Source organism: Cydia strobilella, chromosome 18, assembly GCF_947568885.1.
Source record: "Cydia strobilella chromosome 18, ilCydStro3.1, whole genome shotgun sequence".
NCBI lineage: Eukaryota > Metazoa > Arthropoda > Insecta > Lepidoptera > Tortricidae > Cydia > Cydia strobilella.
This window is the reverse complement of record NC_086058.1, coordinates 16142699-16264594: the sequence shown is the minus strand read 5'-3', so window position 1 is coordinate 16264594 and position 121896 is coordinate 16142699. Positions and strand designations below refer to the sequence as shown.

General features: G+C 39.3%; 7 protein-coding genes across 8 annotated transcripts in view; 2 read left to right on the top strand and 5 right to left on the bottom strand.

The window, feature by feature from the left end:
• Positions 1-13208: 13208 nt before the first annotated feature.
• LOC134749698 (small ribosomal subunit protein uS4) lies at positions 13209-15990 on the bottom strand. The gene is made up of 4 exons (XM_063684717.1): positions 15901-15990; positions 15184-15412; positions 14662-14848; positions 13209-13403 (listed from the first exon to the last, which is right to left on the bottom strand). The coding sequence occupies exons 2-4, from the start codon at positions 15404-15406 to the stop codon at positions 13229-13231; spliced, it is 585 nt and encodes a 194-aa protein (XP_063540787.1). The 5' UTR covers positions 15407-15412; positions 15901-15990; the 3' UTR covers positions 13209-13228.
• Positions 15991-16996: 1006 nt separating this feature from the next.
• Positions 16997-22129, bottom strand: LOC134749595 (protein KRI1 homolog). Its single transcript, XM_063684601.1, has 3 exons — positions 20605-22129; positions 19935-20104; positions 16997-18629 (listed from the first exon to the last, which is right to left on the bottom strand). The coding sequence occupies exons 1-3, from the start codon at positions 22048-22050 to the stop codon at positions 17792-17794; spliced, it is 2454 nt and encodes an 817-aa protein (XP_063540671.1). The 5' UTR covers positions 22051-22129; the 3' UTR covers positions 16997-17791.
• Positions 22130-22316: 187 nt separating this feature from the next.
• On the top strand, positions 22317-48341 carry LOC134749329 (cleavage and polyadenylation specificity factor 73). Its single transcript, XM_063684244.1, has 17 exons — positions 22317-22513; positions 22746-22809; positions 30620-30717; positions 31162-31290; positions 31620-31797; positions 33584-33673; positions 34405-34555; positions 35003-35178; positions 40541-40670; positions 41061-41236; positions 41650-41790; positions 42138-42246; positions 43013-43104; positions 43359-43451; positions 44756-44881; positions 45331-45453; positions 46203-48341. The coding sequence occupies exons 2-17, from the start codon at positions 22780-22782 to the stop codon at positions 46317-46319; spliced, it is 1959 nt and encodes a 652-aa protein (XP_063540314.1). The 5' UTR covers positions 22317-22513; positions 22746-22779; the 3' UTR covers positions 46320-48341.
• LOC134749338 (delta(24)-sterol reductase-like) lies at positions 35823-39498 on the bottom strand. Its single transcript, XM_063684257.1, has 5 exons — positions 39407-39498; positions 38296-38480; positions 37627-37737; positions 37185-37341; positions 35823-36980 (listed from the first exon to the last, which is right to left on the bottom strand). Exons 1-5 carry the CDS (start codon positions 39438-39440, stop codon positions 35824-35826), a joined length of 1644 nt encoding a protein of 547 aa, XP_063540327.1. The 5' UTR covers positions 39441-39498; the 3' UTR covers position 35823.
• A 221-nt stretch (positions 48342-48562) lies between the features above and the next one.
• LOC134749327 (general transcription factor IIH subunit 4) lies at positions 48563-64012 on the bottom strand. Its single transcript, XM_063684242.1, has 10 exons — positions 63726-64012; positions 62989-63093; positions 62025-62156; positions 54106-54291; positions 53444-53624; positions 52864-52947; positions 50677-50867; positions 50030-50144; positions 49414-49554; positions 48563-48956 (listed from the first exon to the last, which is right to left on the bottom strand). The coding sequence occupies exons 1-10, from the start codon at positions 63875-63877 to the stop codon at positions 48813-48815; spliced, it is 1431 nt and encodes a 476-aa protein (XP_063540312.1). The 5' UTR covers positions 63878-64012; the 3' UTR covers positions 48563-48812.
• Positions 64013-67225: 3213 nt separating this feature from the next.
• LOC134749328 (protein spitz-like) lies at positions 67226-70100 on the top strand. The gene has a single exon (XM_063684243.1). The coding sequence runs from the start codon at positions 67812-67814 to the stop codon at positions 68508-68510; it is 699 nt and encodes a 232-aa protein (XP_063540313.1). The 5' UTR covers positions 67226-67811; the 3' UTR covers positions 68511-70100.
• Positions 70101-121882: 51782 nt separating this feature from the next.
• LOC134749594 (protein prickle-like) overlaps positions 121883-121896 on the bottom strand; it is a 518207-nt gene continuing 518193 nt past the window's right edge. The window contains exon 8 of one of the 2 annotated variants that reach the window (XM_063684600.1): positions 121883-121896. This exon is cut by the window's right edge and continues 1577 nt beyond it. The gene's annotated coding sequence lies outside the window, so the exon portion shown is untranslated. The other variant, XM_063684598.1, reaches the window with a different exon arrangement.

Genomic DNA, 121896 nt, shown 5'->3' with positions numbered 1-121896 from the left:
TTCATATTTTTCGTGTTTTCATTTGGGAATGGTGTCATTTTGATATCATAAATGAATTCGGCATACCCGATTTATACAAAATCGATACCTAACTTGGCCTAGTACCTAAAATGATATAGTTATCAAGATAAAGTTTTTAACCGCTTTTTCACCACCATGGGGGATGAATTTTTAAAAACGCTGAAAGTAATTTTCTTGCTTTTTAATATAATAACGCTTTGCAAAGTTTTAAGTTCCTAGCTTAAAATAAAAATTGATCTCCATACAAACTTTCAACCTCTATTTCACCTCCTTAGGGGATGAATTTTCAAAAACGCTGAAATTAGTTTTCTTGTATTTCAATAATATATCTTCTTACGAAGTTTCAAATTGCTAGCTTAAAATAAATCTTGAACCCCATACAAACTTTCATCCCCTTTTTAACCCCCTTAGGGGTAAAATTTCTCAAATTTTTATAGCCTAAAACCTGGCCGTGGATTTTTTCGACAGATTAGTAAAGTTTGCATCAAAATCCGTTCAGCCGTTTTCATTAGTTGCGCGGTCAAATAAACAGACAAACAGATAAACAGACAAACAGATAAACAGATAAACAGACAAAAATTCTAAAAACTGTTGGAATTTGTTCTGTTATCGATTCTAAGTATCCCCAGGCAATTTTTTTTCGAATATCTTCCATGTACAGACTTTCGACCCTCTTCCGCTTTATTATATGTATAGATAGATGAATATCATAGAAGACTTGAGACGTTCAGCTGTTATTAGTAGCTCTAATGCTAAGTGTAATAGAAATAAAGCTGTTATAGGTTGGAATAAATATGTCCGCGAGGCTCACGGGGAGGCCAGACGTATGTTTCAAGCGTGGATGTGGTACGATAGACCTAATTCGGGTCCGGGTCCGGGTGGTAATGCCATGACTGAGAGCAGAAAGTTGTTTAAATCCCGATTGAAATGGTGCCAAAAAAACCAGGATCAAATCAAGCTCGATAAGTTGGCATCATTTCACTCTAAAAAGGATTTTAAGCAATTTTGGAAGTGTACGAATAGGATGAACACTAAACCTGGTCGTCCCGCGAGTGTCGATGGTATGTGACCCCAAACAGATTGCAGAGGTTTTTAAAAATAAATTTTTGGTTCGCTCACCACTAGGACCATCACTTGCAGGGTGCGAGGCTGAGACCATCGCGATCGGGACAAAAATAACCGCCGAGGATGTCACTAAAACGATAAAGAAAATGTCTGGAGGCAAATCCCCGGGTCACGATGGTCCCAGCATCGAACACCTACAATATGCGGGCCCACACGTACCTCGGGTTTCCAAGACACTTTCACAAGTCTTATTCATTCTAATGATGACATCGATAAGATAAATAAATTTCATTATTTAAGAGCATCGTTGGAAGGATCTGCGGCCTTAGTTATTAATTCTATTGAGTTTTCTGACAGCAATTACGAGGTAGCATGGACACTCCTGTGTGAGCGGTATGATAACAAAAGGTTACTACTGCAAAATCATGTATCAGCGCTGTTTAACGTTGAGCCGATCACGAAGGAGTCGTCCGTTCATTTAAAACGGCTTGTGGATCAAGTAAACAAAAATCTTAGATGCCTAGAATCCCTAGGCGAGCCTGTCAAACAGTGGGACACGCTCCTTATTCACATCATTAGCAACAAATTAGACACTACGACATTTCGTGAGTGGGAAGAACATAAAGGAAGCTTTGATAAGAATGTACCTATTTCATTTGATAATTTTATGACTTTTATGCGTAATCGTGCAGATTTGATTGAAACCTTAGAGTTATCGAGCGCCTCAGGCGCCGGTCAGTCTAGTCAGCCGGCTAAAATCGTATCTAAACATAGGGTTTTGCTTTCTACTCAACCCACTGAACACTGTGTCACTTCTCAGTCTCAATTATGTCCGAAATGTAATGGTGAGCATAGCTTAAATAACTGCTCTCAGTTTCTCGCGTTAAGCAACATCGAGCGGCTTAATTTGCTGCCGAATTATAAAGTTTGTTTTAATTGCTTCCGACGTGATCACTATGCAAACCATTGCAAAGGCAGGCTGTCGAATATGTAAGCGTAGGCATAATTCACTCGTTCATGTCACAGAGCATACGCAAAAAACGGAATTTAGTTCGTGCGAGCGGCCATCGTCGTCAGCGCCGGCTACCGCCTCCGTCCCTGCATTATCGGCTCGCATACGAGTAGCAACTCCACACTTGAATGCATCTGAACCAAATGTCGGACTACTAACTACTGCATTAATTAAAGTATATGGGCATGACAATCGCGAGATCATAGCCAGAGCAGTTTTGGATAACGGCAGTGCGTCTTGTTTTATGACTGAGAAGATGTGTCAGCAGTTAAATGTACATACTAATCGAGTAAATAAATCGATTACAGGCATAAACAAATTAAAGTCACGTAGGTAAAATGTGTCAGGTGCCAAGTAAATCCTTAGATGACACCTACTCGACTTATTTAAATTGTTCTGTTTTGTCCTCGATATCTGACGAGATGCCTTATCAACGGATGGATATATCACGAATGAATATTCCGTCTAACATCCGTTTAGCTGATCCTAACTTTCATAAACCTTCCGAGGTCGATTTTTTAATAGGGGCTGACCTATTTTGGAACTTGTTAGGGTCGCATAAAATTGAATTAAGCGATGGACAGACGATACTGTTTGAGACTAAACTAGGGTATACAGTCGCAGGCCCAACAAACAGCGGTCAAGTATCGGCCCCTTCGCGTATTAATTGTTGTTTCACAAATGTCACCTCTTACGCCAGTAATGAAATGCTTGACGATGAGACTCGAACCCAACTCACGCGGTTCCATCAGCAGCCTGCAAAGGTCTGCACTAAACAATCTCATTATTCCTCGAACAACAACGACTTAGATAGAAAATATTTCACTAAGGTTTTCACTCGGCGTCATTCACGTTAAAATAAAATCCATGTCTTCTGAAGATTTTACTTATTAGGTACATACTAATAATCTAGCACTGCTATTATTAGTTAAGTTTTTAAATATGTAAACTCATTAGTGTACTAGCTTACTTTGGCTGTCATAAAAAAAGCTCTTGTGAAAGTGTTATATCTTAGCCATTTTTCGTATGTTTTCGTACTAAGTACATCTAGTGCTAGCAGGCGACTTTACTAGTTATATATTTACGAGTACTAGCTAGCATTACTCATTATTTCAGTTGTACTGTACATACAACGGGTGCATACAATGACTTATCTATAAGCGCAGCTATAATTCGCAAGCTAATGCTGCAGCTAGTGATTCGATTATTTTCTAATGTTAGTTCTGCGTGTCCTTCACATTGGAGTTTCATAGGAAGCTGGGGTAAAGTCAACCACATATTATTTAATGAGAGCTGGGTATTGTAATATAATGTTTATCGTCAATGACCTCAACACTGGTTTGGTTGCCACTTCCCACTGGCTTTAATTTCGTCCCACCCAGAAGAATATATTGCTGCCATTTATTTCAATGATGCTGCAAGGTAGCTGCTACCTCTCCATCGGTGACCGTCTTCTTTCATCGGCATCGATTCACGACCTCGAGGAGTACGCTACATTGGCCACTCACAGTCCGTCAGCATTGAGCAGTTGCGGCAGCAGTCAAATCATGAAAGAAGCTTTGGAACCTTCCACCAGAGCCTGAGTGATATACACACGCTCTGCAACTTGACGCCGTTGTGCTCGTAGAAGAGAAGATACCTCTTCACATTCAGTAACTTGGCGGCCCGCTGTTATGATGTACTTACTTCCTGCGTAGAGCAGTTTGGTTGAAAGGCAAGCTTTCAACGCCCGGGGGCATGTTCACAAGAAAGCACACCTCCGCGGATGCTGGCAGTTTATATATAAAAGATAATGTAGCTTCTTTTGTGCTTTTGCATGTCAAACGTCACTTACTCATTTTCCACAAGAAATATTAAACACATATATTTTTACATTTGGAGTTATTTTTAATATAAACCCGTCAGACCCGTAAACAGGTAGTGACCCTGCCTGTGTAGCCGATGGTCCTGGGTTCGAATCCCGGTAAGGGCATTTATTTGTGTGATGAGCACAGATATTTTTTCCTGAGTCATGGGTGTTTTCTATGTATTTAAGTATTTATATATTATATATATCGTTGTCTGAGTACCCATAACACAAGCCTCCTTGGGCTTACCGTGGGACTTAGTCAATCTGTGTACCTAAGAATGCCTATAATATTTATTTAATTATTTATTTATTTATAATAGCTTCAAATCCATATTTATCGCCTTAAATCAAAATCTGATAAATGTGACATAGCACGTTCATCCACTCACGTCTTCATTATTGTTATTTATATTTAATTTCTCTAAAACAGTTTCATTGGCTGAATGAGTAATGCCGTTGACTATTGGCAGTTTTAGAACGAAAAAGTAAAATATATTATAAAATTAGAGGCAATCCCGCTGATTTCTTTTACGAGTACTTTAATTAACAAATCCTTTTAAAATTGTTGCAGTTTCCTAAAATATGTTTTTTCATAAATATTGCATTTTTATGTTTTTCGTTATGAAAGTACAAAGTCATGCAAAGTCTCATATTGAAAGTAGGTTCTAAGGAAAAAATCATGGCCATACTTCTTATTACCTTAATAAAGTACTGATTATGCAAATTTGCCTTGTCTTATTTTATCCCTTTGTTAACAATCTTCTATACTAATAGCTCTAGTTTAGCCTATTGTGTCTGATGGAAAACTACGGAACCCTACATTGAGCATGGCCTGACATGCTCTTGGCCAAGGTCGCGGTGCGGTGTAGTAGTCTGTTGTCACACTCTTACAATGCAGTCCGCCTTGCAGGACTGCGGAGTAGGATATAGCTCACACACTTCCTACATTGCAGTCCTATCTACCAGAGGATCTACCACGAAAGACGAAAATCGAAATTTCGCTATCTGCCTCCCTATCGCTCTTGCGATAAACTAGAATATCTAGCTTCGCGCCGTGATTCGCGCATGAGTGTGGAGGGGCCCTTAGTGATAAATTGCTCCAGACTACGCGAACGCGAGTGTGGAGTCGATTTCGCTGATTAGCGAACTAGACTCCACAGTCGCGATTGCGGCTTCGCGCCGCGATTCACGCACGAGTGTGGAGGGCTTCAGGTTTTAACGCGACACTTTTTAAGCTCTCATACGAATGGGGCGTTAAAAAAGCGCTTGAATCTGCCCGCACTAAATTCGATTTAAAGTTGAAAATCCAACAACGCTTGATAAAAAGCGCTACCGCCATCGTGTGAATAAACACACACGTTTCCATTTGTGTCATTCAAAAGGGCCCTCCACACTCGTGCGCGAATCGCGGCGCGAAGCCGCGAACGCGAGTGTGGAGTCTAGTTCGCTAATCAGCGAAATCGACTCCACACTCGCGTTCGCGGCTTCGCGCCGCGTAGCCTGGAGCGGGCTAAACGCTTTTTTAACGCGCGTTAAAAAAACTCTCGTTCTTATGGGGCCTAATCAAAGTACCCCATACGCACGACAGTTTAAAAGCGTTGCGTTATCGCCCTCCAGACTATGTGCGTGAATATTAGCGGCGCGACTTCGCGGAGAGAACATTCGCGACGTTTACATATGATTTCACACTCGCACAATTTCACGGCGATTTCGCAGTTTGGTTTGCGGCACAAGCCCGGTCCAGACTACGCGGCGCGAAGCCGCGAACGCGAGTGTGCAGTCGATTTCGCTGATTTGCGAACTAGACTCCACACTCGCGTTCGCGGCTTCGCGCCGCGTTTCGCGCACGAGTGCGGAGGGCCCTATAGACATAGTATATACAAGCATCAGCTGATCGAACTGTTGGGCCCCATACGCATGAGAGCTTAAAAAGCGTTGCGTGTGTGACGCAACCATAAGTAAGAAGGAGAAAGAGATATCGCTTTCTCGCTCTTACTTATGGGTGCGTCCCACACGCAACGCTTTTTAAGCTCTCGTGCGAATGGGGCCTTAGTCATTTACGGCATCATACGTTTTAACCATGAATGTAGGGCCCGCTCCAGAAAGCCCTCCACACTCGTGCGAGCTTCGCGCCGCGTAGTCTGGAGGAGGCTGAAGGCGCCGCCGCGAAGCCGCGAACGCGAGTGTGGAGTCGATTTCGCAGATCTGCGACGCTCGCTCCACACTCGCGTTTGCGGCTTCACACCGCGATTCGCGCACGAGTGTGGAGTGAGATTTAACTGTATTGTTTGTCCTTGTCACATTTTTTTTAATTCCGCACTGTAAATTTAGTATGGTTTATGGTGGGCTACAAATCTTCTCGACCAATCATATTGTCGCATTGCGTATGTTCTGTCCCTCACGGGCGCACGCGTATGTAATGCTAGGTTTATGCAGGTTTATGCATAAAGCACTCTGCAATGGCTATACCAATTATGGATGGTATAGAAAGGATGCCAATCTCTTATGGCAGAATTGTTGCAAAAGTGTCCGCTTTGAGCTTTAAATAATAGTTACTAATCTCTCCGGTGGCGCTAGGTAGGCTCTGTGACCAAAGAGTATTGTAATATATAGGAGACTCTATAAGGCCCCTCCACACTCATGCGCGAATCATTCGCGCCCTTATGACATGAACATTATGAGGTATAATAATGTAGAGATGAAATGCGGAAGGGCCAGCAAATAACCCGACTAAATTACGTAGGTTTTTTTTTATCTTTATTTATTTATAGAGGGTTTTAAGTTTTAAACAAATGCCACCCTCATAGTGGCTCTCTAAAAAAACTACAACAGACTAACTTTTACTAGGGTCAATAGTATCCTGGCTTGTCCAGCCTCAGAAGAGGCTGGGCTTCTTTATAATATGGTCAAAGACATCATTTAATTTAGAAATTACGTAGGTTATTTGTGGTATGTTGTCAGGAATGTTAAAACGTGTTTTTAATTTTGTCGCATTGCGTATGTTCTGTCCCTCACGGTCGCACGGGTGCACATCTATATAAAATACTAGGTGTATGGTCTAGGTACTTCAGTGTATGGTGGCGCCGCCTATTTACTGTTTTTTACGGTCACTTTTTGATACATGAAGATTCATTTCCTTACCTCTACCTTCCATAATACCAATACCACAACCTCTTAAGGTCCCTCCACACTCATGCGCGAATCACGGCGCAAAGCCGCGAACGTAAAGGGCCCTCCACACTCGCGTTCGCGGCTTCGCGCCGTGATTCGCGCATGAGTGTGGAGGGACCTTAAGTGTGGCGTCACCTTAAGTGTGGCGTCGATTTCGCAGATTGTTCACGCCTTCGCTCCTAGTTCCCCGTTTTTTTTCTGTTTATTAGCCCGCGTCAAAGGAGACGCGAAGCGCGAACTGGACTAGGAAAGACTCCCATTACACACTATTTTGACTCATATGTGGCAAGACAAATAATAATTATATTATATAAAGCGGCTATATTTTACGGTTTTACAACAAAACAAAATAGAAAAATAGCTAAATCACGAATGATGCCATAGATAACTAGCAGTTAAACTCGATCAGCTGATGCTGTTCCGCCATCTTGACGCGAACCAAACTGCGAAATAGCCGTGAAGTTTGCTAGTGTGGAGTCATACGTCAACGTCGCGACATGTTCTCAGCGAAGTCGCGCCGCGATTCGCGCACATAGTCTGGAGGGACCTTTATCACCGGAATGCACCTAAAGGTCTATACAGACAGTGAGTATTATATTCTTTGATACAGACGGGGATAACTTTTCGCCAATCTGATAAAATTTACCGATCATATCAAGCCGTGCGGACGCACCGCCATTTTAAGCTCGCTCCAGACTACGCGGCGCGAAACCGTGAACGCGAGTGTGTAGTCGATTTCGCGTCGTGATTCGTGCATGAGTGTGGAGGGCCCTTATTTGAGCGCTCTAAATAGCTAAACAACATTATATATTTTGGTATCGTTGCGTGTGTGGTCCTTTGCGATACTCGCAGATTTCTGTCGGTATCGGCCGATATATGGGCCCTCCACACTCATGCGCGAATCGCGGCGCGAAGCCGCGAACTCGAGTGTGGAGCCTAGTTCGCTGATTAGCGTAGCGTAGCGTAGACTCGTCCTTATTATCGCTCCGTCTGTGATGAACTTAACTCAAAGGGCCTCGTGAACACCGTACCCACCGAAGTTCGCGAATTGCGGGCATCTTTCTCTGTCACTCCTAATGACGCCTTCACTGGAGTAAAAGAGAAAGTTGCCTGCAATAACGAACTTCGGTTTCCGCGGTAGGCATTCAATATTCTCACCAAACATGGCTACTATAAAGGGCCCTCCACACTCGTGCGCGAATCGCGGCATGAAGCCGCGAACGCGAGTGTGGAGTCTAGTTCGCTAATCAGCGAAATCGACTCCACACTCACGTTTGCGGCTTCGCGCCGCGTAGTCTGGAGCGAGCTTTAGACATAGTATAGTAGTTATAGACATGAAACCGAGCAACTAGGGGTAAGAGAAAGACATATTCATGTATTGACAGATTAATGTATGGCAGCATAATCCTTTTTCTCTTTCACTCTTATAAAAAAAAAACGGTATTTCGCCATCGCCTCCTACCTATGCTGCCATAACCCGACCATGAAAAAAAACCCGGTCGGTGATAAGGACAAAGCATGGCACTATTTTCTCTTTCCTCTTATAGGAATCGCAATAAGACTATCTTTCTCTATCAAAGACTTGGCTACTATAGTTTGTCAAAGGACTGTCTCATTTCAAACATAGACAGAGATAATCATACTATCTTTGTCATACAAGTACTAGCACCCAAAAAAAAGGACGAGTATAGTTTTTTTGGTTCTTATTTACTGCCAATTTGGTTTGATCAACTATCGGTGATAAGGACAAAGCATGGCACTATTTTCTCTTTCCTCTTATAGGAATCGCAATAAGACTATCTTTCTCTATCAAAGACTTGGCTACTATAGTTTGTCAAAGGACTGTCTCATTTCAAACATAGACAGAGATAATCATACTATCTTTGTCATACAAGTACTAGCACCCAAAAAAAAGGACGAGTATAGTTTTTTTGGTTCTTATTTACTGCCAATTTGGTTTGATCAACTATATATGAGCTACCTAATAGACCTAACACACTACCGCCCCGCACCGCGACCTTGGTGCGGTAGTGTTGTATGACTTTAAAAATATACTTAACTTCAGTCCAGACGGGGACAATTTTTCGCCAAATCTGATTAAGGTTCCTGTACACCATGGCCCAGCGTAGACCAGTCTAAGGGACGCAGCTATGCGGTGGAATGAGATAGGAATATCACTTGCTCCCTCTAACGCATAAATGCGTCCCTTGAAATGGCCTACAGTGGGCCATGGTGTACAGGAGCCTTTAAATTGGGCTCGCCCATAGAAGGTAGGATCATATAGAATTGGCCGACCGCGTGCGCCCGTGAGGGATATAACATACGCAATGCGAGTAATGCGACAATATGATTGGTCGAGTAAATTTGTACCATACAAATTTACGTTGGTGAATTTAAAAAAAATGTGAGACTGAAACAAGGACAAACAATTATAACGTTTTCTCTGCTACTCCTACTGAAAAATACTCAAGACTATCCCGTTCTGACAGTTCCCCCACCACTATTGCCTAATCCAGTTTTATACTATAGTTGGTCAAACCAAATTGTCAGTACATAAGAACAAAAAAAACTATACTCATCCTTTTCTTTTAGGTGCTAGTACTAGTGTAAGACAAAGATAGTATGATTCTCTCTGTCTATGTTTGAAATGAGACAGTCCTTTGACAAACTATAGATTCATGGGCTCGCTGATTAGCGAACTAGACTCCACACTCGCGTTCGTGGCTTTGCGCCGTGATTCGCGCATGAGTGTGGGGGACCTTTAAATTTAGAGCGCTCAAATAATGTGAGACGTAGCTTTAAACTTCCCTAAAAATAATGAAAATATTTTTTTTTATGCATAAAAAACCTATAGCCCCTCCACACTCGTACGCGACTCTCGGCGCGAAGCCGCGAACGCGAGTGTGGGGTCAAGGTTCGCTAATCAGCGAAATCGACTCTACACTCGCGTTCGCGGCTTCGCGCCGCGTAGTCTGGTACGGGTTCAATAATCATAAAGGGCCCTCCACACTCATGCGCGAATCACGGCGCGAAGCCGCAAGCACGAGTGTGGAGCCTAGTTCGCTAAACAGCGAACTAAAGGCGAACTAGGCTCCACACTCGCGTTCGCGGCTTCGCGCCGCGATTCGCGCATGAGTGTGGAGGGCCCTTTATAATAATTATATTTGCCATTAAAATGTCATAAGCCCGCTGTAGACTGCGCGGCGCGAAGCCGCGAACGCGAGTGTGGAGTGGATTTCGCTGATTAGCCACTCGACTCCACACTCGCGTTCGCGGCTTCGCTCCGCGATTCGCGCACGAGTGTGGAGGGTCTTTATGAAATAACCAGCACAGTGCTTATTTTTTGGCGCATGGCAACATTAATGAATCGTACACAATTTTTTTTTGCGCATGGCAACATTATTGAATCGTAATCCTAAAAATCGTCGCCCCATCCCTAGAATATCACTCTATGTGTCAAATATTTATAGTCTGTGGTCTGAAGCGGAAAGTGGACTCCAATTATTGGGCTGTACATTCTTGGGTTGAGCAATCCTGGGTCGAGCATTATCGGTACGGGCCAATAATATGCGGCCAACAATCGGCGTCTATTAAATGGATTCGAATTATTGGGTCGTGTATTATTGGGTTGAGCGTTATCAGGGTGTACAAGCTCGGTCCGAGGCAATAATATGAAGCCACTGTTTGAACAGGGCAATAGTGTACAACCCCATAATACGCGTCCAAAAAAGTGGTCGCCAATTATTGGGCTGTACATTATTGGGTCGTACATTAACCGGACTCTATTTTTTGCATGTAGCCTAAATGATTGTTCTTTATTATTAAGACAGCTGTCAGATCTAAAAGTTCCGTTTCCCACATCCATTACATCACTCCTGCATATTAATGATTCCTCTCCAGATATATTTAAAGTATTATATTCATTCCTATCACGTCATAATATAAAACTTTAATTTATACTTTACCTTTCCCTGATCCATCCAAAATTCCGTCTCATCCGTTATAATGTAATCCTTTAATTCCGTTTCCCCGTTTTACTCGTTTGGCTGAATGCGCCAGGAGCGCGATGCCATTAATAATAAAAAAAAAAAAAAAAAGCGTAATTGTGTACAGCGCCATCTATCGGCAAATTGGCTAACTAATTTGCGCGACCTGTATGTATGTTGGTTTTTCAAGGATACTTAATTCTTTATCATGTGAACCGATTTCAACAATTTTTGTTTTATTAAAAAAAAAAGGTATTTTTAGTGTAATCTCATGGACATTTCAAGTATAACAAACGCAAATGGGCTTCAATTTCAAGTTAAATTAGAAAATGTTTTTTGATAATTAATTTTTTTTTTTAAGATTTTATTTATTTATTTTTATTTTATTTTATTTGAAAATATGTTACATGACTTTACAGAAATCCAATGCGCCATGAAACTTAAAATTAACATTAAACAAACAGGTTATTAAAAATAACAATCAGGTACAAACAAATATTTACAAATAACACAATTACAAATAACTATTACTAATTAAACTTTGACGGATGTAGGCCTCGCATCCATCACCTCACAGAATCTCAGGCATTCATTTCTCACAGACGCCCATCGCCACGCAAACAGGTCGCACTCGGGTGCTGATGCCAAGAGAGCATTCAACTGTGTGAGGGCACGGAGCAGCGGAGAGTTGAGGCGCGACACGGTGCGTCTCTCCGGCAAAGCCAACAGATCGCGTCGCCGCGGTCTGAGGGCTATCCTGGGGATGTCCGGTACATGTAGTCGCACGAGTCGACTCACCAGTTCTGGGCAGTCTGAATCACCGCGCAGGGTCCGACACGCAAACGTCAATAAGCTAAGGTTACGTCTCACCTCCAAAGAGTTGTAACCTAAGGCCCCAAGGAGATACTTCGTCGGATAGAGAAACGGGTAATAGCCAAACATTTTTTTGTATAAAAACCTTAAAAAGGCTTTTTGTACCTTTTCAAGAAGCAAACTGTAGGTAGATTCGTAGGGATGCCAAACGATCGATGATGTCTCAAGCTTGCTTCTTACTAGTGCATTATAGACAAGCCTGATCGCAAGATAGAGGTGTGATTATATTTTTTCACCTCAGCAGCTCGAACAAGCCTACTTTCGTCACTCCCTGGAGTGAGGAAAGTGCGACTTTCCTTACTCCAGGGAGTGAAACAATGTAACTTTTTAATTTAGTGAAGGCCATGAACTTCATACTTTTATTACATTTTTTTTATGGTACGGTACGGTACGGTCCGGTCCGGTCCGTCCCGTATCGTATCGTACATATTATAATACTTTTTTTTCTGTTTATTCTGTGTAATTCGAAATACATTTTAACCTTTAATATGTTCTCACTACTGATGTGAAAATTTATGTGTGCAACACGAGAGCAAAGTTATTTTACATCTCGTGTTTTTGAGTCCCTCGCTACGCTCAAGATTCTACCTTAGAATCTTTCGCTTTCTCAGGACTCAAAATAAACACTCGCAAGAAAAACCAACTTTCCTCTCTTGTTGCACAAATAACTATTCTGTAATATTTATGATAATGTTATGACTCTATGGTTATGTAAAAATAAGGATCAGGGGCGAATGGTATTTTTTTCCACATATTCCTTCACAAGTCAATTTTTTTTCACAATGAAAAACAAATAAATTGTTTTGTAATGTTCAATTCGAGCTCTTTCAAATGATATCCCTCTCGACCTAGTAACTAGACTGACTTTTGTTCCCTTTTATATTGGGCATTTTTCATAATTAATAAAATAAAAAAATTACGCTTCCAATCTGTTAAGGTTAGCGCTGTTCATAACTATTCAAAATTTCAAATCGATAGCTTCAGTAGTTCGAGATATTTAGCAATGTGACAGACAGTCGCACCCATAAGGGTTAAGGGTTGCTTTTGTACCTTTTTGGTACGGAACCCTAAAACTGCATCAAAATCGGTCTATCCGTTTGAGAGCTACGACGCCACCGACAGACGACATTGGCGTCAAACTTATAACACCCCTCTTTTTGCGTCGGGTCGCCTTCCTACATTTTACAAGGATATTGGATAGAAAGATAAGATAGTGAAATAAAAGAAAATGTCAAATCAAGTGTTTATTGGTTAATCCTCCTCCTCGTCGTTGGCGGCGCCGCCCGCCTGTCCCTTGCGCAGGTTCTTCCTCTTCACGCGGCCCGGGCGGCCGCCGCCGAACGGAGACTTCAGCGAGAAGTCGATGTGCTTGCCAGAGTCCAGGCGCACGATGAACGACGGGATGTTCACCACCTGCTTGCGGACGCTGGGGGGATTACAATATTTATTAGTTACTGCTGTTGTGACCGCCTGACCGGCCACATATGGGAATTGGTGCATTCGTAGTTGACTGACTTTGACGTAGGAACATTCCTATCTGACCCCGCCTCATGTGTGGCAGCGGTCATGTGGAGCGAAGATTAATGGGAATATTCCTCAAAAGACTATGATCGGCAGCAAAGCCAAATCGGGCAGATCCACAGATTCCTGCGTCACAGACACAGGCCCGACCACGACAAGATAATGGGATTTATTTATAGCACGAATTCTTATTCTGCCCCAGGCAATCAATGTATTGATAGAAATTTGTGTTTGTGAGGGATACCAACTAACCAATAAGTTTTAATGATAGTGAGTGATGGTTTAGATTGGATGGTCAGATGGCCGTCACTTTCATAGTAATATGGGACTTTTTGAACCAAAAGGTACCACATTGTCGCTTGTTGATAAGGTTGATTTCTAATTGAAGCTATATGGAAATAGTGCCTTACTGACAAGCGACAATAAGTACCATTTTGGTTGAAAATGGCACATATTAGCGCGCCTGCGCCGTTAGGCTTAGGTTGCAGAGCCAACTGGGAATTGTCCCAACTAGCATTGACTAGGAAAAATGATGATAAATAATTAAATATATTGATAGAAGTTTGGTCTAGCCCTCATCAGTAACTCATATTTCACAAAAATATAAAATCCACACAAATTGTTTCAAGTCTGTTTTGATGACATCTATTATTTTTGATGCCATAACAAAATTAAACTAATGAAGTAGCATACTTTACCTGCATCATGTCTACGAGAGACAACATTTCAAGACATTGAAATCAACACAAGGTTGACCAAGTGGTCTTTATGATAACAGTGCAAGTGCAGTTCAAGCCAAGCCTTCACAGCTCGGACTACGGACTAGTCTAGTCATTCACCTGTGTTATAATGTTTTTATGAGAAATTTATAAAGTATTATATGCTGCTACTACAATATTCTACATTTTGTCAATGTGTATTGAAGAAATAGCATTTTAAAAAAAATGTTACAACTAATGAGAACCTCCTTTTTGTGAAGTTGGTTAACAAAAAGTGTAGTTTGCAAATTAAAATAATGTCAAGCTTTCTCTGGAAGTCATAACTTGATACATTAAATTAAAGGAATATTTATTGTTATTTTATCCTGGAATGATACTTCTTTGAAAAATAATGGTTTACTTATGAAATTAAAATTAATCATTTTGAGAATTGTTGATAATTACCGGATGTGTCTCTGTCTGATAAGGATGCGGGCATGATGGATGGACTTGGCGAGACCAGCCTTGAACACCTGGGTCTGCAGGCGGCGCTCCAAGAAGTCCTCGATCTTCAGACCGAGCACGTAATCCAGCTTCATCTGCTTCTCGTCCAGCACTCCAATGCGGACCAGACGCCGGAGGAGGGCATTGCCTGGAAATTATATAGTTATGTTAGTTTTAGAGTGTGATGAGAGGCTGCAGATTGGCATACTGTCCAGTCAGATATTTATAAGGTATCAACAAAGGTTTGTCTGACAAGAGGTGTCATTATAATCATCATTAGAGTCCATTTTATAGCTTGAATATATGATTTTGGTTAACTCGGAGCAGGATAGCTTTTACTTTCTCAGTTGAGTCAAGTGACATGAACAGTGGTAATCATTGAAGCGTGGCACATATGAAAATGCCAAAACGACATAATTAAGAAAACTTGATATCATTGTATGGAGCTTAAGAAAGCATTACTAATAGATAGGCAAATTTAACCTTCAAACAGCCTCTTGGGGTCCTTCTCCTCAAGTGTGAGCAGCTCACGGGCAGCCTTACGGATGCGCGCCAGCGTGTACTTGACCCTCCACACCTCGCGCTTGTTCCTCAGACCGTATTCGCCGATGATCTTCAGCTCCTGGTCCAGGCGCGCCTTCTCGAAGGGACGCCGGGGCGTGACATAGGTCTTTGAGAAGACCGAGGGCACTCGGTTGTTCACCATGACGAGCTGGGGATGATAAGTTGATATTGTTATGCTAGGTTATAATTACATGTGCTATCCTAGACACAATTGTCCTTCATGTAACCAAAAATTATATTTTCTTAAAGAAAAACACGGTCAAAATCACTATTCGCTTAAAACGCATTCAAAATTATTTTATGGGGGGGTTGTAGCCACGAACCGTTGCAAACGCATATACTCCGACAATTCGTTGCCGCTGAACAGTCGGAGCTTGGCTGGTACGCTTGGGAATCAATGTTCGCGGCGTTGCTTTTGCCTTTATGTCCATACATGATCGTCAATAAATAGAATAACGACATGTTCTACTCAAAGGCCCAGAAATAATTTAGAGGTTATGCCGCAGAAATCCATTTAAATCACAGAAACGAGCAATCATTATGATAATCGGCGTGCACACTATGTAATACAAATAAGTTTGCAATTATTTTCTGTACTCATTTCTAATTTTAAATTAAATAATATGTAATATTCACCTCGCTCCGTCAGTACGGCTCGTCGATCAAAACAGAAAGAATGCAATATGGCGATGATAATGATAACGTCAATGTCAAATTGTCGTGGGGTGGAAACGAAGTGGGTTACAAGATTACAAAATCAATTTTCCCCAAATTAATTAAATACAATTTTAATAAAATAGGGTGAGTTTGTTAAGATAGCCCGGTAGACGTAATATTTAAAATAAATGTAAGTATAAGTGCAGTCATATACGACTTTTTGTTCTGAACATTTTTGTGGTAAAAAATTAGCCGCTTACCCATATTTCTTGGAATTCTAATGTGTTTGGTAACACTAAAGTTATAGACAAAGTTGTGTTTTTAATGTCGTACCACACCATCGCACCGCACCAAGGTCATTGTGCGACGGGGTGTTACGGCCTACTGGAATAGCTTGCCTATATAGAAAGGATGCCAATCTCTTATGGCATAATTGTTGCAAAAGTGACCGCTTTAAGCTTTAAATAATAGTTCCTAATTTCTCCGGTGGCTCTAGTTAGGCTCTGGGACATGAGTATAACATGAACCATATAAGGCAACAAATAACCCGACCAAATTACGAAGGTTGTTTTTGGTAGTATTTCGGTGTATGGTGGCGCCGCCTAATTACTGTTTTTTGATGGACACTTTTCATACATAGAGATTTGGCTCCTTTATAGTCTCCATGAGCATGCCCCTTTTTCTATAGGTCCCTCCACACTCATGCGCGAATCGCATGAGATTTGGCTTAAAGGGCTGGCAATGCTGGCATCCAGGGCATTAAAAAAACAATAATTTGACACAATTCTAGGGATTGACAGGGCAAGCTATGCTGGCGCCATCTGCTAAATACTTCGACCGGCCAACCCCATTCGCTTGCTCGTAGCGAGAAAACAACTAGGCCGATTTTGATTATAATGAGGTATCCTTATCCATTAATTTCGTATTTTTGGTCGGTGGCATTTGCTAGTGGCGCTGGTTTCCATTTAGTGGCTACATTTGTAACCACTAAATGAAAAAAAAAAAACATTTTTACAATAATAAAAATAATATAACAAGTATAACTATTTATTTACACAAGTAACACAGAGCCCATCAACGTGCTCACTAGCGCCACTGCTAAATAATTGTGATTATTTAATTTTAACGATAGATATTTAAAAAGGGGGGCCGCCCGCTACGTACTGTATTTTGTATTTAAGTACCTTTTGAATACATTGTAATAGTTTTTACGTTGCTGGATTCGTCAATCTATGCGTCCAAAGTTAAAACAACCGTTTTTGTTTTGAGTTCATTGATCGACTAATCCAGCAACGTAAAAACTAGTTTGATGTATTCAAAATCTCCTTATATGATCATGTTTTTCTGAGAGGCGTTGATATTCGTAGACATGGAAAAAATATATGTAGTTCTTGACAATATTATCTTTAATATCATAGCTTCCGATACACGAATTATGACACTTCGCTCGATACAATTAATTCCCAAAGTAACCTCTAACTCGGACTTTTAATCCAACTTTACTCGGTTATTTATTATGTGATACTATAAACAAAAAAAGAAGAAAAAACAATCTTAACTTAAATAGTAATTTCATGGCTTTCGAATTTCGATATTGTAAGGTAACGTTTTTAAAATAAATAAAAATCGACAAATCGATCAAAATTGACACTTGGCGCGCATGATCTATCCCGTTCTTTCTTGCGAAATGTGACAGTGACAGCGGCAAACCGATGGAACGACCTTAAATACAAAATACAGTACGTAGCAGCCCCCTTTTTTAAATATCTATCGTTAAGTTTAAATAATCAGTTAATCATAATTATTTAGCAGCGGCGCTATTATAGTGAGCACGTTGATGGACTCAAAACATACCAAGTCGCACAAAGTCTTAATACTTTTTATATTTCATAAATCCTTTATATTTCTTAGGGTTCAAGCCATACGCTTTTAGCCGCTCATCAGATAAATTGCTGTAAGGATTATCTGATGCTTTGGATTGCTTTTGCTTATTCTTCTTGGATACATTCAAGCCTTTCTTGTTCTGATTTGTCTCCAAATTGTTTACATTGGCTGCTGAATTATTTTTCTTTTTCTTCTTTTTCTTTGGTACTGGATTACTACTTGCAGTATCTTCTAATTTCCGTTTTAAGTTATGCTTCTGTTTGTTCTGTTCTGCATCTGGTTTGTTCTTATTTTTCTTTTTAGTATTCCCAGAATAATTTTCACTTGCATTGTTCCTGTCTATAGTACTGTCAAGTTTCTGGTTGTTTTGCTTGCATTCTGATGTACCTGAAACACTAGCAACATTGTTTTGAGAATTATTTTGCTCTGTTCTATGTTTCTTCTTCTTTTTCTCAGAGGTATTCTCACTTTGTTCAGTTACATTACTAATATTAGGTTCATCCTGATTACGTTCACTGCCTTGTACTCCATTGATTAAATTGCTTTTATTTTTCTTATTCTTCTTTTTGAAAACTACATTATCATTTGCTATGTCACTCGAATTATTTTCCGTTGGTACATTTCCCTCCACATGTTTCTGTTTTTTCTTCTTTCTGCTGCTTTCAGTCGGTAAAGTGCCAGGATCACTAGTAATAAGATCATTGTGTTCTATTTCTTCTTGACTGTCATTATTTGTATTATTTCCTTCTTTATTTTTGTTCTTTTTCTTCTTCTTCTTCTTCTTTTTCTTAGCTGCTTCAAGAGGAACAACTATTTCTGGTTCCCTGAAATATAAAGTATTTTATTTTATGTGATTATACAGACGTTTTGACAAGAACTTTACTAGAGTTGCCAAGAGCCACAAAAGTTGATTTGACTTGAGGAGCCGTAATTGAAAGTTCTTTAAACTTGCAATTGCGGCTCTTTAGCCTCGGTTTGCTGAACCCTGGTCTACATATTTATTTGAGTGATCAAATAATATGGTTTTGTAGATTTTTCATGTTAAAAATTAATAATAGGATGACATTTTCAAAATTAATTTCTACATAACAATAAAACAAATTGAGTTAGACCAAGATAACTGCAACGATTTTGACAGCACAGATTGTGCAAGTGTTATTTGACGTTTAAAATAACGCACATTCTGCGCTATCAATATCGATGCAGACTTATCTTAGTCTAACTCTATTTGTTTTAATGTTATCATCATCATCCTGCCCTTTTCCCAACTTCATTTGGGGTCGGGCCTTCTTGTGCATCTGCGCCAGGACAATCTGTCCCGTGTTGTCAGTGGTGGGATGTTTTGCGTCTTCAGGTCTCTTTTGACAGTGGACCACCAGGAAGCCGGAGGTCTACCCGATGCTCTTTGCTTGGTGGTGATATTAAGCACGGTTTTTACGGAATAGTTGTCGTCCCGTCTCATCACATGACCGTACCATCGGAGTCTGCCCTCTCTGAGTTTTTCGGTTACAGGTGCCACCTTGAAGGATCCTCGTACGTACTCGTTCCGCACTTTATCTAATCGCGTTACGCCACCTGCCCAACGAAGCATTTTCATCTCCGCTGTATGAAGTTGTTGCTCATGTTTCTTCAAGGCGGCCCAACATTCAGAGCCATACAGCATAGCTGGTCTAACGACCGTCTTAAATATTTTGCCTTTGGTTTTGATAGGCATTTTGGCGTCGCAAAGTACCCCAGTCAACGATCTCCATTTTAACCATCCCGTATTAACTCTGTGACTCACATCTTCGTCTATGATCACATCTCACATCTTTGTTTTAATGTTATGTAGAAATTAATTTTGAAAATGTCATCCTATTATTAATTTTTAACATGAAAAATCTACAAAACCATATTATTTGATCTCTCAAATAAATATGTAGACCAGGGTTCAGCAAACCGAGGCTAAAGAGCCGCAATTGCAAGTTTAATAAACTTGCCATTACAGCTCCTCAAGTCAAATCAACTTTTGTGGCTCTTTGTCTTTGTCACATAATCGTAAAACTGATGATTTCTACTGCAGTTGCCTCTTCTATTAAAAAAATTGCTGAACCCTGACAGAGCTACTCGAGAGCTAGTTGATGGCTTACTCGGGCAGGTCCTTGAACAAGCTTGGCAGGACTTTCTTCTTAAGGCGCTCGTCAGCTGCCTTCTGCCGGTACACCTTGACCTCTCCCTTCTCCACGGTCACCGGTTGGTGCTTCACTATCTTCTTCAGCGGCACCCACTGAGTCAGCTCCTTATCATCTGCTAGCAAGATCTGAAATAGACAAAGTTTGAACATTAATAGAAATACTTTAATTTTACAATATTTATTTTTCCTACAAGATCACATTATTTAAATTCCATTTCCTTGTGTTATAATGAGATAAAATATTTGCCATATTTTTAATACACATGCAAAATAGTAAAATACCTGCAGAATTCTTGAAATTTAGTTCATTGAAAATGTTGCAAATTGCAATTCAAGACCGTTAGTTAGACAAGCAATTCTATATACGATAATTCTCGTATTTCTATTTTATATATTTCGGGGATCTCGGAAACGCCTCTAACGATTTTAATGATATTTGCTCTATGGGGGTTTTCTGGGGCGAAAAATCAATCTAGCTTGGTCTTATCTGTGGGAAAACGCGTATTTTGAGTTTTTATATGTTTACCGAGCAAAGCTCGTTCTCTCAGATATTGGTAAATAAAGTTTTTTTTTTGGGGTATTATAATTTACTTACCATCTTTATAATTATTGTGTGATATACAAACCTCTTCAATAGTCAGCCCATAGTCATTAGGCACCACCTCTCTGTACTTGAACCTAGTGGGCAAATCTCCCCCAATGACATCCTCGCAGTCCATCTTGTAGTACTCCTCCATGTATTGGGAATAAGTCTTGTCTGCCACAGTCGGCACAAACTTTGGCTTTTCAGTTGTCAACAACTCTGCCAACTTGGATTTCTTCTTACGGTTCCTCCGTCTCTTGGTCATGTTTTGCTGTAGTTCTTCTAATAGGTTTAAACGAGCTTGCTTTGGGTTGTAATCTGCATCCATGTTAAATTCGTCATCTTCAAAATGTGGCTCATTTTCTGCTGTTAATTCTTCTCCATATTTTTCCCAATTTTCTATCTCTAATTCTTCATCCAGGTCTGGGAACACAGGCTTCTCATTGTCCACTTCACCATAATATTCCTCATCAAAGATCTCCTTCATTCTTTTGTCATGTTCATTCTGATCAAAGTCACTCTCCATATCTTCTTCTCGAAAAGCTAAATCCTGGTTCCCAGTTACCTCTTTAATTTTGGCAATTTTTTCTTGAATCTCTTTCAGCTTGAGAGCTTTCATTCTTGCAATTTCGTCCATTTTCTTCTTTTTTTCCTCTTCCTTCCTCTCTCTGACTTCAGCCCTCTTCCTGGCTCGGCGGTCATCTTTGGGCCTGATGTAGTTCATGGTACGAGGAAATCTCTTCAAGTATTCTTCATCTGGTTCTTCGAAGCGGAAATTGTATGCTCTTTCAAACTTGCCCTGTTCCTCCACAATGGCCTCATCAGCTTCCAGGTCTGCGTCGTCACGAATCTTGTCTCCCGCCTCGCCGGCATCCCCATCTTGTAGGTACTTCTTATTCAGGATGTAGTCTCTAAGGAATGCTTCCCCCTCATTCAGCTTTGGGTCAGACCACAAGGCCTTTAGAGGAGCTAGATCTCTTTCTACCGGATTATTGATATGCTCAGCCTTACCTGTGAGGAAATCTTTTATTTTTTCTGTCTTAATCTCCGGTTTAGTAGGTTTCTCTGTTGATTTGACTTCAGCCACCTTCTCCACTTTGAATATATTTCCATCATCGTCGTCATCGTCGTCGCTGTCGGCAAAACTTAAAGATTTCACTTCTGGCTTCTTTTCTTCCTCTTTCTTTTCATTATCGAAAAATTTGAAGTCAGGATTATAGATCCGTGGGTCCTTTGTTTTTAGTAACGCTAGCGTTTTCAGGAATTGCGTTTCCGTTTCTTCAGACACTTCAGGCGGTTCGTCGCTGTCGTCCTCGCTGTCCGAAGACAGTGAGGCGTCAGAATTCAACGCCTTGGGGCCATACTTCTGCTCCAATTTGTGAAGTTCCTCTTTTTGACGCCATGAGTCATATTTCTTAGCGTATTCATTTTGGGTCTTAAGTGTAACTTCCTCTTCGGAGTCTTCATCAAATAATGCTTTTTTCGGCATGTTTACAATATATTTTAATTTAGTTTACAACATGTTATAACCAATAAAATAAACTCATGCATAAATCCTGCCTGCATGCGACAGGAATAAAAAAATGACATCAGTCATGTTGACGTTTACAGTTTTAGAGCTATATCAGCTTTATTTAAAAACGCTTAATTCACCATGATATTTATTTGGTGTGGTAACATAATTATAACCTATCTGTCGCCTGCCTGCCGCTGTTGTCGAATTGTCGATGTCGATTGTCGATTGTTGAGCTGCCGGTTTGGTGTTGTTGTTTTCAATTTTCATTATCAATTCTCTATTCAATTTGCTAAGTTAAAGTGTTAAATGTTTGCTTTATAGTTCATAAAGTGCATTAAGCAATTTATAATCATGACGACAAATCCGAGGAAGGGCACCGACCCGGGGCCCTTCGAAGAAAGTGATCAGCTTGTGATCAGCTTACAATTCGACCATTGTAAATAGAATTTTTTCACCTATTTCTCATTTCATTGTTGTTTATATTAGTTGTTTGGCTTTAATTAAAGCGATATTTGCCTTTGTTCAAATATTTATACCGTCGAAAAATCCTAAATCTCTAATTATCGTACGAATTTCAGAAACGTTTCTTAAACGTTTCATATGATTATGAAAGAAAGAAGTTACCTTTGAAAGCAACTTAAGCAACTATAAAATGTCAATGATTTCAGGGGAGCCGGCCAGGAAGTCGGAAGATCATGTATTATGCTGGAATTCAAAGGAAAGAAAATTATGGTGATTAAGGATACTTTTATTACTTTATTGGTTGTGAAAAGTTTTTGATATGCTTTCTTTATCTTATCAATTTGGATTATAACTTGATTAGAGTCTGTGCGGAAAGAGAAGAGTCGTGGAATGTATGGGGCCCGATACATTCCACGACTCTTCTCTATTGCACAGACTCTATAATTTCTAATTTTTCGCATTTATTTATAATGGGATGTTGTCTTACAGGCCAATTTGAACATTTGAACGTACACTGACATCAGAATGATATTATGATCAATTTAATTAAGTTACATTTCTATTTAAACTACATGCTTACAGTAATAATTGTGTTGCCTAGTTGATGGAAAATGAATATTCAGGCTTATAGCCTGGGGTTTACTTGACAACTTATTCCCAAGAATTTGTAGGCACATTTAAGGCACAAATTTACTACTCGATTACCTTACTGTCCTTACTAACTTTCAAACCAAATGGACACCATATGCTTTACCACTCGACCATCAATCAAACAATACAAAGTAAGGTCAATGTGAAGAAGACTGTCTATTAAGGAAGTCTGTACTAGGGCTCCCGGTATCCGTGTTACACGCCGATACGAATACCCGTGTTCTTAAGCCCGGCGGTACTAAGAACCCGGTTTACACGGAACCGCCGGGATTCGAAAACGTTTCGAAGGAACGTTCCCAAGAAACGTATCTCAGACACGTATCTCCGTTTACACGGGTACTTAAGACCGTTCCGAACGGGTCCAAATACTCCGAACCAGTTTGAGCCAATGTACAATGGTAACAAGGTCCACTATTATTATGTTGACTTCAGATGAATTCGTTTGTCGTACGATTTTTAAAGTGAAGCTTTTATTCTATCGCCCCAATTTATTAAGTTAAGATTAAAACCGCGATTTTAATACCGTAAATCGAATTAATTTCCGATTTTTTTTAGTTTAATGCCTACAATCCGAAAAAAGTTTCACTTGTATCGTGGTTTCATAAAACCGCACAATTACTTTTTTTTTTTAATTGTTTTTAACCGTATTGATAAAACATAGCTACTGAGCCATCTTCCTAATCTTCCTATGTTTAATAGTAGGTATACATAATTTTTATTTTAAGCTATTTATATCATTTAATAAAACCGATTGCTTCTAAGCTAATTACAAAAATTTGATATCGATCATAGTTTTTTTTTATAATTACATAATGGTATAGTATTTTCGTTAATAATAGGTGTGCAGACAGAATACAATATTAATTAAAAATAACAGTTTAATTATTTCGTGGTTATTTTTATCTCGGATCTATTACTGCTTTGCGAAAACAACAAACCTGCCAACGGCGCAAAAAAGTTATTAGTAGGTACACAAAAGCGGGATTATCGAGTAATTTTACCCAAGAACCATAAAAACCCATACTACCTTGGATAACTTGCGATAATATTGCTAATTACATTAAGATAGATCTTTAAATTGGTAATCATTCATAATTCACTTTGGTCACTTTCGCACTAGCGTTCAGGTAATAAACTTAAATGCGCACGTTGCCGACCGGCGGTCCATCCATCCATTGTTTTCCAATATCCTTTTGTTTGTCATCGTCGAAAACATGTAGGTTCCCAAACTATTAATACAAGTGTCACCGCCAATTACAAGCTTTATGTCGTTGTAATAAGGTCAAAACATCTGCACAAGAAAATGTTTTCAATTGTTTTGTAGCTGCACCGCACTAAAAAGCGTTTTACTGTGGTAAGAGGTACCTAAAGTAAAAACAATTAGAATTTATTGAGAAGGTGCAATTTTATCAAGTTGATTTAAAGTGTTTATTAATAACTATAGCGACCCGCCCCGGCTTCGCATGGAGAGTCAAGCATAATAAAATACATTCTGTAACAAGTATTCACTTCGAAAGCCTAATAATACTAAGAGTTCAATGTCCATTTATCTGTCACCACTCACTAGGCTGTATCTCATGAACCGTGATAGCTAGACAGTTGAAATTTTTACAGATGTATTTGTACGGAACCTTCGGTGGGCGAGTCCGACTCGCACTTGTCCGGTTTTTTTTAGAAGTTAATAATGGGTTAATTATTCTTAAAATATAGACAGACAGCCATGGCGCACTTTTTTGTAGACCAATGAAAAAGAGACAAGTCCACCATACATTGATATCAAATAGATTGGGCAGCGGATTCGATTAATCGGCTTAAGCCAGCGTGATTTTTTCTAACTTCATTAGCAAACATCGTCATATTTCTACCAATTTAAACAAAACCTTAACAAAATATACACATAAACATTCCCAAAGAAAAACTTCATTCATAGGTGAGGTCTGGTTATCGCGAACATACAGACAGACATACGGATCCGGCGGGGGACTTTGTTTTATAAGGTTTACCTACTGGTCCGAGAGCTGGTGGAAATTTGGAGTAGGTCCTTGAGGCAAGCTGAAAATTTACTTGATGCTTCTCCTATCTTACCCTACCTCAGCACTACAAGTCTGGCTGCAGGGTAGCGGGTCTAAACCAACCTATAAATTTTTAAAGAATTTTTTTTTTGGTGCCCAAAAAAGGTTCTTGAGGCAATCTGTAATTTCTACAAGTGAAAATTGAATATCTAAATAGTCATAAAAAAATTATGCCAGACGATTTGGCCGGGTCTTTAACCTTGCCAAACGCATGCAAAATATTTTTTTTTTAAATTCAAAAAAGGTTCTTGAGGCAATCTGTAATTTTTACAGGTTAAAGTTAAGTATCTAAATAGTCATAAAAAAAATAAGCCAGACGATTTGGTCGGGGCCTTCTACCTGCCAGACGATCTAGAAAGTTACGTATGGCACTTACTCGCACGCAAAATTAAGTTTGTTATCCTGTATAAATGTATGCGAATACAAAGTTATTTTTGTAGTGCAGTAAATTAAAGGTAAAAGGTACAAATTAGGATGTACGATGTGATTGTGATTATGAATATTTGTATATTTATGATAATTATGTACACTGAGTATTAGTAGGGATATAGTAAATGTAATATGACCGAATTTATAAGAATGTATTGTAATTTTAATAAATACATGTACAATTTAAATACAGAATAGTAATGTGTTGTAATTATTATAATGTGTGAATTTGTTATTTTATTATTAATGCTTGAATAATACAAATATGATGATGATGGTGATTGTTTCATGTACTCATAGGTTATTCAGTGTGTGGGGTAAAAGGGGGCGAGAATTTTATTATTTTTGCGCTACTACGCACGGTTTAGAAGCTAGAGCCATATATATATATTTATTTTTCGTTGTTTTTAAATTTCATAATTTTTGCGCTACGACGCACGGTTTAGCAGTTACAGCCCTATAACGTTTTTTATTTTTTTATTTTATCATTGTGTTTTTTATATCACTTATGGGTTCCTTGAAAGGGAACGAAAATTTGATTGTTTTTGTGCTACGACGCACGGTTTTGGAGATACAGCCCTATAAAGTTGTTTTTTTTTCTTTTTGGTAATTTTTTATATTAACTCCTAAAGCTTTCCTAAAGGGGAGGAAAATTTTGATTATTTTTGCGCTACGACGCACGGTTTAGCAGATACAGCCCTATAAAGATATTTCTTGTTTTTTTTTTTTTTTTTTTCAAATATAAATTAAGGATCATATCTAGAGGGGAACGAAAATTTTATTATTTTTGGCGACGCATGGTTTAGGAGATACAGTTTTTTGTTTTTTTTTTTTTAAATATAAATTAAGGGTTACCTAGAGGGAAACGAAAATTTTATTATTTTTCGCTACGACGCATGGTTTAGGAGATACAGCCCTATAATTTTTTTTTTCTTTTTTTTTCTTTTTTGATTTTCATTGTGTTCTTTATTATATTTCTTTGGGGTTTTTTAAAGGGGAACGAAAATTTGATTTATTTTACGCTACGACGCACGGCTTAGGAGATACAGCCCTATAAAGATATTTCTTTTGTTTTTTTTTTTTTTTCAAATATAAATTAAGGATCATATCTAGAGGGGAACGAAAATTTTATTATTTTTGGCGACGCATGGTTTAGAAGATACAGCCCTATGAAGATTTTTGTTTTGTTTTTTTTTAAATATAAATTAAGGGTTACCTAGAGGGAAACGAAAATTTTATTATTTTTCGCTACGACGCATGGTTTAGGAGATACAGCCCTATATTTTTTTTTCTTCTTTTTTTCTTTTTTGATTTTCATTGTGTTCTTTATTATATTACTTTGGGGTTTTATAAAGGGGAACGAAAATTTTATTATTTTTGCGCTACGACGCATGGTTTAGTAGATACAGCCCTATAAAGATTTTTTTGTCTTTTTGGTTTTTTTTTCAAATATAAATTAAGGGTTACCTAGAGGGGAACGAAAATTTTATTATTTTTGCGCTACGACGCATGCTTTAGCAGATACAGCCCTATAAAGATTTTGTTTTTTTTTGCGTTTATTTTAAATATAAATTAAGGGTTGCTTACGCGGGAAAGAAAATTTGATTATTTTTGCGCTCCGACTAAAACAAATTTCAGCTGTTTAGCCCGTTCGCATGAACACAGATGCCATGTTTACATTAAAATAAAAAAAAATACTCAATTTCGTATGAAATTCCTTTAAGCGAGGTTTAGACTAGCAATAACTTGCATGCAATTTTCATTACATTGCGGTATCTGATAAACATTTTGAATGCAGTTTACCTTAGTAGTCGGTAATGTAACGTAAATTGCATGCAAGTTCTTGCTAGTCTAAACCTCGCTTTACAGTTCTCTCGAGTTGCTCCGCCCGAAACGTGATACTTTGAAGGCTGTTTTGACGCACATGAGGACGATATTTCATTGCATGTCAAGAAAATTAAACGATTAAAAACGATTATCGTTCCAAAAACTTGTTATTTAACTGTACAGCGAATAAAATAATTTAAATAACTTATAGTGACGTCACAAAGTTTGTGACTCCCTCACAACATGTCACATTTTCTTGACCCCCTCCCCCCCTAAACGTGTGATGTAATTAATTTTATTTCATTTATTCATTTATTTCAATCAACTTAGGATCATAATACATTACATTATAACATTACATAAAATTATTATATTACAGTTAAGATTAAAATTAAAATTAAATTAGACTAAAATTATATTAAACCCCTAAAATAATTAATTAATTATTTAATAAATTATTTATTATTTAATTATATTATATGATATATGAAAGATGAAAAAAAAATCATGAACACAGCCATGCACGCCATGTTTACATTAAAATAAAATAAAAATATTTCCCGGCCTAGGCCTTCGTCATAACTAATGAACTACCCATGTATCTACAATAGAGATACAGCTGGACATATTGTCGCTAATTTCATATGTACTATGCCCACACCCTATTCATACCCATAATTATCATAAATATATACTCACAATCACATCGTACATCCAAATTTGTACTTTTCTATCTTTAATTTTCTGCACTACAAAATTAACTTTGTATTAGCATACATTTATACAGGATAACAAACTTAATTTTGCGTGCGAGTAAGTGCCATACGTAACTTTCTAGATCGTCTGGCAGGTAGAAGGCCCCGACCAAATCGTCTGGCTTATTTTTTTTATGACTATTTAGATACTTAACTTTAACCTGTAAAAATTACAGATTGCCTCAAGAACCTTTTTTGAATTTTTTGAAAAAATATTTTGCACGCGTCTGGCAAGGTTAAAGACCCGGCCAAATCGTCTGGCATAATTTTTTTATGACTATTTAGATATTCAATTTTCACTTGTAGAAATTACAGATTGCCTCAAGAACCTTTTTTGGGCACCAAAAAAAAAATTCTTTAAAAATTTATAGGTTGGTTTAGACCCGCTACCCTGCAGCCAGACTTGTAGTGCTGAGGTAGGGTAAGATAGGAGAAGCATCAGGCAAATTTTCAGCTTGCCTCAAGGACCTACTCCAAATTTCCACCAGCTCTCCGTCTATACATTATATGACAAGAAATACAATTTCATATCATGTTCTTAAATTAAATTTAAAATAAAGAAGCAAGTTAAAATTGTATTTTTTTATAAATACTTATTTAATGCCAATTTCGAACATTAGTTTGACTTCCTGCCTACATACTGAACTCGATGGTTCTAATATTTTTTTTAAATAGGTACTAGCAGGTTTTTATATTGTATTGCTAACCCGCAACGTAAAAAAAAGTAGCTATTTAGTGCTATATAAAATACTATACTTTGATAGGAAGCGTGAATACTCTTAATACCTATTGCAAGCAAAAACTACATGCTCAAGAAAGGAGTTTCTAAACCGTTTATTGAATTTCGATTTTATGACCCACGGAATAAGGTTAAATATGACAGAAACTCGTCATGAATCTTTTGTCTATTCATTTGTAGCTGGCGTTCGTTCCTTCGCTACTATCGTCAAGGACGTGTCCGGAGCCACGGATAAATAAGATACGTATCTTCGAATACCCGTTTATCCGTGTACACGGGTCTTAACTACACGTTTCTTAATTAAACGTGTGGAACGGGCCAAAAAACCGTTTACGTATTATTCGGAAACGGGTATTCGAAACGTGTAAACGAAACACGGATTCGACCGCGAGCCCTAGTCTGTACTAGTGTTTGTGCACAAACTACACTTTTAGAACATCAGTACAGCAGAAAAAGTGAAGCTCATCAGAAGATTATCTGGTTAAGACTCAAGTCCTGAGTCCTCTGCTTTATCTTAGCTTATCTTATGGTTTTCAGGGGCCCTTGCGGATACACTTTGACCCATAAGGATCTTTTGTGTCCTCTGCTTTAAGACTCGACTCAGTTTTTCAGACTAGTCATTATCATTAAGTAGAAACTTGAGTTCTTATCAAGACCAGAGTCTTTTGTAAAGAAATATAACTTAAAATGCATTGTACTCCATACGAAATTCATTGGTGAGGTACACATCATTCAATATATAACGCCTATTTTCCTCAGTGTTCATTAAAACCTACAAAATTTTTTTTACGAAATCTATCTGAAGGCTCGAGTCCTTTTAAGTTGCGCTTAAAAGACTCAATAAGTGACTTAACTCGGGACTTAAAAGAATCGGAAGTTTTTAGCGCATAGTCGCGTAAAATCGATAGGCAACCAAACGATGGAAAAATGGGGGAAATAATTCGTGTATAAGCATATTTTGGCATTACTAAAAGTACCGAGGGTGGAAGTGAATGGGTTTAAAAGTCCCTTTTTATAGTTTTTCCTAAATAACTCGTAAACGTTTGTACATCTGAGCTGATATGACTCTTGATCTTGATGGTTGATTGATATCTTGATGGAAACACTGATTTAGGTATATGTCTTTATTTATAACCAAGGTATATAATGAGTACTAGCTAGGAGCATGTATGTACGTAAACTGAAATATAAATCGAATTAAAGCGTAATCGCATAAACAGCAATAATAATTATAAGTCATTCAATATATTAAATGGTGACGCGAGAAATGTGCGATGCTTGCATTGTACAACGGTGTTGGTAGCTCATAACAAAAAATAGTCTTATACGTAAATAATCTGTATAAAAATTTCTTACAAAATATATATACAGGTGTCCCAAAAATACAACGTCAAACTGACACTGGAGGTAAGACACCCAACTCAAGTTCACTCAAGTTCTTCAAATTGAGACTCAAAAGACTCGGGTTCCTAGTTCCTACCAACACTAATCTGAGCGACATAATATGAGAGTTATTGCCCTATGATGGTCTCCCCTGCAATAGATTTTATATGCTGGTCTTTCCCATATTGACATTAATGAACCTTTTTGTATGTGTTGTTTTGTAGTTGGACTGTGGTATCCACCCGGGGCTATCAGGCATGGATGCTCTGCCATTTGTGGATCTGATAGAGGCAGATGAGGTTGACCTCCTACTGATTTCACAGTAAGTTTTTAATTTTTCATTTGATTTTGGAGGGGATAGTCAAAGAAGGTTCCCAGCAAGGTAGACCAATGATTTTAATTGAACATTTGGATGAGGAGAAGGCCTATGCTATGTCCAATAATTTGCCTCAGATTGAAGCTACTTGAAGATTCTAGAATTTAGTACTTATACCTCTTGTGTATGATGATGATGGTGATCCCTAAGACAACTCCTTCAAGTCTCTTTTTGTTGGGCTTAATTTATATGTTTTTACGTATTTTTATTACTACAATTTCTAAATAAATTAATGTGTCTAACTACCAATAAATGTCTACAAATATTTTACGTGACAGCTACTCCATATAAAAATTAACTGTCATAGGGTGGTCCCTCTGACGTCAAGTGATGGTCACTTGACGTGAGAGGTATAGTTAAAATGATAATGTATTTATTGATTATTTTCAGTTTCCACCTGGACCACAGTGGAGCCCTGCCTTGGTTCCTCACTAAAACATCGTTCAAAGGCCGGGTGTTCATGACGCACGCGACCAAGGCCATCTACCGCTGGCTAGTCTCCGACTACATCAAAGTCAGGTGGGTGGTGTGGACGGTGTGGTGTTGCACTATTATGGCACAATTGTTTAATTCACATTCATGTTTTTCCACATTGATCTTTTAAATGAATGGATTTTAATTAAGGAAGTAGAAGTATTAGCCTTTTCATTATGGCTAGAGTCGACCACGCTAAGTTGGTAGAGGTTTTGACAGCCCAGACTTCGCAAGGCTATCTGAGTCACTGCTAACTTAGCTCGGTCTAACTCTATAAAGTTAACAATTGTTTTACCCTGTCTGTACCTGCACCTACCTATTACATGAATTGAAATAAACATGAATGGCATGTGTAATGTGTGTTGCACTTGCAGCAACATATCAACGGAGCAGATGCTGTACACGGAGTCGGACCTGGAGGGCTCCATGGACCGCATCGAGACGGTGAACTTCCACGAGGAGAAAGACGTGCGCGGCGTGCGCTTCTGGGCGTACAACGCGGGCCACGTGCTGGGCGCCGCCATGTTCATGATCGAGATCGCGGGGGTCAAGGTCACTCATATATTACAGCCCTTTATTACAACGCGGGCCACGTGCTGGGCGCCGCCATGTTCATGATCGAGATCGCGGGGGTCAAGGTCACTCATATATTACAGCCCTTTATTACAACTCGGGCCACGTGCTGGGCGCCGCCATGTTCATGATCGAGATCGCGGGGGTCAAGGTCACATATATTACAGCCCTTTATTACAACGCGGGCCACGTGCTGGGCGCCGCCATGTTCATGATCGAGATCGCGGGGGTCAAGGTCACTCATATATTACAGCCCTTTATTACAACGCGGGCCACGTGCTGGGCGCCGCCATGTTCATGATCGAGATCGCGGGGGTCAAGGTCACTCATATATTACAGCCCTTTATTACAACGCGGGCCACGTGCTGGGCGCCGCCATGTTCATGATCGAGATCGCGGGGGTCAAGGTCACTCATATATTACAGCCCTTTATTACAACGCGGGCCACGTGCTGGGCGCCGCCATGTTCATGATCGAGATCGCGGGGGTCAAGGTCACTCATATATTACAGCCCTTTATTACAACTCGGGCCACGTGCTGGGCGCCGCCATGTTCATGATCGAGATCGCGGGGGTCAAGGTCACATATATTACAGCCCTTTATTACAACGCGGGCCACGTGCTGGGCGCCGCCATGTTCATGATCGAGATCGCGGGGGTCAAGGTCACTCATATATTACAGCCCTTTATTACAACGCGGGCCACGTGCTGGGCGCCGCCATGTTCATGATCGAGATCGCGGGGGTCAAGGTCACTCATATATTACAGCCCTTTATTCCCTATTCATTTATAAATATCTATAATAATTCCCTTACTATGCGACTAGCGACCCGCCTCGGCTTCGCACCAGGGACCGGCCCGCTATCCCTTATCGGGGTTTTATAAGGGTATTGCATAAGGCTTAACTCACCATACCCTTTGCCAGACGAAACCCTTTGTTTTGGTTTTAAAAACCCTTATATAAAGCTACCACATTTGAGTAATCGGTAGCCCAAATACCCTTACAAAACCCCTATCATCCGCTCACCAACACCTTGCATATTGCTTATAAGGGTTAGCCTTATAAAGGGCTTCCCTTTTAGCATATAAGCGTGCTAATTTAAGTCGTCTACCTTGTTCATAAAGCACACATTACTTCGAATCCGAGCGATCGTCGGCGGCGACGGCGGCGTTCTTTGACTAGGCACGTATTTTCTTTCCTTTTCATACACTACCGTAGATATATACTAATCCTGTCTCTTTTACGCAAAGGGAAACCTTTATAAAAAGCGCTTAAAGATAAGGGTAACCCTTATTAAGAGCTAGCCTTATTTTTGGTTAGCTTTTCGGTAAGGGTTAGTCAAAGGTAAGGGTATGAATAGGCTTGCAGTTCAAAAGGGAAAGTCTTTCAATGTGTTAGCCGTGTTTAAGTGTCACCCATTGAAAGGGTTTTATCGCGGAAAGGGTTGTCCGGTCCCTGCTTCGCACGGGTGCAATGCTGATGTATAGGTATACATATAAACCTTCCCCTTGAATCACTCTATCTATTTAAAAAAAACCGCATCAAAATCCGTTGCGTAGTTTTAAACATCTAAGCATACATGGGGACAGACAAACCGAAGGAAGCGACTTTGTTTTATACTATGTAGTGATACTTACATATTTTTGTCAGTTTTTTGAAGATACATAATTATTTTTTCTCTGCGCGAATGAGGTTTGCACTCAAACTTTACACACAAACTTTAGTTACATTAAAGTAAATCTGAAGTTGTTCTGTTTATTTGTAGGTGTTGTACACGGGAGACTTCTCGCGGCAGGAGGACAGACATCTGATGGCAGCTGAGATTCCGACTGTGCATCCAGATGTACTTATTACTGTGAGTGAAACTTTTTATTCGATAAATAATGTGCATTTCATAGAACTCTGTTTTTATATTGCTAATACTAAAATGACAATTTGAATGTTCAATCTACAACCTAATCCAATTTTTTTTAAAATTTTAATCCAATTAATTTGCCGAAACCAATTGTCATTTTAGTACAAAAAACAAGGTAGGTTAGGTAGTACATTGGAGCATTTGGAGCTGTCATTATAACTTATTGATGATAATAATTATTTCTAAAGGTCCTGTAAAAAAAAAACTTGTTTAAGTTATTTAGAAACTACTGTACAACAAGTGATCGAGTAGTGTAAGGTAACTGGGGATACGAAATCGAGTGGCCTGACGGTGTTTAGCCGTATAGGGAGCGTTCATGAACTATAGGGGGCGGCACAGGAGCCGTTAGATTTTGGGGCGAGGTGTAAATGTGAAGTTTACGCTTCCGGTGTAGCTCACAAGATGGCAGAACCTACTATGCACAAGAAAACATACGAGAACGGTAGATGGCAGCACTCGCTTTGGAAATGTACATGTTTATATTTCCGATTCAGGCCAGTAGATGGTAGACCCTCCGACGCGCACTGTCCCTATGATATGAGCTCAAGACGCGGGGCATTTCCGACCTCGGCCACTGGAACGCATAGTAATTTTTCTTTAGTATAGGTATGGCATTTATTTCAGTTGATTATTTATTTCTGACTGGTTAAATGAGTGTGTTGTGTGTATAGGAATCCACGTACGGCACCCACATCCACGAGAAGCGCGAGGAACGCGAGAGCCGCTTCACCGGCCTCGTGCAGGACATCGTGACGCGCGGCGGCCGCTGCCTAGTGCCCGTGTTCGCGCTCGGACGGGCGCAGGAGTTACTGCTCATTCTAGGTTACTTTTGAATAAACATTGATCCTATAATAAAACTTAAATCGTGTAATCGAGCCGTCTAATATTTAAAGTCTGCCTAGGTTAAGATGTACTAACTCTAATATTATAAGTCTGTATATAACTAACAATCTATGGGCAGTTTGGCCTGAAATAAAGAATTTTATTATTATTAAAAGATAATGGTGAAAAAGAGGGCACAAACATGTATCTTATAGGATACATTACAAAATAAATTACCTTTTCGATGCCGTGTCAAACACATAAGCTGTCACTCAGACGCCACGTCACCGAAATGTCAAAACTGAAATTGAATTTTATGCACATGCACGTAGGTCTATGATGCTCTGTGGTCTTTGACCGATTAATACGTCTTTGGCGTTGGACCTGCGGTGCCGATATATCCGTGATTGGTGTTCAAAAGTTTAAAACATGCCTTATTTGTCGCAGACGAATACTGGTCCCTTCACCCCGAGCTTCAAGATGTGCCGATCTACTACGCTTCATCTCTGGCCAAGAAATGTATGGCTGTCTATCAAACATATGTGAACGCCATGAACGACCGCATTCGGAGACAGATCGCCGTCAACAACCCCTTCGTGTTCCGACACATCTCCAACCTCAAGGTAAGTCTGCACCGAAGAGTTGTTGACTAGCAAAAATCTTAAGTTTGTGCATATCTTTTAATCATGTTTATTTTATTGTTATTATTTTATTTAGTGGTACGATTGCAATTTGGTGCCGTGACCAGGATTTTGTACTACCCAAAGATTTATTGATTGTTTAAAATTATATGTGTAAAATTTACCCAAGGTCAAATTGTGCCTCCGAGTTTGACTGTAAATAGATGGCGCTGTACGGCAACATAACCATATATTTTGTGGTAACAGTTAAAAACGAAAATATTTGGCAATAAGAATCAAATCAGTTACCTCCAAAGTCCAAATGTGCCGAGCCGAACAGCACAATCTACATAAGCTATCAAATTCGAAGCACGAATTTGTTTTAGACTGTGTACAAATACATCTACTTAATTCAATACAACGCTGATTGATATTCTCGAAAACATCATTAATTACTCCAATTATAACATCAAGATGCAGTGTCTTCTCTACAAAAGATATCTATTTGGCGATGTTCGTTTTATTTTTATTTTATTTGTAAAAAAAACTCTTGCGGGCTTACAGTTGACCCCAAAACGCTGACAAGATTAGATATGTTAAGGAAGAAAAAAAAATATTGCTGAAAAAATATTGCACAAAATACACGTATCAGTTCGATTTCTCTTCCCCAATGGCATTCTCCTCTCCAATAGCAAACACATCCAACTCCGGTTTGACCTTATCGTACAAATGCGGAAAGGCGCCTTCCGCCCCATACTGTTTCCTCACCCTCTCATACAACGTCAAATCAAACATCTTCTCAAACTCCTCCCGCGTCATAAATATATCCGCATACAAGAACGAAAAACCCCCAACATCTCTAGTAAACTTCTCCATTTTCCTCATCGAGTCTACAGGGTTGTACTTCTTCTTGTTTTTCACCTTCCCGGGCACCCCGTATACCCCCAAATCATTATACATCGCGTAGTTAGTACCGGGTACCATATATTTAGGGTCAGGTCTCTTTAATTGTCCAGAAGACTGCCCGTGATCTATAACTTTACATGGATACACCAGTAATGGATACTTGTCAAAAAGTTCAGTCGCTATTTCTACCTGTTTTTCCAATTCTTTGATAGGGAGTACTATATCTTGGAAGACTTGTTTAGTAAAAGTGTATTTACGTACTCCAGGAGTAGTTGTGAATTTCAAAAATGCTGGTTTGGGCGGTAATAGCCAACCAAATAGTGTTCTGAACAGAAAATTATTACCGAATGAAAGCATATCTTCGACCACCCAGAATATCGCTCTATTATGCCTTAGCAAGTAATCTCTCAACGGAATCAGTTCTTCCGATTCACCTTTCTTCAAAAAGCTTTCGACGTGCTTGTAAAACCAGGGTTTATACCATTTAGAGCACTCATTGACAGGTATCTTCGGGTCGTAGTCCGCGTAGTCTCCCGTCATGATTACAGCCTCGTTTTTGCTAAAGATCGTGCCTTCGATATAATCTGGGAATTCCTTTGGTTTTTCTTCATATGCTCCCGATAATTCCCTCATCATATTACAGTAATTTTCTTGTCCTTTAACTGGGATGTACTTAATTTTTATATACGGTTTGATTTTGACGATTCTCAGCGTCAAACCGACTAGAAAGCCAAGACTTCCATGCGACCAAGGTAGGGTTTGATAGAGTTCCTTGTGTTCGCGCGCCGTGGCCGTTACCACGGAACCGTCGGCGACCACAACCTCGTAGCTGGTGATGGTCTCGTGGTACAGGCCCGCTTTGTGCGAGTGCGTTGACATGCCGGTACCGAACGCCAGACCTAAGAGCAGATAAAGTTACAAGTTACAAATGATAAAGCTTGTGGCTCGAAGGGGCGATTATGTACGTAAGGCAGCAGGGATTGTAGCTAGAGAGCTAAAGATCGACCTCATTAGCGTGCCAATGGAACCTGGACGGCCTATGTTTAGTAGTAGGTTGATTCAGGCTGATGAGATAAATATTTAGTTGACCACTATCGACTCACCTCCCAGCGTGGCATCATCTAGTTCGATGGTGACCGCCAACGAGTAGCCTCTGGGAATGAGGAACTTGGTGATGTCTCCGATGGTGACCATCGGTTCCACTCGGACCGTCATGTTGGCTTCATCCAGCTCCAAGATATCGTACAGGGGGATAGGGACCTGTTTACGGAAAAATTAGACTATGTAGACAGTTTTAAAGTAAAAAAACAGTATAGAATGTAGAATGAATATTCCATGTAGGCTCGAGTAAATAAAAGAGACTCTCGTTCAGCACTGATTGTTCACATTATCAGTATTTTTCTAAGAGAACGGAAAACTTGCCCACCTCGCTTCGCGCGTATCGGTCAAAACATTTATGTATGTATGGTTCTCAACTATCATTAATCTTCTTCTTCAGAGTTTGATTTAAGCCTTTTTTACCTTTAAAACTCCAATATCACTTACCCGATGGTGCAAATGTTTTTGGAAGAATGTGGTGGACAGCGACAGCCAGTTAGGTCGCGCTGTGCACAACAGGCGTCGGTTGTCTTTGTCCAGTTTATTCCATGCCTGCACCTGAAGCAGATTCATATATGTACATTAATGAATGGCCCGTCCTTGGGACGATGAGAAAAACAAAGATGAGCTGGTATTAGTAGACTGTAGGAAGTGTAGAATGAGAGCTTACTTTGTGCTTTTCCGAATGATAATCTTAAGTGGCTTTTACAACGATAACACGGCTGCTAAAGACTCATCTTCCTCGCGTTGTCCCGGCATTTTGCTACGGCTCATGGGAGCCTGGGCTCCGCTTGGCAACTAATCCCAAGAATGGGCGTAGGCACTAGTTTTTACGAAAGCGACTGCCATATGTCCTTCCAACCCAGAGGGGAAACTAGGCCTTGTTGGGATTAGTCCGGTTTTCTCACGATGTTTTCCTTCACCGAAAAGCTACTGGTAAATACCAAATGATATTTCGTACAATAGTTCCGAAAAACTCATTGGTACGAGCCGGGGTTTGAACCCGCGATCTCCGGATTGCAAGTCGCACGCTCTTACAGCTAGGCCACCAGCGCTCTAGGCTATGGCTGCTAAAGACTGATCTCTGAAAAATATTGTCAAATGATCAGTACCAACCTGTCGCTGTATCTCGCGGACCCTTTCATCATGGCTGCCGGAGCTGAAGCGACGCGCAGCCGCTCGCAGTTTCAATAACAGACTGAACAAGAAGCTGGCTGGTAGGCAGAAGACAAGGACGACCAGTTCTCTGTGCTCTTCTAGCCAGCCGATGATGCGGGCTTTCCACGATGAGGGCAGCATGGCTGTCGAGGAGATATGGATTAGATTGGAACCCAGGAATGAGGCTCAATGAACACCCCCAACTGGTTATTTGTCTGCGTGCCTAGCGCACACACGGCGTGGAACGGTACTCATCACTGTTAGTGCTTGAAAATGAGACCTAGGCTCTTAGAAACATGAAGCGAGATGCCCACCGATCTATATTTCGAATTAGGCTAAAGTGTAACACTTCTCTAAAGCGTTTCACATTTGAAAAGTTCTGTTTTTATAGGTTTTATGCTACCCATAATAATAAACAGTTTTTTTTTAAATTCGTCTTCTTCGCACGGTGACTTGTGACAATAATTGACTTTCAAATATAAAGATGATGAATTTAATTTAAAAAACCGGCCAAGTGCAAGTCGATCTCGCGCGGAGGGGTCCGTACCATTACGCAAAAAACGGTTTAAAAAAAACACGTTTGTTGTATGGGAGCCTTACTTAAATATTTATTTTATTCTGTTTTTAGTACAGGGTGGGCCAGTGATAAATGCATTTAAAAAAAACAATTTTTATGTTTTTAAATAAAATTTACAAGCAAGACTGGAAGAGTGCCGCAACCGCTACGGACGACATCTTGATGATTTAATTTTTAAAACGTAAAATTTATTTCTTTATCCCAAATTCTAATTATAATTTTTATTTAAAAACATAAAAAATGTTTTTTTTTAATGCATTTATCACTGGCCCACTCTGTATTTGTTGTTATAGCGGCAACAGAAATACATCATCTGTGAAAATTTCAACTGTCTAGCTATCACGGTTCATGAGATACAGCCTGGTGATAGACGGACGGACAGACGGACAGACAGCGGAGTCTTAGTAATAGGGTCCCGTTTTTACTAACTTTAAACTTAAAATGCGCGTTAAGAAAACTTCCTACAAATATGTATATTATTAAATGACAAACCGTAAATAAACATAACAGTGCACGATATCAACATGTTATTAAATTATAAAATTGTCCCCTATATTCAGACCACTCACAATCGCTTCATATTTGAGACTGACTAACAAACCATTAGAAGAGATTATTTTGATAACTTATTACCTATCATGAACACGTTTATTATGATAGTCTATTTCCTTCAAATCCTAGTGATTATCTCAGCTGATAGCTAAGAATCCGTGTCTAGACGACATGAGGACAAATATAAGTTTTTTTCTTTAATAAGGAGCTTTTCGATTACACGAATATAATAGCAGGCGACTTCCTTATAACCTTGAATACGACATACGACCAATTCATTGAGTAATATTCGACGGACTGGCGTATTTGCGCAAATTATGTAATTTAAATCTCTATTCACCGTTGATAAGGACTAAGTATCACACGTGTACAGAAATTGGATAGCGAAGCGATAGTGTGTTGCCAGGCGGTGCTTTAAAATAGAATATTTGGGTGGCTATAGTAAAGATTTACAATGATTTGGGTGATTATACATTTTTACATTCAATAAATCATAAGATATTGGAACTCAGCAAATTGTTTAGGGGGCAAACTCTAACCTCTGAATATGGACAACACGCATACACCTTCCTTAACAGATTTTAATGGTCTACTCATTCTCATATAGAAGCGGAAACATCTCGTTTAGTGGTTGTTTTCCCGTAATGAATGAATGAATAGTATTTATTTCAGGACAAGTCCCATATTGTGTAATAACATGTATTGTAAGTTTATGATTTATGCAGCAATCTACTTACCATGGGTGGATACTGGATAGAGTTACAAATCACAACTAATATAACACTTTATTTTTTGATACCTACGTATATATTCTGCCTATCGATTCATAAAATAATCTGCTTTAAGCTAGAAGTGGTCAGACTGCCAACCCCGCAGTTGGAATGGGTTGGCAGTTTGGCGACTTCTACGCGAACGTAGTTGCGGTCAGAGATTCGTGGCTCGTGATCGTGAACCGATGGAGCAATTTGCGTGCGGTTTTTTAATCGAAAATGTCGTCTGTTGGGATCATTCTTATATAGGATAGGGAAGGATTTTATTGGGAGTTTTAGGTTATAAATAAATTGTTGGTTGCAGGGCATCGACCACTTCGAGGATATCGGTCCGTGCGTGATAATGGCGTCGCCCGGCATGATGCAGTCGGGGCTGTCGCGGGAACTGTTCGAATCCTGGTGCACCGACCCCAAGAATGGAGTCATCATTGCCGGTAACTTTTTTAAGAAATTAGCTATATCTCGGCCGGATAAGGAATTGCCAGCCTTGTGTTACTAGACGGTCTTGCGTCGCTCGGCCGTTTATACTTCACTCGGCATAGTTCCCTGACATCTGTTGGAAAGTACTAAAGTTACAAAAAAATCTAGACTCAAACCTAAATTTTTCATGTTGTACGAACAGTACTAAATTCCATTAAAGCAGCCTTGTGACTCGGCATGTTCAAATTTTAGGTATCTATTATAAGAAACATAACGCCAATATTACCGGATGTTTAAAAATATAATGTTATTATGCATCGCGAAAACAGATAGCTTGTTGTCGGGTGTTTTATTATGTCATTTATGAGCAAATATGTATTAGTAATATTTGTCCATATTTACAGGTTACTGTGTCGAAGGTACGCTGGCCAAGACCATCCTCTCGGAGCCGGAAGAAGTAACATCCATGTCAGGCCAGAAGCTGCCACTACGGATGTCGGTCGATTACATCTCCTTTTCCGCCCACACCGACTATCAGCAGACCTCAGAATTTATCAACATACTAAAACCACCACATGTCGTAAGTAACTCAACCAAACCAAATAAGTTAAACTATCTTCGAGCTGGAGGGTGTAATCTCCAGGGCCGGGGCAACTACTGCTGCTACTCATGGCCATCGACTACATCTATTTTTATCGCACATATTGTCTATTAGGTAGGTGAACATCAAAGTTCATTTACATATTCGAGTATAATTTTTTTTTATGTTTTCTTTTTAATTCCAATGTATATTTCTCTCTCTCACATTCTATATTTATTTTATCAGTATTATTTTTTGTTCTTTATTTTATTTGGCTGTAAGTTACAATTTGGTGCCGTGACCAGGATTTAATGATTCCAGGATTCTTAATTTTTAGTAATGCTACCAATTTTATAGTACATTCCCTTTTTTTATTAAATAATTTAAACCATGAATGAATTGGACTTGTTCAGGTGCTAGTCCATGGCGAGCAAAACGAGATGTCGCGTCTAAAGGCCGCTCTACAGCGAGAGCATCGCGGCGCGCTTCATGTACACACACCGCGCAACACACAACAACTATCGCTCACGTTCAGAGGGGACAAGACTGCGAAGGTAACACACACACACACACCAGAGATAAGACAATGTAACACACCGTCTAAAGGCCGCTCTACCAAAAATGCACTACACAAGTGCACCAAAAATAGCGAAGGCCTTTTAAGGAATTTAAGGTGAATTACACACTGACACACAATCTACACACACGGTGATCAGAGCGGTAGATTAGACAATGTGTATAACACGCAACGGCACCACTGGCCGATGATCGTGCGATGAGGAGGAACAAAAGTAGGAAAGCGAACCCTGGGCTCCGAAGCTATAGCATCGGATGCAACCGGAGCTAAAATGAAAGAGCTCACTCTCTTTATTGATGAGTGACTTATGATGTGTGTCTACAGGTGATGGGGTCTCTGGCGGTGGAGCCCCCCGAAGAAGGGAAACAACTTCAAGGCGTATTGGTCAAGCGGAACTTCAACTACCACATACTGGCGCCGCAGGACCTCAATAGTTAGTACACAGCTTGTTTTCGTTAAAAGTTATTCTGTTCAAAACGAATGCTAAATATGTGTCTCACGCACATTTCTAAGGTCTGTTATACCAATACCTATACACATTTCTTTCAATTTAGCGGCCCAAGAACCCTTTCTAGTGCGACATAAAATAGTAGAAATTAAATAAAATGAAACTAAAAAAATTCCATACAAAATTATTGCCATGTACTTATGTATGTGTGTGATTAGCATTTTACGTCAAAAATGTGACAGTTACGTAGGAAGTGGCGCCCTCAATAATTTTCTACAATTTCTTATCGGACTATACTCGTAGACCTATTCCAAGTATGAATTGCAATAGTCATTTCTTCTTAGGCGATAACTTGTATAGTGATTAAGAGATATGTAAACGTCAGCTGTCGCTCCGTTTGATTAATTGTTTTATTGACTAAGAATAGGAAAGGTTGTGATGAGTTAGGGTCGATTGCACCAAACAGTCTGTAACCTTTTTAAGCGTTTGCTAAATTTTATTGTATGGGATGTTATGTAGGTCACTGTTGAGTAACGTTGATCAGTCGGCTAATTGTGGTTGGTGGTGGTTGGCTGCATTTAGGGGATTAAAATGTATGTCAATATGCGTCGACGGCGGTGTCTGTTCGGGGCTTACTGTTATTGCTTTTTATTTTTAATAAGTAATAATGTTTCTTAGATTGGCTTACGATGGGCTAACATGTATTCCTAACAAATGTGTGATAACCTCTTTTTTATTCCTTAATTTTCAGAATACACGGAGCTAACGCAATCCGAAGTGTCCCAACGACAGTCCATCCACTACGCCGGCTCGCTGCCGCTTCTGCGGCATGTGGTCGTGCAGGTATCCATTCATACATATTCTTAATTGCTGAACATGCTGTTACATGGCATATGGCATGAGTCCTTTCAGGGCGTAGCAAATTAAATACCGAAATTAAACAATAAGCACACACAACAGTAGCTCCTGTTGAAGCTACTCGTTATGGAGCGAACCATGTCAAGCAATTTGCGACTTAAAAAAGCCCTGTGTCCTGTTTTAATGTCTTTATTTCACGGAAGTTCTGTTATTAAATCAACATCTATTTTTTTTTTAAGGTAGCCGGCAACGTGGAGTTCTTGACTGAGACCAAGTGGCGGTTGTACCAGTGCGTCGAGCTCACCGTCGATAATGGCATGATCACGCTCGAGGTATGACACCACACACTACCCACGGCATGATCACGCTCGAGGTATGACACCACACACTACCCGCGGCATGATCACGCTCGAGGTATGACACCACACACTACCCACGGCATGATCACGCTCGAGGTATGACACCACACACTACCCACGGCATGATCACGCTCGAGGTATGACACCACACACTACCCACGGCATGATCACGCTCGAGGTATGACACCACACACTACCCACGGCATGATCACGCTCGAGGTATGACACCACACACTACCCGCGGCATGATCACGCTCGAGGTATGACACCACACACTACCCACGGCATGATCACGCTCGAGGTATGACACCACACACTACCCACGGCATGATCACGCTCGAGGTATGACACCACACACTACCCACGGCATGATCACGCTCGAGGTATGACACCACACACTACCCACGGCATGATCACGCTCGAGGTACTACCCACGGATAACTTTTAAACTATACCGTGATACTACTGTACTGTACTGTGTACTGATAAAGGAGCAAGCGAGACATAGACTGTGAGACCTTAGTGTTGGATGATGTTGGACATTCTGAATATAATATGTTTTGAAAAGACGTGTCCCGCCGAGTTTGTTGCGGGTCCCATATTGGGATACCCTCCTACAATTTAGGAGGGAATTAAATCTTCTCGGGTCCGTGGTGTAGGGTTGGAGCCGGCGTAGTTTTTATCGCGTATATATATATCTTTACTTGAAAATAATTGTAGTGTATAACTAGCCTTATGAACCGATTTTGCATGTACAACCAGCCTTAAAGTTTATAGTCTATGATTGTTCATTATTTTAGTATGTGAGTATTTTTGCACTTTGTAATTTTTCCTCAGTCACCCGTTGACCACGAACGCTGTAAAGGGTTCGAAACGTCGGCATGTATTATAAATTCAATATACGCGATATAATCCGTTTTCATAGTTTTATACCGTGAGGTCAATCTTTAGGTTAATGGTGCAAGGTATATCCCAAATATTGTTTATAGTGAATACGCACCTTCACCTTCACCTTGTTTGGGATACACTGTTTCTGAAATACTATGCAGTTGTTTACAGAAACAATTTTTCAGCTCACATAGTGTGAAATTGTGGACTGTGAGGTACAATAGTGTTTACCGCAACTGTTTCTGTGTGTCAGAAACACGTGGACTTCTGTTTCTGAAACCGTGTTTCTAAACTAAATGTTTATAGTAAATACGTGGCTAAGTGACGTAACTAAGTCAGCATTGCAAAATAGTTTTGTTGATTAGTTTATCTGTTTTGTTCCTCGTCAGTGGCAAGCGTCGCCGGTGTCGGACATGTACGCGGACGCACTGGTGGCGGCCATCTTGTCGGCCTCCTCCCTCCCCACCCCGCGGGCGCTGCCGCTCGCGCCCAAGCTGGATCGCATGCACTTCAAGGTGAGCCTTGTGTCGCTACACGTAAGGTTCTAATTACAGTGGCCGCTGTCGGTGTACCTACATACGTCATGTCGGTCTACTCCAAGAGCGTTGCCGCCGGCACCTAAGTTGGATCGCATGCATTTTAAGGTATATAAAGGCACCTTTTACTCATCCAGCCGTTGATCCCTAAATCACTATATAATGTATAACTATGCCCAATGTATAACTTTATGCCCAATTGGTTTGTATTTTACTACTTGACGTTGAAAAGTAATAAATTGGCATAGACTAATATTATTTTAACAACATTAACATTTCTCAGTTTATACAGATGTGCCAAGAAATCTGATGTGTCCAGGCAGGTGTGGGTGTGTGTGTGCTTAATTTAATTTCTATTCTTTCTTGTCCGATTGCAGCATAATAATAGTATCAGCAGTGATATAATCACGTGCGTGTATTATTTGCAGGAGTGTGTGATCGAGATGCTGCAGGAGATGTTCGGCGAGAACTCCGTGCCCAAGATGTTCAAGGGCGATAAACTGCACGTGGACGTGGCCGGCAAACGTGCCGAGATTGACTTAGCACACATGGTAAGTTCTTATACATTTTTTCATTTCTCATGCTCTGAGAGAAGGTTGTTTTAAAAGGTGTGCAGAAAATGATACGTCTCTGCACTAGAGCATTTTACGTTCCAAGTACGTTTTTTTTACGTTAAGCAATTGAAATTTGGGTTTAAATGAATTTAGTATAAAATTTTCATTCTGATATTTCCATTTCATAAATAACGATACTTTTGCTTAAATTGTTAATTAAAAGTACCCTCAAGAAATACTATAAAAATTTATACTTAGTAATGATTTTGAAAAAACATGTATTTTACTTTCTACGTATTCGAAATGAAAAGTAGAGTGTTTAACTCGGGCGAAAGGCATCTTTGCAGCCTCGGACTATTGGCTTTTTCACTGCGTTCGAGCGCCAAACAACCTCGGTAGAAATGAGTGCCTTCGATCCCTCGGTTAACAATGTACTATTAAATCTATTCGTTCATAATAAATATGTCCGGCCGGGTTGTATATATTTATATGGGATGTTTATTTAGTCACCTGCAATAATTTACGAGCTCGCCGTCCCGAGCAACGTTTACTATTAGACCGACCCCGAAGTCGCGAAAAAAATGTCAAGGTCAGACGGCTCATATGTATGAAGTTCCCCAATTTGTGAGATGCTCAGTCCGTAAATTGTTGCATGTGAGTAAATAAACACCCTGTATTATTGAACCTTCTCATAAATGTATGTGTGCGTGTGCGTGTGCGTGTGCGTGTGCGTGTGGTGTACGCAGGAGGTGTCGTGCCCCTCTGACGAGAACGTCGAGCGCTGCGTGCAGGCCGCCGTCGGCAAGCTGTACAGCGCGCTCGCGCCCGCGCGCCCCCCGCCCCCCGCGCCCGCCGCCGTGTGAGCGGGGAGCGGGGGAGGGGGGCTCGCCGGGCCCCGTCAGCACCGCACCGCACGAATAACTGTACTCGACCCACCGCCGCGCCGGCGCCGGCCCGCCCCGAGACTACCCTATATCATTGCTTTTTAAAACCTAACAAAGTGCAGTTATCTAGGAAAATTGTATAGGTACAGTCGAAGGCAAAAATATCGACCCAGACGAATGGCTCAAAAATATGTGTACACGACTTTATTGTCTACGGTGTAAGATCGTACACATATTTTTGAAATTTTGGGAATGATGTATATTAATTACCACTGCTCTTGACTGTACCGATATACAGGTAGAAAAAAATAATGAGCCCAGGGGAAAAAACGCCTTAAAACCTTAAGTTAGCTCACTTTACTTGAAACTATTTTATTTAAAAAAAAAACCAAAATTGCACTCTTAGATTTGTCATTTTTCTTTTATTTTGTCTAAAAAAATTCTTGAGGAAGTCCCAAATATTCGATTTTATGAATATTTTGTACGAAGGACAAATGTGAAACCTAATGTTTCTCGGAGAAATGTTATCCATTAACATTACCTGTATCGACTAGTACAATAAAACAGATGGTGTTTATTTACTTTTTGAAAATTTTAGTCGAATTTTAGTCTCGGGCGAGACGAGCGAATTAAAAAAAATCTTTGAATGCAGTTTTATTCTTTTTACAACTAAAACAAAATAAGCCAACTTAAGGTTTTAAGAAACTATCCCTCCGGAGCCCATAATTTTTTTCCACACTGTATATTATTAGTTGGTCAAGCCGTGATTTCCGTATAATAATTTATACTACTAACAATAAAATCAAACCTTCATACTTATTATATAAAATGAAATAAACTTCAAATATTATTTATATTTTTTTACCACACAAAAGTTGGAAATCATTGTTTTACAATAAATCTTCTTAAAATTCAAGAGGCGAAGTTACAAAACCACTTTGTCTCATCGAATTTTAAAACCTAATTATACATATAGCGTTGCACACAATATTTTTTCTAAAACAGCAGCAAACACGTAAAATGATAACAAAATTAAAGAAAATATTATTTTGTAAATCTTTGCCTAGAATGTAACATTAAAAAAATGCAAGGGTTATATAATATTGTATAAATTCTCATAATAATACTGTAGAGTTGGGCAAAAATTATCTATTTACGAATAACCGGAAAGATAACTAAATCATCTTTTATTTGAAATAACTAAATAATCCATCATTTGTTATATTATAAATTAGTTGGGATTTTAAATGAAAGATGAATGTCAGTAGTACAGTGTCAGTGTGACTGTTTGAACCGACGTGACATTCTTTAAATTTATTATTAGAAGCTTACTTCAATAACAAACGAGGCCAGTTATCTTCATCTAGATAATTTATAAAAAAGTTGTCAACGCACTATTTGTGATTGAATTTATCTTCGAATAAATTTATTTGAAATAATCATCTAGATAAGAAATTATCTAGTTAATGCCCAACTCTGTAACACTGTCATTAGCCATAGCCATCCCACGCCCTCCCTCCCTCGCCGCGCTTCCAATGAAGTTGACTGGCAGTCATTTAATTGGCAAATAAAAGTACTGGGTGCGTAGCCAACGTACCAATCGTTTACACTCCGTAGCGAACGGAATGCAACTGGCCCGGCCGCGAGGAGTGATAGAGAGAGATGACTACGCTACGCCACGGAGTGTTCACGATTGGCACGTTGGCTAGGCACCCAGGAGTTGAATTTTTTTTATGTCATACCTTTGCATTTAAAAAATAAAATACAATACGTAGAGATACAAATTAATTGTATTATAAAAAATCGGCAAAGTGCGAGTCGGACTCGCGCACCGAGGGTTCCGTACTTTTTAGTATTTGTTGTTTTGGCGGCAACATAACGTGAAAATTTCAACTTTGTTTTGGCGGCAACAGAAGTACATCATCTGTGAAAATTTCAACTGCCTAGCTATCAAGGTTCATAAGATACAGCCTGGTGACAGACGGACAGACAGACAGCGGAGTCTTAGTAATAGGGTCCCGTTTTTACCCTTTGGGTACGGAACCCTAAAAAATATTGTTTCAACTTGGTTATTAATTAAGCAAGATAACTTGATGAACTGAACTGAAATAAAATTGAGTGAATGAATGATTGTTGCGTATTGAATACATATTTTTTGTATTGTCGGTTATAAGAATAAAAGACAAATAATATAAATGCTTATTATTTTATTAAATTAAAAACCTTAACATAATATTTACAAAACTATTTACGAACGCACAGCGTTAAAATTAGGCTTCAGGTTTCTTCATTTAGGTATTTTTAACGTATAAAAAAACCTTCCTCGACTTACGGAAAATTACGTCGCTTATGGGCAAAAACTAGGACATGGTACAGCCTAGTCGAGGGGATATATTTTTTTTTATATCTTGTCCGGCAAAGGTAACCACAATATCTACCGCGCGTGGTTACGTGACCACGGACAGACCGTGCCTACTCCCGCTTGGAGTACCGCTTCCAGTATCTCCGCACGTCGTCGTGTCCCGCGCGCGTGACGACGACGGTGCGCGTGCGCTCGGCCTGCCAGATCAGCACCTTGGCGCCGCGCGCGTAGTCGCGCAGGGCCGCGAAGTCCGCCTGCAAGAATACCATTTTACCGAGTTTGTGTATACTCTAACCCCTCGCTTGATATACAGGATGGAATTTCTAAATGGGTCGGTGAGGGAAGCTACCAGATCCCGTGCTGCTAGCTGCTACGCGAAAACGGCCTTAGAAGACCTACCCTCCATTTCAAATTAATGAGATTGGCGTTTACAGATTTTGGAAAAAAGCATACAGGGTGCGAGAAAAAGGTCATTTTTGACAAACTTTTTTTTGATGCCGATCGATCCCGTTCCTATCCAGGATTAAAAGCTTGTATGGGACCAAAAATAAATAAACGGCTAGAAAAGCTACAAATCGAGGAAAACTTTTCCCATACAATTTGTATGTTGATACTCCTCAAACGGAATCAATTTTTTTAATAAAAGGGACACGATGAAACAGGATTTTCATATACATTAATAGAACAAAGTAGGAGTGAACGAACGGTGACCTGCGAAAGGAACTGATTGTAAACGACGCCCTCGGTGTAGATGGCGCGGTTGCGCTCGCTCTCCCACAACTTGATCTGATCCACCACCGTCGGAGGTAAAACTGATTCCGACCGGATACCGCCAGTGTCCGCTTTTAACATCTGAAAATTTATATTAAATATGAGATTCTTTAAAAAAAAACACGTTTTTTGTATCGCTTGACCACGTTTGGAATAAAAAAAAATCTAAACTATTTACGTCATCGAGTTTTTTTGGTTCAAAAAGTTTGATTTTTATAAGTTTTATTAACAAAACAAACTGCATTTTGAACATTCTGTGATCCTGTTGCTAATGGAACAGTAAATTCTGCCAACCTGCATCTGCCGTAACAGGGCAGTGTCGTTCAAGGAGTGGAACCATTTTATATAAAAACATTTTTCACCAAAAGAATCAATGCAATGATCCCCACACTAGGCTCAGCCTGCAACGTGGGAATCTAGAACTCAAGAGAAATATCTAAATATCGTATCTTTTTTTTATACCACATCGGTTCTAAACAAGCGCACGGCCCGCTTGTTGGTAAGCAGTCACCGTAACCTATGGACGCGTGCGACACGCTCGGTGTTACATAGGTACCTGCGTGTGCGCGTGCTGCTCGAGGTACTTGATGATCTGCGCGGCCGTGATGCCGCCGCGGAGCGCTTGCCGGATCGAGTCCCGGGTGAGGACACCCACCACCAAGTTAGGGAACCTGCAACAAAGAGATGGCCATTATTCGAATAATTTTTTATCAGAATAATCATTCGAATAAACAATAATTCACGACTTTTTTATTCACGAATGATTTATTCGCGAATAATTTTATTCGTCATTCGTGAATAATTTTGTTATTCTTATTCATTCTTTATTCCCTTTTCCTAAATTCTTAATTCCTCTCAAAAGCCCCGAGAAAATTAATTGCCGCCACCTAAGAATTGCTGGTGTATTAAGTGGTCATTCTGTTCAGGAGACTCGAAATAAATGGAAACATTCATTTTTATGCTCAAACAACTAACAATCTTTCATCCTAAACACGTATACACTCTAAGTCAGAGGTTTTTAAAATGAAAAGGCGACATACCTATAACGAGCTCCGCGAACAGTCCCAGCAAGGCCGCTTGTAGGCTAGTCTGTGTGTACGAATACATCTTGTAGTTGTAGTTGGTCTCCACGACGATGTATCCGCGGGTTGGGATATCTCGGCGTCTCCTCTCCGCTATGTTTTATTAGGAAACAATAAATACCTATAGACGAGCTCTGCAAACAGCCCGAGTAGCGCCGCCTGCAAGCTGGTCTGTGTATACGCGTACACCCTGTAGTTGGTCTCCACGACGATGTATCCGCGGGTATCCGCGGGTTGGGATATCTCTGCGTCTCCTCTCACACTCGCTATGTTGAGCGCCAGGCGGGTCGGGTAGAAGCGGCCGGCTTTGCGCTGAAATATAAGGAGTGTAAGCCACTGAAAGTGATACCTTTTGTAGGTAAACACACAGAAAGTATTACTTTTTCACATGTATGTGGAAAAGTATATTTTTAATTTACTTTTTTTATTTTATTTATTGAATAAGGAAACAAATTACAGTTTGTTAGATTAGTACAAGACCCATCGTAGGCAAAACCTTATGGAGGTTTGTGTGCCGATGGGGAGTTCGAGAATAACATAAAGAAAAACAATATTATATCCTATATCTTATCATAAGTATGATTCTTAGTATACATAGCTTGTGTCGTTAGTTTTTAATAAGTGCATTTTAACGACTTTTTTAATATGTTTACCATTTAAATATTTAGCACAAACAACTTCTGGCAGATCATTCAATATTTTGGGTAATATATATGTGTACAGCCTAGTGCCATATATGTTGTTATATTTGGGTAAACAATATTTATTTTGGTTCTGTAGACTTCTTAGTTTTGTACATCTTTTGTGTTCTTTTAGTTTAGTAGTATGGTGATATTCTTCTGTTAGTATGGCTAGTTTACACATATTTTGAACTGGGAGTATATTACAGTATTTGAAAAGTTGGGAATAGTCTGTTTCGTACTTCTTTTTGATATGCTTAGGTACAAGTGTCTTCAATAATCTTATTTGTAAGTTATATATTTTTTCTATATATGTTTTATAGGTTTTACCATAAGTACTCAGAGCGTAACCGATCACAGAGTCAGCAAGGGCTAAGTACAACATACGTAGGGTTTTGTACGGTAACTTATATCTTAATGTTGACATTTTACTTAGGATGGCTCTCAACTTATCGCACACATAATTAATGTGCGGTCCCCAGCTGAATCTGTGGTCGATTATTAACCCAAGGTACATGTGCTCTATGACCACTTCAATTTTTTCACAGTTACAAGTTGTGATATTATGCTGGTGCAGGCAGCTATGTTGGTGTGCAAATACAGTAATATTATGAGTAGAGACTAAAATGACTGAAAATGACACCCTATAATTGCACCCTTTTGTACTTAATTCTAATTCAGAATAGGGATGTTGACAATGGGATTGGCAACTGTCAAAGGTTTGCAGAGATGGCGCCATCATAGCTTGTCCCTTTTTCTATGAGATTTGGCTTAAAGGGCTGGCATCCAGGGCATTAAAAAAACAAAAATTTGACACATTTCTAGGGATTGACAGGGCAAGCTATGCTGGCGCCATCTGCTAAACAATTCGACCGGCCAACCCCATTGTTTAAAACTGTTTTCATTTCACACGTAATTAGTGCAAAAAAACTTTTTTTTTTAATTTTAATAAAAAATACTTTAATTACTTTAGTATTTAAATTTCGCGCAAAAACGCTCCAAGCTGTCACGTGATCTGGATGACGTAACGATGTGATAAACAAACTGCTGTCAGTCCCAGAGGACCACCAGGTTTGACAACTTGTCTGTGCGTGTTTCTCACACCGTGACGTCACGCGCTCCGATTTGCGTTTGCAGTCACGTGATGCTGGACATTATTTTAAATACTTTTAATTATTTTTAATTAATTTAATTTTTTAATTAATTAATTGATTGATTTTCAACATTCTAATATTCCCTGCTATGGTAAAAATATACCATCTATATATAGAATTGAAAAACCAGAACGGGATAAAAACGAGGGAAGAAGCGAGATGACGCCTTACAAATTTCTGAAAAAGTTTTTGACACGTTTCTCGAATACGACGCACGTATGATAAGAAAAAACTGTTCAAATCTATTTTCTAAATATGAGAATAGAACTAGAGCATAAAAACTATCGCTTTCGCTGCGTATGTTATGAACCCTGGTAGGGTTGAATGCTGAAGGGATAGACTACATAGTAAGGTCGGTATTGAAGTAAACATAAGACAAACCCTTTATTTCACTTACGCGAGCGGAGCCGCGGGCCGCGGGTCCGTCTAGTTTTATATATTCGCGATTTATGTTAACATCCCTATTGAACCTACCTTCCTCTGGTACACGAGGCCGAACTCGCGGAGATGCTGCAGGAACACCAGCATGTTGTTGCTCATCCCCTCCGTGCTGTAGTCCTGCAACCAAACATATACTCACTATAAAACCTGATACTTATAAGCCAGATTAGGAAATTTTCTACAATAATAAGGACACAGTTGCTTAAGCAACCTTTCCAGGCGGCCTAGCCAAGGTGACAATCGCTATCACTTCGACACCGAATCGCTTTGTGTGTCTCTATCAGATCACTCTTACATATTAGTGTGACAGTGACAGCTGCGTTTCGTTCGCTACGGAGCGTTCGCGATTGGCATGTTGTCTACGGGGCCTGATTACTTTTCAAAGCGTGTTACAAGCTTCCTAATCTTTCTTTTGTAAATTTAGCTTTCTACCAATTTTCCTGTGTATAGTGTGTATACTAGCGTGCTTACGGCGCGCCTTAAATGTCGAGTTACACACTTCAAACAAGAAACTGATGGAACAGGCCAAGATTCCACGTTAGTAGAAGTTCAACAACAGTCGCCTTATTGCTAGGAAAGATACTTTCCAGGAAACTATTTGTGTTTCGCCTACCTTGCCCAGAGTGCTGAAGCTCAGCTGATAAAGAAACGCTAGGCATTCTGCCGCTGATAAACTTCTCTTCTCTGCTGTATGGAGGTAGTGCTGCAGGAACAGCCACACCTGCTTGGCGGTGCTCAGCAGAAGGAACTGGAAGCCGGCGCGGGTTATCACTGCTGAACCGTCCTCGGCGTCTCTACAAATAAACAAATAAAGTGTGCTGAAATAGTACATTATGATACAAGGTGCGAAAAGTTGGAAATTTGCAATCACCGAATGGAGTGTTTTAAATCGACACAAGTTTCCATTTCCTACTTTTCGCACTTATATCGTAATGTACTATTTTCACTTGAGGTGTAGCCGCGCGCGTCAGGTGACATCGTTGGCGGTTAAAATAAGGCTGAAGATGCCAAGTAACCCCTACTAATGGTTTGCCAAATCCAATTATAACAACATTTGATTTATACATATTATGGTAAAATAAGGAATGATTATGAAAACTTTGTATACCACCTATTTATGCAAATAAATATTCTGAATGATTGAAAGAAAACCAAAGTTGGTAGGTACATAAAGAAACCTTTTAAATTATTTGATATTTGCATGTAATTTTACGTTTAAAAATAGCGTCGTCCACCAGTTCACCATGTTATGCAAGTAGGTATGGAACAACCGACCTGGTCATTAGCCCAGCATGGAGTAGGATCCTCACAGCATCAGCGGAGATGCCCTCGGTCTGCGCGGAGCCCACCATGTAGTGGAGCACGCATTCCCACCGCTCCAGCGCGTACGCGTCCAGGAACGCTACGTCGCGAGCTTTGCCGTCTGGCTCGAGAGACATGGACATGCTCCATGGCCGCCCACTAGTCATGTAAACAAAACTAATTAAGTACTGCTTCAAAATAAACACAGTTCGGATATGCCATTCATGGTTTACAGGAAAATACCTGCCAAAATGTACATTACTTGGTCCATTTCCAGCACTTCTAATTACAAAGTGTTTTGTACATTAATATCACAGAAAAATATTCTAATTTCGCTTGGTCTGAACTGAACATTCCTTGGCAGGTATTTCATAGAACTAAAGTTAGAACTTATAAAGTTGTTCAACATATAATGCTACAGGTGACCAGTAATTTTTTTTGTGTGTTAGTCTCTTTGTGATAACAACTGTACAATGCAAGCATCGCACATTTCTCGCGTCAGCATTTAATATAATGAATGATTGCAGTTTATGCGATTACGCTTTAATTCGATTTATATTTCAGTTTACGTACATACGTGCTCCTAGCTAGTACTCATTATATACCTTGGTTATAAATAAAGACATATACATAAATCAGTGTTTCCATCAAGATATCAATCAACCATCAAGATCAAGAATCATATCAGCTCAGATGTACAACCCGTACATCTTTTGGTCCTTCGAAGCTTATCAGTGACTGTGGCAGTGAGTTCGTCCAAACGGCCTCCCACAAGCGGGTCTCACCGTGCGGATTGTCATTGTCATAGGAGTATCAGTTCATCATCGAAGATCATCATTATCAAGATTATCAAGAGACGTCTGCTATCAAGCCAAGTAAGAGAAATCTGCTACGGCAAATAAAATCAATATCAAACATCAAATCAGTGGCCACAGTATTATCAATTATTTATTGATTAATACTTATTATCAATATCAACTTTAATACCTATCAATCAATCAAGATGAGTTTAGAAAAGGAAATGGAAACGATTCGCAACGAACAAAATCAGCTCATGGCCAGTATGAACAGGCTATTTGAGAACTACAAAAAAGATGGTCCAAGCCGCCGAACTGTGTCTAACATCAATAACAAGTTGACCGGCCTCGACGGATTTTGGCAAGAGTTTCAAAACAATCATGCAAGGTTGGTAGCATTCCAGAACGAAGATTGCACTTATTATGCCGAAAAGATTTATAACAAAACCAAAACCTTCTACGAATCAGCTCGGTCTGTATTGCTAGATCATTTGGATACAGCTAAAAAGGCTCCTCTATCACCGAGGCCTAGGCCAATCTCACCGAAGCGAGCAGAACGTTCAACACACCCTTCGCCAGAAATGTCCAATTGGGCAGAAGAAAAAACAATAAACACTAAAAATGAAGAAGTGCACCCTGAGCCATCAAATCATCAGAGCCGCGCCGTCCCTCAACCACAACAATCTGAAAATCAAGAAGAGACGGACATCCGGGCTCCAGTCAATCCAGGGTTCGCAATTCCACCTATTTTCAATTTCACCGAAAACCCAAGCGTCGATGCTGCCAAATTATCAGAGAAGATGAGAAAACAACAGAGCAACTTCAAGGCCTTCGCGCGTACTTTACATTACATCGACCTCTCCACCGTCAATGAAAGGTGGGAATTGGAAGATTTACTCAAATCAGTCCAGTCTCGTTGGACAACAATTGACACTCTTCACTGGGACATCGACAGTGAACTTTTCGAAGATGACGAAACCTACAATCAAACGTTCTGCAAATATGAGAAGAAATTCCAAGACATCAAAAAATCTATCAATTCGAAAATATGGTCCATGGCTCACCGGGAGAAATCAACCCCCGTCATGGACATACCGCCGTTTAGTGGGAATTACCAACAGTGGGTTTCATTCAAGGATCTATTTAATGAAGCCATACATCAAAATCGCTCCATGTCCAACGCACAAAAGATGCAATTCTTGAAAAATAAGGTCAGAGGTGAAGCTGAAAAACTCATTCAACATCTCAACATCAGCTCAGAAAATTATGACACCTGCTGGGAAATCCTAAACCACAGGTACAACAACACAAAACTGATTTTCACCGCCCACCTCAATAACCTGTTGTCGCTATCAACAATGCAACAACAATCGTATCAACTAATCAAGCGTCTACATGACACCACCAACGAGTGCCTAAACGCCATCAGGAACCTCGGCGTGGACACCTCGTCATGGGATCCGCTCATCGTCCATATTTTATCACAAAAGTTGGACGCGGAAACTCATACGGAGTACGTCGAATCATTGAAGAACCCACGTGACTTGCCGACCTTAAAGGAGTTTCTAGATTTCCTAGAAATGAAGTTCACATCATTTGAAGCAAGCCGCCGCAAGTTGGACACACCAAAAACACTCCAACAATCAGAAGCATCAAGAAAGCCTTACTACAAATCATTTGTAGGCATTAAAGATACATCATTATCACAAAATAATTCAAATGATGTTAAATCAAGTTATTATCAAAGAAAACATTGCCCAGTTTGTAATAAGAATCACGGCATATTTTATTGCGAAACATTTCAAGGTGCAAAGCCAGAAAGCAAACGAGGCATTATTGCAAGTTTGAATTTATGCAAAAATTGCCTTTACAATCACTACGATAAAGAATGTATTTCAACAAGTCGATGCCGCACGTGTCAAGGAAAACACAATACGCTCGTACATGATGCCTACAGTCAGAAACAAGATACTTCCGACCTACTTAATAAACGGAAAACTGTTGCAACAATTACGCAAGAATGTAGGAATAATATAGAAGTTTTATTAGCAACCGCCCTCATCAAAGTAAGGGCAGTAGATGGAACTTATCACATTCTGAGAGCTTTTATTGATCCTGGAGCACAGATGTCACTGATCACGGAGGCTGCGGCTCAACTTCTACAAATACCCCGAGAAAGCTGTGAAGATACTATGTATGGCCTCGGCATTAATGGAAACACCTGCAACGGTGTTATAAACGTCACCATGTCATCAATGCACTGTGACTATCAATTTGATGGCGAGTTATTTATCATGAATAAACTCACTCTTCCACTACCGAATCAAACCTTCGTCAAACCCGATCTGTCGCACTTAAGAGGACTTCCACTGGCAGACCCGGATTACAACATCAGCCGCCATATCGATATAATCTTAGGAACAGAAATCTACGCTAAATTCGTCCAAAATGGAACAATAATAGAAGGCGACGGCCTCCCTGTAGCCCAGAAAACAAAACTTGGGTACATCATAAGCGGGAAGGTCCCATTGCCATCGTATCAATGCTGCACCGTCGTCAACAATATGACTGATATCTCGCGCTTCTGGACCATAGAAGACATCAATGAAACATCAAATTTGTCATCAGAAGATCAACATTGTATAAACTTCTACCGCGAAACTACATTTCGACAAGAGGACGGAAGATACGTCGTTCGATTGCCCTTGAAGCCAGAGATGGAAAATGCTCTAGGACATTCAAAGAACATGGCCATAGCACAGTTCAGGCAACTCGAGATCAAGTTTCGAAAGGATCAAAATATCGAGAGAGAGTACAAGAAGTTTATTCAAGAATACATAAGTTTAGGCCATATGCGCGAATGTACAGACGAAATCGACGGGCCACCCAATTCGACAATAGAGTGCTTTTTGCCACATCACTGCGTGAAAAGACCTGAATCAGCAACTACATCTCTTAGAGTTGTGTATAACGCGTCTTCCAAAACGTCAAATGGAACAAGTCTGAACGACATCATGTTCAGCGGACCCAATTTACAACACGAATTATTGTCACTCATCATTAAGTGGAGACAATATAAGGTCGCGTACGTTGCAGACATAGAAAAAATGTTTAGAATGATTGGTATAAACATTAAAGATCAAAAATATCAGAAGATCATTTGGAGAGACAACGAACATCAAAGGTTTCGCGAATACGCATTAACGACCACAACCTACGGCACCAAAGCTGCCCCCTGGTTAGCCATGATGACGCTAAGACAGCTGGCCAAGGACGAACGCCACAATTACCCCGAAGCGACTAAGGTCGTAGAAGAGAGTTTTTACATGGATGATCTTCTACACGGCTGTCACGATCTCGAATCAGCAAAGAAAATGAAACAAGATTTGATCGACCTATTAAAATCAGGAGGGTTCAATCTTCGCAAATGGACATCAAACACGCCCGAATTACTGCAAGGAGCTATCAAGTCTCAAGATCAGCAACAAACTTTCGAATTCAAAGATCAAGAAACAACGAAAACACTGGGTCTACGCTGGCACCCGCAAGAAGATATATTTACTTTCCAACTAAAAATAACACCACTATCAACTCAAACATCTATCACAATGACAAAGAGAGAGTTACTGTCAAGTATAGCGAAAGTATTCGACCCTCTGGGGTGGCTGTCGCCAGTAACCACAAAATTGAAGTTACTGTTTCAAAATGTCATATCAAATGACATTGGATGGAACGATCAAGTACCCCATAATATCAAGAAGGAATGGTACACAATTTCACAAGACCTACAAACTATCAAAGAAATCAAAATCCCGCGTTGGCTAAATACCTACAAGAATCAAGACCTTGAACTACACGGTTATTGCGATGCATCGACTAAAGCATACGCGTGCGCAATCTACTGTCGTGTCGTCTCTACCGATGACAAAAAATCAACGCCGCCGCCAGTACTGATAGCAGCGAAAACAAGGCTCATACCGTCCAAGAAATCGGTGACCTTGCCTAGATTAGAACTGTGCGCAGCTCTACTTCTATCAGCCCTCATGGAGAAGATCAAGCAATCCCTATCTGAAAACAATATCAAATTGGTCTGCTGGTCGGACAGTACAGCAGTGCTGGGCTGGCTAAACGGCGAACCTAGCAAATGGAAGCCATTTATAGCCAACAGGGTTACGAAAATTACAAAAATCATACCGCCGACTTGTTGGAACTACGTCAAGTCCGAAGAAAACCCGGCCGACTGCGCTAGTCGCGGAATCACGGCCCAGCAATTACTAAAGCATCCTCTTTGGTGGAATGGTCCAAACTGGCTATCAACATACAGTGAAAATCAAGAAAGGCCCACATTCACTACGGATCAAGAGGTTAAAACATCAAAACAATGCCACGCGGTAACATGTAAACAATCAGACGGGGACATTATCAATGAATTAATAAACAAGCATAGCAACATGACTCATTGCACCCGCGTACTCGCATGGATACTACGAGCGGCTTCGCGGCGTCAGCAAAACTCGAGTTACCTAACAGCTGACGAGTTAAGAAGCGCTAAAAATAGAATAATCAAGTACGTGCAAGAAAGAGAGTTTTCAAATGAAATCATCAATTTGAAAACAAATCAATCAGTGGATTTAAAAAGCAATATTTTGAAATTAAGACCTTTCCTGGATCAACACGGAATGTTACGCGTTCGAGGACGACTTCATAACGCACACATCAGCTGGGAAATGAAGCATCCACTTATCGTTCCATATAGAGGTCGCCTGACGGAGCTGCTTATAGATCAAGCACATAAAGCTGTTTTGCCCGGAACCGCCAAACTCACTCACTCCAAGCTAAGAGAATCAGTCTGGATTGTAGGAGGTAATAGAGCAACGAAAAATCTCCTACGCCGTTGCATAACGTGCCTTAAGCAGAAACCTCCAAAGCTATCACAACTCATGGGTGACTTACCTGAATCAAGGTCAAATCCATCAAGGCCATTTTATAATACCGGTGTAGACTATACAGGATACGTATCAGTGAAGGCAAGCAAGGGTCGCGGCATCAAAACGACTAAGGGCTACATTGCTGTGTTTGTCTGCATGGCGACAAAAGCTGTGCACTTAGAGCTAGTTTCAGACCTAAGCTCAGAATCATTTCTGGCCGCTCTACGCAGAATGTCCGCCCGGCGTGGAGCACCCCGTCACATCTTCAGTGACAATGGCACGAATTTTACCAAAGCCAACAAAGCAATAAAAAGGGAGTATGAAGAGATCACTGCCTCGCTAGATGAATCATTCTTCAAAGCCATCAGCGATATGAACATCAGCTGGCACTTCAATGCACCTTCGTGGCCCAGCGCGGGCGGCCTGTGGGAAGCCGCCGTCAAAAGCCTCAAACATCATCTTCACCGAGTGCTGGGAGAACAACACCTAACCTTCGAAGAATTTTCGACTCTATTAGCACAGATAGAGGGTTGTTTGAATGCACGTCCACTGTGTGCATTGACCGAAGACCCTGACGACTTGGACTATATCACGCCGGCACACTTTTTAGCAAGTGGTCCGACTCTCCACATCGTTGAGACTGAAAGGGACGAGCGTACACGGTGGCGCCTAACACAGAAAATATTCCAAGATATATGGAAAAAATGGCAAACTGAATACTTGTGTCAGTTACAATCACGCTGTAAATGGACGCAACCCAAGCCCAACATTGAGATCGGCGACGTCGTAATCATTCACGACTCAAATCTACCTGCCGGCAAGTGGGCCCTTGGCAGAGTATCAGATGTTCATGCAGGAAAGGATGGTTTAGTCCGTGTCGCTTCAGTAAAGACAAAAAACTCAATAATCAAAAGGCCCATCATCAAGCTGTCAAAACTGCCAGTATCAGAAAATGAAGCATCAATCAGTGAAGAACAGAAAGAAAACTTATCGGCCACGCCCCCTGCAAGACAAACAAAGCAAAGAAAACCAACAAAATCCAAACTCATTGGTTACATCACTATGGCGCTTATGCTGTTTATGTTATTTATATCGCCGGCACAATGCACTCATGACGTATCACGTTTCAAAGACAGTCAAGGCATTTACTTTGATAAAATAACAAATATGAAACTGGCACGAGACGAGTGGAAACTTGTAGTATATTATGACATCAATCCATACTGGGAAGGATCAGAACTATTTTCCAAATACATCAAGCACTTGGAAAATATGTGTCACGCCATTAAAAATAAACAACAGTGCAACATCGTACTCAATCAACTGCGACACGCCTATTCGGAATTAAAATACTACGACAGCATGCTACTCGGTCAACGCGTCGAATCACCACGAAAGAGGAGGGCATACTTCAACGCCGTCGGTTCGGCGTGCTCGACGATTAATTCGCCGGACAATACCAGAAGGACATCGAACTGACCAGAGCTAATGAGAAACACTTGGCTGGAGGAATCAAACCTCGGTTATAGAAGCGGAAGCCAACCTACTAAAGAGAGTTGAAACATCAATGCAAAATCAGCACAAAACTTTCGACCGAGCACAATCACATTGGACAACCCCCTGAGAGACAAGATCATCGCGTCGCGGCAACTGCGCTCAACTCTACAAATACTTCTATGTTTAGGGGATTTACTTCTATCAAATAATTTCATTCCACTTAAATGTTATTTCACTCTAACAATCAGTTTTATATAAAGATATCTCAGCATCTCTTATCAACTTCTCATCTCCTGGCGGGGAATATGTACAATGCAAGCATCGCACATTTCTCGCGTCAGCATTTAATATAATGAATGATTGCTGTTTATGCGATTACGCTTTAATTCGATTTATATTTCAGTTTACGTACATACGTGCTCCTAGCTAGTACTCATTATATACCTTGGTTATAAATAAAGACATATACATAAATCAGTGTTTCCATCAAGATATCAATCAACCATCAAGATCAAGAATCATATCAGCTCAGATGTACAACCCGTACAACAACAACCACAAAAAACAATGTGTTATAGATAAAAAACAGTAATTAATTAATGGTAATGGTATTGATGAAATAATGTTAATCTGGTATGTGCCAAAACATTTCAAGAGTAAAATGTCTTACCCGCCTAGCAGAGCAACCTTAAGGTTCTTCTTAAAGGACTGCGCCAGCATCCAGCCAGGTAAGCCTCCCGGAATGGGTGCGTCTTGCCACACCGACAGCTCTGACAGGGCTTCAGCTGCCTTTATCTGCTCTCTGTAACAATATTTTGATGCTGATTTTGTCTTGCAAAAATGCGCCGGCATGACAATTGATGATTTCTTAAAAGTAATTTCTCTAGACAACTTAGGTACTCCTAATTAGTGCCCATTGTTATGTAAGCACATTCTATATATTTTTGGTATCTTTACCCAATAAAGTCAAATTATAACACATCTCTTGATCAGAGATTAATCTCATTAATTTGTTTAAACAAAGTCTAAACCTAAATTAGCCTGAGGCATTTTTCCCAGGAGACTGGCTGCGTTCCCCCTCTGCACAGTGAGGCTTAGTTTTTGCACAATGAATGCACCAGCTCGAAGGTTGCCAGACACCCAGGCTAGTTTTCTACATGAAACGAGCACAAGTGACTTTGTCAGCATTAAATAGTGATGACGATTGATAAAAACTAACCTATTTATAGCATAAAATAGAAATATTTATTTGCTTGAATATGTAACAATCAGATCTTATAAAATAGTAACACAGTATTCAGTTGACACAACATCAACATGCAAAATATTTAAAAGAATGAACAGGTACTTGCAGGTACTAATCCACTAATTAATGCAATCATTATAACAATATATATATAATAAAACAATGTCAATAAACTGTAATAGATGTCATATATTAAAGAAAAAGTGATGAAGCCCTCCAGTGGGGAAGGTTTGTTTCTAAACTTGTTCCATAATTGTCATTATACATTACATTTTAAAATTTAAATAATTCTTAACACTATAAATACAATGTTCATGTAGCCATTCAGTCAATTTTATCTTAAATACTTTTCCATGCATCAGTTGTCCTTCCCAAAACACAAACTTACTTGGCATGCGCCTGTGAGACCCAGGACGCTACGACAGCCTGCGGCACGGGCTGCTCCACGAACAGCAACCTGATCACGAAGTGCCGCGCCAGCTCCGGCAGCTCTCTGCAACGGAACAACTAGTGGCTGGTGTATCATAAGCAAGTATCAAACAAAGCTTTCCTAACATCAAAGATAGATATAACTCCGTAATAGATAGATACAGTCTAAGGAAAAAACGTGCCTCGAAAATCAAGAAAATTTGATTCTCGTTGAGAGGGCGCTACTAGTTTTGGCCTACAGTCGAATAGATGGCGTTGACGGTTTCGTTTGTTATTTAACAATTTTAACGCATATCAGTGAAAGAACATGGGTCAAAATCATAAAAATAATTAATGCAAATAAAAAAAATCATTTATATATATTTAAATACATTCTATAGTATTTTTATAAATCTTCATTTTTAGTTTTAAAGTGTGTCGACAGATGGCAGTGAATTTACTGGGGTTACAAAATTTACTATGACAGTACCGCTCTAGTATAAGTTACTTTATGCTAACATTAATACCATGCTTTAGAATGTATTTTCCTTTACCTAAGACACAAATCATGAATCAGAGTACAATCTTGTCAGAATACGTGTTCAAACGTCGCAGTAAACTATAATTTTGTATTTGTTGCCAAAAAATAAACATATTGAAACCGATATAACCTAAAAGTAACAGATCATAACTTAGCTATATGTATTTACAAATTACCTGTACACGGCTAGACATATTGTAGGATAGTTGTATAAAGTTTCTAGAAACTGTGCTGACCGGCTTTTTAGATACTCATGAAGATCTTTACACTGCAACGTCGGTGCAGGGTTCAGGTTCAAAGAACTCTTTGATTTAGAAGACTCTGACATTGTGGAACTGTTGACTATTAATGAGACACATATATTTCTATAAGTTATCACTGAAGAAGATGTTTATACAGCAGAATGAGTTATTTAAACATAACTAAAATTATTAACACTATTGTCAGTAGCCAACTACAAACTTTGTTTGACGTGAACGTTCTGATATAGAGTTAGTTCGGTATAATTTTAGACTGGGATACTGCTCATTTTCGGTTTGAAAGTTTCAAATTTAATATTATATTATTGGCTTGTAACCAAATATACATACTGTGCTTTTTAAATGTATTAAATATCAAGACTTAAATTAATTTAATCTTTATTTTTGGAATATGGCAAATGCTATCATACAAAAATAATGTTTTTGAACGTTTCGAACATGACATTTGATATGAATTTGACATTTCTTTTTTTTAAGCTTGTTTCACGCTTTCTTAAAAACGCTTTAATCTGCTTTTGGCTACTTGACAACCCAATAAAAAAATTGTCTATGGTGTAAGAGGTTTAGCATCAACGTATCAACTCAAGTCGTTTTAAGTATGGACGGTAGAGGTAAGGAAATTAATCTTCATGTATCAAAAAGTGACCGTAAAACACAGTAAATAGACGGCGTCACCATACACTGAAGTACCTAGACCATACACCTAGTATTTTATATAGATGTGCACCCGCGCGACCGTGAGGGACCGAACATACGCAATGCGACAAAATTAAAAACACGTTTAACATTCCTGACAACCATAGACATAGTAGTAGTAGTAGTAGTTATAGACATGAAACCGAGCGACCAGGGGTAAGAGAAAGACATATTCATGTATTGACAGGTTAATGTATGGCAGCATAATCCTTTTTCTCTTTCACTCTTATAAATTTCGGTATTTCGCCATCGCCTCCTACCTATGCTGCCATAACATGAAAAAAAACCCGGTCGGTGATAAGGACAAAGCATGGCACTATTTTCTATAGGAATCGCAATAAGACTATCTTTCTCTATCAAAGAGTGTCAGGCCCTTGCTGACAACATACCAGAAACAACCTACGTAATTTGGTCGGTTTATTTGCTGCCCCCCATTTTATCTCTACATTATTATACCTCTATGGTTCATGTCATAGAGTCTCCTATATATTACAATACTCTTTGGTCTCAGAGCCTACCTAGCGCCACCGGAGAGATTAGGAACTATTATTTAAAGCTGAAAGCGGTCACTTTTGCAACAATTCTGCCATCCTTTCTATACCATCCATAGTTTCAAGTTTCATCTCACGGGCTCACAACTTCCTGCAAGAGTGAAAGATCTAATCTGCCAGTGAGCTTTAAAATGTTTTGCACATAGCCGTTGGTTATTTTAAACGTAAATATAAATACCACTTACACAGTCTGGGTTAAAAATCACTTTTTAAAAATAAGTCACAGCAAATACGTTACAGTTATAAATCACTAGCTTTTGCCTGCAACTTCGTCTGCAGGAGTTAGTAATTTGGGTAGCTTATTCTTTATCCAATCTGCTTTTTATTGATTTCCCATACAAACTTCCACCCCCCCTTTTCACCCCCTTAAAGGATGATTTCTGGGATAAAACTACCAAATATACATACTTCTTCCCGGGACTCAAACTATCTCTATACCAAATTTCAACAATCGGTTCAGCGGGTTAAGAGGGAAGAGGTAACAGACAGACAGACACACTTTATTTATTTATTTTATTTATTTGGGGCATCGACAGCAATACAAAAATTAATACAAATCATAGTGAACAGAAAACATAGCCAATAACAGATGTCCACAAAAGTACAATTAACATGCAATAACTAAGTGGAAACAAAAAAATAATAAAAAATTATTCGCGTGTATAATATTATACATATAGTATGGATATACGATCTTTTACATTATTTTGGTTTTTATAAGTACTTAATATAAACGAGGCCGGGGACGGTCTCCAACTAGATGGAGCGATCAAGTAAAAGGGGCCCCATCCTCAACCAGCTTTTGCTCGGTCGTCAGAGACGCGATGGACAGGCACCGATGGAGGCAGATTACAAGAACCAGGTGTGGAGCATCCACATCCACTGATGACCACGATCCTCAGTCATGAGGGAGCGACCACAGAGAGAGAATATAAACTATTTTTTAAAGCGCTTTTCAATATTTTTTAATAAAAAGACACGTCAAGGTTGTTTCTCTTTTTTCTAATGCTAAAAAAACGAACTATAGACTGCATCACAGAACTAAATCAATCTTGATTTAGTTCTGTGGACTGCATGCAAATGGTGCCATTGTGTGGATGGTGGCCTTATAAAAAACGATGAGACTCGATTCCCACCGGCTTGCCCAATTTAATTTGAGCCAATAGGTAAGTAAACAAAAATACTTACATAGGTAAATATGCAGGATGGCCAGAAAATATGTGCATTCCCGTTGCCAGGGAGGTTTTGGGATTAGACTGAGCAACTTTTACTATGGGACCAACCACGAAATCGCGAAAAAATCATTTTACCCTCCCATAGAAAATCGACCAGCCAAAATGTATGAAACAGCCAATTTTTTTTCGCGATTTCGTGGTTGGTCCCATAGTAAAAGTTGCTCAGTATAATCCCGAAATCTCCCTGGCAACGGGAATGCACATAAATATTTTTGGGCCACCCTGTATATTGTTAATTCACATAGATATTGTTCTATACATAGATACGTAGGTATACGTATTGTTAATCAACTATTAATTAAATAAAAGCTAGAATCCATATTTTGGGGAGGTAATTAGAGTGAGACCAAGATAAGTCTGCAACGATTTTGTTAGCACACGTAGTGCGTTATTAAATTTGGTCGTCATAATTTCATACAAGTTTGACGTTTAAAATAACACTTGCACTGTGAGGATAAATTTACCTTCTTTCCGTTTAAATATTTTTCCGTTTTAATAGCAATTTGATCTGACTCAGGTCAGTACCTTTACCTTTGTCTCAGGATTTGTTCTGCAGCAGAACCTTTCGCACGTGGATCAGATTCCATATTTTTAAATTAAGTACTCATGAAAAATTTATGAAATTCAATTTGCCTAAATATAAATGCCCACTTACAGAAGTTTCATAGGAACTTAATTAGGTGCATTGCCATTATGAATTACAAAGTAGATACACTTATAGGTACAGATTGTGTACATTAATTAAAATTCCCCAAGTTTCACAGTAGCTGTACCGTAATAGATAATCTAATTAAAGGTTTAACCTTCTGAGTTGATTTCGTAATGTGGCGCAAGTGTTTCAAGAGCCCAGTGCAACCCGAATACACACTTTACCCACCTACCCATTGGTCAAGTATCAGCTACTTAGGTAAGTAACTGTTTCGTAATTCATGAAAATCGGAGTAATTCGTATATCACAACCAATAGGGCGTTTTGAAAGCTGTAAAGTTGCTTATTACTAGAGATACAGAACGGAGCTAGGCTGAATGTCTGAGATAAAGAAGCTAAATACTTGTTCATAATCCCATACGAAAGAAAAAAAAAGGTTCACCCACACAAACGAACATATGACGCATACTTGTGTATTTCCCCGTGTCCGCACGCGGCGCGCACACACGCGCGCGCGAGTTCACCGCCATTCATTCTCGTCGGCAGATGGCGGATGCAGTAGACGCCCTCCGCTCCGACCGTCAGTCGCGCATAGACAACCGATCGAGCACAGTGTTTTCGCTCAGCACCATTTTGTGTGTATCGTTTCGAACGGGACATTGTGTGTATGTGCTCCGTGAATAATCGACTATCACGAACTATTAGTGTCGAGTCGAATACAGTGTCTCTCTTGCGATATGCCCCCGCGGGGTTCGATGAGATATCTCGGGCGCCCGTAGAAACCGCGCCTCCGTCATGAGCGAGTAATCGTCGAGCGAGCGACGTAAAAAAAGTTAACACAGGAAACATGTCTCGGCGGACCGCCGACGCGGATGCGAGCGAAGGGTTCGAAATTCGAAAGCGGTCATGTCATCGCCTCTCGGATTTCGTATAAGTCACCGTCCAATGTCAAAATCGTGCACGTACCGCGAGCGCCGATACGGGAGCCGCGTACCCTCCGGAGCGTGCGGAAAATGCAATCGTTGATAGTTTGGTGGGCGGTGGTGTCAGCGGCCTGGGCGCTGGCGGGCGCGTGCTCGAGCTCCATCTCCAAGCGGCCGGCGCGGCCCGCGCGGCCCGTCGCCGTCGCGCCCGCCCGCCCGCCGCCGCAGCCGAGGCTCAACGTCACCTTCCCCACCTTCAAGTGCGAGCCCGACTACTCCGAGTACTACTGCCTCAACGGCGGCGTGTGCTTCACGGTGGTCATCTCGGACAGCCCCATCTACAACTGCGAGTGCCGCAGCGGGTTCGTGGGGCAGCGCTGCGAGTTCAAGGACCTGGACGACTCGTACGTGCTGACGAGCCGGCAGCTGATGATGGAGACGGCGTCCATCGCCGGGGGCGCCACGGTGGCGGTGTTCCTCGCCATTCTAGTCTGCTTCGGCGCGTGGGTGCGGCTGCGGAGGCGCGCGCCCGCGCCCAAGGCGCCCGAGAGCGGGCTGCCGGCGCGCGTGCAGCTCGTGGCGCTGGCGCCGCCCGGCCGGCCCGCCGCCGTGGCCGTGCACCCGCCGAGACCGCCCGACCGGCGCTGATGGACGCTAGTGCGATAAGTGTTAAGTTATGTGGATTGAACGAGAATATAAGAAAATTTATGTGATAATTATTTTACGAAGCTTATAATTTATTCGGAAGGAATCTCTTTTGTATATACCGGATCCGTCGATCGTCGTGTCGATAAATTCAGTGTTCCGAGTGTTGTGGATGGTACCTGTGTCGTCGTGTGCGGGAAGCCGGCGGGCCCGGAGCCCGCCACGCTTCCCGGCCTCCTGGATGTTGCGGATCCCTGTTCATTGTATTTATTATTCCTTCGTTGTATCTGAATAGATTGTGATGAAGTGGAAGGTGTGAGGCGGGGAAGGCCCCGGACGCACATTCCATCTCGAGGATAGTGTATGTTACTGGTGTCAGTATTATTTTGTAATGAGTGTTAAGCCGGCAGCTTTACTTTATTTTATAATTTATACCTGTTATCCCTCTGGGATAGTGCTGTATTATATTCGTTTAAAGGCTGAGATGTGGCCCGGAAGGTAGGCTTCTTGTAAATATAGCCCGCATAGGTATTTATTAGATATTTATGATCGTTTATTTATTGACTGCTTTATTTAGTTATCTCCGAGATGAGCCACTGTAAGCCTAACTCGACATAACGGTTGCATTTTCATTTCACCTGCTACGCATGGCCTCGCAAATCACTTATTCCCAATTGTAATCTCATTATGAATCTCCTCCTGTCTTGGTATTTTGTGAAAAATAAAATAACATTGGATGGTGTATAAAATTGTCGGTCTGCAGTCTAACCAGCCATATTGTTAAGTTTCTGTATATTGTAGTTGTAGCTGCTGTCAAAAAACAACAAAATAGCTTGGTGTTGAGATGACACGAGTGGATGAAGGCATATGTTGAACAAGTTAATAGCTTGGTGTTGAGATGACACGAGTGGATGAAGGCGTATGTTGAACAAGTTAACTTTTATGAATATCTTAAGTAAAAAAATTGGAAAGCACGAAATGCAACATGATACCTTCATTCGCCTGTATCTTCTAAACTAAATTTGAACCCAATGTGAGGTGGAGTGGAAGTGTTGTACAGCCACAGTAGGCAAGGCACGGCATGTAGGAAAGGTTGTCTGTTTATTTGTGCCATTTTCAATCAAAAGGGTACTTTTTGTCGGTTGTCAAAAAGGCGCTATTTCCATATAGCTTCAATTTGAAATCAACCTTATTGACAAGCGACAATGTGGTACCTTTTGGTTGAAATGGCACATTTATAACCCTTGTTTAGCCCCAGCTGTGCGAGAGGCTGTTTAGACTGCATGCAACTCAAAAAAATAGCAAATTAGTTAACGGGCTGTGCAGCGCGGGCGGAGCGCTGGGCCCGGGCCTCGCGGGGCCTGGAGCCCCTAGGGCCCGCGGAGGAGCCCCCAGGGGCCCCCGCGACCCGCCCGCGTCCCACGCGGCATTCATCATGAGATTGTTTATATATTATGAACATTCCAAAGTATTTGTAAAATATTACGTACATCGCTAATAATTTCGAAGTATCTGTTAAGACGCTACATTGTTAATTATACAGTTTTCTATTGATCATTTGTTAAAAGAAAATTATACGAAACTAAATCCTTACGGCTGGCTTTTATTAATCTCTATACTACCTAGCTCTCTGTAGGTACCTAAACAGGCTCATGACTACTAAGTAGTCAGTAATTGTATTTAGGAAACATATGTATTGAAATAGTTATTTACGATACAAGTGCGGAAGAGGAAATTCGGAACGAGTGGCGATAAATTAAAACACGACCGCAGGGAGTGTTTTAAATCGACACGAGTTGCGAATTACCTATTCGCACGTGTATCGTACAACGTTTTACAGTACATATGGCCCTTTAAACTTTCGACATATGCACGAAATATGATCATTTACGCACTAGTGCGAGAAAGTAGCACCATATGTACTGTAAATTATTTTATTTAAATATTTACTAATTTTAGTAGGTATAGGTAACTTTGTGCTTACTTTAGACAGATCTCATTAAGTTAATATGAAAATCAGCAATCACTAATTTATTATACATATTTTACTGATTATTAACTTTAGTAAAATATAAGGATTAATATATACATATAACAGTTTGAGCGTGAAGAGTAGAATATACAAATTAGGGGATCACTCGTTAAGTCGTTACTTTCTTTAACCATAGAGTCACCAAAACTAGTTAAACTTGTAATTTCCACCCAGTGTAGATGTAGGATTCTCACTATTTTCTTAAAATAAGATTTGATGTAGAGTTAGACCAAACGCAACGATTTTGATAGCACATGTAGTTATGCAAACAAAGTTAATTTGTTTGTACTTTGTCATAGTGATAATTATAAGAAATCCCTTTGACTTTCATATTATTTCTTATTGTGACAAGGTATTAAGTGGACAAATGGACTAAAAATCAGGTGAAAATAACAAGTATCACTTAACTGAGGCAGTCGGTAAGTGCTGTGACAGATTTTTATTAAATAATTGTAATTCGCCTATTCCACCTATCGCTACTTCATGTTCAGTAAGTAAAAATACGTAAACTAGATTTAGCCCCAGAACGAAATAAACTAAATTTAATTACCTATAAAGGAATCCTGCTAGAAAACCAGTACTAATTTGAACCCCGGGAACCGGCTGAGTTAAAAGGTGGGCCCTATTCATGTAACTCGTACAGTCAGCAAAACTATTAGCTTAGCACTTCTACATACATATTTGTATGCAGGTGCTAAGCTAGTAGTTTTGCTGACTTTACATACTCTGCGATTGAAACTGCTCCACTTACTGCGGCAGTGCCGAAATATTCTTGACCCACATATGGATAAAGAATATACAGTAGGTCGTTTGCTACAGTTTTTATATTAAAATAGTCACGACATGCTCGAAGATATTGATAGTCTTAGTAGGTAGCAATGAAAATGGTTACTTTTGACGGCATTTCCCATATAAAGTGGCTCCTAAATTTTTCGTTGTTTATTATAAAGAAAGAACATGAGAATATAATTTATGTAGGAATTCTAATTAATCTAGTTTATATTAGTTTTTCATACTTAAAATATAAATTTGTCTCTTTTAATATTGTCTTCGGTTACCGCGATAGTTACTCATGAAATAAAACTATGAAAACGGATTATATCGCGTATATTGAATTTATAATACATCCCGACGTTTCGAACTCTTTACAGCGTTCGTGGTCAACGGGTGACTCCCGTTCCGTCCCGTCCCGGGTGTCACCCGTTGACCACGAACGTTGTAAAGAGTTCGAAACGTCGGGATGTATTATAAATTCAATATACGTGATATAATCCGTTTTCATAGTTTTATTTGTCTCTTTTGTTACTGAAATTCGTTGTCATACAGGATTCTACTTTTTGACTTACATCGTCTAAAATCGCCCCCGACATATTTTTGGTCTAAAATTGTGAGCATATGCTTCTGCATGCACCCCTGTACGTTGGTGAACCGATCCAACTTACAGTCCAGTGCAGAGGTAGGTGGTTATAGAGATAACTTTCAGGAACAGGAATAGAATAAAACCTAAATCTGTGTATGTAGAGGCAGCTGCAGAAAAAGACGGCTACAGAGTTAACTTTCGGGAACAGGAATAGGATAGAACCTATGTGTCCTAAATCTACGTATGGTCCTTGTGTAAATCCCCACCCCCAATTACCTACCTATTTCGATTTAATTTCGCAGACTCCTGCAAACATCTTTTAAGCAATAAAAAAAATCAGGCTCTAGTCATTCGTATTTTGTAAGTACCTATTATACCCATGCTTTGTTTTGTCGTAAACCCTTCACTCTCTCATCTTTGACGAACCCCATCGGTTACATCGGTATATTCCCATTTGTCCCCGCTGCACGTGACCGCCGTTATACATGAGGCGAGGATAGTTGGGAATGATTAATATGAATGCACCTTTTTGCTGTTTCTAGCGGGGACAAATGGGAATACACCAGGACGTTCACGTTCCACACTTTAAAAAACCCTGTTCTACATGCAGGGCACTCGTTAAGGTATGTAACTATACCTATACAATAAGGTACTTACGTAGTAACCCAATAACCGGCAAGTAGGTAGCGTTGTCTGGCGGGTGCCGCCCACGCGGCGCGGCGACTCATAATATTTTTCTCCCAATTGTGCAACACTTGTGGTCATTACACTGCGGTCAACAGGTAACGTAGGTATCTACCGGTACTGCGAAATTGTTGAAGCGGTAGGTATCTGGATGTATCCCTATTTGTCCCCGCCGGGCACAAATGGGAATAGGTCCATTCATATGAATCACACCCATCTGTCCCTGACTCTTGTATAGCGGCGGGCACGTGGGGTGGGGACAAATGGAAATACACCAGTATCTGAACAGTCGAGGTGTTCAAAGTTATCTGTACAGGCACCTGAAATAATACCTTGCACAATGTACTAGCGTAGGTACCTACGCTTAAAAACATATAATAGATAAGTATGACACACGCTCTCATGGCTCTTCAAATAAGATTGTTTTAGATATTATTGCGCGCTTCGTTGTGCAAGACAATATGACATAATATATATTTGTAAGGAAAAGTTGAATTTTTGAATTTTATAGATTTAGTTTTTTTAACCGACTCTACGTTGATGGTCTACTCTACCAAAGATAGATTTGGATAGATATACTTAACTCCGTAAAAGATGGATATATACAGTCTTAGGAAAAAACGTGCCTCGAAAATCACAAAAATTTGATTCTCGATCGGATGTCGCTACTACCTTTGGCCTACTCTCGTATAGAGGGCGTTGACGGTTTCGTTTGTTATTTAACAATTTTAACGCATATCAGTGAAAGAACATGGGTAAAAATAATAAAAATAATTAATGCAAATAAAAAAAATCATTTATCCATATTTAAATACATTTTATCGTATAAATCTTCATTTTTAGTTTTAAAGTGTGTCGATAGATGGCAGTGAATTTACTGTGGTTACAAAATTTACTATGTCAGTACCGCTCTATAATATTATATCCTCTTTGAAATAACTATTTCACCACATCAGCTGGTAAAGGCCTATTTTGATTGATTGTTGAAAAACTGATAAGAAAGTTGCATTTTATCAAATTTTATCCACATGTGAGGCAATAAGTAATCAAATGCATATTTCGAGTTGTTTTCTTATGTTTACTGATAGAATTGACTTTTAAATTATGATTTTGAATAATAAATATCTAATAACATTAATTATGAATCGATTTTCTTCGATATTTTACAGTTAGTATTTTCCTTGTGGTCCTCTACCCGGTGTGGTGAAAAATATTATATATATACTAAGAATTTATTCTTTTATGAGTTATTTATTCTTCCTTTTCCTAGTTCATGACTGGGGTTGCAACTTCAAGTCTTGCAACCACATGAGCTCGTTGTTTTAAAAAAGTTTAAGAAAATTTCGAATTTTGCTCCATAACTTCTGCTACAGAAATATTTCACATTCTCCAATTTATGAGGTTAAACTCAGTTCTGTCGTCTAGTAAAAATTCTTACCTAGAAAATTGAGACAGAAAGTCAGTGTTAAAGACAAAGTTCCAATCATAGGGAGATTATAATCAGTCAGCGTTAGCTGCTGCGCGTCCATTGAGCAGTCGTGTAATTTTTATGAATAGCTCCGGACCGGTTGCCGCGGGTTCATTGAGTCTGTTGACGTTCCCGAAAACCTGTGTGCCGGGGTTGCCAGGGAAGGCAAGTAAATCTGGAAGCCCTGGAAAAAATAAATGTAGGCGCACTAGGCGCTTTAACGATAGTACAAACAGCAACACTCTTAACTGTACGTTCGTGGACCTTATTACAAAAGGCAAAAGGTCCACCGATGGACAATTGGGGCATATTCTATGAAAAGGGACCTTATTGTCGTTGGCGCTTACGCCATTATAAACGATGCTCCGATATAAATACAATGCCGCGCGACGCTGTGCGGCGTAAGCGCCATCTACAATAATAAGGTCCCTTTTCATAGAAAATGCCCCAATTAATTAACAGTGTGGGCGGTGATAGGTATATACACTATTCGACAATGCCATAGATAAACGATCTAATTGAGTTGCATTGCCCAATTCACCGCACACTGGCTTGTACTAACTGTTCAATTTTACTCGTAATTAGGTAAAGCTAAGACCTTGATACTGGCGGAATAGTCCCACTGGACTTAAAAGCCATAATTTTAAAAGAATGAAAGTTACAACTGCCAGGGTGACTACTTACCATTCACGGTACAATAGGATCTAAGTAGCAAATTTTCTTTCATATTTAGTATATCGAACATAAAGTATAATGACAAAAGACTAAGAACTAACTACTAGTATTGCTCTAATTACATACCCATTAATCTGTTTCTATTTGAATTGGATAGAAGCCCACCGTATTTAAGGTTAATAAGGTCTACTGTTCTTAAAATTTTGTATAAAACACAAATATTACAACACAAACAAACAAACAAATATTAGCCATATGAATTAAGTATTGTATCCGTGATGTTCAAAAACAAAAAGTCGTATGCTTATTTTAAAGTCTGTGAACTCTAAGTACAAGGAATAAAGTAGAATTTTACTAATGCTGTAATGCACGCGACATGCTAGACAGCCCAAAAAATTTGGGGTGTTAGAATAAAAGTTTCACTTTAATAATTTAAAAGCTAGTTTAACGACAAACTTTGAATCGCAACGATCTTGTAATTTTATGAATAGACGGGATGGGAGTACGGGACCGGTTGCCGCGGGTTCATTGAGTCTTCTTGACGTTCCCGAAAACCTGTGTGCCGGGTTTGCATTTGCAAGGCGGGTCGGCGGGTGCAAGGAAATGACGATAAACGCGCAAGATGGTGCTTGTATCGATTCAGTTCCATCTTCAGTGTGTTTCTAGTTCTCGGTTTAACATTAAAAAATAGATGTAACATTACAATACATTTAATATAAACAATATTTTGCACTACCTACATAATCTCTTGTCGGTGCAGTTCCCTCCAGTCTTTTCTTCCCTTGTCTCATCCCCAAGGAGTCTACCGGCCAAAAAGTAACAGCTGCCAGCTACTTTATTTCTGAGGTCGTATTTGCCTTCCAATACTTACTAGATTCCTAGGGCTGGATTGGATCATCCTAAAGCTAAATTTATAGTATGTTGCTTGTATCAGAGTTTAAATTATCTTACATGTAAGATAATTATCGTTCGCCTGGCAACACTGAGCCGTGTTCGGAATAGGACCGGTGCACCGAAATAGATCGCTTCCAAGTATATTCATCGCTGTTTGGGTTTAGTTTTAAGGATTCGGGAGATCGGAAGGATTTTTTTAAGGAGAATCGAAAAAAATATAGGGATTTTTTAAGGAGAAATTTGTTTGATTTTAATTGTAAAGTAACTTTGGCATGCGGTTAGTCAGGTTACCTATTAGTAGCTGTATTTGGTTTTTCGACAAAGTTGTTTCTTATCTAATCTACCCAGTTAACACAATAAGGTTTACTAAATACTTAATTTAAAGATTAAACATAAAAATTTTTACCGCCTAGAGTAATATTCGAATTAAACTAAAATTCTCAGTAACAAACGTTTATCTCATACGTTATTTCATTTGTTAAAAAAAAAACAATAAAGGACGTACAGTCAATTACAGTAATTTCCCGAGTTAGTTAGATTAAATTTGTTATTCTCCATAGGCTCTTAAGAGTTTGATCTTATTAGCTAATGCAAGCACCCTCCAACTGGAGTTCTCTCCCCCGTTGAAAGTACTCCCTATGCGGAACCCTCCAACCCCCACTGACGGGACACTGGCAGCAGCAACGGTAAGAAATCTTGGGTTCCACAAAGAGATCGAATACCGTTGCCCTCGGGGAATATCGTTCAGAAAACTCGGCACTCTACTAACTAATCTAACTATCCTACTTTTTTTTCGGTGAGGGAGAGAATAATCATATATATGTATATATAATTCAATTTATTTATTTAAGACAACACTGGCCCGTAACGGTTAGTTACAATTAAGGTTAAAAACTAAGTGTTAGTGGAACACAAAAAACAGAAAACGACAAAACAAAAACAGACAGCAATAAAATTCTTACAACTCACCTAATAGCGGTTATGACACATTCAAAATGCCGCATTATAGGTGAGTCGTATCGGCCCGCAACAGTGGTCAGGATGGGGTTGGAGCTGGCCCGCACTCTGCAGAGCAACGAGGCAATTCTCTTGTGTATATATATATATATATAATGTATACCGTATACCGCTGGCCTGTACCAGTACCTGACGGCTGACGGTTATGTCCGACGACAACTGGGAATGGTACACCACCTCTTATATGTAAGATAAGTAAGTACTAACATTGACATGTTATTTTTGTAATTATTGTAATTTTATGTTTAATTTTATCTAGATTTATAGTAATTTTAATGTAATTTATTGTTATATATGAGTGTTGTTTGTTATAATTTTGTGTAAACTATGATCCTAGTTGATCTAAATAAAAACGATTCAATTTAAAATTTAATTTTCTGGTGCCCAGCCGCCTATGGACTAAAAACTCCCCCACTTCGTGTGGAGTGTGGCAGGGTGTGATTGTAATGTGAAATGTGTCTTGTGTCTTGAGTGTTGGGTATTGGTGAGTTTGAATTTATGGGTAGCTGGTCCTCGCTATTGGTACGGGCTACCACCTAAACTATCCTAGGTGATGAAGGCCGGATCGGCCGGAGTGAGCGGCTCAGGAGTGGCGGAGGCTTCGTCACTTTTTCTTTAATGACATCTATTTCAGTTTATAATTTATATATAGTAGTGTGACTTAAAACACAAATCAAAAATATTTAATAAATTAATGATTTGTTTCCAAAGTTGTGTATCCTAGGTGCACTGCTTTTCCCACGGGAAAGTTTAGCCAGGATAAAAACGGCCAGTGTCCATCCCGCGACCGAGCTTGGCCTAGGCCGGCAATTAGCGCGACTTGCAGCCCGATCAGCGACACACTTCACTGGCTAGGGGCGGTAATAGAAACAAACAACATTGTTTACTTCCATGTTGTTAAATAAATGTTGGCCAACTCCATGCCGTACACGTTGACATGGTACCGTGCATTCGTTTTGGTTTTAAGCAATAACCATAGACCACAGCTGACGACTAGCGAGAGGAGTAAGCGGCTATCAGTACGGTTTCACTCACTATTATTTTTAGTCGCTTTTGGCGACATGTTTCAGATTCGTCGGGAATCCTTCAACAGGCACGAGTGTCCGCGGTGGATGTACTTCGTGCAAAAATTCGTCCGTATATGTTTTCTGAGCTAGGGAATAATCACTTTCTAGCGGGCGGTGGGACATCTGCTTTAATGCCTTGATATACAACTGTGGCACAGTACGAATAGGTTTTTGATTCATTTCCTTATTCATGATTCGCTTGAATTGTTGTTTTTCGATTTCTCAGAGCTTCAGAGCGGAAACGAGGACACAGACAGACAGGTGATGCATAATACCTACTGTACAAACAATTTCCGAATAAGACCTACTTATTTACTGCGAATTGAAGGTGTGAAGTTTATAAAGGGCAACGGCAACTCGCTTGTGGCCCAGCAGGAGTCGCGGTCAGGTTGCGGTGAAGATATCTAACAATGCCACTCCACCGCCGTCTGGATAATGGACGTAGATGCTTGTTCCGATATTTATGAGTATCTTGGTCCCTCCGATATGTAGGTATTACCTAATAAGTATTAATTATCAAATAGTATATCTTATCTATTGGTAATTATTGCCGGTGGCGAAATCATAAAATAGACAAGTGTGTTATAGTTGTTGTTGCCACTGTTGGTGAACCTGAATATTAAATAGTAGATTGTTAACCAAGGGATGAAAGGCACTTATTCCTGCCGAGGTTGTTTCGCCAATAGTCCGAGGCTGAAATGATACCTTTCACCCGAGTTAAATACTCTACTTTCATTTCGAATACGAGGAAAGTAAAATGCATGTTTTTTTTTAAAAACATGACTAAGTATACATTTTTATAGTATTTCTTGAGGGTACTTTCAATTAACAATTTAGGCAAAAGTATTGTTATTTATGGAATAGGGAGTATATTTAATTACATATAATAGTCAAAATATATACAGTGGTACTACGTAAACGAAATTAATAACTAGCTTAAATCTAAAATAGGCCCTTGAGGCATTGTACCAAGGATGCTGGCGGCATTTCCCCGCTGTATCGCAATGCTGATACGTTGTGCGAGAAAGCCGCCAGCTCTTCGGTCACCAGTTACGTCAACCAGACGCTTCGCGATTTCTGCAAACAACTTATGCGCGCTGGGACCCCATGGACCTAGAGTTTCAACTCCAAATGGAACGAAATGATACTCTCTACCGAGGCTCTTATATTTATTACGTTTTAAAATTTCGGCGCTTTCCGCCGCTCCGCCCGCTTTTACATTAGTCCGTTGGAGGTGGGACGGTGCCAGTGTGTCTACGCAGGTAGCATCCCACACCAACATCCGTCCCAAGCTCCAAGGAACCAAGGACATCCCATCGGGCCTCTTGCCATCATCTCTGATAACGCCAGTCGGCTCAAGAAGAGCGGGTACATTGATGGTGGCAAGAGACCGACGGATTATGTCATTAAGCGACGCATGTCTTGAAAAACGGCCGGCACTTTTTTGACAAGATAATCCATGGTGTCCCAGTCGGTCCACGTCCGTGCCACAAGAGCATATGTGTGGCGTACACACCGAAACCCCGAGTCGCAAACCAGTCGCCAGTCTAAGGGAGGCCGGATCCAAGAAAGTACCAGTATTAGGCGAAGGATGGGCATGTAGCCAGTAACCCGCTTCCCGGGCTCCGACCGCCAAAAGCCTCGCGCGGTCTGGACCTGTACAGTTGTTTAGGAGAATATTGTAAGTTAAATCACAGTAAACATTATCCCAACTCCTTTGTGAATTTGGGTTGTCTGGAAATTGTTTTTCCGGGCAAGCAATTTTAAAAGCATTTTTGGCGTCCTCAAAGCCCGCAATCTCACAGTTTGTGGGCAAAGCCCTTAAAATATTTCCTATGAGACCAGACGTGCTATGAGTGGACGCCAAAAAGGCTGGGGAAGCCACACTGGAAATTTTGCGAATTCCTAAACCTCCAAACCGAATAGGGAGGGACGCTTGAGACCAGGAAGGCTCACTTAGCTGAATGTTTAGAATAGTCTCTAAACTAATTTTGATCAAATCATCTAAAGGCGACAATAAATTTTGATGTTTCCAAAAAGGACAGCAGCGGAGCACATATGTAAATTTAGGGACAAAAAGACAAAATTTAAGAATCACAAGAGCATAATGAGGGCTAATTTCGAGTAAGCGATTCGTGTGACTTTTGAATTTAGTTATAGAGTTAGGGAGTTAAATATCAGAATGGAAATTTTATAACAAAATTAATTTTGTAACAAATTTCAATTGCTTATTGTAAAAAAAAAAACGTACTTGGAACAGTTGGAACGTATAAAATGCCCTAGTGCAGACATGTATCATTTTCTGCACACCTTTTAGAACAACAATGACCCTCTTTCAGAGCATGAGAAATGAAAATAAAATAAATACCTGTCAACCCGTACCCCGTACCTACTTGTGTACCGTGTATATATATTTTCACCTCAGCAGCTCGAACAAGCCTACTTTCGTCACTCCCTGGAGTGAGGAAAGTGCGACTTTCGTCACTCCAGGGAGTGAAACAATGTAGCTTTTTAATTTAGTGAAGGCCATGAACTTCATACTACGGTACGGTACGGTACGGTCCGGTCCGGTCCGGTCCGGTCCGGTCAGGTCCGGTCCGGTCCGGTCCGGTCTCGTCTCGTCTCGTATCGTATCGTATCGTATCTTATCGTATCGTACATATTATAATACTTTTTTTTTCTGTTTATTCTGTGTAATTCGAAATACATTTTAACCTTTAATATGTTCTCACTACTGAGGTGAAAAATTATGTGTGCAACATGAGAGCAAAGTTATTTTATATCTCGTGTTTTTGAGTACCTCGCTACGCTCAAGATTCTACCTTAGAATCACTCGCTTCGCTCGTGATTCAATTATAGAATCTTTCGCTTTCTCGGGACTCAAAATAAACACTCGCAAGAAAAACCAACTTTCCTCTCTTGTTGCACAAATAACTATTGTAGTTCTTTTCTTGTGTTTTTTCCCCTGATCAGTTCTACATAGCCTAGCTGAAGGCATATGTAGTTAACGTTGCTTTACTACCGGTAGACTCGGTAGGTAGTGTTAAAGTATCTCAGTCTAAAGTGAGACATGACGTTTGTAAACAAACATTACACGTTATTGACCCACATTTTTTTGTCCGATCGGCTCGAAATTTAGCACGCATATGCAATTTCGATCACGGGCAATCTTGTTACTACACTACACTCAGTGCGTCTACATCAGCAAAAATTAGATAGAACTTAAGTACTTATACGCAAAGAATTTCCCTAGCCATACAACGTGTTAACTCCACCAGTATACTAGGGACTTTTGCTCCGGGCACTCACTGGAATAATTTTAGTTTTTAATTTAGTTTATTTTTAATATTAATATATTATAAGGTGTAGTGTAGGTATGGCTAAATTTCAATATTTTTCTGTTGACAACTGCATTAAAATACATTTTCACTTGTAGAAATTAACAATTGCCTTTATACTTCAATCAAAACTAAATATTTGGCCTATTTAAAAAATAGTCACTTCAGTCAATGACAGGTGAAAACCAAAATTGTCTTTTCACCTCAGCAGCTCAAACAAGCCTACTTTCCTCACTCCAGGGAATGAAACAAAGTAATTTTTAAACAAGTGTGCCAGGGAGGTTTTGGGATTAAACTGGGCAACTTTTACTATGGGACCAACCCCGAAATCGCAAAAAAAAAATTTGGCTGTTTTCATACATTTTGGCTGGGACATTTTCTAACGGGAGGGTAATTTTTTTCGCGATTTCGTGGTTGGTCCCATAGTAAAAGTGGCTCAGTTTAATCTCAAAACCTCCCTGGCAACGGGACTGCACTTATTTTTTAGCCACCCTGTATTTATTTATTTAATCTTAATTGCACAATAGAAAAACCTTACAGTACAAAAGGCGGACTTAATGCCATAAGGCATTCTCTACCAGTCAACCTTAAGGCTAAGCAGAGAGATTGTGAGCGGTGCTACAAATACAACAGCAAAAATAAAATAAAAATAACATAATCACAACCACCCTGTATAGTAGCGATCCTCAGCAACGGGGGAGAAAAACACTAAAGAGGGAGAGGAATGAATTCTTAAATAATGTTTCTTGTTTTATGCAAATCTAATATAAAATATAACTATTTAAACATATACTACCTACAGTTTATTCATATTTTCCTAACCCACATGACCACCGCCGTACATAAGGCGGGGACAGATGGGAATGATTAATATGAATGCACCTATTTCCATCTGTGCCCGGCGGGGACAGATGGGAATATACCTATACTACTAAACTATATAGGTATACATATATTAACCGCTATTGTAATGGAACAATTTGCGAACTTAAAAGCTAATTATCAATTACATTCGACACCGAAGTCACGCCAACCGTTGACCGGTCGTATAATTGAATTAGATCGGTTCAAGTGATCCAATCACTTCATCAGGCAAGCTGCCAGCGTCGGCGCCGATCGAAATACGTACAGTGTTTGCTGATTCACTTGGGGGCTGATTCTGATTAACAATTTGATATTCGAAAATTCTCAAAATATGTGAATTTATATGTATTTAACAAAGAGGGCTCTGAGGAATTTTTCGGATTAATCCCTGACGCTTCTTTCCGCCATCGGTCTACGCGACAACATTTCATCTTCACCACTTTTAGATGGTTGGCAGTCTTCAATGGTGCGTTTCTCCAGAAACTTCCTGTCTCGCACAGGTATACTCCCATCTTAAAGGCCGAATACATCCCTCTGATGTTGTGGGTGTCCATGGGCGACGGTAATCGCTTACCATCAGGCTATTCGTCTGCTCGTTTGCCTCCTATATCATTAAAAAAACCTATGATTTATATATCACTAGCGACCCGCCCCGGCTTCGCACGGGTGCAATGGGTTAAAAAACATTGCATAAAAATCCGTTGCGTAGTTTGAAAGATCTAAGCATACATAGGGACAGACAGACGAACAGACAGCGGAAAGCGACTTTGTTTAATACTATGTAGTGATTTTGATACGACTTGAGTCGTTTATCACTTTTATCAGGCATCTCGCGCGCACCAAAGAGTACGAGCGATGTTACTTATCAGACGACTCGATCATTTCGAAACTATCAACCACGTGACGTGACGTGAGCCGTTCGCGGAATAATGATGATCAAGGTCGTATTCAAATAAGATGAAAACCTTATAATTTTTTTTACAGAATTGGCTTTATTGATCCCTTAATAGCTCAGACATTGACGGCGTATTTGGTTTACACTTTGTAGGTTTTTATTGTGAGCAGAATGAGGACATAAAAGTCATAACAACTTTCAGTACATTCTTGAAATGCTAATTAAATACAAAGAAGCATACCTACCTAGTATATATATATTTGTTAAAAATCTTGTGAGGCCTTTTTCTGCCTTAAGGTCTGTTTTTTTATTCCGTAGACTTAAATGAAGTTTCATTTGTAAGACATGACATTTCTTAGTACCACATGAACCTCTGAAACTTTCGACGGCTGAAGCGAGCACGTATGAATATTTAAGTTAAAAAAGCTCATCACGGATGCTATGATGCAGTAGGTACTGTAGCAACGAAGTTCTCGACATTGAGTAGCGGCTGAATAATACCAGTAATTCTCCTGTATTCGCACACCCACACCCACAGAATCCTTAAGGGAAAAAAATTAGGTCAAAAGAAGAGACACCAACACCGAAATAATCTATTTTTACTGCCCCTAATGATAACGTACCTATTTCTCGTACTCTGAAACAAACGTTGGCAATGATCTCCAGTCAAGGGCTGCCGATGAATGACACACCCCAGAAATTGGCACCTGTACAAGTGGGTCACCGGTCACCGAATCTAGTGACGTCGGTGACCAGACCAGATGACCGATTTCGGCAAGTCTGGTTTATTTTAAGAACTAGTCGGCCATTTTTCCGGTTTTATCAGAACAGACGCATAGGCGCTATGTTGCGCGATATTAAATATGTTAAAACGTTGCGTCATCTATGTAATATGTGCGAATATCATAGGCCTACATATCAATAGTATCTAAGAGTATTATTACCTATAAATGGTGGCGTGTCAAAAATAAAGTATTCGTAGGCAAGCCGGAGCCAAATTGGCTTTCCTATTCTTGTAGTGAGGTCTATCTGAATGGAATTCTATGCATGGGCGTTTCGCTACCCTACCTTTTTTGATACCTTTTCCTTTTTACTTGCTGTAATATTTTCATCAGTGCCTATTTTTGTTTATTTTAGTGGTTTCTCGAATTTGATTGGTCTTAATTTCATAAATTATGACACACGGCCTAATTCAGCTTAGTAGGTTGAATCCGATGCTAATTTCAGATTTTCACACTCAAATGATAATACCTCTCTTCTACTTTTATCCAGGCTATCTTTTGATATCAGTTTAAACGCTTGCACTGCCTGGTTATTTCACCGTACGCTATGTCTAAACCTAAACACTTCAACTCTAGACGTTTTCTATCACAAGTAAACTTATCAATCACATAAATGCAAAGCATAACAACATGGCGAAAGTCTAGATGGACGTGCCTGCGAAACTCTGTGAATGAACACATTAAGACAATCGCACGGCACCATCGTAACCTGAGCTCCCCCGTACCTCTCACTCACATGATGTAAGGGAAGCGAGGATATGATAGCAAAATTAGAGCTCTTTACGCTGGTCTTTAACTTTTAAAGCCAGTTTAAGAAGAGCTACCGCGCGCTCCTTTAACCCTAGTACTTGAGACAACATTGCGGGGTATTGGGGGGCTTTAGGGATCTGGTGAGCCCAGTTGAAGCCCACGCAGGGCCTAAATAGCCGGCGGGCAGTCCATTCCGAGCAATTAACGTGCCTACGTGCAGCCCACTTGTCATTACCTGCGAACTACAAACATGGCATGCAGATCTACGTTGGTTAGGTATCTAACCGCTTTGGATGGACTGTCGCGTAGGTAATTTGGGAGTTTACTTAGAAATATTTTTCATGAGGCACTCCAGAGATCATTGGAATTTTCCGTTTAAAATTACTCTTTTAATTTACTTTGACATCCCTGAGACTAAAATAACGTAAAAACACTGGTGTCAACAATTTCAGGGTTTACAAATTTACAACCAATAAACTATAATCAGAACGACGACGAGCGGTCAATATACATCAAATTCTCTCAAGAATAGTTATTTGTGCAACAAGAGAGGAAAGTTGGTTTTTCTTGCGAGTGTTTATTTTGAGTCCTGAGAAAGCGAAAGATTCTATAATTGAATCACGAGCGAAGCGAGTGATTCTGAAGTAGAATCTTGAGCGTAGCGAGGGACTCAAAAACACGAGATGTAAAATAACTTTGCTCTCGTGTTGCACACATAATTTATTAAAGGTTAAAATGTGTTTCGAATTACACAGAATAAACAGAAAAAAAAATGTAATTTAATATGTAATATAATACCATACCATACCATACGATACGATACGATACGATACGATACGACACGACACGACACGACACGACACGACACGACACGACACGACACGATACGACACGACACGACACGATACCATACGATACCATAATAAAAGTATGAAGTGGCAGTTCATGGCCTTCACTAAATTAAAAAGCTACATTGTTTCACTCCCTGGAGTGAGGAAAGTAGGCTTGTTCGAGCTGCTGAGGTGAAAATAAAATTTCCTTAAGTAATATTTAAGTTAAATTTAAGCGTTTTTGAATAAATTTCTTCTATTCTATTCTATTCAAATTACCTATATATACAAATATGTTTCATAATATCAAGAGAACGAAACCGGGAACTAAGTATGTATGGAGAAGCAGTACCTAGTCCCCTTAACCTCTTAAATCTTATACATATGTCCTTTGCTTTCATGATCACGATCACACATGTAGATGGTCGATATGTGTCGATATGTTCACACACAATTAAGTAACGCCGCAACAGAAACAATCAGACAAGCAAACAATCGATGCCACGGCCAGACGCCGCTATTTTTCGTCGGAACGCATTTTCATTATTAGCATCGTCTAATTGTATTGTTGAGGATTACAGTTTGTTATCACATGCATGTGTAAATTGCTTCCCTTTATCTTAGTATTTATAGCATCAGTTGCTTATCTTAGACCTTTTCTCAAGAATCACGCAGAAGACATTATTATTATTTATTTATTTAATAAAATACAGAGTATTCATACAATAATTATAGCCCCGCAAAACTCAATAATGAGTTTGACTGTGGGGTCATCAGTCTCTAGTTAAATATGTACTTAACTTAATTTTATAGTAGTGCAATTACTACAAAATATTGAGGTAGTGTATTTTTAACATAGATTTAAATTTAGACTTCTTATTCACATCTTTTTTATGAAAGCGATCAGTACTTAGTAAATCTAATCTGTTGGTTTTAGATTTAGATTTAGATTATCAGAAAACTTAGGCGCTTGGAAAAGTTACTTATGCGGTGATAGTCGAAGATAGCCGAGTTTTTAGATTCAAACTAGTTTCCATTATTACATTTTTACTTACTTTACAATAATGCAAGTCAGCTTCATGCAGCAAAGCATTCAACCGCCTTAGTTAACTGGTAGAGTGTTTGACCAATAATATTAGATACAAATGAAATCATTCCATTTTGCCAAAGATCCGACCACAGTGGATCAAACTCATAAACATTGCTATTAGCGCCCTCGTGGAAAAACGAACGAATTTTACGCAAGCCGTGATGACCTGGATCGAATAATTTCATAGTTGCCGTGGGATCCTCGTAACGTTTTACTTTCTCGAATATTTACTTGTCACACGAAACGGCATTGTTTAGTGTTTTGTTTTGCACGGACGTTAACTTTTGGTAGAATTGCGTCTAATGGCTCCTCTACACGATGGGCCATCATACTGAGATGGGCCAGCGTGTAGATGGGGTAGTAGTGTCGGATGGCTTATGGCGCGGCGGGATGGCGATGGGATGGCCACGGTCGGTTTTTCGTCCGCACATCATGGCTCCTCTACACGATGGCCCAGCGCTGGACCAGTGAGCTGGTCATGCGATGGTTGCGAGCACGCACTATGGAATAGGCCACGTGTAGATGCGTACGCGCCATCGCTGTCCCACTACCTTTGATGTGCGGACGATTAAACCGACACCGTGGCCATCCCATCACCATCCCGCCGCGCCATAAGCCATCCGACACTACTACCCTATCTACACGCTGGCCCATCTTCGTGGGCCAGTATGGTGGCCCATCGTGTAGAGGAGCCGTAACCACCGCATGACCACCTCTCTGGTCCAGCGCTGGGCCATCGTGTAAAGGAGCCATTAGTCATATGATAATGCATTCTAGCTCTTGCGCGCATGTCTAATAGATACTAGACGATTCCGTAGTCATGATCGGAATGACACAAATTGATAATTGTTCTGCAACTTCTAAAAGTAATCGGCTATTCTGACTTATGTCATACTATAGTTTCCTCATTTGTGTGTTCATGTTATAATAGTTTCCTCTTTACTTTCACATGATTGCGTGCTAGCGAGGGAGACAAGTTGATTACCGTAGGTATCGTTAACTATACGCCATGCCATGTGTCATATGTGTCTAATGCCCGCATGTCAAGGTTTCACTGGTCGTGGTCGCGGCTCTATTTTGACATTTTGCTGGGACGTCAGTTAGCCGCGACCACGACCAGTGAAACCTGTGTCGAAACGTCGGTAAATAAAGGTAACAAAATAAATTCGCGATAGACCCGATTGTAAATGTGATTTAATATGTGTTCAAAACGCGAAAGTCTTAAATGTTATATTCTTTTTGTAGTCTGCGCGGAGAGAGAAGAGTCGCGGAGTATAAGGGTACCAATACTTACATTCTGTAACTCTTCTCTATTCTAGTTCAAGACACAGAAAAACAAAATGTGTCTTCCTAATTTAAGCCTGTTATTAAATACAATAAATAGTATCTATAGTAACCTAAAGCAAAAGATAATCAATAAAGATACCTAATGTGTTTCATACATATTATGCTTTTCTTTCACTGACAAGACAGCGGATTAGAAGTATTGGCACGTATTGGGACAGGTGGCATAGCAATTAGCAACGCGCAACGATGACAATTTAAACGATAGCGTTTCGTTTTGTTTTCGGCAAACGTCCATAGCGCCGCTAAAAGTACACTAGCTTCTGCCCGCGCCTTTCGTTTTGCGTGGAAATGAATTGATAATAATGATTGACAACAGACAGACAAGACACAGTTACTTATTAGCATTTATAATATTAGTAGGGTTAGGTATTGAAATAAGGTGTAGAAAGTCTACATTGGATCGCTTGTGTCTATGATTGCCGTATAAGAGGTTAAAGGGTCTCCTAACCAACTGCAGATGGAGTATAATAGTATCCACACGGACTTATTTGATGTGTATCATAAATAAACCTTTTCATCTAAAATTGTTGAAGATATGATACGCCAAACCGCCGCCAATAGCTAGTGTAGTAAATTCGCAGCCTCTGCCATCTCTGCCCCCTAGTCTGCGGTCCTCGAACCAGTTGCGGCAAAAACGGCGCTCGCGCACGTGACACCTGTTCCACTCGTCACAAGTGACAACCACCTTACCATTGCACCCAGAATCTCCACCATTTCAGCCTTTTCGTTAGGGAGTTGGATTCGGCGGACCGCATTGTTAAGTTAGTCGTCCAGCCAAGATACTCTTTCACCCAGCATCTCCACCATTTTAGGATTTATACAAGGGAAAATCATTTGGATGACCGCATTGTTAAGTTGGTGATTTTTTTGATAAAAAGTGGTTAATTTAAACTTTATTACGTTATGGTAAGGGTACTAAGGGTGGTTGAAGTGTGGATATGGATCGATTGGCATTAAGGTATGTGATAGAGTTCGTGCTTACAATTTTTACGTAAAATATGTCTCTGAATCTTATTCACTTTTTTTCCTTTTAAAATTAGAAAATTCAATACCGTTTGGTCAGATACCTATACCTGAAAAACTCACAGAGAACCGACTCAGGTGGTACGGACACGTGATGCGAAGGGGCGAAGAGTACGTTGCCAAAAAAGCTCTGAACCTGTCGGAGAAAAAGAGAGGCCAGGGACGCCCGCTGTCAACATGGTGGACCAGCATGACCCAATTACTTAAGAGGAACAAATTACCCGATCCGACAACCCTCGACAGAATCTCGTGGCGCAAAACAATTAGGAGAGCCGACCCCACCTGAAGTGGGATGGAGCAAGGAAGAAGAAGAATACCGTTTGGTCAGATACTAAAATATAAATGAGAGGTCAATGGCCCATTTTGCTACCAAATCCGCCCTCATCTTGTACCAGTTTTATACTAAACAATTATAATCAGTCGGAAAAATTGGGGCAATCGGACTTTCATTTTATTATTTTGGATATAAAATAGTGTATAGAATTTTTCTTATAGCTCGGGAACGATGGTATCTGTCATCCCCATACAATTTATAACTTAGGTTAAGACTTAGGTTTTTTATCCTTCGAAGCGTACGAAATTATAACTAATCAAGCAAATGGCTAAGAATTTAGCTTATTTCAACTACCTGTGGCTTTAGTAGGTACCGTTTGTACCGAGTTTTATACAAATAATGGAGTTTTATGCAAGCATTCTTTAGGTCATAGGTTTGTATTGCAAAATACCAGACCATTGTGACTGGTTAACTGTTCGCACTGGACAATAGCGAGGTATTTATGCGACGAAAGACAACAATCACATCATCTATGATTGTTAGTTACAAACTATTGTTAGATTGACATGTCAAATGTCAATAAATATAATAGAACCATTCCAACCAATCTTTCTTAGGGGGTAACTGCACAAAAGATCCCTATGGGTCGAGGTGTATCCGCAAGGGCCCCCGAAAACCATAAGATAAGATAAAAATAAGACCATACCAACCATACTTCGTTCTAGAATGTATCATAATGTAAATAAATAAAATATTTTTCCTCAATTTTATGTAAATTACCCACAGCTTGACTTTGACTTTTTCAGTTTTTGAATTATTATTATTATTATTATTAAAAGTTCTTTATTTAGATAACCAGGATCCACATATTGTTAGTTACATATTTTGTTTTACTTATAAGTTAGGAAAAAAATGTATGTAAAAATATTTTCCATAATGTCAATATACAGAGAGGAAATGCGGACTACATTTGTATGGGTAAGCTGTCATCCACTTTCCATTAAACACTGTTACATACACTTTTCCTAATACGCAACGCTGCATTCCCAACACATCAGCATCAGATCTCCACACGTGGTATCAGCACATGATCCCGCGCTGTTCCCACGCCGCGCCGGCTTCCCTACATTGTGACTGAAAACGTGGGACTTGCGTCATACACATCATGCTCTAGTGTTACGAGTACTTGGGGTTTTGACCATTCGCAAATTATGGAGAACTATACCACCCCCCTTCCGCCCTTTCCACTGACAGGGAGATGAGGAGGCGTGCGTGAATCAACCAATAGCATTGATTGTTTTCCACATCTCTTCTCCGTTCCGCTGGGTAACAACCAATGCTATTAGTTGATTACCGCACATCTCCTTTACGCTCACCTCTGCCTCAGTGGAAAGACAGCCTGAAAAGGACGTTAAAACTCTATCTCAATAAAGAAAGTCTATCCAAGGTAGCTTCGCGCTGACTTCAACAGAAATTGGAAACAAACGTCATATTTTCATTTAAAAAAGGACTTATGGTGACACACCACCACTTTGTCATTGTAAAGTCCCCAACTCCCCAGGGTTAACCTCTAAACTAATCATTGTTTTCCACTAAAAAGTTACTCAGCTAGAAATGTACATACCTACACATATAACACGAATCATATATATATATATATATACCTACCTATCATGCAGAGCGAAATTACTAAATGCGGTAAATGTTAATAAGAAAATCTATCCGTATTTCTGCATAGACCGACTTCCTATTTAAGTACCTACTTATTTCTTAGTGCGATCACTTCATCGTCGTACGCACACGTCGAACGTGTTTCGGCTTCACTTTTGGCAGATTAGCCGTATGACTACGAGTACCTGTCTATATAATAAGTCTATGATCACAACACTTCATCGTAGAGACGTACACATAACGACACATAACTAAAACTTATGCTCAAACTTAGTAACAGACAGGCACGATCAAAGTTTAAAAAAATCCTACTTGATCTAGCTACAGTCGGACCAAGCTAACTCTGCAAAGCATTTGCACTGACAATGTAAAATTCTACTAAAATAGGACGTAACGACTCTACCTCACTTTGTTCTGTTCAAATCGGTGCCGTGCAGAGTTAGCTTAGGCGGACTCTACAAAAGCAGGATAATTGGGTACGAAATTAACCAAACGAACTGTGATTGTATCGTACATACAGTGTGTAAATACAGTTACGGGCAATAAATTCTACCAGATATAGAGTTTATCCGTGTAAACGTTTTTTTAAGTTACACTTAACTAATTATGACCCCGTAACTAATTATTGAAAATTTACGGAGCAGTTAATCACAATTACAATCACACATTATGTGACATAACATAATATGACATTACGACATACGAGCTTATTGGCATAGAGTAACTTATACTAGAGCGGTACTGTCATAGTAAATTTTGTAACCCCAGTAAATTCACTGCCATCTGTCGACACACTTTGAAACTAAAAATGAAGATTTATAAAAATACGATAGAATGTATTTAAATATAGAAAAATGATTTTTTTTATTTGCATTAATTATTTTTATGATTTTGACCCATGTTCTTTCACTGATATGCGTTAAAATTGTTAAATAACAAACGAAACCGTCAACGCCATCTATACGACTGTAGGCCAAAACTAGTAGCGCCCTCTGAACGAGAATCAAATTTTCTTGATTTTCGAGGCACGTTTTTTCCTTAGACTGTATCCATCTATTACGGAGTTATATCTATCTTTGTTATTAGTAACTGCCAACAAGCGTTGACAATCCCTACTACGTGTAGTAGTAGTAGGGATCCCGCGTTGCTCGAAGAACTTGTATCTCGTAACTTGTGTGGTACTTTACATTATTGCGGGCCGAATTATTTTGTATGGTTAATATTTTAATTGTATTTCTAAGCAAAATTTATCTCAATATACTTCTTAGGTCCTATTACCGTCCTATACTAACCACCGTTTAAATATTCGCCCGTATTGGATTTACACACTGTATGTAGGTATATCTGAGAAATAAAAACACAGCTTATGTCCCTTATTCGACGCGGGTAAAAATGTTATTCAAAAACAGACACTGCCCAGTAAAGTCCAGCAAAAAGATAAAATCAAAGCTACCATCAAAATACCGGCGCTTCTGCCTACCTCTCGCATTCCTTGTTGATTTAATATTTATGCGATCACTTATCGATCCTCGATCGATATCTGGCTATAAGGCCCGGTCAAGTTCAGAAGGCTACCTACAGCATTCGGAATTAGACAGTATCACAGATTATATAATAACAGTATTATAGTGATTGGACATTATTAGTGCATCTCGCTCGTACGTAATTACGGTAGGTATATAAATAATAATAATATAAAATATTTACTGTCCCGTACAAACGCAATTTATTTCGTTATATTAAACTTTGTTTTCGGTCTTTATAGCCGATAATTATTTTTCTAAGCATATTTTTGACCATTTTTCACTGAAAAAGAAACTCCTATTTCTTAAAAAAAATCGCGTTTGTACCATTTGTACGGGACAAGTCGACAACGGTAGACATCATGTTAAGCTCCCCCTTAAAAAGCATACTTATTATACCTATATGATTTCGTTAGGAACTTCTTATAATCTCTCAAATCGCATGACTGTAAAATAAGTTCTTTGTCAAAAATCATTTTTCATACTAGCTTTTATCGCTGACTGTACTTTTCTTTCAACTGGCAACTAATACTCATCGAGAAAATTCTTACAAATCCAAACACAACTAGGTTTCGTTGCTTTATCACAGAGTTCCTATGGCCTCCTCCTGTGTCCATCATCAGATCATCTCGATGGTACCATAATATTGTATTGGACAAACCCTAAAATCCCACGTAGGGTTACTTCTCAGGAATGCTCTAACGTTAATATTTTTTGAAATTAGAACAAAAGAAAAAAAAATTTTTTTATACAAGTAATTTCCAATAATCGACAACAAAAAGAAACATGCTGTATTAATCATTGGCAGTGCTTTTGACAATTTATTCGATAATGTGCGGCAATGATGACATTTGTCAAAAGTCAGAATCTTATTAATGTCATAAATAATATAAAAAAGACATTCACAGAGGTTGAAGAAGGTTTCTTACTATTTATTACCTCAGGAGCTACTAAGATATACAGGCTGCTCCAAAGTAAAAAATCGTAATTTGTTAATTTCTTCGTAACCGCTACACCGGTTGTTATGATACTTTGTATACTGATTCTAAATACCCTAATGCATACGTACATTTCGGCTGTGTCCAATGGCTATGGACACCCTGTATATCTACGTTTCAGCTCAATCGAACTAGCTTGCAAGATTTGACCCGAACAAACATATTATTACTAAACAAACGTTGCAAGTTAAATAAAAGCTTGTAATGAAGTTTTATTCCCACCTGACCTACGAGTAAGCATGTCACGAATCGAGATATTATGTTAGATCGTCATGAGTTGTATTATGTTGTGTGTGCCATATGGCCACCAGCTGATCTTTTATCAACCTTATCAGAAAGACATAAGGTATATGAATGTTCAATGTGTTGGTGTTGTTAGGAGCGCGTGGGAGAGCCCAAGAAGGCGTCTGACGTCACCTGTGACCGATGCTCGTCTGCCTATACTGAACATGGAATAGGACCAAGTTCAAGAAACTGGGCTTTGAGTTCTTCGTGTTGGTCTGGGACGGAGAGGGATTCTCGGGAAATTACATTCTACAAAAGGTACGAGCAACGAACTAGAATAACTAATAGGTAGAGACCCTATAAGAAATGGGCCGCGAGCGACAACTACTGCGCGTATGTTGACAACGTAAAATGTTACATTTTCATTTCCGCGCAAGAGGTTTGACATATAGAATCTTATTTTAGCCAATCAAAACTTTTATGTTGTGATTGGTCAATCACAACTTTTTTATAGCGGGAAATGGCCAACCAATGTTAATATTCAAAACTGCGGGCGCCGGGCGGGGTATATTTATGGAGAAAGGTTATAACTTTCAGTCATCGTTTTTCGATATGTACTGACAGCATAGGTAGCATCTATAGGTAGTATATATTCTATAGCTAAATACGAGTACCTGTAGTGCTTGCTCTTGCTACGAATGTGTAGGAGGTTGGAGGAAATTCTGTCAGGATCCTTGTGTTGTGGCGAACCTCTTTGGTTGGCTTTACCTCCGCCTGGGATAATTCGTTTTAATTTACAGCGATTAATTATTACGATCTCTAAAACTTAAGGCCACTTGCACCATTCACTAACCCGGGGTTAACTGTTTAAACCTGGAGTTACCATTGTTATCAGTATAATTTGACACCGGGTGAACGGTTTAACCGGTTAATCCCGGGTTAGTGGGATGATGCAAGTGGCGCTTAAACTAGTAACTTTTGGTAAAATTAAACTGTTTTGCGATATGTATCCGGGACTATAAAACGAATTACATATATTTATTATGAAATAGCAAGAATATTCCACATAAGTCAGTTTGGTGACACAAAGATATAAAATTGGCTTGGCGGCCTGCGTTCGCAGGCGGAGGTAAGCCAACCAATGAGGTTCGCTACAAGGATCCTGACCAAATTTTCTCCAATCTCCTACACAATCGCAGCAAGAGCAAGCATTAGGTACTTTTCTCCATAAATAGACCCCGCCCGGCGCCCGCAGCTTTGAATATTCACCATTTCCTGCTATAAAAAAGTTGTGATTGGTTAATAAAAGTTTTGATTGGCAAAAATAAGATTCTATATGTCCTTAGGCATAAACACAGGTTCAAGTTTTTCAAATGTTTTGCTTGTTATTACCTCGAAGTGCGAAACTTTACAAACACCGACAATGCAACATTTGTTGTCCACATGCAGTCTAATTATCTTTATCTGCAGCTTCACAGGGACCACATCACCACAGGTAACGGAGACCTGTGAACAGTGTGAACATCTGGCTCGCTGGCCATGGTGGCCATTATCTTTTGTTTGGACACGTGGGAAGATAAGGGTTACCTGCTCGAATAGCGGGAATGAGGGCTATCGTTTTTTTGCTCACCAGTTGGCGCCTCTGTTGATGGTGGTCCAAAAGACTAAAGAAAAGCTGTCAGTCATTGAAGTGACAAGTGACATTTGACATTTCGAACTATGGAAAAGACCATCATCTACACTAATAGCGCCCCTAGCGGCGAATTCATACGCGTTAGCCCTCATTGAGCACGGTGGTATCTAAATAAATTGCAAAAAATAGTGGTAATGTTCTTGGTATCAATCAATCAATCAATCAATCAATATCATTTATAAAATAAAAAAAAATAATTATAAATCAAATAATTAATATAAATCATTCAAACACTTTTGGTTATTGTCTTTCACAATTAATGGATCTGCAGTTTAGGTTAGACAAGTCCTAGCGAACCTAGCTCCACGGCGCAGATCTAGCCCAAGCTAGCTAGGACTCATCCCACGCGCTTCCTGCCCGGCGGGAAGTGACGTCACGCGTTCCACTTTCACAATACACGCGAAGGATTTTTAATCAACACTTGCTTTAATCTAAAGTGGCATGCACAAGACAAAAAAAAACCGGCCAAGTGCGAGTCGGACTCGCGCACCGAGGGTTCCGTACTTTTTAGTATTTGTTGTTATAGCGGCAACAGAAGTAAATCATCTGTGAAAATTTCAACTGTCTAGCTGTCACGGTTCATGAGGTACAGCCTGGTGACAGACAGACAGACGGACAGACGAACAGACGAACAGACGGACAGCCGGACAGACGGACAGCGGAGTCTTAGTAATAAGGTCCCGTTTTTACCCTTTGGGTACGGAACCCTAAAAAAGAGTTACGCAATACACTTTAACTATATCAAATACCAAGAAAACATGTCTTGAATTTTAATCCTTGCCTACAAGTATCTAGGTACAGTCAGCAAAACTAATTGCTTAACACCCCTGCATATGTGTAAACAGTAAATATGTATACAGGGGTGCTAAGCTAATAGTTTTGCTAATTCAAGCGTTAATTCATAAAACTCTACCGGCTTGTCTGTTTGAAAATTACCGAGCACCTTGTTTATGCTACGGTCAAACATAAGACTAATATATCCTTGGTGATGTTATTTGTATCTGAATTGCCAAAAGCATTTTATTACTTATATTTTTTTATTTTACAGTATTTAAAAAAGTTTTCAGTCTGTATGAAAAATCGGTCAAAAATTTTCTGGAAACCTTATGGAATGGCCCCTTATCATAGTTGGGTGAAAAATAACAATGGTATTTGACGTCGTTTGACAAAGTGTCCAAAATCGGACACTTCTTACAAGAAATTTCACTATATTGTCGCGGACAGATTGCGACAATCGTCATTAGTAGGATAAAGCCATTGGCTGTAGGTCACGGTGGAGGATCGTGAATGGTGTGCCAGTTTTGCTGCTCCAATAATAAGCCTGGGATACTTATTAAAGGAAGATTTAAGTTTGTAGCTGTTGGATTTGACCTCAATTGACGCTGGTGGCGGCCGACAGTGCCCCAAATCGGACACTACAAGAAATTTCCACAGGGCACTTCACCGTCGCGGGCGGATTGCGACAACAGTCCTAAGCAGGATATAACCATTGACTGTGAGTCACCGACGTCCGACGTCTACAGGTGGACTGAGGGGGCCGTGTTCCAGTTTCGCCGTTTACAGTGCCGATATTAAAAGAATATGCAGGTACATATTTTCCTGTTCCGTGAACTTAGGTAAGTAAACAGCCAAATAGGTCAAGTTTTGGACCGTCATGGGTTATACGCTATCATTGCCAGATAAATAACTACCAGGCTATACCAACGAAGTTAAATATACAGTCATTTACCCGGATCATTTTGATACAGGCTATATACAATACGTTGGTTTGGTTATAATTTATAATGTCACAACCAGAAATCAGGCTCTATTGGTATCGTTAACTTTTAGAGTAAAAGAGACAACTTTTGATGCTCTGTGTGGGTATATGATCCTACTAGGTAGTAGGTAGTACTTCAGTACACCAAACTACACACTACAATAATGTACAGGTAAGGTCCGACTCCGAGCCCATTCACCTTTGTACAACCCAAACACGTGCGACCACAATAGATCGCAAACCTTCACACCACACCTTATCTATTGCAATTTAAAACAGATAACCATGCTGTTTTGGCTAATCATTCTCCAAAGCCATATCCATTCTAAAATAGCCTTTATCACGATCCTAATAAGGTTTTCATCTATTTTATGGCAGTCGGGTGAAGAGATAAAAGTCGCATTTATTTTATGGTTATAAGCTGATTTGTTTGAAATTGTTTTGCTTCGAGGCTGTTTAGATAAGCTGTAAGCGCCAGATGTTTGGAGTCGGTTCAGGTAAACGGCTTATTTAGCAAATGATTAGATAATCTGCGATTTCTCATAAGTTATGTCAAAAGTTTATAGGTAGTTTAATTCAACCACCGTATAGATACGAAGCGGGGTAACATAAATGGGGAGGCGTTATATTTTCCCTGTGTCGTTATGGAATCAAGAAATTTAATTAAAATGCCATAACCATTAATAAGTGCTACAGATTGTATGTTTAAATATTTGTTTACTTATTATATTATCGCGAAGGAACTCGCCACTGCCGCGCGCTCCCTCTCTACTTAAGGGGATCCCGTGCCCCAATGACCTTCGATCCGAAGCCCTTAGTTTTCTAATGTTTTTTGTAGCTTATTATAATAACAGCAATCGCTTTAAGCAATATATAACCCATATTTACTTCAAAGTTCATTGTTTTCAAGATATTTGGCATCAAAATTGAACAATTTTAGGCCAAAAAACTGGTTTTCTGGCCATAACTTTTGGGTTGATTAGTTTAAAATTAAAACCTTCGACACATTTTTAGAGATGTCATAGACGAACCCAAATATGTAGATTTCGTATCTGTAAGATCCTTCACAGCAATCGAGATACGAAACAAGTGTTTTTTAGACAATGTTTAAAAGAATCATAAATAAATAAGTATTCATTTCTTTCAAAATCCGGTAGACAAAAATTGAGATAAAAGATTGAAGAAACGATAGCCGTTTGTCTTATAATTCTATATGTAGTACAAAAGTAGGAGATACGATTCAAAACTTGTCAAAAATCGATGAAAACCTCGGGTAGCCCCTTAATGCGCTCTTGGCGTCAGCACCGGAATGCGATCTGATTGCAGTGCGATGGGTGGCTGTGAGAAACGAATGCTTGAGGTTCTGTGAGGATGGATGCTAGGCCCTCAAGTGTAACGTAATGTTTGTTATCCGTGTGTGAAATGTAATGTAATAACTTAGTGTAATTATTCTATGTTGTTATGTGTTAGTTTCATGACGTAGGTATTGGTCTACTGTAAAGTCGTGTAAACGTATTTATAAATAAATAAAAATAAAAATTATGTATAGTTTTGTATGTTAAGTTATATTATAATTGCGCGCCATGCTAATACTTGTGGAAAGCGAAGCGCTCACGTCACGTCCACTTTTCCCAGTCTGCCTTTCCGGTGACCTGTAGTGGAACTTGCTCATCACGATGCTCGTCTTGCTCGTAATGTATAATCACTAACGTTTTATATAAACCTATGTACCTGATATAATCTCTTATTGCAAAAATATATGACACGGTCTTAAATGTGTCTAAAAATACGACGGACAAATAATTTTCCGTGCTATACCTGCAAGAAAAGCCAAACGAAGAAGTAAAGGAAAAAAAAAGATGGCAAATAAGGGTGGCTGGTAGTTGATATCAGGGGCCCATTTCTCGAACGGTATTAGTCTAATATTATTAGTCCACAAACTGTCAAATCGTATGGGTTACCATGGCAACACACTAATAATATTAGACTAATACCGGGCCCCAAGTGTTTGTAATTTTTGCTTTAGTATATAATGTACTCGTACTTGTAGATAGGTGTAAATTATGAGCAAGTTTGTAAGAGCACATATTTGTCGATTACTAAGACATGCCTTATCTAGTTGAGTTTCGGTTAGTCATAGTTGGCCATTTTCTCCTTATTTATACGTATTACGTACGTCGATATGCGTATATCTGCCTACGTTCCGTGAATATTAGTATAGTCACACCGGTATCAAAGATAGATATAACTCCGTAATAGATGGATACAGTCTAAGGAAAAAACGTGCCTCGAAAATCACGAAAATTTGATTCTCGATCAGATGGCGCCACTAGTTTTGGCCTACACTCGTATAGAGGGCGTTGACTGTTTCGTTTGTTATTTATAATTTTAACGCATACCAGTGAAAGAACATGGGTCAAAATCATAAAAAAATAATTAATGCAAATAAAAAAATCATTTATCCATATTTAAATACATTTTATCGTATTTTTATAAATATTTATTTTTAGTTTTAAAGTGTGTCGACAGATGGCAGTGAATTTACTGGGGTTACAAAATTTACTATGACAGTACCGCTCTAGTATAAGTTACTCTATGCCGGTATTTATGACTATTGGAGATTTAAATGTCATGTTAACTCAGCAATATGACTGATATATATATGTAACGGTTGTTATTACACAAACATAAAGCAATATAAATAAAATAAAACATAATCACACGAACAGATAAATAGCATTTAAACTAAATCAGTCAGTGTGCAGTTTCCAAAGAAGTTTCAGTCGAGAAAAGTGTAATAATTGAATAAATAGTTGGGTACTAGTTTCTAGGCGAAGGAAAATATCGTCTGGAAACCACACAAACTCCTCGAAACTACTCGTATAACATGCATGTAACACCTCTGTAGTTGCAAGCGTCCTTAGGCCACGTTTTACCTTCAGACGGGCCGTATGCTTGCTTCTATATGTATTTCATTTATTTAAGTATCTAAGTAAAATTTTCAGTCGCTACAACGATTACCTACAATCATGTAAAAAAAAAGATATATGCCATGCTGTTTTGGCTCTACCTAGGTACATATTTCAACATTAACTCTAATATTTTGGATCGTTTCTTTTTGCAAGATATCATTGCAGGTGTAAGATTATCCAACTGTATATCTAGAGCCAGCATAAAAAATGCCGCGTGTCTAAGATGAAAATACCCTTTAATCACTACTTCGAACAAATGCCAAACATAATGGCAAGCATCTGCGCTCGCGCCGACCTACTTACTTGTACTGCAGCCCTTTTCTGCATTTTATAGAGCACCTGGCAGTTTGGGCACACGACACAAGTCGGACACGACATAAGCATAACTAGTGACGTTTAGTGTCACTGTCTTAATGCCATATTTGAAATTAATGGTACATACAGGGTTGCGTACCCAAAGGGTAAAAACGGGACCCTATTACTAAGACTCCGCTGTCCGTCTGTCCGACTGTCTGTCACCAGGCTGTGTCTCATGAACCGTGATAGCTAGACAGTTGAAATTTTCATAGATGTATTTCTGTTGGCGCTATAACAACAAATACTAAAAAGTACGGAACCCTCGGTGCGCGAGTCCGACTCGCACTTGGACGGTTTTTTTTTAACAAGCAGAGACCTCTGCGAACGATGGTATTAAGCTTAGAGTTCATATTATTATTGGCTTGGATTTTGAGTTCAAGTCTCACCCAGACCTTATTGTACTGTACCTATATGAAAGCAATAAATTACTGATTACGGATTACTGAAGGCAGTAATTTTTCCACTTTTAAATTTATTAATAGTACAGTTAAAATGGGGCATTTTCTTTTTCTTTATTTTCGATGGCGCTTACGCCGCACAGCGTCGCGCGGCATTGTATTCACATCGGAGCATCGTTTATAATGGCGTAAGCGCCATCGACAATAAGGTACCCTTTTTATAGGAAATACCACAAATGATTTATAGAAGTTTGGTAGGTCGTTGTACAGTCAGTATCAAAAGTAACGGATCAACCTATGCATCAAAAGTATCTACTTGTACCATTCTCTAACAGTTTCAGAAAAAGAGATATGGCAGTAGCCTAGTGGGTGGTGACCCTGCCTGCGAAGCAGGAGGGCCCGGGTTCGAATCCCGGTGAGGGCATATACAGCATATCGTCGTCCAGTAAGTACCCACAATACAAGCCCTGTTGAGCTTACGTTTTGAATTTCTATGATAATGATTTCCAATTTTTTAGTCTATGATAATTCAAATAGGAAAAATTCCTTACGAAATATCTACATACTTACCTAACCTAACCTAACTAATCTTGAAATAAAACTATGAAAACGGATTATATCGCGTATATTGAATTTATAATAATCCGCGATATAATCCGTTTTCATAGTTTTATTTCATGAGTAACTATCGCGGTAACCGAAGACAATACTAACTAATCTTCCTATTCTACTTTTTACGAAATGAAATCATCAAAAAAGGAAATATATATCGTATACTGATTCAACTAATATTGTAACCCATTAGGCTTCTGATTCACTTGTTATGTAACGTTGTCGAAGTTAAGGAGGAAATGGAAAATTCTCGTGAGTCAGGAGGATGTTGCGTCCATGTAGCGCAATCATACACTTCATACAATCACACAATCGGCCAATCATACAATCAGCACGCGCGAGTGGCGCCTATGTGCGCCGAATTATATGGCGAGAGGGGATAATGGCCACGGTAAAGTCTCATGAACCCGCCGCCGAAAAGCTACTCCCATACAATCGAAATTACGCTCTCATTTTGAAAATACAGACCTGTCATTTTTTTAAATGGGAAGCTGAATTGGCATGTGGCATCAAAATCACTATCACTACATAGTATCAAAGAGGATATAATAAGATAGAGCGGTACTGTCATAGTAAATTTTGTAAGTTTGTTGCCATCTATCGACATACTTTGAAACTAAAAATGAAGATTTATAAAAATACGTTAAAATGTATTTAAATATGGATAAATGATTTTTTTATTTGCATTAATTATTTTTATATGATTTTGACCCATGTTCTTTCACTGATATGCGTTAAAATTATAAATAACAAACGAAACCGTCAACGCCCTCTATACGAGAGTAGGCCAAAACTAGTGGCGCCATCTGATCGAGAATCAAATTTTCGTGATTTTCGAGGCACGTTTTTTCCTTAGACTGTATTCATCTATTCCGGAGTTATATCTATCTTTGATAGTATAAAACAAAATCGCTTTCCGCCGTCTCTCTGATATATAGGTACATATATTTAGATATACTATATACCTAATTGTCACTTACATATACATATGCTGTGACTTTTTTTAAAGTAATTTTCGATAAAAAGAAACACTTCAAGATCGTGATACAAACTTACTGTTTAATGGTTCTTACAGAAAATAAACACGACCCAAAATATGCAAATACCTACTTCTTAATAACTTGATAACCCACTAACCGAGGTAAATTACAATACCTACTGCATCCTGACGATCATTCTACGTCACAAACACAACAGCCGTAACATTTATTAGAAAACACATTCAATTTTGTATCGTATTCTCAAGTAATATGTTCCAAATATAAACTAGTTTTTCAATGGCTGTTAGGACGGTTATAGGTTAAGCAAAACGCCTGACGCCTGACTCATGCACCGAATTGCATAAATTCTTACCGCAAATATTTACCGCGTTTAATACTGTTATTTAATTTAGGAGATCTAATGAGTAATGACGTCGAAAGTTGATTGTGTTTGTTTTAATTAGTTTTAAATAGAGGTTATTCTATTAAGTTAATTAACTTAGCGGTTTCACTCACGTATTTTTAGTCACTCGCGCGACATGTTTCACGACATGACTAAAAATATGTGAGTGAAACCGCTAAGTTAGTTAAGTAATATGTCTCACGATAGTTTAAATTCGGGTAGTGTGTACAGAAAAAATGCCATGTACGGTCATTTTTTGGCACATACTCGCAGTTATTGGAATTAGGTAGCCTCTGACTAGCCTAGGCCAGCTTTACATAAACTTGGCAGTATGAAAATAATGGCACTTGGCATGAAAACTTCCGACTCTAACGTAAAATTTGACAAGGGACAGGTGAGGGAAAGAAGTCCTCTTTTTATGATTCAAATACTATTATTATATGTTTAGCTATATTTCAGGCTTTTACCTCCAAAACAGCATTGCAATTACATATGCACTTACCTACTTGTTAAACACACGTTATTTTCCGCCTACATTTTACATTACAAACTGGCTCCTGGATGTTTATCCCATGAATCAGCCTCGAAAAATTTCCCCATTTCCCGCGCCGCGCATTGTCCAACTGTATTTTGTGGATATTAATGACCACAGGGCCTACCGCGAAAAAGAAATTTCATTATCTGCCTCCTTATCACTCTTGCACGTTTGAACGATAGTGGATAAAAAAATTAAGATTTTCGTTTTTCACGGTAGGCCCTCATGTTACGAGAGTTTTAAGGCTGTTAAGCTAGTGTCACACTTACATTTCATATTGTGGTTAATTAATTTTGAAAGTTCCAACTAGTTTACTTTGCATCAACTTTAACGAAACAATCGGAGTGTCAATAGTGTTAAAAACATTAATTAATAAATAATTCTTAGTTAGGATAAGTTTGACTACAGATTTTATGGTTCGTTAGTTTTATAAGGAATTGCTTAGTCTACAGAATAAAAAAACAGACTTCTTAGGGAATAAAACGATCCATTTTAGTGAGGTGTGCATATAGCTACCCGAGCCGGAACGGCGAGGGTCGATAGGCACAGCGAGGGTAAAATGGGTTTTATTACCGAGTTATACACTCTACTTTACACTTTGAATGAAAAAAACAACGGGTAGGTACTTATTTTATATTTTATGTAATATTAAAAGTACATTTGGTACAATTTTTAATATGTAGATCTATGTTTTGCCCGGGTAGATTAATTGTATTCTGAGTCAATTGGGGAGGCGAAAGAGGTATTCCGGGCAGATTTATTGAATTCTGATTCAATTCGGGAGTAAATGTAGGCGAAATCAAAAATATGTATACATATTTTCCCTAGGGACTAAAATACGATTTTTGCCCCGCTTTGCAGGTCTAATATGAAGCACTTTTAGAGCATGAGAAGTGAAAACTCTTTAACTTAGTTCTGCTGCGAGATACGAGATACGAGCAAGCCGCGATGGAATTCGCACAAGTGTTGCTAAATAACAGGTAGTGGACTTTGGCCATGCGTAAGTGTGCGACCACTGATGCGTATGCGACGCTATGCCTTTGGTTTATTTTATTTTTATTGGCAAAGACCAAGACGGTACTAGGATACTGTACTGTATTTTCTAGTAAGTTGTATTTGTATAAGCAGGTGTTACTTATTTATTATCTTATTATTTTATTTTACATATCTTTATACTTAAAGTCCAACTCATATTGATATGATATGATTCCAATATGATTCTAATATCGGTTTGATGTCAGTGCATGTTCGAATGTGCCTGTATTTCACACGTACACGGCCGTATTCAACAGCACTATACAGGATGAAATTTTAGACACCGTTCATACTCTAACGTAGTGACTTTATAGGTCATACTGAACAACTTTTATTATGGGACCAATGCCGAAATCGCGAAAACAAATTTGGCTGTTTCATACGTTCCGGATGTTGTGATGCCGCTGGTTCCTATGGGTTTCTTAAAACCCTACAATACGCCCGGTGTGGGCTGTATCAATCAATGCCGGCAGCAATGTGGCGCGAATGCTGTCACAATTAGAATCCTTCCTTAAATACCTAAGTAACTATTAAATAATAGATTAGGTACATAAGATTTAAGGTTAATTGTAACAAAACTTTAGATTATTAGGTGTTTTTAGCAAGGACCTAGCTGATCATCTCGATGGGTATCTTAGCTTTATACCCCAATCAACAAGGTTCATCACATTTCAGTTTACCGACTTTACTTGTCCACCTCGTCGTTGGCCCTTTTGTAGAGATTTGCAGACGAGAATAGATTTTAAACTATACCAACGTAACGTAACGTGAGATGTAGTGACAAAAATTGAGAAAGGTATGTTGAGATGGTTTGGACATGTGGAAAGAATGAGTGAAAGAAGGCTAACAAAGAGACTGTATAAGGGAGAGGTAGAAACGGGAGTTGGAAGGGGCAGACCTCGGCGGACTTTCTCTGATCAGATCGGCGAAATCCTGAAGAAAGGCCAGGTCAAGAGCACCCTAAACCGGCGAGCGTGTATGAGGAATGTTATGAAAGTGAAGGAAGCGAAAGAGGTATGTCAGGATCGTAGCAAGTGGAAATCCGTGGTCTCTGCCTACCCCTCCGGGAAATAGGCGTGATTATATGTATGTATGTATGTAATCATTTAATATGATTTATTATTTCTTATTTAAATTAGAATTCAAAGAACAAATTGAGGACTGCACAGGAGATGGACTGCATATGAGTAGTCAAGACCAATTAAGACTGGTCGCTCATTATTGGTCGGTCATTTACCTACTATCAGACACTGTTTTCGTATACAAAGACTCATCAGCTTGCCCAATTCGACCATTTATAGGGTTCCGTACCCAAAGGGTAAAAACGGGATCCTATTACTAAGACTCCACACACTACACACTAAGACAGTGGTCCGTCTGTCACCTGGCTGTATCTCATGAACCGTGATAGCTAGACAGTTGAAATTTTCACAGATGATGTATTTCTGTTGCCGCTATAACAACAAATATTAAAAAGTACGAAACCCTCGGCGGGCGAGTCCGACTAGCACTTGTCCGGTTTTTTTTTAAATTTGTCTTACAAATCCTTGTTTGTTTTTACAATCATCGTTGACCGGGGTAAGGTGGAAAGTTGTTCCAAGGCGTCTGCTTTCTAATGGCCACCGTGACCGCGACGGTGACGATCGATCCCGTCCCGGACCACGCAACGGACATTTACACACTTTTATTTCAATTACACGTTACGAATCTTACGAAGTTCATCTGCCGGCCTAGCCAAGGTGACAATCGCTATCGCTACGACAACGAAACGATTTGTGTGTCTCTATCACTCTTCCATATTAGTGCGACAGTGACCGTTGCGTTTCTATCGCTACGGAGCGTAAGCGAATTATTGGCATTTTGGCTACGCGGCCAGCACCGGTATCATGGTCGCGTTTTTGTCACTTGTCATATCATGCTTCACTTTCGCACTTACGTACTTGTTAGTGCGTGACAGGTATAGTGACAAATGATAGACAGCCGTCCATCTAAGCCCCGCTGGTCTATTTATTGGCAGTGGTAGTAGTGAGCTGCAAAACTGTTGTCTACTACACTGCACATTGCAACCTTCCTTGATTACTTTACTTACCGACTATGTCACTATTCTTTTGTAGCATTTACGGTCCCTCTGCTGACTAATACCTCTATTTCGCTCATTCATACTATCTTCAATATCTCTGACAAGGTTACATTTGGCCAGTGCAATAGGAAAAACATCCAGATCGTCCCGCAATTTTTTCGGAGATTAGAAACGGAGAATCTCTGCTTGGCGTGAGGGTTAACTGGAAGAAAATGCTTCTGCCATTAAGTACGTTATATACCCTTACCCTTAACCTTTACCCTTTACTGAACCGACTTGGTAGCGATACAGTGTGACGGTGCCATTATAAACGTACGTCGTACGTCGTATTTTCATAGGAGTTTGAAGTATATTAGGAGCTTAAATCTGGCTTAAACGGACTCTATTCTTCTTGTTTACTTCTTTTCTGTTTACCTCTTTATTTTATATTAAAGGAAAAAATGGAAAAAGTTACGCTCTCGGCAGGACATGAACCCGCAACCTCCGCAATCCGTGCGTTGCCTGCTGCTCTTAACCAATTGAGCTACGGAAGCCTACCAGAACCTTGCAAATCTTTCCATTCCTTCCCTTATATAAAATTTGGAGTATAGCTAGCAAACGTATCTGCATGTTAAAAAAACCGGCCACGAAGGGTTCCGTACCATTATGCAAAAAACGGCAAAAAAATCATGTTTTTTTGTATTGTATGGGATCCCCACTTAAATATTTATTTTATTCTGTTTTTAGTATTTGTTGTTATAGCGGCAACCGAAATACATCATCTGTGAAAATTGCAACTGTCTAGCTATCGCGGTTGATGAGATGCAGCCGTGACAGACAGACGGACGGACGGACAGACGGACAGCGGAGTCTTAGTAATAGGGTCCCGTTTTTACCCTTTGGTAAAAAGTTACCTCTTTATTATAACTACAGAAAATAAGAAAGATGATTTAAATAAAAAGTTTCCCAAAAAGCACAATGTTTCATTCTTCATATTAATGTCGGTCTATAATCTATTTGTAAATATTTTTATAACGTGCTATATGGATAGGCGCACAACTAAGTTTATATGAACAGTACTTTAACTTTAAACTCATTTTGTTATGAAATTTAATATTGACAAACATCAGGGTGCGTAGACAAGATGCCAATCGTTAACGCTCCGTAGCGTAGCGTAGTTATCTCTCTCTATCACTCCTCCATATTAGTGCGACAGAGACAGTTGCGTTTCGTTCGCTACGGAGCGTCAACGATTGCCCTCTTGTCTACGCGCACAGAGCTTCTTTGTAACAGCAGAATACTTCCAGAAATTAGAGTTTTGAATGATTCACGGTTAGTTTCACTAGACTTATATTGACCGGGATATAGCTCAGCATCTCCTTGAGTCGGGTACAAATCACTGGATCGAGTTGCATAGTCCCAAGGTCATTTCGACAGAACGCCACTATATTCTTTATTCTTTATTCAAACAAACACAAGTATAAGTTTACAGCGACCTACGCCAAGACATTTATACTGTTAATACATAGTCAGTATCATAAACATGTATACATTTTTCGAACTACGAGTATCTCTAGGAACTTAAATTAAACATACATACTACAAAGTTACATAGGTAGAGTTTAAAAAAATCCTGACACTACTTTGTAAGGACGGCCACTTGTCTGCGAATATGTCTGCGTTTTGGATTGAAGCTAAGAAGTTATTTAGTAATTCTATTGCTCGGTACGTGGGTGCGTTTGAACCGTGATAGGTGCGGACATTTGGATATGCGAAAAGGTTTCTGGCTCTACGTGCGCTACGCCCTACTGCAGCTATGTAGTTGTCTGGGGTAAAAATACGCATACGCTCCAGAACAGATGGGTTGTCAATTTGATTTCTTAGAAGTAGACAGTAGATATATACCAAGATTGGTAAGAGAAGCCGTTGAAATTCACAAATACAAAAATTTTAATCGTGAAGATGGGTTTAAACTGTCAAATGTGTGTGATTTGTTTGTGTAAAAAACCAGTGATATCCGAATTAAACACGCGTAGTGACACCGTGAGTGTAGTGTGTTTGGACAGACCAACGAGTGTGAACGCGACCGGACCAACAAGTGTGAATGCGACCGTTGGTAACGTTGAAAGTGAACGCAGCCGACGCGCAAGAATGAGGGTAGACAGAGCGCTGTCTACACAACTTTGACACCCACCCGCTATCTTCAGTCACCCGTGAACATGGTGCATGTAACTGCGTCGAAATATCGGGAGCTCACAAATAATACAAAAGGTAATCACGGTCTATATCCCGGTCAATATACTTCCAGAAATGGTGTTTGATGCCATTTATTTATTTATTTTATGATATAGGAGGCAAACGAGCAGGCGAATCACCTGATGGCAAGCGATTACCGCCGCCGCCGCCCATGGACAACCGCAACAGCAGAAGGGTTTTTCCTTTTCTTGAAGGTTTGATGCTTTCTTTTTCTGGTTTTTAATGCCGTGAAAATGGCGAATAGGTACCTATAAATAAAAGGTGGCTCCCTTTTGAAAGACGTAGTCGAATTGCAAAATAATAATTCGGATATGATGAGTGATGGCCGTTTTGTAAACGCAGCGTTTCAACTTCTTCCTCCTGACAATTGATTGTAGATTTTGATGACATTTCGAAATTTGCGGAAGTCAGAGTACCTACATATAAACTCCGTCTGAATCTGCAAAAACTAGGCAGTGACAAAGTATTGGCCGCACCTGATTTAACACGCAGACTAACGTACACGGACTAGGTACCAACTCGATGTGTAACACTGACATGTAACAAAGAATTAAATTTGTTACATGTCAGAATAAGAAAAATAAATTAAGAACAAAATGTCAACGTTACAACTAAAAAAAAATATATATATATATACATATAGTGGGTCAAGCAAATATTGTAGAAAAAGGCGGCAAATTTGAAAAATCACGGGTTAGCAACACTGTGTTCGAATAATTCCAAATTCGCGTGTCATCTGTGTTTTATCTGTGGAATGTGGATCGCCATCTTGTTTGTTTATATTCTGAATCGCCTCTATTTTATAAGAGAATTTCTGTTGTCACCATTAAATACCAATATATTAAATAAGATTGTGCAAATGTCTCCATACAATTTATAAGCTAAAAACACCAAATCTCGCAAAATTGTTTTGAGATGATGTCTGTCAGCGTACCCTTCCTGTTTGAATGAATATAAATAAATAAATGATTGTGATTATGAAAATTATAATCCCTGAGTAAATTTTGCAGTTACGACTTTGGAATCTTCTTTTATTCCATTATACTTATTAAATACGTACCTACTTTGACTTGACTAAGTAACAACCCCAGTAATTCAATGGATTTCGCTCGCAGTTTACGATGCCTGATTATAGTTCATAATTCGTTTTGATTTTGTTATTTTAAAAGGGCTTCGGGACTTGGGAGAGTTAAGATTACCACACAATTAATGAACTCTCAAATCATGACACGCACAAGACGTTTAGAGTTGAGATACTGCGTATGGATGGTGAAAGCGGTACCGGCGACCGCAGGGCTCGAATTACCGGGGGTGGACTATCGACTATCGACCGGTGTTTGACGGCCTGTAAGCTTGCTTATCAATGGTCACTTACAAATACAGACTACCATATTTAAAACATTGAGACTCCGATCGATCAGCAGATTAAACGCCGCAAGTGGAACTGGATCGGCCACACGCTCCGAAGGGACCCTGATCACATCCTGAGGCAAGCCCTAGACTGGAATCCCCAAGGAAAGCGGAAACGTGGTCGCCCTAAGCAATCCTGGCGGCGGACGATCATGGCAGAGGCGGCGACCATTGGCAAGACGTGGAGCGAAATGAAGCGCGAAGCTCAAGACCGAACGGGATGGCGGGGCACTGTGGATGTGTGGACTGTGGATGCCCTCTGCCCCATCTAGGGAATATAGGACCATAAGTCAAGTAAGTCATATTTAAAACCGTTTTATCCCGGGTTTTAATATGTGTGTGAAACACACCTAAGTGTCCAGTGGTGTAGAACCTACTTTATAGCTTGAATCGCCTCCTGCGTGTGGCAACACTGTTCTCTCTCTTCCTAGCATCAAAAATGTAAGAAATTTCTATATTAAAATAATAAATGCAGTAAAAAGTGAAGTTAAAGTTTTTATCTCATCCATATCAAGTCTCTCCATCCTCCAACATTTACAATATGGTCAGTCTTTACTTATGTTTCGATGCGTGTGCTTTGCAGTGCTGGATAGCCTTTGATGCCCTGCGCATAAACCATGGTTCCCCACTCCGGGCTCATCCATCAGATTCCATCAATCCTAGATATTTTGGTTATTGTTGTTGACCCTAATCTTGATGACTCCAAAAAGAATTAACCATCAAGATAGAGGCAAAATCCACAACGCAGTCAATATACATAAAACCGGACAAGTGCGAGTTGGAGTGCCTGGTGACAGACAGACAGATAGTGGAGTCTTAGTAAAAGGGTCCCGTTTTTACCCTTTGGGTACGGAACCCTAAAACTGAAGCATTCGTCTTAGATACTTCGACCGTTTGTCTTAGAATTCGAATCTCAGAAAATGGATGGCTTTTATTGGTTCAAGCTTTGACGACCTTTATTACTGCAGCCGGAGTTTTCTTATTTGACTTGTATATATTTCGATTACAGGTTGCAAGCTTCCGCGACCCCCGGTAAAGTTCCTCGTGCTTTACCGCCGATCGACCGCCAATAAATCAATAGCGATCAGGTGCGCGCGCGCAGCGGAACGCAGCTGACGGTCACGCGCCGCCGCGGCCGAGATTACATGTCCACCTGCTCACACCTGTCGGGATTCCTGATAGGAATGGCTACGCGCTTGTGACACCTCTACAGAGCCATAAGCTACGATGATTGCATCAGGTGGACCGTGAACGTACATATCCACTTGCTCACACCTGTCGGGATTCCTGATAGGAATGACTACGCGCTAGTGTTGTGACACTACATTTCCAGGCTAAGGTAACTGTATAATATACAAATACTTAAATACATAGAAAACGTCCATGCTCCAGGAACAAATATTTGTCCTCATCACAAAAATAAATGCCTCTACCGGGATTCGAACCCAGGACCCACTAGGCCAGACCGGTCGTCAACCGGACCGGACTCTTTATATTTAAGACACAGAAAAATACGCCAATAACTTATAATAAAAAAACTAACAAGGTCACTGAAGTTTAACCCCGATCCTATTTCAGATATCGCTGTAATGAGGTGTTTATAAAAGAAAGCCACCACGCTAAACTATTTTATTTATTTATTTATTTTTATTTTATTTATTTGGAGATCCAACAGCTGTGACATTAACATAAAAATTATAGTTGATACAGGATAAATTATAGTTGGGGATTTGAGAACTATATTATCAAATTACTTTTTCACATCACCAATTCGAAAAAGGGCCTTTTCTTCCCTGCTAGGAGGGATCAAAGTAACACTTTTCTGTTTTAGGACATTATTTTTACATTTTTTTGCGCATTATTTTTTTAGCTAAAATAATATTTTTAAATGTTATAATTACCTCATATGTGATGTGAAAAGTAATATGTGTCACATGATAGCAAAATTATTTCCATCTTGGGCGTAACACACTTGAATCCCTCACTACGCTCGCGATTCTACTTTAGAACCCCTCGCTACTCTCGGGATTCTATTATAGAATCCTTCGCTTCGTTTAGGATTCAATCAATTAATCAATATACAATTCAATATATATTCAATTGTACGCCCTCGCCGTAAATATGTCATTTTGCTTCCTTGTGAGACTTGAACTCTCGGCCTCTGGATCGATATTCCAGCGCTCTGCCAACTGAGCCACAAAGACCTCATCCATAGCCAGCTAATCTTTCCACCATATGGGTTTGGGGACCCTAGCGACATCTACCGTAAGATCTTTACACTTCTTAAACGGCTACCGGAGTTCCAAGTCATCCAGACAGAGACAAGAGTATCGATCCAGAGGCCGTGAGTTCAAGTCTCACCCAAAGCAGTAATTCCACTTTTAAATTTATTCTAAGCTTTACTATTAACAAGGCAATTTAATAACGATTAACCCGACACCCCCCCCCTCCGATTAATGTCAACGATTGAGATTACAGCTGAAACAATGCGGTATTGTAGCGGTGGAAGGGTTAATTCTGCCCCTAGAGTGTTGAGAGTAATATGTTTCAGAGGCGGCACGATGTGCTTTATGAAGTGACGTACCTTACCTACTCCTATGTGTCTCAGTGAGTCTCTTCCGGTTCTAATGAGTTCTGGTCTAGGTTGTTGCTCAGTTTTGTATCTATAATAAATACGGTCATATATTTAGGGTAAGAGAAGCATAGTTTATAATTCTCGGGGCAAGAGAAACAGTATGTTTATATAAACATATATATATATGTTTGACGACCGGTCTGGCCTAGTGGGTAGTGAAGCCGATGGTCCTGGGTTCGAATCCCGGTAAGGGCATTTATTTATGTGATGAGCACAGATATTTGTTCCTGAGTCATGGATTTATAATTATACTAGCTTTTGCCCGCGACTTCGTCTGCGTGGAATTAGTAATTTGGGTACCTTAATTCTTAAACAAATCTGCTTTTTAATACATCCTTTTTTCACCTCCAAATTGGTCCACACTATACATTTCCACCCCATTTTTTACACCCTTAAGGGATGATTTCGGGGATAAAATTATTCTATATCCGTTCCCACAGCTCAAACTATCCCCATACAAAGTTTCATCTAAATCGGTTCAGCGGTTATTGATTCCCCATACAAATTTCCACCCCCTTTTCACCCCCTTGAGGGGTGAGTTCTGGGATAAAAAGTATCCTATGTCCTTCCCCGGGACTTAAACTATCTGTATACCAAATTTCAACTAAATCGGTTCAGCGGTTTAAGCGTGAAGAGGTAACACACACACAGACAGACAGACAGACAGACTTTCGCATTTATAATATTAGTATGGATCGTTGTCTGAGTACCCACAACATAAGCCTTCTTGAACTTACGGTGAAACTTAGTAAATTTGTGTAAGAATGTCCTATAATATTTATTTATTTATTTACATAAAGCTTATATATTATATCCATATACATAGGCTGCTAATCGTAAAGTCAAGTTGGCAAAAAAAAAGTTCTGTAAAATGCCAAAGTAGCGTCTGCTCATATCTAGTCTATAGTCATCTAATCAACCCTATTCCGCCACATTCCCTTACTCTCCGTTGTAATGAGTAATAATTGGGGAGGGTGGGGCACGACGGATCTGTCGGAGGGTGCGCCAAGGTCAATGTTATTCATTTGAGTGTGACCCTCAATTTGTACCTACTCCTAATGCAAATATATGTCTAGTGTAATAATTAGTGAAGGGATTGGGAAATAATAGATTGATTTTTTCCTGCGAGTGTTTAGATATATGAGTAAGCGAAAGATTCTAACAAGAAAAGACCCGCAAACATAATATGTATGTCTCAATATCTAGTCTATCATAGACTAAGTAACTTTATTACTTCATCAGGAGACCAAGACCAGCTGTCTGTCATACAACGAAATATCACGGGATCATTTCCATACATTATTTTGGAGCATTCCACGGGCTATCCCGTGCAAACGCATTTTATTTCGTGTATTAGAACTTTTTTATCGTTGTAAGCTGATGGTTATTTTTCTGGGCGTATTTTTGCCCATTTATCATAGAAAAAGAAACTCCTACTTACACCTGCAAATAATAAATAAATAAGTATTATAGGACATTCTTACACAGATTGACTAAGTCCCACAGTAAGCTCAAGAAGGCTTGTGTCTTCGGTACTTAGACAACGATATATATAATATACAAATTTCCATTTGGAGTTGAAACTCTAGGTCCATGGGGTCCCAGCGCGCATAAGCTGTTTGCAGAAATCGCGAAGCGTCTGGTTGACGTAACTGGTGACCGAAGAGCTGGCGGCTTTCTCGCACAACGTATCAGCATTGCGATACAGCGGGGAAATGCCGCCAGCATCCTTGGTACAATGCCTCAAGGGCCTATTTTAGATTTAAGCTAGTTATTAATTTCGTTTACGTAGTACCACTGTATATATCTTGTATGTAAATAAATGTTTATATTATTCGCTTATAAAGCTTATAACTATATACAAATACATAAATACATAGAAAACACCCAAGACTCGGGAACAAATATTTGTCTTCATCACACAAATAAATGCCCTTACCGGGATTCGAACCCAGGACCATCGGCTTCACAGGCAGGGTCACTACCCACTAGGCCAGACCGGTCGTCAAATCTTCAGAAAATTCGCGTTTGTACGGGACAACGGTAGAATATTTCGTGGAATGCTCCTTTTACTTTCGATTAGGGGTTTCTATCAACGATTGTCGCTTGTCACGGGAGATTTTTTATGCCTTCAGGTTCCTTGTAGATTATACCTAGATATTTGTACTTAATTAGTTAAATACATAAATATAAAAATATTAGTATTGATCAGAAGGAACGACGAAAGAAAATGATTTTTATTATTACACACTTTTATTTAGCTTCATTGCGTATATACCTTTATATGTATATATATACATATATTGCTTCAAAACTTGAACCTAAAATTTTAACCACGGTATCTGATTCAGTTGAAATTTGGAGTACTATCGTAATTCCGGTGACAATGCAATATGCTAACATGGAGGTGTTCTGATGATGCAGCCGGTAGATAGCCAAAGGAACTCCTCGATGGAAAAAAACAAACACATCAAGTTTAGGCTCATTAGAAAGGTCTTGAGAAAAACTCGATAGACATGCAAATGAGAAGAAGTACAGTCAGCAATAAAAGTGTGTGTCACAAAAGATTTTTTTTGACAGTTACTTGTTCTCTGTTTACTCGACGCAAGCTCGCTTTACGACTAATCTGAAACGGCGAAACTTCAGCTCTGAAGGGCCGTAATTTATGTATGACTCGATTTCACAAGGGCCGAAACATTTGTCCGACAATAAATAACGAATACAAATGGCGTTGGGCGGGAAACAGCCATCGAGTTAGGCTTATCTGCCGAATTGCGTCTGCGGTCTAGCCATCTAAATGGCCTAGTGCAGGCCTTCCCAAACTTTTTTTCACTCTTACATTTCCATTTGCCATTTCTTTGTGACGCTCTCTTCACTGCCCAGACCTAATTAAACTAGTCTGTCTTTGCATAGGTTAAAACTGAATTAATGTAAAGCTCCGACATTTTTAAAATATCAAGGGCTTGACACTTTTTGATAGAGAAAGATAGTCTTATTGCGATTCCTATAAGAGGAAAGAGAAAACAGTGGCATGCTTTGTCTTTATCACCGACCGGGCATATTTTCATGGTCGGGTTATGGCATCATAGTAAGGAGGCGATGGCGAAATACCGAATTGTATAAGAGTGAAAGAGAAAAAGTATTATGCTGCCATACATGAAACTGTCAATACATGAATATGTGTTTCTCTTACCCCTGGTCGCTCGGTTTCATGTCTATAACTACTTGTATATACTATACTATATCTATAGAAAATATCCATACAATTATCGACTCTGCTCGTTATTCGTCAAATTTTATGAGCAGTTTCATAAATTATATTTTATTGTTGATCGCATTTTGAGATATTTTATAGGAGCCGTAGGGGTTTTCGAAGACTAGTGTGTATGTGGATAGCGTCACGTCGGCGTCGTTTCGCGACGTCGCGTCGCGACTGTAGTCGCACAGTTAGGGAAGCCCTGGCGTGTTGTTTGGCAGAGGTATACGCTGGCAACTTCAATTTATTGCGGAAACGATGGTGCGTACGTTTCCGCAATAAATTGAAATAACCAGCGTATACGTCTGCTACTACCCTAAAATCACACAAATCTTCTCAATTTACCACGATTATAAGTTGGACCTAATTAGATAGTGGAAAATAATGTAAACAAACAAATTTGTTAATTATTAATATTTCAGTGAAAATCACCCGCGTAATTTTTTTTGGGTATATGTCAAATGGAAACGCATACTGACATATTTGTTTACATTGTTTGCCATTTTTATTTTTATTTGTTTTTGAACAATAGTTTGTATAAGTATATTATGGCTGATGAAACTGATAGTTTAAATTATAAAACTAGTTTAATAGGTTAAGTGTATAAAAACTGAGCGCATCTCGCCATCAAACGTAACAGTTTGGCGAGAATATAAATGTTTAGTAATTAAGTTGTAAATTAGAATATATAAATAAAAAAATAAAGTGGCATTTGAACTTTTGAGTAGGTACTCTCGTGCGGAGAACGATAATATGCATCGAAACGCGGACACAGGTCCCCTAAGCGGAAGTATTATTAGTATAGCAGGTCTTAATTAATTAAGTATATATTATATTAAGTATTAACTCATGTCGTGTTTACCTATAATTGAATACACACTTATTCATGTAAATGGCTTTTATCTGTATTTTCTGTACCTAATGTATCTGTTGGTTAAAACTTAAATAAATAAAATAAAATAAAATTATACACGGTGACTAAGAAATAAGTGCTTGCCCGTTGCCAGGGAGGTTTTGGAATTATACTGAGCAACTTTTACTATGAGACCAACCACGAGACCGCGAAAAAAATATTTACCCTCCAATATAAAATGAACCAGCCAAAATGTATGAAACAGCCAATTTTCGCGAACCTCCCTGACAACGGGAATGCACTTATTTTTTTAGCCACCCTGTGTAATTATATAATTTCTATATTTGTGGTATTTTCTTTAAAAAAGGGACCTTATTGTCGATGGTGCTTACGCCATTATAAGCGATGCACCGATATAAATACAATGCCGCGCGACGCTATGCGACGTAAGCGCCTTCGACAATAAGGTCCCTTTTCATAGAAAATGCCCCATTTTATATTATAAAGGTCAACAACTCTATAATATAAAATGGGGCATTTGAAGGTGTTAAGGTCAACAACTCAACACCTTCAATTGTTTGTTAATTTTCTTCTTCAATACTTATACTATGAAATATTAAATGTAAAGAAAATCTTCTCATTTAAGATCTATTTGGTGTTTTTTTTGGTAGGTACAGCTCAAAACTACGTTGTGACTAGTTTTAGACGATATACATATTTATACCACTATCAGATAATATGCTCTGACGGATAGACGGATACGGAGCCGCTCCGTATCTTTAAGTTTCGGAGGAAGGAGTAAATACTTTTATTTTTCTGCTATTGTAGAAAAAAAGTTGACGACAGTTTCTCGCCAGAAAGCAGTTTTATTCGTCCTCGAAAATAAATCTCATAAAAATCCAGCCAAATAACTTAAACTACCAACTTCCTTGTAGTTAAAGCCTTACCAAAGTTAAGTGACATTTTGGACAATTCGTAATGCAATGGCATAGAGTTTAAAATCGACTGTTTTAGGACCTTCTAGTTGTTGGGCAGTACTGTCTGCAAAGTTTCTTCAATTGCTCGCCTCGTGCCATAAAAATCCACTCAAATTCATGTTGCTTTTTCACTATGATATATCTTATATGATGAATAGAGATGAGATGTACATACAGTAGACCTATTATAATAATAAAATAATAAAAAAGCTTTTTATTTCCACATCACATTGCAAAAAAAAAAAATTACTACATATTTTCAATTTAGTCTGATGTAGATCCCTTTTGGGTAAAAGCCTCCTCACACTTTCTCCATTTGTCTCTATCTTGGGCTGTCTTTAACCATTCTGTGCCTTTTCTTTTTGGTTTGCCCTTATGTCTTCTCCCTGCTGGTCCTGTCCATTTTGTAGATTCTAGTGTCCATCTTCTGTCATTGTACCTAGCTATATGCCATGCCCATTGCCATTTGAGGCGTAGACATATTATGAGGTGTATTTCGGACAGTGTTGGTGTAGTGGCAAATTTTCACCTGATAAATACCTATACAATATAATACTTATGAAATATTCCCAAGAAAAAGAATAATTATTACATAGGTATTAAATTATTATATAATATAGTACAAGAATTGCTCGTTTATTGGTATAAGATTATTATTATAAGATATTTCGTCTTAGAATAAGTAAAAATAAAATAATATATAGCCTTTATTTATGATCCCGCCTTCTAGTGTTGCATGCTAAACACTTACAAAGTAGATATTATATTCAAATGTTAACATAGTATAAAGTATTTTTTTGTTTGTTTTGGGATCCCCTTCTGGATAGGCCACGTCCAGTTTTTGCCCCGCGTCCCTATTTTCGTCTTTAATTCAAATAATAATTTCACGTAAACTAAGATTCCAGTTAGTTTTAGACCATGAATAGTTGGGTGATGTTGAAAAAAATTGGATGGTTTTACGGTACTCTTTTATAATTGAATTATAACACATCTCTTTCCCATTCCAGAGCGTGTCATTCCCCATAAAATTACGTCCCCTGGTATGCCGGCTAGTCCGGAGCAGGCATGTTCCTGGCTGGGTGTGGCGTCTCTTGTCTTGTCTTGTTGTGATCATCGATATCGTCACTAATATGATCACATGTTAATCTCACATGTATGTTAATCCGGGTTTCTCTGTGGCCAACAATGGCGGCTGTTCCCAGCGCCGTCGATATGCACTTTCGCTGATAACGCCGTCGCTGCGCAAGCGACGCGACTCTTATGCCAATGTTACTTGACTTCTAGAGTTCTACGAGTAGGTAAATTCTTATTTTTAAATTCTAATACACTTGCCACACACTCGTCGAGTGGCATGGGAAGTAGCGAGGAAAGTAGGCAGAGATGTAGTGTCGGAAGTCGGAACGTTACTCGTCACGCCCACCGCCTCCTATTTTGTCGGTTTTTGGCACGAGTCAAAAGACCGGTAATACCTAGTCTGTTTTTTTATTCCGTAGACTAAAATGACATTTCATGTGTTGTAAGTTTTCACGTCTTATATTTATATTTATAGTTCGGCGCGTCGCGATTAACCTTTCGTATGCTTAGCAGCAGATCTGCTCCATATACATTCAACTTAAACATGAAGTTGTCACGATTGCCATATAAATAGCAATATAGCAATATAAATGACAATTTTTTGACATGCGCATACGAAAGGTTAAATGCGCGAGTAGAGCAGTGTGGCAGTGTGTGAGCAGAGAGAGGAGCAGCGTGTGGAGCATAGTTTTTCGGGGGTATAAGATATGATGTGGGCCCTGGGGCCCTGGCGCTTTGAGTCTCACCGCCTGATTGGAGAAACGAGCTGGCGTCTAAGGGCAAAGGATCTGTGACCCCCGCTCTGGAGAAGTGGAATGAAGGAGCCAGGATGTGAAGGAGAAAATAATAAAAACTAGTAAAAAAGTGTAACGCTTCTGCAGCGGATGTGAGTTGCAGCAGGTCTTCTCAAGCTTTGCTGTGATTTGTTGAGGTTTTGAACACCTCAAATGCTGAAGTAACTTCTGCTGACCGTATTATGGCATAGGTAATCCGAGAGCGCACTCTATACTGGTACGACTGAGCCCATCATTTGTCTTTGCTCGCTAATGAGTCTAATGACTCGATGAGAATTCACGATGACAACCATATGACAACTATAACGTTACTGTGTTTGTCATAATCATTACTCTCTCCCTGATTTTTCGTGGATTTTCCTGCATGACGAATAATGTTAGTAGCTAGTAATGCGATATTTATTTATATTTTAAGTATGTAGTTTATTTTATTTCAGTTTTTCATAAAGTTTGATTAGCTTTTATCTTTATACTGTAGCTCATATGAGTGACGTTTTCAATCAAAAGGTACCACATTGTCCCTTAACACAAGACGAAAATTGCTTGTAATCTTTATACGAAATACCTGTCAGAGCGTACTTATGGCAAGCAACAATGATGTAAAGGATGACTCACGTTAGACCGGGCCGTGTCCGGGCCGGAGCTTCAGGAGCTTCGTTTTCTATGGAAAGCATCACGTGATCACCTGTCATGTCATAGAAAAATAAGCGCCGGAAGCTCCGGCCCGGACACGGCCCGGTCTAACGTGAGTCATCCTTAATGCTATATTTATTTATATTTAAAGTAATTCCTCTATTTCATTTCAGTTTTTCATAAACTTTGATTAGCTTTTGTCTTTATACTGTAGCTCATATATATGTGTTATAAATTCTAAACAAATATCTAGATGCTAAGTCATTGTATCTTTCTATTATGGTAAAAATAATCTATTTAGTTACACTTACACCTACCTACCATATCCGTATGTGGATGTCAAAACTCTATTTCTAAATTCTTGGTGACGGCGTGCTCAATAAAACAGGATAAGTATATTTAAAAACATTTTATTTTCTTCGCATTACAAATAACTTACAAATGTACGAGTTTACACTATTAATTTGTACAAACACTTGTATAAAACTTATAAATTTGTATTGCTTTTTCCAAGTATTTCCTTTTCAGAAGTGTATTGATACTATTGATAGGTAGGTACAGGACATTTTAGCAGAGAAAGAAACACATTTTATTAAGACATTAAGGATCTCAAACCTAGGTTAATTAGAACAATACCTAATTTCGAAATTGTTTATGCATTACTCAAAACTGTGAAAAAGAAAAGGATAAGGGTTTTAATTAAATTATAAATCATATAATTAAAGTTTGACAACAAAAACTAAACTAAAATTACATTAATAATTCAAAAACCTACTTATCATAGTTACAGGCGATTTACTTCAAGGCAACTTTAATACTAATGTTATATTACTCTTACATTATTTACATTTGAACACACGTTATCAAACTGTTTTACAAAATAATACAATTATTTGTACTTATCTCTTTATCATTTTAAACTAAGTTAACTTATTTTAGGTGGCAAAGTGGGATATGTCTTAACATATAAGATATGGTTACGTACAAAGCATTAGATATGTTATAATAATCCAAATAATTTAAAGCTGCCATTTATATACTTACAAGCCAACCTACAAAAATAGACAGAATTGTATAGGTATTCTATAAAAGTCTAAACTTTTTCTCTCTATTTAACTAAGTAGATAGGGCAACATAGGCCACACATTTCGTTAATACTATACAGTGTGTCTCTGACCACGGGGCTTTAAATTAGCCTCATGCATGAAGTTTATATTTGAACGAAATATGTTTTATTGGGATGTTTGTTACCGTTATATCATGTTACAAATGCATTTCCGTTTTTAAATTACCATTGTGATTAATCACTTAAAATTATAAATAAAAAGTACAAAAATTTGCCCGCGATAAGCTAGTGAGCGAAACGCTCGAAACGCCACGTGACGTCACGCGTTCGACAGATTAGTGTCATTAGTAGCAAACGTCAGTTGGGCCGCCCAACGTGTGACGTCATCACGCTCTGTCGAATTCGCGCCAAAAATTATGAGCGTTTCAACCGCTCAAAAATTTTCAACATTTAAAATATTTTTTAATAAAGTAATGTTAAGGTTTACAAAAGTATTTTTATCATTTCCGGTGTTCCAACGATATAAATTATGAATCCAAAAATAAAAATAAATTCATGCATGGAGCTAATTAAGGGCTCGATTCTACTCGCTATACCGAGCTACTTTTACTATGGGACCGACCCCAAAATCGCGAAAAAATTTATGGCCTTTCCATAGAAAACCTCGACATCTGATTAGCCAAAATAAAAATGCCACAGAACTAGTATTCCGTGGAAAAAGCCAATTTTTGTTCCGCGATTTCGGAGTTGGTCCCATAATAAAAGTAGCTTAGTACAGCGATTAAGAATCGAGCCCTGAATTTAAAGCCCAATGGTCAGAGACAC

Coding starts and splice junctions, on each gene's coding strand:
- LOC134749698 (XM_063684717.1), bottom strand. CDS start 15,406: ATGGTGAACAACCGAGTGCCCTCGGTCTTCTCAAAGACCTATGTCACG. Junction 14,849..15,183: donor CCCCAAGAGGCTGTTTGAAG/GTTAAATTTGCC, acceptor TATAATTTCCAG/GCAATGCCCTCCTCCGGCGT. Junction 13,404..14,661: donor ATCAGACAGAGACACATCCG/GTAATTATCAAC, acceptor TAATCCCCCCAG/CGTCCGCAAGCAGGTGGTGA.
- LOC134749595 (XM_063684601.1), bottom strand. CDS start 22,050: ATGCCGAAAAAAGCATTATTTGATGAAGACTCCGAAGAGGAAGTTACA. Junction 20,105..20,604: donor ATGGGCTGACTATTGAAGAG/GTTTGTATATCA, acceptor TGTCTATTTCAG/ATCTTGCTAGCAGATGATAA. Junction 18,630..19,934: donor TTGTTCAAGGACCTGCCCGA/GTAAGCCATCAA, acceptor TTTATATTTCAG/GGAACCAGAAATAGTTGTTC.
- LOC134749329 (XM_063684244.1), top strand. CDS start 22,780: ATGCTGGAATTCAAAGGAAAGAAAATTATG. Junction 41,237..41,649: donor TACTAAAACCACCACATGTC/GTAAGTAACTCA, acceptor GGACTTGTTCAG/GTGCTAGTCCATGGCGAGCA. Junction 42,247..43,012: donor GGCGCCGCAGGACCTCAATA/GTTAGTACACAG, acceptor CTTAATTTTCAG/AATACACGGAGCTAACGCAA.
- LOC134749338 (XM_063684257.1), bottom strand. CDS start 39,440: ATGTTGATATCGTGCACTGTTATGTTTATTTACG. Junction 38,481..39,406: donor CACTGTTATGTTTATTTACG/GTTTGTCATTTA, acceptor TCTCCTCGACAG/CCATGCTGCCCTCATCGTGG. Junction 36,981..37,184: donor AGATGATGCCACGCTGGGAG/GTGAGTCGATAG, acceptor ATCTGCTCTTAG/GTCTGGCGTTCGGTACCGGC.
- LOC134749327 (XM_063684242.1), bottom strand. CDS start 63,877: ATGTCAGAGTCTTCTAAATCAAAGAGTTCTTTGAACCTGAACCCTGCA. Junction 62,157..62,988: donor GTCTCACAGGCGCATGCCAA/GTAAGTTTGTGT, acceptor ATATTGTTACAG/AGAGCAGATAAAGGCAGCTG. Junction 52,948..53,443: donor GCTTCAGCACTCTGGGCAAG/GTAGGCGAAACA, acceptor GTTTGGTTGCAG/GACTACAGCACGGAGGGGAT.
- LOC134749328 (XM_063684243.1), top strand. CDS start 67,812: ATGCGAGCGAAGGGTTCGAAATTCGAAAGCGGTCATGTCATCGCCTCT.